Source organism: Rhinolophus sinicus, linkage group LG07 (genome assembly GCF_036562045.2).
Source record: "Rhinolophus sinicus isolate RSC01 linkage group LG07, ASM3656204v1, whole genome shotgun sequence".
Classification (NCBI taxonomy): Eukaryota; Metazoa; Chordata; class Mammalia; order Chiroptera; family Rhinolophidae; genus Rhinolophus; species Rhinolophus sinicus.
The window spans coordinates 68,218,906-68,334,734 of NC_133757.1; the positions used below are offsets into that span (position 1 = coordinate 68,218,906).

At 55.8% G+C, this 115,829-nt stretch overlaps 4 protein-coding genes and 3 non-coding genes across 18 annotated transcripts; 3 read left to right on the forward strand and 4 right to left on the reverse strand.

Annotated features, from left to right (window-relative positions):
- Positions 1 to 203: 203 nt before the first annotated feature.
- SBNO2 (strawberry notch homolog 2) lies at positions 204 to 51,633 on the reverse strand. 8 transcript variants are annotated; one of them, XM_074337394.1, is made up of 32 exons: positions 51,616 to 51,633; positions 34,886 to 35,079; positions 30,049 to 30,122; positions 29,299 to 29,407; positions 15,704 to 15,865; positions 13,621 to 13,704; positions 13,218 to 13,314; positions 12,711 to 12,865; positions 12,474 to 12,607; positions 12,301 to 12,391; positions 12,075 to 12,218; positions 10,415 to 10,532; positions 9,908 to 10,013; positions 9,343 to 9,496; positions 8,280 to 8,456; positions 7,639 to 7,736; positions 6,841 to 6,923; positions 6,256 to 6,447; positions 5,827 to 5,996; positions 5,183 to 5,314; positions 4,582 to 4,717; positions 4,356 to 4,468; positions 4,172 to 4,243; positions 3,983 to 4,091; positions 3,725 to 3,799; positions 3,498 to 3,641; positions 2,907 to 3,001; positions 2,734 to 2,826; positions 2,406 to 2,537; positions 2,064 to 2,140; positions 1,512 to 1,702; positions 204 to 1,412 (listed from the first exon to the last, which is right to left on the reverse strand). In XM_074337394.1, the coding sequence occupies exons 2-32, from the start codon at positions 35,006 to 35,008 to the stop codon at positions 922 to 924; spliced, it is 4,131 nt and encodes a 1,376-aa protein (XP_074193495.1). In that variant the 5' UTR covers positions 35,009 to 35,079; positions 51,616 to 51,633; the 3' UTR covers positions 204 to 921. The 8 variants fall into 8 exon arrangements, with proteins under 8 accessions (XP_074193495.1, XP_074193494.1, XP_019599624.1 ...); XM_074337393.1 differs by lacking the exon at positions 51,616 to 51,633 and adding an exon at positions 49,745 to 49,861; XM_019744065.2 differs by lacking the exon at positions 51,616 to 51,633 and adding an exon at positions 47,893 to 48,210.
- On the forward strand, positions 14,499 to 14,606 carry LOC141572957 (U6 spliceosomal RNA). The gene has a single exon (XR_012498546.1). It is a non-coding gene; the product is annotated as a U6 spliceosomal RNA (small nuclear RNA).
- A 6,452-nt stretch (positions 51,634 to 58,085) lies between the features above and the next one.
- GAMT (guanidinoacetate N-methyltransferase) lies at positions 58,086 to 61,048 on the forward strand. The gene is made up of 6 exons (XM_019744254.2): positions 58,086 to 58,340; positions 59,213 to 59,358; positions 59,517 to 59,580; positions 59,888 to 59,955; positions 60,121 to 60,231; positions 60,715 to 61,048. Exons 1-6 carry the CDS (start codon positions 58,160 to 58,162, stop codon positions 60,853 to 60,855), a joined length of 711 nt encoding a protein of 236 aa, XP_019599813.2. The 5' UTR covers positions 58,086 to 58,159; the 3' UTR covers positions 60,856 to 61,048.
- Positions 61,049 to 61,745: 697 nt separating this feature from the next.
- On the reverse strand, positions 61,746 to 69,179 carry NDUFS7 (NADH:ubiquinone oxidoreductase core subunit S7). 4 transcript variants are annotated; one of them, XM_019744253.2, is made up of 8 exons: positions 68,799 to 69,179; positions 67,443 to 67,476; positions 66,512 to 66,580; positions 65,908 to 66,025; positions 64,457 to 64,636; positions 64,342 to 64,388; positions 63,503 to 63,591; positions 61,746 to 61,908 (listed from the first exon to the last, which is right to left on the reverse strand). In XM_019744253.2, the coding sequence occupies exons 1-8, from the start codon at positions 68,812 to 68,814 to the stop codon at positions 61,811 to 61,813; spliced, it is 651 nt and encodes a 216-aa protein (XP_019599812.1). In that variant the 5' UTR covers positions 68,815 to 69,179; the 3' UTR covers positions 61,746 to 61,810. The 4 variants fall into 4 exon arrangements, with proteins under 4 accessions (XP_019599812.1, XP_074193499.1, XP_019599811.1 ...); XM_074337398.1 differs by lacking the exon at positions 68,799 to 69,179 and adding an exon at positions 68,450 to 68,534 and having other exon boundaries at positions 61,746 to 61,935; XM_019744252.2 differs by lacking the exon at positions 68,799 to 69,179 and adding an exon at positions 68,446 to 68,534 and having other exon boundaries at positions 67,443 to 67,544.
- TRNAN-GUU (transfer RNA asparagine (anticodon GUU)) lies at positions 69,066 to 69,139 on the reverse strand. The gene has a single exon. It is a non-coding gene; the product is annotated as a tRNA-Asn (tRNA).
- Positions 69,180 to 69,269: 90 nt separating the features above from the next.
- Positions 69,270 to 69,342, forward strand: TRNAF-GAA (transfer RNA phenylalanine (anticodon GAA)). Its single transcript has one exon. It is a non-coding gene; the product is annotated as a tRNA-Phe (tRNA).
- A 4,108-nt stretch (positions 69,343 to 73,450) lies between these two features.
- Positions 73,451 to 90,811, reverse strand: PWWP3A (PWWP domain containing 3A, DNA repair factor). 2 transcript variants are annotated; one of them, XM_019744258.2, is made up of 14 exons: positions 90,740 to 90,811; positions 89,361 to 89,484; positions 88,720 to 88,805; positions 87,570 to 87,640; positions 85,347 to 86,129; positions 84,323 to 84,421; positions 82,116 to 82,186; positions 80,661 to 80,737; positions 80,119 to 80,179; positions 78,261 to 78,336; positions 77,883 to 77,933; positions 77,029 to 77,465; positions 75,684 to 75,772; positions 73,451 to 73,791 (listed from the first exon to the last, which is right to left on the reverse strand). In XM_019744258.2, the coding sequence occupies exons 2-14, from the start codon at positions 89,415 to 89,417 to the stop codon at positions 73,737 to 73,739; spliced, it is 2,013 nt and encodes a 670-aa protein (XP_019599817.2). In that variant the 5' UTR covers positions 89,418 to 89,484; positions 90,740 to 90,811; the 3' UTR covers positions 73,451 to 73,736. The 2 variants fall into 2 exon arrangements, with proteins under 2 accessions (XP_019599817.2, XP_019599818.2); XM_019744259.2 differs by having other exon boundaries at positions 90,610 to 90,749.
- Positions 90,812 to 115,829: the final 25,018 nt, after the last annotated feature.

A 115,829-nucleotide genomic window follows, 5' to 3' on the forward strand; every position in this document is an offset into this window, starting at 1 on the left:
CTCATGGGGTGTGGGCTTGTTACACACACACACACCCCAGACTCCCACCCTCCGCAGGCAGCAGCCACCCCATGACCTCATTCTCCAAGGGGGGGCCAGGCACCTCTTCCTCCTAAATGCCCCTCCTGGAGGAGACATGCAGAGCTCCCCTACCTTCCCTCCTCACTGTCCCTGTAGGCCTGAGGAGCAGACAGCCTGGGAAGTAGTGAAAAGGCACATATATTTAAAAAAGATCTCTTTACATATATACACTTGAATTATAAATACACATAGAAACCAGGGGTCACCCACCCCGCCAGCTCCACAGGCAGATTCTGAGCCCTGGGAGTGGCAGCTGGGCAATAATTTAGGGAGCAGATAGCAGGGAAGGGGGATTGCATATATTAACGGGGGTCTGCCCCACAAAGCCCCCCAGAGAAGGTGGGGCCCTGAGCACCGGGGGTTTCCTGAGTTTCCAGCTCTTGGGGCCACCCAGTTTTGTGTATTTCAGGGGTTCCAGCCTTTCCAGGCCTGGAGGGGTGGGTGGGGAGGGGAGTCCGGCCCAGGCCTGGAGGGCAGGAGAGGAGAGAGGCACAGAGGGTGGCCCCTGGGCCCCACCCTCAGGCTCTGCCAGAGCCCCTGGCCTGGAGTGGTCCTGAGTGGGACGTGCAGATCCGCTGCCCCACCAGGCAGGGCCTCAGAAGGCCCCACAGGATGGCAGCATCTTGAAGGGTCTGCCCAGGCACTGGCAGGGGGAAGGCACTGCAGTGGAGGCCTCGATGGGCTGGAGGAGGGGCACCCTGCCCCCCTTCCTCTCAGTAGTCGGCAGAGGGACCTGAGCCCTGCTCACCACCCGCTTGGGTACAAGACCTTGCCTGTGTCCATGTAAAAGTGGCTTACTACAGATAAATTGCATCCAGGAAGCACATCCGCGGCCCAGGCCTAGGAGTTGGGGAAGGGAGGGCTGAACTGGATGACACTCTGTCGCTCGGGGCCCCCACCGGCTCCCGGAGCGCCCGCGGGCCCTGCACCGCCGCCCAGCGGCCCCAGCGGCTCCGGGGCTGGCACAGCGTTGAGGGAGCGCAGCATATCCTCCAGCACCTCCTTGAAGTTGATGTCGCAGCCCTGGCGGTGCACGAGGGCTGCGGGGTCGGGCGCGGAGGGGGCGCCCAGCAGCAGGCTGGCGGTGGGGCCGGGGGCGGGCTCTGCCGGCAGCGGGAAGGTGAAGGGCGAGGGCGCTGGGAAGGTCTGGGCCGGCGGGCTGTATGTGAGGTCCAGGACCTCGCCAGGGCCGCAGGGCAGCGAGAGCGGGCGCAGGGGTGGCAGCGGCGCTGGGAAGACCTGGCCCTGGGTGTTCTTGCGCTTCACATCCGCGTCCATGAGCTGCAGCTCCTGCAGCACACGGTGCACACAGGCCTCGGGGATCTTGATGCCTGTGGAGCGTGCGGGGATTGCAGGTCAGGAGCTCGGGTGCGGCCCCACCTCCACACATGCACCCCAAGCCCTGCCAGCGGGCCAACCCGCCTGCTCACCAACTTGCTTCTTCTTGTCCTTGGTCTTGAGGCGCACGATCTGCAGGTAGCTGCTGCTGGTGACGTCGGCGATAACAGCGGCGATGCGGCCCCACACGCGCAGCAGAGCCCCGCATAGCATGTAGTGGTGCCGCAGGCGGAGGCCCTGCACGCAGTCCTTGCCCTCCTGCACCAGCCGGCAGGGCCGGCTCCTGTGCGGGAAGGGGGGCGGGGCAGGAAGGGCGATTCAGACACCCGGAGCCCCAAGCGTCCACCCCACACACCCCGCAGGCTCCATCCACACACCGCTCCTGCAGGTCCTGCTCCAATCCTTCCCTCCATCACCCTCCCAGGTTCTGCACGACACCTGCGGGCTCCTCCCCCCTCCTAGTTTGGCTGGTATCTTAAATCTGGGCTGTGGTGCCACCTCCTCAGGGGTCCTGGAATGTCCCACATGCCCAATGGGCCCCCTCGCCTATGTGGTGTATAGGGACCATTCCTCGTAAAGCTGCCCAGAGACGATGGGGTAGGGATGTCCAATGCGCCTCTCCTCCCTCCACCGCCGGCCCTCACCAAGTGGTGTGGCTGCAGTGCCTCAGCGACAAGGTGTAGCTGTTCTCCCAGGGCTCCCTGGCCTCCTCTGCCGTCACCTAGGGACACACGGCCAAGTGAGATCCTGGACGAGCAGCCCATCCACGCTTCCAGTGCTTCCAGCGGGGAAACTGAGGCCTGCAGTGCCTCAGACTGGCTCGTCCTGCACCTGGCAGCTACCTCCTGGTGGCCAGCTGGGCTACGCATGGAGAGCTGGCTTGGAGACTGCAGCAGGGGCAGCTAAAGTAATAGGGGTACATATGCCCAGTGACATGCACATCCTGGGGCCTCCCTGCCTGCCTCCTCCCCTGCCCCTGCCCCTACCCGGTGGAACTTCCGACACAGGCTGTCGAAGGTCTCCAGCTGACTCTGCCGGCCGATGTTGGGCTTGTACAGGGTGAAGAGCTTGCTGTGGTTCTGCTCTGCCAGGAGGCAGCTTGGCTTGTTGCCTCGAACCTGGGCAGGAGGGTGTGTGAGGCCTGCGCAGGCCACTGTACTTCCCCAGTGGGGGGTCCCCACAGCGTCCATGCCAGGAGGGTGGGTGACTGGACACCAGACCACAGCCCTCTGTGCTGTCCCCGTCTCCCAGCGCCCTCCCCATTCCCATATCTGGGATCCTACCCCCAGGGACATGTTGGAGGCAGGTGCCCACCTTATAGGAGAGATAGAAGCCGTCATGGGGACCTGTCAGCTCCAGTGACCTGGCGTATGCCTCCTCCCACTTCAGGCCGCGGTCCACGCTGATCTGCCACCGCACATAGACATTAGGCAGGGCAGCAGCTGGGGTAGGGGTGGGAGGGCAGGGGAGGGCCAATGTCCACTAACCTTGTAGAAAACCACCTGCCCGTCCTGCGGGTGTCCAGGGGCCAGGAATACCTGCTGGCTCTCCTCGTAGATCTCGTCGATGCCTGGAGCGAGGTCTGGGGAGAGGACACAGGGGTGAGTGGGGTCCCGTTTGGGGGCTGTGCAGTTCCTTGCTCCGTGGGTCTCAGCATGCCCTGGGCCTGGTGTGGCTCAGCAGGCTCCAGGTTCTGGGCTTTGGGGGACGTCAATCACAGGATCTTGGAGGTGCTAAGAAGGGGGGGTCCTCCAGCAGAGCCAGCCCGTCCCCCAACCTTGTCCAGCACCCTGGATGGCGAGTGGCCCCTGCAGTGTGACGACCTGGGATGCCAAAAGCTCCCTGCTGGCCACTTACGCCAGGTGTGACCACACACAATGTGCCCCTCGGTGCCCCTCTCTGCACAGCAGTCCTGGGGACAATTAAGTAGGGGTCAGCAGACTGACCTCTCTTGATTTTATGAATAAAGTTTTACTGGCAGGAGGCCCCTGTCCCTTGGTGTTCTTGGTGAGGGCCTGGACTGTGGGGTACCAGCTGTCAGTTCCATTAGGCCCACCCCTTCCCTTGGTGGCACTCACCCAGGATGCCCATGTCGTATTTGCCCTCCTTCTTATCCATCTCGATGAGGTGGTCGAACGTGTCAGAGAAGTACTGGAAGAGCGCGTTTTGCTTGTGTACCTCCAGCCCCAGGATGCGGTTGAGGAACTTGGTGATAGAGCAGTCTGCGGAGGCGGGAGGGGCCTCAGGCTTTGTCACGTCCAGCACATCTCCACCCAGGCCACCTGGGGGGTGTGGGGGAACTCACCTTTCTCCACATCCAGGCAGCCAGACCTGGACTCCCGCGCACCGATGCCGACTGACAGCAGACCTTGCTTCATGTCTGCAGGAAGGGAGGGCTTTCACACATGCCTCTTGCCCCAGCCTGCCTGGGGGTTCCCTTGCCACCGGTGTCCCCTTGGTGAGTGTGTGTTGGAGATATCTTTGGACACAAATCCAGTCTACCAATCCGGTGTCCCAAACTGCTCCCCCAGGGAGACTCCCAAGCGCCATGCACACAGCTCACCCCGGAAGAAGGCGGTGTCCCCTCCAGGGTAGCCCTGGGGCAGGGGCACCTTGCTCTCCATCTGGCTCAGGATGGTGGTGAGAACGCAGCTGAGGGCCCGGGCGCCATACTGAGTGGAGGGACTAGGTCAGAGGCTGGACTCGGGCACTATGGACCCCTCTTCTCCCGGCCCCTTCTCTCCCAGAGTACCTTGTTCTCAAAGTTGTACTTGCTCAGGTCGCGGGACTCGGTGGCACGGCGGTCCCCATGAGTCAGAGCCCCCTGACCAGGATGAAGTGCTGTCACACACTGCCCATGTTCCTCCCTGCTCCCCTCCTCGGGAAATTCCCCCCACTAGCCTCTGCCCTGACCAGCACTCCCCACCCCCACTCACCAGGCTCTCCAGCCGCTTGGCGACGATGGAGGCAAACCTGCGCTCCCCGGCCAGCTCGGATATGAGGAAGATGTATTCCGGCGCTGAGACCTGGTTGGACCGGTGGGTCCGGCCTGGAGACAGAGGGGCTTCTCAGGGACCAGCTGGCCCGGCAGAGCAGGGTAGGACCAAGGCAAGTGGGGGGGGGGGCTGGGCAGGGTTGGCCTGGGGCGGGGCTGCGGCTCACCAAACTGCTGGATGGCGCGGTCAGCACTCCAGGGCAGCTCAAGTGTCATGTGGACCCGGCGCCGCTGGTTCTGGACACGGCGGTCGGCTTGGAGGGAAACACCAGAGCTGGAGGCCTCTGAGATGATGGCCACGAGCTGGGAGGATGAGGATGGGATGAGTCGGTAGGGTGGACAGCCACCTGCTCCTCACCAGAGCACCCCACACACCCTGGGTCACCCTGATGTGTGTGGGTGACCCACACAGCAAGTTGAGGCAAGTGTCTGTGGGGGGAGGGGCATGTGGTCTTAGAATGGAGTGTACACCATCCCCACGTTGCTCATGGAGGGAGTAGCCATCCGACTGAGTTTCCACAGGCGGCTTCCAGGGGAACTGAAGGTGGGGTAGCCAGAGAAGTCTGTGGGTGCCCACACATGGAATGCAGATGTGCGCGCATGCGCACACACGCACACATATGCACGCACATGCACACGCACACACAGACTGGGGTGGTGGGTGGTCCCTTAGCCAGCCCCTCAGGACTCAGGACCCCTGTGCCTCCCCCAGCAGCGGGGCCACACAGGCTCCGCCCCCATGGCCTGTCCTTGCCTGGCGGCCCGCACCTTCTCCCCGCTCATGAAGCGTTCCTTCTCTCTGAGGTTCACGTGCTCGATGGAGAGGCCCTGCTCCCCCCGTGACTCGAAGGCCACCGTCCTGTCGGGCCTGGACACCACACGGCCCTTCCTGCCGGTCATCTGTGGCAGGGCCAAGGGCAAGGGACAGGTTGTCAGCCTCTGTGGCTGCCCAGGAGCTGGTTCCCACATAACTGTTTTCCTGTCTCCCTCCTGTGCCCTGCCCCCACCTCTGGGTGTGTATGTGTGGGGGGGGGCTGTGGACTCGGGGTTCAGGCTGCTCATGGGGCGCATGACAGGGACTGTCACTACCTCAGTCTTTTATAGTAAACCAGAAGTCTGGAGCCACAATGGATTTGAGGTGGCACCACAGGGACATCCCAGAAAAGAGTACAGTGCAGGTGGAAAGGGAAGATGGCCAGGGAAGACTGGTGGGGGTTCCAGCCTGGGGCCTGAGACCACACCCATACCCAGAGGTCCAGGGGCACATGGGGGTGTCAGGTGATGTGGGCATGCTCCCCCACTGGACACTGGACCCTGCAGTTGCCCCCTGACCTCCGGTGCTGGCAGGGACTTGGCATGGCCACCAGGGGGTGCCACAGCCTGAGACGGGTGGGGGTAGCTCCTGAGCTCACCTCTGCCACATGCTCAGGGCCTCCAAGCTGGTCGATGAGCTCATCCAGGGTGTTGACGGGCAGCTCCCGACCCAGCGCCCGAACCTTGGCCAGCAGGTCCTGTTTCAGCCGCTCCACCCGCTCCAGGATGCCGGGGCCATGCTGGTCTCGCTGTGGGGGGCACAGGGGACCTGCGGGGCAGAGGGTCAGGGGCTACCAGCCATTTGGGCCGCCCATAGCCCCACTCCCAGTGGAACTGAGCCCTGGGCCCTGCAGGATGAGGAGGGCCCTGCCAGTTCCAGATACAGGTGCAGAGAGGTACAGGGGTGCACACATTCACCCTCACCCCAGACTATCCCTGTGAGCCCAGCACTGCCACTGACTGACCCTCTGAGCTGAACCCGTGTCCCCCATCTGCAAGGTGGGGAAGCTCTGGGCCATGGGCCTCACCCCGGTCGTCAGCCGGGAGCCCCACGGTGTCCACGATGACCACGTCGTCATCTGCCAGGGACTCGGGGGAGGAGTGGAAGTCACTGTCCAGGCCAGCATCCGACTCCGTGCTGCTGTCATCGCTGATGCGGATCACACCCACCGCCTCGGCCACCTGCCTGGATGCCTTGGCCCCTCGGCCCCGGGGCCGCCCTGCAGAGACAAGCCAGGGTCACCTGGGCAAGGCCTAGGGTCCAGCTCATGGCAATGCACACGGGCAGTGCAGCTGGGGGCTGCCCTTACGGGTTTCTCTTGGGAACCTACGGACAGCCTCCCGGTGCCATCTTGCAAGAGGTCTGTGCTTTCCCCCTTCCCTAGCCTTCCTTTGCAAGTGGATGCTGGGAAAGGGGAGCCCCCACCCTAGGGCTGCCTGAGGAATGAGGTGGGGTGGTGGTCAGGCCTGCAGTAGAGGGACCAGTGGGAGTAACTGGCTGGCTTGGGACATGCTCAGAAAGGAGGGGCTGCAGGGAGTCAGCGGGAAGGAGGATGGGCGGGAGGCCCAGGAGCAGTACAAGCTGAAGCAGGCGGGTGAGGTGGGGCACTTACGTTTTCTTTTACTGCCCACTCCTCTGTCTCGCTTTCTTTTGGTTGAAGGAAAATGCTTCTGAATTAGTGACAGAAAGACGCCCCTGAGAGTGAGAAGCAGTTTATTCTCACTATGAGGACGGTGTGCTGTCCGCCAGGAGACCGGAAGGGCCTCTACCTGTGCATGTTCCGAGGACCTTGGCGCAGGGTCTCACTCAACCCACATTCAATGAACCCATGGCTACAGTGAGCAGTTTTGCTGCGATGGACTGTGTGGGGCTGGGGGGCTGACCTCTTCCAAGGGGCAAGGAGGCGGCCACATGCAGTGGCTCCTAGGATTGGGGCAGGTGGGGTAGGTGTGAGGGGCAGGGGGCTTCCTGGAGTAGGGAGGCAACGCTGGGCATGGAAGAGGAGCTGGGATGAGAGTGGCCTCACGCTGGGACTTTTGCTCACTATGGGCTGGGAAGAGAGGCTGGGGGTTTTGGGGATACTGAAGCCCAGCCCCTAAATTCCAAGGAGTCCTCCTTAAAACAGTACCATCCCCAAGTTGGAGGATGGGCTCCTGGAAGCCTTGGTCTGAAATCTTGGGACCACCCCTGACACCCTCACACCCTTGCTCTGTGAGTGGCCATGATTAATCCTTGTGGCTTTACAACTAAGTTGGGCCTGAGGTCTCCAAGGACAGGGCTCAGCATCTCACCCCCAGTCTCCCACATGTGGGATCACAGGGCAGGGCCAGGTCACCACCAGGGAGACCCAGTGAGCCACAGGTGACGGGTCCTAGGGGTGGCAACCCCTCCCTCCACAGGCGTGACTCACTCCGCAGCTGAGACGAAGCAGTCAAGCTGCCCGTCCTTCTCGTCCAGTACCTCCCGAGTCCGTGCCTCGCCAGTGGACTGCAGCCCGATGACCACGCACTGAGGGGGATGGGATGGGGGTGAGCAGGTGCTGGGACCCCCATCCCAGCCCTGGAGCATGGCCCCAGAGGGGCCCACAGGGAAGCCCCCACAGCCAGAAACCCAGTCTGCCTGAGTTTCTCCCTCCTTCCATCCTTTGTGTCCCACTGGCTGCCAGGCCCTCGACACGCCCAGTCCCACCTGGGAACCCCACACAGCAGCCAGCCTCCGCCCTCCTGGGCTCCCTCACTACTCCCCAGCCCGTTCTTTCTGGGGCCATGCCAGCCCAGCTTGGACAAGAACCAGGGGCAAGGCCACACATGCACCTGCTGCAGGGGGCTCAAGTGGGGTAGGACTGGGATCTTTTGGACGTCAGCTCCCCAATCCCACCCGTCCTCCTGGGCTCAGCCCAGCCATGCTCTCTGGGGCTTGTGACCGTGAGACAGATATGTGCCAGTTCTGCCTGCTCAGCCCTCAGGCATGGAGGCAGGGTCCCGGGAACAGCTATGTGGTCTCAGTCCCTGCCCGGCCCCGAGGGCCCAGCCATCATTGCCACCTGCTCACCTTGTCCTGGGCCAGCTCCTGCCGTGCCAGCTCCACCAGCCGGCGCACCTTGGCAGCCACACACAGGTACTTAAAGAAGCGCTGGTGAGCCGACCAGAACTGACCCCATAGCGACTTGCGGGACTCCAGGCCGATCCAGTCGGCTGCCTGCTGGAACACGCCCAGGGCCTCGGCCCACTGCAATGACAGCCACATGCTGCCTGAGCTCGCCACTGCTCTGCTGCCCCCAGCTCCCACCCTACTAGAATGGGGGGCCGGAGTAGGGGCTCTGTAGATACCTGGGCAGTCAGAAATGTTAAAAAAACCAAGACTTGTGGTGCCTATAAGGCCACAGTGAGATTGGCACAGGGTGGGTGGGCTAAAATTTCAGGAAGCCATGGGGACATCTGCTGTGACTCCTACCAGCAGTCACTCCACTCCTAACATTTTAGACCAGGGGGTCGATTCTGCTCCCAGGGCACACTGGGCACGATGTCTGGGGACGTCTGTGGTGGTCGCGACTGGGGGTGCTCCTGGCATCGAGTGGGTGGGGCAGGGATGCTGCTCAGCACCCACAGTGTGCAGGATGAAAAGAACAGAGATGACCCCCCAAGAGATGACCCAGCCCCAGTGTGCGAGGGGCAGACCCCATCTTGGTTTGAGCTAAATATGCAGCATGGGCAGGGCCCATGCTCAAAGCTCGTCCCATGTGGGTGTGATAGTGAGGACATAGGAACCCATCTGCACATGGAGGGGATGGTGAGGATGAGGTCCAAGCTATAGCGCACAGAGACGTGAACACGGCAAAGAGCCTGGGGGCAAGTACTCGTGACATGGTGCGGTGGCGGGGCCCGGCTGTGTGCCCATATCACTACAGTCACTTAAGAATCCCTGCCTTGAAAAGAACAGAGTCGCTGGACTCCAGCCAAAGACCACAGCAGGCGGGCTGGCTGATTCCTCCTTTCTGTGACCTGATGAACCCCTGTGGCATCTTTAAGGACAGATGCTAAAGGTGACAGGGCTGTAAGTCTAGGGGAAATGCAGTTGTGTCCATGAAGTCAGAGACCCCAGACAGCTGGCTCACCAGCAGTGCTGCACGGTTGTAGACACACTCAAAAGCCGGGTCCAGTGGGATCTCCTCAATGCGGAAGGTGACGCCATTGAAGCTGAGCTGGCGTGCGATGTACATGCCACTGACCTTCATGTCCATGGCCACGATCTCCATGGCACCCACGCCTCTGTGGAAGAAGACAGGGCTGCCTGAGGATATGCTGGGTCTCACCGAGTAATGAGGCCCCTCCAGGGAGGGGCTGATACCGGGAGCTGAGCCCTGGAGGGTGAGGAAGGGCCAGGTGCACAGAAGGAGTGCAGAGAGCATGTGCAAAGGCACTGTGCTCCCATCAGCCTGATCTTCCTGGACTGAGGAGAGGGGAGATGAGGGAAAAGCATGGAGGGCCTCTGTCCTCTAGAGTGCTGGGAAGCGCTGGGAAGAGAAAGGGTGTGATTTGTATTTTAAGATCCCTCTCGTTGCTGTAGGAGTATGGGCAGGGACGCAGCACGGGCACACAGACACCAGGCCTCGGTGTGTCACAACCAGGGTCCTCAGTGGGCACCCCCGCTGCCTCCGTCATGGGCAGAGTGGCACTCACCTCTTCTCAATGGCATGCAGAAACTCCTCAAAGGTTCGGAAGGGCGTGCCCTCACCCCAGATGCCCAGGCGGCTCATGTAGATCATGTTTCGGGGCTCAGAGGCACCTGGGGATGGTGGGGGTAGGAGTCACTGTCAGCTCCTCTGGCCCAGCAAGGTTGGGGGGCCATGTACATGGCCCCAGAAATGACCCAAGGACAAGGTACGGGGACCTGAGGGTCCCAGGAAAGCACCTACAGCCAGGGGTGCTAGGGTGCTGGAAAGTTGGCAGAGAGGAGGCTCTGATAGTGGTTGACACCTGAGCTGTGGAAGGTACCACTGGCCTGGAGGGAAGAGCTCTGCCTTTGGGCCAGGTTGCAGGGTGCCTCCTAGGGCCAGAGGTGCAGGCCAGCAAGGCCAACAGATGGCACATGGGATGCCCTCCATGGCTGCACCAGGACAGACATCGCTAATTGATGACAGCACGTGCGATCAGGCTCCCTCCCTGCCCCTGGCAGCTGCCCCTCACCGGTAGCGCTGGCGTAGACCACCCTGGCCAGGGGAAGCTTGTTCTGTAGGTCCAGCACGGCCTTGCCCATCTTGGTGGAGCTGGCGTTCTTGGCTTTGTGGCACTCATCAAACACGATCTGGGGCAGGCATGGGTTAAGGACTGTTCTGGGATGTGGCTGCCCCAGTCTGCCACTTCCTAGCTGGGGGAGCTCAGCAAGGCACCTGGGGGGCAGTTTCTGACCACAGGTGAGAGCCTTGGGGTGTGTGAGGCCACCAGGGTGAGTGGGAAATAGCCTCTAGGACCCTAGGTGACTGAAGGAAATGTGGCGTGTGATGGTCTCGAAAAGACCTTACAGACAACGCTGACACAGATGTGTACAAATGAGCATGAAGAAGGCCCCTGAATAAGAGGGGTGGGCCATGACTGATTGCATGGGGAGCTGGGGTCTCTCTGTATGACTCTGCACAAATCTACACTGATCGGTTAAAAAAGTGACCCTGAAGAAACAAATTGGAAGATGTACAAAGTTCTTAACATTTTAAGAGAAAAAAATTATAGGCAAGTATACCTATAATGAGCCTATTTTAAAAACGAAGTGGGTGTCTATACATATGTACACATGATATGTATCAAAGGACTGACAGAAGATTTACGAAATCCCAGAGAAAATGGGAATCTGGTGCTGATCAAGCAGACCCTGGGGACGAATGTTAATAATTCTGTGTGTTTTTTTTACACTATCGTTTCCCCCAGGCTGTGCAAGTTGTCACACAGGTGCCCAGGATGCACCAGTCACCTCGTTTCTTCTTTCTGAACCTGGGAGGTGTTCTGTGCTAAAGCAGGTGTCTAACCAGTAAATCCATACTTTTCCACGTGACCAGAAAGTACACACGAGGTCCACGTCTCCCTTCCTTTCTCTGACTCGGGCCAGGAGCGTCAGTTACTCCACTTCTGGGGATGGCCCCGAGGACACAATGAGAAAGGGTGACAGGATGCGCACCAGGCTGTGCTAATGCAGAGGCTTAGAAACACCCAGAAAGTCCCCGTGATGGGGAATGATCAAATAAGGACAGGACAGAGCAACATGAAGTGCAGTGGCCAGCAAACCCGCCTGGGGCTCAGGCGGGGAGAACAGTGATGTGAGATGGCACATGGGGGACAACCTGGGGAGGCGGCGTACAGGAGGGCAGGCAGCCCACAGGATTCCCCCAAGGCCATCAGAGCACCAGGCGAGCCCAGGGCCGCACGCTGCAGAGCAGAAAAGTTGTCCAAGTTTTGAGAGAGGAGGGAGAGAAAAACCCCCCAATCCTGCGGGGTGGGCAGGAGAAGGTGCTAGGCGCCCCACACCTCCCCCTGGGTGGCACCTTCCTGCCACCAAACACCACTCGGAGTCTGCGGTGCCGGTCCCATCATAGTCCAGTAGGATGGAGCCAGAAGTGAAGCCACACCGCGAGGGATGATGGCAGCGGTCACTGGGGGAGAGCCCTGGGAGCAGTCCTCTGACCGGAACTCCTCCTGCACTGGTGCCATCCCAGGCAGCCCCGGCTCCCTGCATCCCTCCAGCGTCCTGCTCGGTCCCCAAGACCCCCAACTCAAGGCCTATCAGCCCCTCCTCTTGGCCCCCTCTTCCAGCCCCACCTCCCTCCCCTCGGCCCCGCCCCTCGCCCTGCCAGGATACCACGCCATCGAAGGCCACCCCACACCACTCGAGGATCTGCCGGATTCGTGTGCGGTGCTGCCCACCGGCCTGGCTTTCCCCGATCAGGGCGGAGTAGGTGGCGAACAGGACGCCCTCTGAGGTAGTGTTGTCGCCGTACTTGATCTGGGGAGAGGCGTAGGCCTGTGTGAGCGCCGGAGCACAGGGGAACCCCCAAACTGGGCGATGGGCAGGGAGATGCACCCACCTTGTTCAACGCGTGCACTGCGATGCTGGGGGCGTCGATGTCCCGCAGGTCCCGCTCCGCATCGTACTTGAGATCGTTGGAGACGCTGAACCTGGGGTGGTGAAGGCCGGCGGGTGTCAAGGCCCCGCTCCCCCCGCCCCCCACCACGGCCCTGCATACAAGAGGACGCTCACCACAGGGACTTCTTGCGGCCCCGCAAGTAGTTCTCCAGGATTATGCCGGCCACCGTGCGCCCCTTGCCCACGCCCGCACCATCACCGATGAGGAAGCCTGCGCGCTGCCCGCTGGGGAGCAGGACCTCGTGTTGCTGTGTGGGGGAAGCAGTCAGGATCCCCCACTCGGGACGGGATCAGGTGGGCACTGAGACACCCCCATGCGGGAGGGGGTCAGTTGGGAGACCCTGGGGTCACCTGGCAGGCGTAGGTGATAGCCTCCAGCTGCAGGGCGGACAGGACCCCGCTGTCCGAGGCAGGCAGGGCGAGGGTGTAGGTGATGTCCGGGGGCGGGACGCTGGACAATGTGCTGGTCTCCACCACACGGTCTGGGTGCTGCATCCCAATCTTGGCTGGAGGGGAGTGATCAGGGTGTCAGGGTCAGCAGCTGGCGACCAGGATGGGGGTGGGGATGCTCCCAGAAGGGTGAGGGGCAGACCAGGATGGAGAGAGGGGGCCTATCACTGCTTTGCAGGTAGGATGGGGGGCAGACCCATGAAATGCTCGCTAGGCCAGTAGGAAGTGGGCTTATTTTCCACTGAACCCTCTGTGCTACATCGTTTTGTGCCAGGTTTGGATACCACTGCCCCTCCCCTTCACCCCTACCGGGCCGCCTTCACTGCTTCAGGGACCATGGAGCAGGAGCCCCGAGGTCTGCTGGGGGTGTCCTGGGCATGCGAGGGGAAGGGGCGGCCATGCACTCACACTTGGATGGCACATAGTCAGCGTAGATCTCTGTGTGGCCCAGGTCCTCAGCTTCATCCTCCTCCGCGTCGTCCTCCTCCTCTGGCTGAGTCTGAGACTAAAGGCCAGTGTCCTCAGGGTGGGGACTGTCCATCCACCTAGCATAGCCAGCCTCCCCCCAAGGAGCAGGGACCTGGTCCACCAGCCAAGCCAATGATGGGGGCAGTAGGGTAGAGGGCCTGCCTTGCCTCCCAATCCCCACAACATGGAGCCTCCTGGGACTTCAGTTTCCCATCTGTAAAATGGGCAGACCCAGCTTCTAAGCCAGCCCAGGGTCTGACACACGGCAGGTGTGTGAGTGTGAATGGCCCTCCTTAGTCCTAGGAAGGGCAGTGGGCAGGGCTGGGGAAGAGACCCAGCTCACCTGGTAGCTGACAAGAAGTGGGGTGCTGGGGAGAGAGGAAACGGGCTCCTCGAGGCCTGTAAACGGCCCGCTGGGCAGGAACAACTGGAGGGGAGAGTGGACATGAGCCTGCAGGCCAGCTGTGTACAGGAAGCAACTCAATGGGCCCACCGGCTTGGCCACCGGGGGCTTTCCACGCCATCCTCGTGCCCCTCCTTCTGCCCAGCTGCTTGCCTCCTTCCTACTGCTTGCCAGCTGGTTCTGGTGAAGGACAGAGCCCTCCCCTTGAGGTCCAGGCTGAGGACAGGCCTTCCTGGGGTCTGGTGGCCAAGACCTACTGTGTGCCAGGCACGAGCACTCAGGGAATGTGGTAGGATATATGGGGGATGGGACAAGAGCCAGCAGGACCATCCTAGGGGCCCAGTAGAGGGGCCTGGGGCCCTGTGGACTGGGCCACTCACCCCTGTGACCCTGGCATGGTGGTGGCCATGCCTCATCTCTCCCTAGCTGGCCCCCAGCACTTGGTGTACAGGTGGCCCGTGGGGGTGGGGGCCTCTGCAGGGTGAACTGGCTGGAATGCCCTCATGTGGATGTCCCAGACCACAGTCCCACCCTGGGGAGACTGATGGCCCCAGTCTCATCTCGGGCTGGCCTAAGGACTGGGCAGACAGATGGGCTGGCACCGGAGACCCAAACCCATTAGGGCCGAGTCACACCCTGGCTTTCAACCTGCCCATCCCCACGATCATGAGACTGATGGCCCTGAGTGCTGGGTGCCCCAGAGCACAGTGTCATTTACGGTCTCAGGGGGACAAGGGTCACCAAGGGATTCAGTCACGTGATAACCGACTTGCTTTTCATGACTCTTGCTGTTCTCAAAGGTTCAGAACACGGCCAGTGCTCCCTTCGGCTGCACTAACATTGGAACGATACAGAGAATATTAGCATAGCCACTTAGCATCCTGAGCAAGGATGACTCACAAACTCGTGAAGTGTTTAATTTAAAAAAGAAAAAAAATGTTCTTTAAAAAAATAAAATAAAATGGAAGCGAAGTACAAGGAAGTCAGAATCCCATACTCAAGTCCGTCTCCTTATTTTTTGAATTAACAAAAACAAACAGCCTCAGCCAGGTTCCTGGAAGGCTGAGTCAGGGTTCCCAGTGGGCGTCAGGTTTCAGCTGCCCTCACGCCCTCCTCCCAGGAGCTAGGAGCCGCAGAGGCAGAAGGCCCAGGGAGGCGTGGCAATGCCACTGTCCCACTGGGCCTCTGCACCAGACATAGGGACAGGCCTAGGCCATCCACCAAGTCTGCCAAGGGCAGGGAACCTTGCCGGGCTGCCTGGACACTTCCTGTCTACCTCTGGGCCCCAAGCTGGGCCCTGCACATCCGTCTGTTCTGCTGTCCAGTCACAGACCCTTCCTATGGGCCTGTGGGGACTGAGGACCTTCAAGGTGGCCAGGTGGGTATATGCCATCCATGTCTACTAGTGTGTGGCCACCGGCAGGCTCTGAGGTCTCCATCCAGCTACCAGATGGAAGGGGCCGCTCCCCTCAGAACCACTCAGTCCTCAGAGACGCATGGTCTCTCCAGAGGGACTGTTCCTTGCCAACCGTCTCTAGCCCATCACGTGACTGTTTCTCTAGCCCAGGGTCTCCCCCTTGGTATAGCTGACATTAGGGCCTGGTTACTCTCTGTGATGGGCCATCCTGGGCGCTGTGGGGTGTTGAGCAGCACCCCTGCCCTCATCCCCTCAATAGCAGGGACACCCGCAGTCGTGACTATCACAGATGTCTTCAGACAATGTTCTCTGGGGGCAGGACTACCCTAGGTGAGAACTAGTATCACAAATGACATTTAGCTCATCTCCTGGGGAGCCCTGTCTCACTAGCAGGCCCAGCACAGAGCAGGGCGTGGAGACCGAGACATTGGAGGCGGGTGTACGGGGATACCCGGCCATGACAAGACTTATGCTGAGAGGGGGCAAGGAGGCCAGAGCAGGAACTTCCCCTGCAAACCCTGCATTTTCTGAGCCACGTAGGAACCATGAAGGCCCTAGACCGAAAACCTCACCAGTGTCTGATCAGCCCGTGAATGGGCCACTGACCTTGTCGTGGGCAGAGGGGCCAGTGCTCACATCCCAGATGGTGGGTACCTGGCTGAGGCTGTCGGCTGGCAGGAAGTCGGGTGTGTCGGCAATGTCCGAGAGGGAGTCCACGGACGAGGAGAAGATGGAGGCGTTGGAGAGGTCGTCAAGGTACGAGGAGTCCTAGAAGACAGGTGGGTGAGGGCGCAGCAGGGCAGCCACACAGCAGGTGCGCAAGAGCCAGCCACGCAGTGGACGCTGCTCCACCATGAGAGGAATGAGGCTCAGACACTCACTACAACGTGGCCAGACCCTCAAAACACAACGCTCATGAGAGAAGCCAGGCCCCATGGCTGTGCACTGGACCCCACTGAGATGACACTGGGAGAGGGTGATAGCAGCCCTGTGCCCTCCCTGGCCCGTCACTGTGGAGGAGGTGACGCCAGTGCAGGGTTGTCAGGACTCGAGAGACCCCACATCTTCGGGGGAAGCCTGCTGCACAAAGGTTACACACAATTTATAAAACTGAATTTAAAGAAACTCAGGCATAGTACCAGAGGTGTCTGTGCGGCCCTCCCCCTCCCCTAATCAGAGGCACCACGTGCCTGCGTGTGTCTGGCCTGCTCTGGACACGGAGACATGTGGGGACCAGCCCCTCCGGCTCCCGGGTCAGCGGGAATGAGCCCCTTACCACAGCCCCCTGCTGTGCCTGCCACCTGGAGAGGGCAGTCAGTGACCGTTTTACAGAGAGAGATCTGGGAGCTGGGGGGAGTGCAGACCCAGATCAGGGGTGAGGGAGCACCCCTTGGCTGCCTCCACTGGGAGGGGCCCCAGCCCACCCAGCTGTGGCTGCAGGGGACCAGTCATGCCGATGTCTGGCCCTCATCCTTTTGGAGAGTCAAGTCAGGGAGCTTTTTGCCCAGAGCAGGTAGGCCCTGTGGGTTTGACCCAAGGGGCCAGGGGAGCTACCCCCCTGGAGCCCCAGACCCAGTGCACCACTTACACGGTCCCAGCCAGTTGGGGGCACTGGAGGGCCAAGGCCAGGCAAGTTGGGACCCGCCAATCAGCGGGGAAGACTAAGAAGATGAGCTGACCAGTGGGGGTCTTGGGTCCCGGGGGCTCAGTTAGTGGACTCCAGGGAGGAAGGGGACACCTGTGCCTGGAGTCCACCTGTTGTGCCCATGAGGTCACAGCTGGGAACAAGCCCAGGCCGGCCACATGCCCCAGTGATCGGTGCTGGAATCAGATCCCTATTCCTGGGCGGCCAGGACGAGACAGGCTCCCCCACTGCACCAAAAGGATAGCAGGGCCCCAAGGGAAGGGGTGGGGCAGAGATAGGGCTGGAGTCTACCCAGCGGCCTCCTTGGGGACAGCTGGTCGCGAGAGCCTCAGTCTGCCCATCTGCTGGACACGACCGGTCCAGGTGCCAGCGGGGGTCAGGGAACAGGCAAGAAACACAACCCTCGGCCAAGTCGGCTGATATGAGGCCAGGGCCTTGTTGGGCCTCTCCCCTGCCCGGAGGAGCCCTGGCCATGGGTGTACACAGGGAGCCACAGGGGTTGGTCGCTTGCACTCAAGGTGAGCAAGGAGGGAGCTCAGACCACCAGGCCTGCTCTTACCCTTGCCCCCTAGCTAAGAGCAGCCTGGACCCTCGGCGGGCAGACCCAGCCTCCCCCACTGCCTCTAGCCTAGGACCCTGCGGCCTGGGCAGGTCCAGGGGAGGAGGCGGGACCAGCTCAGGCCGCCTGGATAAGTGTATAAAGGCCTGGAGCCCCAGGACAGAAACAGGAGTGAGAGGGGGCACACCTTGACGCTTCTGGAGCACTTAGCCCCCTTATGCAAGACCCCAGCAACTCAATAGGCCAGAGCAGCTGCCTTGGGGAAAACTGAGGTGGCCGTGGGCAGGTCTGGTCCTGCAGACCTGAGACCTGCCCTTCGCCCACTGGGACCTCTGCTGGGCCCTGCCCTCCCCTGGCAGCTGGGGTCAGAGGTGGTCCAGCTTGAGCCTGGCGGATGACAGGCTGCAAAAGCTGGCCCCCCCGGTCCCTGTGACAGGGGCAGAGACCCTGGTAGGCTGGCCAGGATGGGGCCTGGGTGCAGATAGAGGCGGCCACGTGTCTTTGCTGAAGCTCCTGAGGCCACATCTGAGCATCCTCTTCCTGGTGGGCACTGCCCGAGCCTGGTCAGAGTGACACCAGCTCCTGGGGCCCTGAGAGGTGGCCTTGCTTCCTGAGGGCCATCCAGTCCCCGAGTAGTGGACAGGATGTAGGGGCAGAGGAGGAGGAACAGCCCTGGTAAAAATCGGGTGCACAGGGGGACCCCATCCCTGTGGGCAGCACACTGCTACACTTCCCAAGAGGACAGTGTGGATGATGAAGGGACTCTCAGTGGGGACGCCTGACCAGCACCCCGGCCAGGAAACGAGGGTCAACGTCAGCCGTGAGGACCCATGGGACAGCAGGGACCCTGACGTCACGGATGAGCAGGGCACGTTCCTCAGTGCAGTCATGGGGAAACACCTAAAACCCCAGAGTGGGGATGTCCTGCAGGAGACGACGGCTCAGAGCATCCACACAGGAGGGGCCAAAGGGGACGTAACGACAGAGTGCCATGTGGGATTCTGATGGGGACCTGGGACAGAGAGAAGCTGTCAGGGGAAACTGAGGAAATCCGAGTAAATATGGACTTTGGTTATTAATGGTGTCTCGTCCTGGCTCGTCAGTTGTGACAAAGGTACCGCACTGACGAAAGTGTGAACAGGGGGATGGGGTGGGGGACACGGGGTCTGCACCATCGCAGTAATTCTGTGTATCTAAAACTGTCCTAAAATAAAGTTATTTAAAAAGTGGGAGCTCCATGGAAGCTGCCTCCAGTGGGGGACCCTCAATTCTCAGGCAAAGGGAGGAGGGGCCTCATGTGTGTCACCAGGGGTCAGGGGGTTGGGGCCCCCAGGAGTCCCCCCAGCTCCATCCCCTGTGCAGAGTGGCCAGCTGGATGAGGGTGAGACAGGACCCCTCCCTGGTGGACCACCCACCTGCCTGCCTCTGTGGAAACCTGACTCCCAGCAACCACCAGCAGATATCCAAGACCATCTGAACCCAGAACTGCCCTCCTGGGCCCCCACCGGGAGCATCTGTTCCCAGGACCCCAGGCCCCAACACTGCTCCTTCCATTGTAGCCCCCAAGTGGGGAGGGAGCTGGCTGGTCACCCCAACAGTTCTGGGGGACCAGGAGGGTGCATGGTCACCGTATCGACAGCATTTCAGGGATCCCTGGACCAGGTGAGGACCTGGCAGGATCTGGTAGAGCTGCCCACACAGAATACCACTCCGAGTCCACTGGGATAGGACCTGGCTCAGGGCCTCCCCCGGGGGCCTGGGAGGGCTCAGCACCCCCTCCCGGCTGAAGCCAACCCCAGAAATGCCCTTCAGATGGGACCAGGCGGGAGAGCCGCGTGGGTCCACAGGGGTCCGAGGAGGGCCGGGACCCACTCCTACCTGTCCAATCCCAGCCCAGCCCAAAGAGCCAGCGGAACCCTGATGACTGATGGCCGTCCCAGGACAGCCAGGGACTGGAGGCCAGCAGACAGCCCCTCCCACCTCCCACAAGCACTTTCATTTTGAGGCGCCTCCCGGATTGAGCCCCACGTACCCTGTCCCCACCACTTTCGCTCAGGAAACTCCCGCAGAGCCGCTGCCGCTGCCAGCAAAGCTGTGCTGCCGGGAGGCCGAGAGGAGGAGGGGAAGGGCCGGGGGTCCTCAGGGCCCTCCCGGTTCGCCGGTGGCCCAATCTGCCTGCAAGGTGGGAGGGGGTCGGGCCCACCCCCACCCCCACCCAGGGCCAAGTAGGTTACCTTGTTGAGCGCTGCAAACTGCAGCCAGAACCGCAGCTGGGACATGGTGTGGCCACAGGCAGGTCCCCTGGAAGGCGCTGGAGCGCTCCCTCATGACCGCGGGTGCTGGGCGCGGACGGGCCTTCTCCCAGCCCTTCTCCCAGCCCAGCTGCATTTGCATGTTGGTTTAGTCACCACCGGCGCCCACTTCCCCTAAGGCCGCTGACTTTCAGGAAATGATGTCTGCCTGGTAAGTCAGGGCGATTACTGGCAGCGCGGACAATTACTGTATGGGGCGGAATCCAGCCACAGAAGGCTGTCAACAACGCGCCTGCCCTGCGGGCTCCTGGCGCCCCTTCCCTGAGCACCCTATCCCCAGGAACCCGTCAGCCATGGCCCGGCAGGGTTCAGATAGGATGGGGGGGGGTCGCGGGGGGGTGGGGGGGGCACAGGCTGGGACACCCAGATAGCCCCTCCCAGCCCTGGCCTCGGTTTCCCCAGACCACTGGTGCACTAGGTTCTGTTCTACCTGCCCCCCACCTCACTGGTAGGCCTAGTAGGGACCCACTGCTGCACCTGAGGTTCCCACAGCAGTACTCTAAGGGGCACAGGCCCCCACGACACAGGAAGGAAACTGAGGCCCAACCCACGTCTCTGCACAACCCTCCCCACGCCCTCGCAGGCCCAACCCCTAGCCCCCAGCTCCTTAGCCTGCACACAGGCCCACGGGCCTTCACCAGCTGTGCTGGAGCCGGCTTCAACACTTCCCGCGCACTGCAGGTGGGCCCTAGCATGGGCAAAGGCCCTGGGGCTGGGCCCCCGGAGCACTTCCTGGCCACAGGGGCCCTCCCTGCTCCTCCTCCTCCAGGCTTGCCAAGGGGTCTGCCTGCACTAAAGCCCCTTTCCTGCCTCCCACCTGCCCCTGCCCCCCTCAACATAGCATGGAGGAGGCACCAGACAGGGCTGGTGAGCAGGGGCTCACAAAGCTGGCAGGACCAGTGGGGAACCACTGTGTTTTAGAACCCCCCATATAGGCCCAGAGGAGGGAGCTGGCCAAGGAGGGCCCAGGCAGCCCACTGGCTCGAGGTGGGTGAGCAGTCTATAAGCCTACCTTCATAGCTCCTGCCCTGTCTTTCCCCCACAGCCCAGGGGCAACATAAATCCCAACAATGAAATGAGCTCTGTGGGACACCCCACCAGGCCATAGCCACCGTGAGCAGGAAGGGAAGTGTACATACGGCAAGAAACCCATGAAATGACGCTTGACACCACCAGGCAACAGGGAACTGCAGGTCACAACCAGTGACACACACTGCACACCCACGGGACGGCTACACTCAGACGACAGTGACAAGTGCTGGCAAGAACGCAGAGAAATCGGAACCTCCAGCACACACGGGAACATGCAGCAGGCGCCTCTGCCTAACAGTGAGCAGTTCCTCCCCCGAGGTCACCCTCCCCACACGACCCTGCAGTGCCCCTGCTAGGTGTCCACCGAGAGACCTGCACACGCACATCCACTGCAGCTCACTTCACAATGGCCACAAGGCGGACACAACCTGTGTGTCCACCCGTGGACAAGCGTGGCCCACCCACACACATGGGGTGTCACTCGGCCATGAAAAGGAGGGAGGCGCTGACACTCGCCACAACGTGATGGACCTTGAACACACGGTGCTCATGAGAGAAGCCGGACACACAGGCCACACAGTGTGATTCCACTTACGGGAAATGTGCAGAACAGGCACGTCCACAGACAGGACGTGGGTTCGTGGTTGTCGAGGGCTTGGGGTGACTGCTGATGGGGACAGGGTTTCTTTTTGGGGTAATGGAATGTTCTGTTATTAAATAGAGGTGATGGGTGCAAAACCCTGTGAATATATTTTTAAAAAGTGAGTTTAAAGTTTGTAAACTCTGTCTCAAAGTATATAGAAAACTGAAGTGAAAAGAGAACATCCCAAGTACAAACACACACTTATTATTACTAGGTTTAACCGACATGAAATTTGTCAAGTTGCCAGCATAGTTTCTAAACTCTGACTCTGTCCCCAGTATCTCGTCACCAGATGGTTGGCTAATGGGCAGAAGTGACCCTGAGTATATGGGGAAGACCAGGGTACAGCTGAGGGTCCGAGGACAAGGAGGGGTCCCTGCCTGGGGAGGCTGTCACCCACTAGGCTCCTTGGCCACTCCAGCCTGTCCTGCCAATGGCCCTGCCACCCTGGTGGCTACAGGCTGTGGGTCTGCGACTGGACTGGACGGGGGATGGAGGGCCTGAGTCAGGGTCCGGGTAGAGGCCCCGGTGGAATGAAACAGGTGACTGGGGTGTGAGTGTGGGCAGGGCCACACCCGAGGACATGGGTGATAGTGGACCCTGCCCCACATGCGCAATGGGTCCCTGTCTGGCTGTCTGAGCTATGGTGCTACCCAGCTGGTGGGACCCTCTCTGGCCTTCAGGCTGACCCTCTCTTATGTGGCCGGGCAGAGAGGCGGGTGTGGCCCAGGTGTCTCAGGTTTCCCAAGAACCCCTCCCCCCATTAAGTTCTTGGGTCATCACCCCTTTGCCCTCCCTAACTTCCCCGCCAGTTTCTCCATATACATTTGAGGTCTCAGGCGTCACTGGCCTATGCTGCAGGTGGCCTGTCCATCCCCAAGTTACAGCCAAGGAAACTGAGGGTGGGGGGTGGGCAGAGCTCACTGGGCAGATGGGGAGGAGGGTACTGCAGGTCCCCCCTCAGGCAAACCTCGCTGCTAAAACATTCCTGTTGAGGGCTGAGTTGCATCCCCCAAAATGACAGGTTCGAGTCCTAACCTATGAACGGGGCCTTATTTGGAAATAGGGTCTTTGCAGATGAAATTAGCTACGAAGGGGTCACATTGGAGTGGGGTGGCCCTAATACAATGACTAGTGTTCTTTTAAGGGGATATTTGGACGCAGACACACAGGGAGAGGCCAAGTAACCATGGAGGCAGAGACTGGGGTGCTACGGCCCTAAGCTCAGGGACACGGCCGCCCCCCGAGTCTGGAAGAAGCAGGAAGGACCCTCTCCTGGGGCCTCGGGCAGGAGCGGGGCCTTCCGATACCTTAATCTTGGACTTTTGGCCCCAGAACCATGAGAGTATACATCTCTGGTTTTAAACCACCTGGTCTGTGGTGCTTTGGTGGGGTGGTCCCAGGACGCTCAGACAGCTTCCCAGAAAGCTCTGCCCCATCAGGCCGTGCCTGGGGGCTGGCTGCTTCAGCAGCACACCGCCGCAACTGCTTTCCAGCGCTGCAGTCAGGAGAGGACAATCGGACCCGGGGCTTCTGCAGGGTCCCCTCTAAGAATCTGTTTGTGGGGCAGTCCCCAGCCTGCCGCTCACTTCCTTGTCCTCTGGGGCCCAGTCCCCCAACTTCCACAAGGTGACCCCCTGGGAACAGGGCCACGGCCCTCGGCGCAGACCATAGAAAGGGGTTCCTGGCCCTGGTACAGTGTGCACCAACGGACTCCTGCGAGAAGAAACCCCGCGCTTCTGTTCCCTTCTGGCTGATGCCGGTAACTGCTGGGAACCCGCTGGCAGGCAGGCTCAGCCCTCTGACCCAGTGAAATCCATTTGCCGCACGTGCGGTCGATACTGCCTGTCCCTCACGAGCAGGGAGCTGCCAAGAGTTTGCAAAGCACTTTTCTGAGCTGCGACCTCATCCTCGTTTCCCAGAAGCCCTGGGCTGGCAGACAGAGCATCCTCACTGGGTGGATGTGGGACCCACCTGAGATGCTTGGAGGGACCCTCAGGGTGGATGCCGCCACGCTGACTGTGTGAGCGGGTCAGCACGTGGGAAAGAGTCCTCCCTGGAGCCTGGCCAAGATTTTAGGGGTCCAGGTGGCCTTGGGAGGAGGCGTCAGGGGGTCTAGAATGCTGAGTCCCTCATCCCCACCCTGACCCTGCATGTCCCCAAATATCCCCCCAAATCAGATTCACCCATGTTTGGAGCATACGTCCACACAAAGGACTACACACAATGTCCACAGCACAATTCACAATGCCCAAAAGGTGGACACAACCACCCACGGATAAACAGATAAACAATGTGTCCCGTCCACACAATGAAGTCACTCGGCCGTGAAAAGGAGGGAGGCGCTGACACTCACTACAACATAGATGGACCTTGAACACAAGGTGCTCAGTGAAAGAAGCCAGACACACAATGCCACACAGTGCGATTCCGTTTATGTGAAACGTCCAGAAAAGGCACATCCAGACAGGACGTGAGTCAGTGGTTGTCAGGGGCTGGGGAGGGGGTGGGGGTGACTGCTGATGGGGATGGGGCTTCTTTTGGGGTGGTGAACATACTGTTAGAAGATAGAGGTGATGATGACACAACTTTGAATTTACTAAAAGCCACTGAATCGTGGGCAGCCGGATGGCTCAGTTGGTTAGAGCGTGAGCTCTGAACAACAGGGTTGCCGGTTCAATTCCCACATGGGCCAGGGAGCTGCGCCCTCCACAACTAGATTGAAGACAACAAGCTGCCACTGAGCTGCTGGAGGGGCGGCCGGATGGCTCAGTGGGTGATAGCGTGAGCTCTCAAACAACAAGGTTACCGGTTCAATTCCCGCATGGGATGGTGGGCTGCACCCCCTGCAACTAAAGATTGAAAACGGTGACTGGACTTGGAGCTGAGCTGTGCCCTCCACAACTAGATTGAAGGACAATGACTTGGAGTTGATGGGCCCTGGAGAAACACACTGTTCCCCAATATTCTCCAATAAAATTTTTTTAAAAATTATACATAAAAAAAAGATGACAAAATACCATTGCTACATAACTTTAAAAAAAAGCCACTGAATCATACGATACGCAAATTCTATCTCAATTTAAAAATAAAGGACAGAAAAAAAGCCGCATGTCCATACCCCCCCAATGTTTGGCACACCGCGTGTGGGAGACCCTCCATGATGTTTCTTGAGCTGTTCAGGTCGCCCAGGTCGCCTACCTAGGACATGGAGCTTGAATGAACCAGTGCCAAGTGGAGTCTGAAGGACAAAGAGGCTGGCCATCAGGGCTGGGTTACCCGAGCGCCACGGTAAGGAAGACAGGGAGTGAGCCTGGGCCAGCCCAAGTGGTTCCAAGGGAGAAAGTGCTCCAAATGGTGACACAGAGAGACACAGGAAATCCCGAGCAGACACTCCCAGTGGCCAACACCACAGCACCTGCTCATAGCCCAGGAGCCCATGCTGATACAGAAAATGATCGGATAGGTCAGGGGTGGGGACAGCTCTCCCTGTAGAACACCACCTGATCAGTAGACCAGTGAGGACAATAATCTCTGCCAGACGCCACAGTCACCATTGTGGCAGCCGACACCCACCAGTGGATGAAATGGCCATCCCCGCCCCCACCATGAGGGGCCAGGACACCTACAAGGCCTCTCTCTCCCAGGAGGAGAGGGACAAGTGGCAGCTTGACAATGGGAAGTGGAGGGACCTGGCGGATGCCACCCCAACCAAGGGTCAAGATCAACATCCTTGGCAATGAGACGCCAACAGGAGGACACGGCGTCTTGTGTGTGGGACTCCTGCTGCGAGTGCACAGCCTGCCTCTGTGAGGCCCCGGCAAACCGGCACTGAGGGCCCTTCCACAGGTGACTAGTGTCCTTCAGAGGTGTCCGTGCCCACCTGGAACTTAGTCTGTCACCAGCGTTACACAAGGCTCATTTCTGCCCTGTGACACACGGGCTGAGGTCACACAGGACAATGACATGCGGGAAGCTGGGCAAAAAAGTGAGGGTGGCTGGGAATTCTCGGTATTATTTTTGCAACTTTTCTGTCAATCTACAACATTTTAAAATTCATTTCATCGTGAAAATCTTCAAACATACAGACACGCATGTCAGAGTTTAAATTTTCAGATAACCCTGGGTACACGTGTCACCCCCCCCCCCCCGGAACCCAGGTCCCAGGCTCAGGGACGGGCAGGGTGATGGGGGCCACCCCTAGCACAGCTGCCTCGGCAGAGCAGAGTCCGTGCCGGCTAGAGGGACCCCAAGAAACATCAACTGGGGGCCCCACACACAGGCGTGGCCAATGCCTCCAATGTTCTTGGGCCTGGGACAGCTCATGTGCAGACTCAAGGGAGGAGGGACCCAGTACCCCTGGAGTTCCAGGGTTCAGCCCAAGAGACAAGAGAAGGAGCAAAGATCTCAGACAGCAAAGCCGGGGCCAACACCAACAATCACAGGCCGGAGAACCACAGGTCCCCACACAGTGCCTGGGAGGTGGGGGCAGGATGCTGACCCCAGGAACTGCTCTGTGCCCCAAAGGGAAATCAGGAGAAGCTTCCTCCTTGCAGGCAACAGGAGTCACACAGCTCATCTCCTTTCTCTTTTTGCTTTGGTTGCCAGGAAACTCGGGGCTCAAGTTCAGTTACGAGAAGGTTATGTTGAGGCCTATGGATTTATATTCACTTGTCCCCAGGCCAGCTCTGCATTCTCCACTACAATTCCTCCTAATTCATACAACAGTAGGGGACACTTCTAGAGTGTTCTTCTCACTGCTGCAATAAATTACTGCAAACTTCCTGGCTTAAAATAACACACATTTATTACCTTATGATTCTGGAGGTCAGGAGACCCATACGGGCCTCTCGGGGCTAAAACCCAGGTGCGGGCAGGGCTGGTCCTTCCCGAGGCCCCAGGAGAACCGTTTCCGGCCTGTTCCAGCTTCTAGAGGCACCGCATCCCTGGCTCGTGGCCCCTCCTCCATCGCCACAGCCAGTAGTGCAGCCTCTTCCATGTCTCTGACTCTGAGCCCCCTGCCTCCCTCTTATGAGGACCCGGTGATGACACTGGGCCCCCTGGAATCCAGGGTCATCCCCATCTCGGGGGCCCTGACTTAACCCCACCTACAGAGTCCCTCGGCCATGAGACGTGACATGTCCATAGATCCCGGGACATCTTTGGGGCTGTGCTCTGACCCACCCACGCAGTGAAACGTGAACATCCTTTCTGTGGAGCTTTTCCAGATCCCACGTCCAGGGCCCTGAAACAAACTATATGAACTGGTTTTTATGAGTCAGGTGCCAGAAGGGTCTGGGGAGCACTTGGCCCAACCAGGAGCTGACACAGAGAAGCCCTCAGCCCTATGCCTCCTCCAGGGGCCATGACAGAGGAAAGGGTGCCTCAGAGGGGATGCTCCTGGGCCCCCCAGGGAATCCAGAGTGATCCCCCTCTCAGGGGCCTTGATTTAATCCCATCTGCAAAGGCCCTCTGTCATGTGAGGAGATAATGTCTGCAGGTCCTGGGACCAGCATGGGGACATCTTTGGGGCTGCCCCTGAGAAGGGCACCATGGTGGGAGCCGAGAGTGCCTGTGGTCAGCTCGGCAAGCCGGGGCTGGGATGTGAAGGGCCTTGGGTGCCACACTTGGTTTGGACTCCTTCCTGGCTCAGCCCACAGGCCCAGGGGTCACAGGGGCAGTATAGGAGCCTGACTGACAGGGCCTCAGGACATCCACCCTGGAGTGAACTCGTGTCACGTATGTCAAATCCCATACTCAGCACCAGGGTAAGATTTCAATGGAAGGTTCTACTACTTTAAAGGGGATATCTGGGTCGAAGGTGCCAAAGCAAGGGGCCAGAGGGTGGGGGGTGGGCTGCTGTGCGTTCAGCAGGCACTCAAACAACTGTGAGTGGACACGTGGACTCCGGGTGCTGCAAGAGGCTCTTGGCTGAGAAACCACGTGATTCTTAGCAGAGCTGGGGAGGTGGAGGGAGACATATGCATCAGTGAGAGAGACAGAGTGACCCCTGGAGGGTGGCTGCAGAGGTCCAGAGGCTTCTTTGGGCCCTGGACTCTGCAGGCCCTGTGCCTCAGTTTCCCCATCCAGACGGTGTGTGATGCCCCAGTTGGGGAAACAGTGTCAGGAGATAACAAGTCGGATGTGGAGTTGTGTCTGGGACACACAGAAGGAACTTAATCAGAGTTCCAAAGAGCTGAGCCAGGCGTGGGGCCACTAGCCCTGCGTGATGAACCAACAACCAGAGATGAGGCAAACAGGGGAGGGTCTCAGGTCCACGGCCAGGGTGCCCTGGGAGGCTGACTACCACGGGGCCTTCTTCTCTGGACACCTGTGCCTCCCTGGGCTGGGTGATGACAGTTGCCAAACCCGAGTCCCAGGGTGTCCTTGTAAGCTGGAGGAAACAACTGCAAATGTGTCTGGAAAGGCTGGTGGGCCACATCCATGGGGGCCTCTTATTTCTGTCACACTGCCACCCTCACCCTGGTAAACTCGGGGGCCCAGACAGCATCTATGGGGCTCTCAAGCGGCAGCTGAGCCTGGCGTTCCCATCTCTGCGAGACCCAGCCCCACTGTTTCCTGGGTGGCCACAAAGGGTCACTGAGGGGTGGCTTAAACAGCAGACACGTGCTCCCATGGCTCTGGGAGGTAGACGCCCCCGGACACAGTGTTACCCCCCTCACTCCCCAAGGCTCCAGGGGAGGGTCCTTCCCGCCTCTCCCAGTTCTTGGTGTCCTTGGCTGTAGCAACAGGCCCAGTCTCTACCACTGTGGTGACATGCCTTGTCCTATGTCTGTGTCTCCTCTTCTGTCTCTCTAGGGACTCGCTGAGTTTAGGGCTGGTTGGGATAACCGGGGCCTTCTCACCTCCATGTTTAGCCTCTCTGGCAAAGAGCCTAGTTCCAAAGAGGCCCCATTCTGAGGACCCAGGTGGGTGTGGATTTGGAGGGACATTGGTGACCCCAGAACACAGCCCTTGGTCTAGCACTTTGCCGGTCCCGCTATGGCCCCCGGTGTGGAGGATGGCTGGGCTCCAGCGGGTGTGAGCCGGCTGAATGGCCTTTCTGGGTCTGAGCCAGTTCAGTGGGTTTAAACTGGCTGCTCTGGGCCACGTCCTTCCACAGCCTTTTACCGGCTGGGCCCCACTGCCCCCACTTCATAGGGGAACACCACAGCAGGGGAGCTCAGAGCCTGCTACCCCCTTACCCCCTGATGGGGCTCGGAGCTGTCCCACCTGGATAGTTCCCAAACTGTGCACTGAGGCACCCCACTGCAGAGAACCCACCTGGCCCGAGTATTTGGAATTTCCGAGGGAAACATAGCACTGAGGCTCTGGGACCCCCAGCAACTGCATTAAAGTGAAGGTGCCAGCATTCAGTTTTCATGGAATGCCATGAGGAAACCCGGGCACAATGCCAGAACCCCGAGGGCAAGGCCACGAGGGTGGGCTCCGCCTGATCCCAGTGGGCTGAGCCGCTCCACGTCTCCCGAGAATGGATCATACGTTATCTCTTCCTTCAACTGGTGTGGGTCACGTTTTCAAATGGCCCCTGGGTTTGGGGACACAGACCCTCACTGATGGGCATCGCTCTGGCATGAGGGCATGGACACTAGGGACACTCCCAGGGACACTAAGATTCTAGACCGAGCAAGCTTGGGCCTCTGCCGGGAAGGAGATGCTGAGAGCGAGGAAAGTGAAACAGGTGCTCTGAGAAGCGACCCCACCAACCACACACCGGTGTGAGACGGAAAGACGGGGACATGGGGACGGCCCCCATCCTTCCTTATGTGACCTCCAATCCAACTCTCCACTGCAGTGAAGTGGCCTCCCACAAACTGGATGGGCAGGGCCAAGATTCTGACCGGCGGGCTGAAGGGAACCACGGTTCCCCAGAACAAGCCATGTCTCCACATGATCTATGGGCCAGCCGAGGTCCTCAGTGCCACCCTGGGACACAGCGGGGTCCTGCGTGTGGGCAGGCACTGGGCCCTGGGAGCTTGAGTCTCCTACCTGAGGAAAGTCGCTCTTTGGCAGGAAGCTGGGGGTGGCAGCCGCGTGGCCATAGCTGGTGTCCGCACAGGGCTGGTCCAGGAGGAAGGAGGTGGAGTTCATAAACTGGCTAGAGGGACACAGGGAAGAAGGTGAGCTGTTGGGTGTGGCAGGGGCACTGCTCTCCTACCCACATGCAGGTCACCACCCACAGGAGGAACTCTGACCTCTCAGAAACTCAGCTTGGAGGAGGGGACCACAGGCCCGGATCTCAGGACATGGTGCCGTGGAAAAAAGAGGCTGCAGCTACACGTGTCTCTAGGCCCCGTGCATAGTCCGTTCCTTTGCCTGGTTCCAAGCCTGCTCCCTGCAAACTCCCATTTACCCTACAAAATCCAGCTCCCTGTTGCCCTCTGTAGGAAGGTACCTTCCTGGCTCCTTTCGCCTCTCCACCCCTCCCCTCCCCTCAGTTTCTGGGTCCCCTCACCAAGTGTCAGCCCTGCAATAGAGCCCTCCTTGGCCCCTGTACTCACTACCCGTCCTTTACCCTGCTAGCTTCTCACTAAGACAGATCACAGCTGGTCAGTCTCAGCTGCCTCTGAGCGGCTAGGGCTGAGCCCATAGCCCCCTCAGCAGGATGCTAAAGCCCCCCCAGCTGCGAGCTCTAGTTTTGTTGAGCCCATGACTGCAGAACCGGAAGTGAAGTCCCCAAGGGTGATGTGGCCACAGGACGTAGTGGGGTTGGCTCCGAGCCCAGAATGAGGCACTTACTGGCTTTCGCTGGAGAAGGTTGGATAGGGCGTGGGCGGGAAGGTACTCCACCACGGGTAGTGCAGCACGGAACTCTGCAATGGAGCAAGCGGTCAGAGGGGGGAGGGGATGTGTGGGCAGGGAGAGGAGGGGGAGAAAGGAGGGGGGAGGGGAGGGTTCCAGCGGTCCAGAGCCAGGGGCTCCACTGTCCAGGTATGAGCCCCACCTCTGGCTCCCAGCTGGGAGTCACCTGGGAGTCATTCAACGGCTCTGTGCCTCAGTTTCCCTGCATATACGGGAGAACCCACCGAGGGGGTTGCAGTGAAGATGAAGGTATGGGACGGGATGGATGGGAAAGGATAGGTGGGTGTGATCTCAGAGGCCTGGGGAGCCCAGACTGCCAGCCACCAGAGGTTCTAACTCCCAGGCCTGGGGCCCAGGAACCTGCATTTCCCAAGGACCCTACTTGGAGGCCTCCCACCCCCCATTCTACAAAGTGAAGGATGGGACCAAATGCAAATCAAGACAGTGTGAGTCCCTGTAGGGACACGTGCAACCTGCCCAGGAAAAGGGGATTTCTCAGAGGTGAAGACCAAGGCGAGGGGCTCCATGGATTGGTCCCTGCATTAGCCAGTCCCTCAGGGCACAACCCCTCCCAGGCAGGTCTGGAGGCCACACTTCCTACAGCTCCCATGGGCCGAGGGGCCTCCTGGCATCAGCCAACCCTGTCTGGCCTGAGTGCACAGCACGGGCAACGGTTCCAGGGAACCTACTTTGGGGAATGCCAGTGGTTAGACGAAAGGGTGAGCCTGAAGTCAGTGGGGGCATGAGGGGCCTGCACTGGAATCTGACAAGCACCAGCTTGGGGATGTGAGAACGTGGACACTCAAGCCCCTCTGTAGAATGGGGGTGGCATGTCCCACCCTGACACCAGGCCCACTCAGCAGGGGTCCCCACCCCTAAAACAGGCCACAGCCCCACCAGCGGGACCCCATCAGGGAGGTCTCCAGCTATCCCTGGGGAGAGGCCTACTGGCTACAATCACTGTCCTCACTTGTCCCAGCTGGACAGGGAGTCTGGGAAGGGAGCCCAGAGGCTGGCAGCCCCCCACCCCGCACCACCCAGCCCATGCAGGTCCTGCCCTCAGTCAGGCCACTGGGTGCGACTCCCCAGGCTGCTGCATCCTCCCTCTCTGAGACCCTAACCCAGAGCTTGCCAGGAACCAGCCTACACATGCTCCAGCCTACACCAGCTGGAGCTTCACTGGTCCTGCTCCTGCGACTCCTCTGTGCCGAGGGGAGGAGCCAGCGGAGACTGCTCATCACTGCGCCCCACCCCTGCCCCTCACAGGGCCTGCCAGCCTCCAGATATCCAGCTCCAGAGAACCAGTGCACAAGAAGGGGAGAGAGAAACATGTCCAGATGTTATCGACTGGTGGAGACCCTGGGGGGCCATGCCTGTCGTCAGTTTTTGCACAGGCTGCAAAATATAAAAAATCAAAATAGTTGGAGGGAAAAACAAGCACGGGGCCTCTCCCCAGCATAAAAGCGGCAGCATGAATACTATTACAAGGAATCTGCTGTGGAAGCCTCTGGAAGGAAGCTGTGCCCCTGTGGCCTGGGGAGAAGGATGGGGTCTCCCCAGGGCCCTGGTCCAGGATTACTTCTCCATTCCAGCCCCATTTGAGAAGAGAAATCCAGCTCCAGAGAAGGATGTGAACTTCCCAAGGCCACGGGCACTTCCAGAACATTCTGACTCCAGACTGTGCTCGGCTTCGTTGGGTGAATTAGTATAAATGGTCTTGGGGGCATGTGATAGCACCTCAGGCCAGGGGGGTCCAGAGGGTGGGTACTTGCACTGTGGGCCCACAAGAGGGGGCTCTGGGGTGAGGAGGTCCTTCAGTCACCTGACATTCTCCACCTGTACCTAGATCAGGCCTGGGAACCTTCATGGAGCTCCCAGGCCAAGGGATCCCCAGGTCCTCAAGGACTCAGTTGGAGAGGCAGGATGGTGGGGGTCACTTGTGGCTTTGTCTACCCAGCACTCCAACATCCTCCCCCAGCACGTGGCTCTAATCAAGGACTGTGAGGCGGCCAGTAAAGGACACCCCAGTCCCACCCACAGAGGTACTGCAGCACCACACCTCAATCAGAGGCTTCCTGGAGATTTTCTACTTGAAGCCAGAGGGTGTGGCTCTGCCTCCAGAGGGCAGGCCCCTGGGATGTGACTGGCCCGAGATGGACACATGACTGGCCAGCCAATCAGAGCCTGCCTGGGGATTCTCCACCTGGAGAAAGGCTGGCCATCTCCTGGAGAAGGGCAGGCCCTGGCTCATTAGCCGGAAGCTGCCAAGGCTACCTGTAAGCTGATGTAGGAAGATGACACTCCTGCTAGGGCAGCAAATAAAATACAAGGCATCTAGTGAAATTGGAATTTCTGATAAACAACAAATAATTTTTACTGTAAGTATTGCAAGAGATACACATACTAAAAAATTGTTTGTGTATATGTGAAACTTAAATTTCACTGGACGGCTGTGTTTTTATTTGCTAAATCTGGCCACTTTAGTGACACCAAAAGTCCTGAGGCCAGCTGCACTCCTGCCCACTCCCTGGCGCCTCCTCCAGAGCTCAGTTCCACCCACCAGGATACAGGAGAGGTAAGGAGTGTGCCGCCCACACCAACCCACAAGTACCCCGCAGCCTGAAAGGTCTAGAGTCTGCCGGTTGCTCCTGGGCCAGACCTGGTGTGGCCTGAGGGGCAACCTCCACAACTGGTCGCTCAAGAACAAGCTGGGTACATGGCCTGGGGAGGGGCAGCCCAGCCTCAGTCAGCACCATGGAGCCCGCTCTGCCAGGCTCCGACTGCCTAGAGCCAAAGCCAGGGCTTCACCAGCAGCTCCCTTGCACCAGGGTCCCTATTATGGCCCAATATCCCTGTGTGATTCCAGTTTCAGAGCCCCTGGGGTCCCCACAGGCTATCCAGGCAGAGCTCACATCCTGGCCCTTGGCCGGCTTCCTAGGTCACCATAAAGGGAACGTGGCAGAAGCACATTTCCTGCGGAATGGCTCCATCCGCTGCCACCCGCCCGGTGGGTTCTGACCCAGGAATTATATTCCAGAAACAGCCCAGGGATGATGAGTCCATGAGAGGGAGGAAAGCCCAGTGAGGAAAGAACAGCGTGCTATTTATAGCAGCGGAACACTGGAGCCACCCCAAGAGCCCAACACTAGGGAAATAATTAGGCAAATTATGGGATGCTGAGGAGGAGTCCTGTTCATTACAGAACAGCAAGTGCGCTTTGAGCCTGTGAAACAGTTGCAATGGGACCCCAGGAAAAAAACACGCTGCCACGCAGGGATGGTGGTGAGGACCACAAGGGGACGGGAGGGTGACAGCCGTAAGCAGAGGCTTAGAAAGCAGCAGGGCACATGTGGACACAGCTTCACCAGGAAGTGGAGAGGAGGCTGGACTGGCTCACGGCAGTGCCTGGAGCCTGGCTGGAGGCGCTGGACGTCAGCCAGTCTTGAGTCACAGGTGGTATCACAGTCCTGATTCTCTGTTGTCCCCCCCCCCCCGTTTGAGGAGGACCCTGGAAGCTGGGATTTTGTGCCATCACATTAGGCACAGAGGAAATCAGGGTCCGTGCCCTCCCAGCCCGTTCTGACATGCTGGTTATGGGCCAGGGGCCTCCCAGTGGTTCCGGGCACTCGACCCTGACTCGGCGGCGCCTTTCCTGGCTCCTCGGCACCGAGCTTGATGCTCATTCCCTCAGCCCAACCCGCCTTCCCCCCGTCCCTGATGCTCCCAGGCTGCTCCCTGGCACCCAGTACCCCACCTGCTCTCCCCCGTCCCCCGTACCCCTGCAGTTCCAGTCTCCCCACCAAGAAACACAGTTTTTCTTTCCACAGTAGAAGAGCTCACTTTTGTCCAGGAAAGGAGGCACCAGGCCTGACTCACTGGAGCATCTGGACCGTTCTCTTCGTAGGGCCTCTTGTGCCTGTGACATGAGGGGCCAGCTGGCACTTGTGGTGGTTTTGTTACATGTGACTTATTACAGTTGTCAGAACATGGGCGCCACCAAGACGCCCTCCAGGGTGGTGTACAAACACACTGTGCTCCATCGGATGATGGAAGGTTACTCAGCACTAAAGAGAACGGGCGATCGAGCCATGAGGAGACATGGAGGAGCCATGAGTGCTTATTACTGTGAAGGGAGCCAGTCTGAAAGGCTACTCACTGTATGGTTCCAACCACAGGACATTCTGGAAAAGGCAAAACTGCGGACATAAGAAAAGGAGCCATGGGTGTCGGGGCTAGGGGAGGAGTACATGGGGAGCAGAGGGTTTTAGGGCAGTGACACTACTCTGATGGCTCTGTGATGGGGGATCCGTGTCACTGTACCTTTGTCCAAACCCACAGACCATCCAACACCAAGACAGAGGCCTGCTGTCCACTGTGGACTTTAGTTAATAACGACATATCCACCTTGGTCCATCTACTGTAACAATGTAGCTCACTCAGTAACACAAGATGTTGGTAATGGGAAAGTGGGGGTGGGGCATATGAGAACTCACTATGTCGTTTTCCTACAAATCCAAAACTACTTAAGAAATAAAATCTATTAAATTACAAAGAAAAAAACAATGAAGGAAAATAAATGACCATGACCCGTCACAGGGGTCCCAGCCCTCAAAGTCCCACAGGTGAAGGTGGCAACCAGGCCAAGGCAGCTCTCCCAGGGCCAGTCATGGCCTTTGTAAAAGAAACCTAGTGGCTCCCATTTGAGGAACTCGGTGGCACAAGCCCACTGTGGGCAGCATCCCACCTTAAGGCCAAGGTTGTGGGCTGGACTCACCTGGACGCTGGACCCACACAGCGGGCGGGTCTGCAGAGGCGGTGGGCTGTACAGGACACTGCCGGCCGGCGGGGCCTCATGCTGTGGGAACTCCCCGTCCATGGCAGGCCCCACTGCCAGCATTGGGGGCTCCTTGAGCCGGGCTGTGGGGGCGTCTATCTGGGCTTCTTGCTCCGAGGTGGGGGCATCATGACCTGGGGAGAGACAAGGAAGTTCCTAAAGTCACACTGACCCCAACGAGCTAAGAACCCCTCCTTGGGGACAAGAGACAGTGGGCGAAGGGCAGCGGCAGGGCTTGCACAGAGGGAGTAAAGTCAGGGCGCTCCCCCCAGGCTCTGCCTTAGCTGGGAGGACCCCAGGGGCCACACCCCACACCCACTCCAACCCTGACTGCCCCACTTCAATGCGGGTGAGAGCTGAGGCCCCCACACACCACAGTGCTGTCTGGGGACCTCTCAGTTCCTAGCCTCTTCCCAGGGCTGTGTTGAGGAAGGGGGACCACTCAGCCTCCAGGCCAAGACCCTCCCTCTGCCTCCACGGTCCAAGCCTGTACAAGGCCCCTTCATTGCCGAACCACACCCTCCAGGGGACACTGGGCCTGGACCTCTGAGATGAGGGCAGCCCCTTCAGTGTGGTCAGCCACCCCCACCTCATTTCCTTCCTGTTGGTCATAGCAGCATCTCAGGCGGCCTCACCCACAAAATAAAGAATAACGTGGGCCCCCCCTGGGGGGGCGCTCCTGACACACACAAAGAGAGCAATGAGCTCTGGAACCCCTGGTGTGAGTAGCAGGGCTGAGGGGTGACCCCCGGACACCTGGCTTTGTGACCAGCGCATCTGGTTGGGAGACAGAGTCCAACTGGCCAGCACCTCCAAGCTGGGGGTGCCCACTGGGGTCATGGGCCAGTCCTGCCCCTGTGCAGCCAGGAGAGGCTTGCCAGAGTCTCTCTGAAGGGGTCAAGCCCAAACTAAGCCAGGAAGAACCCCCTGACCTGGTTCAGGGAAAGAACACACAGCAGACCCCGCTCGGAAAAGCGCCTGTAGCCACAGGGCCCACCGACAACAACCCCTCACGACTTCCATCTGCCCTGTGGCCTCTGGTCAAGCCGCCCGACCCTGGACCCCATCTCTCACGACTGTGAGTAGGGACAGCTGGCTGGCCAGCATGTTCATCCAGGGACATTAATCACCCAGGGAGGCAGGAAGGGGAGGCGGCCGCCACTCCCAGCCAAACCCTGAATGAAGAAATCCTCTGGACTTCCAGTAATCACAGTCGCATGGGGCAGCTTGTGCAATCCCGAGAGGTGGAGGGAGCGCCTTCACCCCTCGTCCCTCAGCCCTACTCCACTGCAGCCTCCGCTGCAGCTTTTGGGCTGGTGCCTGCTGGCGGGACGCCACTTCCCACAGCCCCCAGAGGCCTGGACCGTCGGAAGTGCCAGCCACCTCCTGCCTGTGCCCTCCAGGCTCCCAAAGGCCAGGACCAGGAGACACAGGCTTAGGGGATGAAAGTGGGAGGCCCTGGGGTCACCTGTGAGGAGAGCATGACTATTCTGTGATTGGGGTCTTGGCCAGTCCTTATAAAGATCCTGGGATCAGGCAAACAGGGTCAGAGATTCTAACAGCTGGATAACTGGGCAGCTCAGAGCACTGTAGCTCCTTGGGCCTCCACTTGCTCATCTAGAGAATGGGTTGGTCGGGCCCTCCACAGAGCCTGGGGCCTCTGCAACTCAGTGGTCACTTAACTGAGAGCTGCCTTCCTCAAGGCCCCAGGAAGCACCTTGATTCGGGAACACCCCTCGAGGGAGTTCTGCCCCCAACACCTGGGACAGGAGGCAGGCAGGAACCACCTCTACTCAACAGAGAAAGCTCCTGGAGCTGACCAGGGGTGCTGGCCGGCTCGCTCTCATCCCTTCTCTACAGTGAGCGCTTGGGACATGTCCCTGCCTGAGACCCCTCCACCCCATAAGCCCCATCTGCACCTCTCCCTGCCACGGCTCCCCTCTTTGGACAACCCCATCTCATACCGGGTACTTCTTGGCTGTGACCGTGGAGGCCAGCTGCTCTGTTGAAAAGCACCATCCAGAGCCCACGGCCTGACGACCACGAGGGGCACCAGGTGGCTCCCAGGGCCCCCTGGACCGTCCTCAGGGTGTGCTGTGCCCGAGAGACCCCACCAGCAGCGGGCCCAGCCCTGCACTTGCCCCTTGTGCATCCCCCTCTGGTCTGCATGGCCACCCCCACCCTCTCCAGAGCCCTGGAGGCCCATCCCAGGATCCGGGTCAGCTGTGTCCACAAACACCCCATGGAACCCGTTCTCAGTGGCAGCCCTATGAGGCTTGGGCACTGTGTCCTCACCTTTTGTCCAGCCATCACTCTCCTTCAGAGAAAGAGGTCTGTCACCTGTGGGGAGAGCTCCAGACCTGGCTGGGGGCTAAGACCTGGGGGGGTCAAGACATGAGGGGCGGGAGGGGGACTGTGCCTTGGAGATGCCAGGCTTCTGTGATCAAACAGAGCATTCAGATCTCGACCTGGGAGTATGGGGAGGGGAGGGGAGCGATGTGGCCATGTGGCAAGGCCGCCACCGGGTTTAGGGCAGACAAAACACGTGGTGGGCGGGTGTGTAAAGTGGGGTGGGTGCTTGGAAGGCAGCAGTTCCTCAAGGGACTAAACACAGAGCCAGCAATTCTGCTCCTAAGTGTCCACCTAGGAGAAATGAAGACTTGTGTCCACATAAAACCTGCACCCAAAAGGCCACAGCAGCACAATTCACAACAGCCAAAAGGTAGAAACAACCAAGTGGCCATACCTACACGAACAGATGCACACAGAGTGGCCCGTCCACACACGGGAGTGTCTCTCAGTCATGAAAAGGAGACGCTGACACTCGCCACAACGTGGATGGACCCTGAACACACGGTGCTTATGAGAGAAGCCGGACACACAGTGTGTGATTCCACTTACGGGAAATATCCAGAACAGGCGCATCCACAGACAGGACGTGGGTTAGGGGCTGGGTAGGGGGCTGCAAAGGAGGGGTGGACACTGTACCCACCACCATCCTCATCCCAGAGGCCACCCCTACAGTGCCCCCTTCCTCTGATAACCAGGTCAAGTATCAACTGTCGCTGCCCTGGAAACTCTACTCCGCAAGCTTCCTGCTCCCCCTACGCCCCACAAACACAGCCTGTCCCATCCCCTTACTTTCTGGTCTCTGCTGACACACCCTGCAGCCCTAAGCTCTGGACCCTGCCCCCATCCCCGAGCTCCAAAGCGTGAATGTGCCTCATCCCTGGGAATTCCCAGCTACCCCAGGATGACCCCAGAAGGCACCCGGCAGGTTCTTGGGGCCAAAGGTCAGAGTGCCGAGCAGTAGGCCTGGTATTTATAGACCGGCAGCTCATGATAGGTGAAGTGTGGGTGCTCCCCGCAGGGAGGGGCCTGCAGTCACCACCGTGGTTTATGCTCCCAGGATTTCCTTCTGAGATCAGGTTTTCAAATGAATCATTGTAGAAGACAAAGATCAAGAAGCAGTGGCCCGGACAGGACCATTACGGGTGGAAGGTGGGGAGAGGCCGAAATCTAGGAAAGTCTGACCCCGTAGGGTGACCTGGCCTCCATGCTGAGCCCGCATGGCCCTGTCACCCCAGCTGGACCTCACCACAGGGCTGGTGTCCCCAGAACAGGCCGAGGGTCTCACCACGCACTGAGCTACCAATTCAACCCTCAAACACTGTGAGATGGCTGCCCAGATCCTCCACCTGGTGGTGCCTGGAGCCCGCTGGCCTCTTGTCACCTCATCTGTGTCCTGCCAAGCCAGGATAAGGCTGTCCCCACAGAACCACCACTCCAGGCAGCAGGGACTTGCTGACCTCCCACCGGATGCAGAACGGCAGCCCCTCCAGCTACCCTTCCCTCAAGCTCTGAGTGACGACGCTGGGATCCAGATGGGGGCGGAGCAGGGACTGGCCGAGGCTCCACAGGGCTCAGCTATTAGGGCAGAGGCCCTGGTGGTTCCGGAGGCCTGGCCGGGCCTGACATGGTCCTGGGACTGTCTGGGAGGAGGGCCATCATGGAGTCTGCAGAGCTGCGGGTGGGCAGCTTCCTCCTCGCCTCATGGGTCAGGGGCAACCTGGGATCAGTCCCCAGTGAGGGACCCAACAAGGGACAGGCTGCTCTGCTCCTAGATGGAGCTGCCCAGCTGCAACTGGACGTGAAGTTGGGGGCAGACACGGGCAGGCATGGGCAGAGGGGCCCAGCTAGCAGCACTCAGCGTGAGGTGAGACCCTCGGCTGGTCCTGAGGGCACCAGCCCCACAATGAAGTCCTGCCTGGGCTCCTGGGCACAGCTCGCACAGCACAGCTCAGCTCTCCCGGGACCCCCCAAAGGGGCATGTGCCCCTGGAAAGCCACCTCCGTGAGTGCACTAGCCCAAGGACAAAAGGAAGTGAGGGCGGTCTGCGGGACATGGTGGCTCGTTCCTGCCCAAAGTCTCAGGCGCCCATTCCCCACCTACTGAATGCTGAACTGAGGCCAGGATATACTCGGGTAGGACGCACAGGAAGAAGGCAGGAAAAGGGGAACATGGGGCCAGGGTGAGACCCCAGCACCCAAGAGCCAGCAGGGGACTGGATGACAGCTGGTGAATGACGGCAGGGTTGCAGATTTGTAGAAAGCCCCAGGGTGCAGGGGGAAGCAGTGAGATACATGAGGTGTAATGGGGCAACCAGGCTCCCATACTCATCCCACTGGGAACCTGTGGACAGATCCTTATTAGGAAATAGGGTCTTTGCAGATGAAATTGGTTAAAATGGGGTCATGCTGGGACACAGTGGGCCTAATGCACAGCCTGGTGTCTTTGTAAGAGGGGGAGAAGGACACAGTCACGTGGTGAGAGAGAAGCCACATGAAGACAGAGACAGAGATGTCGTGCTGCGGCCACAAGCCCAGGGACACAGGAGTTCCCAGAAGTTGGAAGAGGCAGGAAGGACACTCCCTGGCGCCTTCAGAGTGAGCACAGCCCTGTAACACCTTCATCTCAGACATGTGGCCTCTGGAGCGCACAAATCTCTGTGGTTTAAGCTGCCTATGGTCAGTTGCATGGCCGCCCCAGGACACTAGGACAGGAGGCGACTGCAAAACCCAGCTGGAGCCACTCTGACCCTCGGCCCGAATCCCAGTGATGCTGGGGGCTGGGAGCAAGGTTGACGGGGCCAGAATGGCAGCAAGCATGTAACATCGGATTTCTACAGAGTCCCCAGGAGACGTCTGGACTGCGGCAGCTCTGGCATACCAAAGACAGCAGGAGCCTGGCCCCACGCACACGTGGGCCGGGGGGGATGGGGGTGAGCCCATCCATCTGGAACAAGGAGCACAAGGTGGGCCGCTCGAAAGGCCCCCCCCCCCAGAGAGTGCAGGCCAGGGTCGAACCTCCAGCTGTGCTCTCAAGGTCGTGAAAGGTGGCCTATAGGACCCCATGGCGCCCACAGGTTCCCCACCGGGCCGAGCTCAGGCGCTTCACGCAGAGGGGGTATCTGAACTGACACACTCTGTACTACTGGATATGGAGCCCCACGCTCCAGGCTGAGGCACCAGGTGGCCACCCTACCCAGCAAGATGGGGGGGAATCCCACAGCTTCTCTGAAGAGCCGAGCCAGGGGGTGGCTCAGCTGACACCCTGGCACCATCAACACCTGGCTGAATGGAGGACCAGTAAGCAGACAGTGAACGGAGAAGGCCCTGGTGGGGGGGGGGGTGGCTGCACAGCCTGTCACCCCAGGCTAACCCCCAAGACCAAAAGCAGCAGAGCTTGACCACGTGGGGGCCGGCACACAGCACACGCACAGTGACCCCTTATGCCACCCCAGAACATTGCTGCTGGCCTGGGCGCCCAGCTCGGGGATAAACACGTGCTTGAGGACAGACCCAGCGGGCAAAGCATGCAGCGATGTTGGCGCTGTGCCCCCACTCCCAGCCACACATACACCCCAACAGCCAGCCAGCCGGCAGGAGAAACTGCACCTGGGAAGGCAGAACTGAGCCCATATTTAAGGAGTGATATTCGGGGAAACAAACACCTATGCTGAAAAGGAGGCCTCAGGCTGGGCTCCAGGGGCACCGTTTCTGAGTCGCCTGTGGCTGGCTGTCTCTGGCCACTCCATCTGCTGACCACAGGTTCACAGACCCATCTACTTATCCAGAACAGATCAGCTGGCCAGGCAGTGGCCCTCATGATGGCCCCACGCGGGGTGAGGCTAAATGGCGACGCTCCGACAGCCACTGGTGAGGCGGGTGCCCACACAGCAGCTCAGGCAGCAGGGTCAGGGTCTGAGTTCCCAAGGACATGGCAAGTCCTGCAGCCTCCAGCAGAAGGCGTCTTCCATGAGGCTTCCTCTCCCGGGAAGTGTCTGCTCAGGTCCTCGGCTTCCTTGTGGTCTTTAAATGGGTCTAGGCACACCGAGCTTGTGGTCCCCTCTAACCCCCAGATCTTCTTCCCCGGAGGGCACACGTTAAGACAAATCCCATGGGCCCCGGCTTCCTGGTCCTTCGACACTGATGTGTACAGTGTCAGGCTCCATGCAGAGGGTGGACTGTCCCTCCTGGCACTTGCTGCCATCCCTCTGATGTCAGGTGTGCCTCAAGCCATCCGGCATGCCAGGTCCCTTCCCCCAGCCGCTCGGAGTGCCCTGAGGGGGACAGCAGCTGGTGCTGTCCATAGCCAGGTCACACTAATCCCAGATGAGTGGCCTGATCAGTCAGCTCCCCCCTTGGCCTCCTTCGATCCAGCTTGGTGCCAAGATCATTACAATGGACCTTTGCCCCAGCCTGAAGGGCGCTGGTGTCCCAAAGGAGGAGCAGGCCCCTCCTGGCTTCAGGCTGGGCTCGGGGATGGTGACCTTGCTCGAGAGACACCTGCGCTGGGCTAAACCCTGTGCCCCTCTCTGGAAAGAAGGCAGAGGCCCCTAAATTGCAGTAGCAGGAACCCCAGGAGCTGCCAACAGAGACTGGTCCTGTTTCTCCTTCTGCTGTGATGAGTGACCACAACTTGGCAGCTTCAAACGGCACACGTGGGTCCTCCATCACTCAGCCTGTGGCGGGAAATCCAGGCCAGCCCGCAGCCTCGGCTTCAGGCTCCCATGCTGGGATCTGTGCTGCGCCCTCTGGGGAGAATCCAGTGCAGGCAGCTGTCACAGGGCCGGGGACAGTCAGCGCACAGCGCTTGGCAGGGGCTGGGTCTCAGCTTCTGGAGGCCACCTGCTCATATCCCAGTCAACATGCTGACCCCATCTTCACAGCCAGCCAGCAGCAGCCTCCTCAAGTCTCCCGCTCCCCTCCAGCCTCCATAGCAGAAAGTTTTCTGCTTATGAGGACCCTGGGCTCCCTGGGAATCCATCATCACCCCTCCCGTGAGGTGACATGTCCACAGGTCCCAGGATTGGGACAGCGAGGGGTCTGGGGCTGTTACTGAAAAAGCACACAGCTCGCTAGGGAGTGGACCAGCGGGCAGCAAGGCCCTGCACAGTACCAGGCTCTGGGGACGTGGGCTCTGCCCCTGCAGGTGCCTGGAGCAGTGGAGCCCAGGTGGCCCCTCTCCTGGGAGCCTCCCCAGGGCCAGCAGAGGGGCCAGGCAGTGGGGGGGCCGGCTGGTGCAGGAATGTGGCCCAGGCTTCCAGAAGGGCTGGTTTTTCAAGAGAAGTGGCAGGTCTGGATTTGGGGGTGGCAGCCCCTGATTTCTCAAAGCTGGCAGTCCAGGCCTCACACCCAGCCCGCCCTCTGGGGCGCCTTCCTCCAGGTTCCCACAGAGCCACCCAGCCCTCCTGTTACCACCCAGGAACCCCCAAGGCTGTCCCTGACTCCACCCGGGGGCTCACTCACTCTGAGCCTCCCCAAAACAGTGGGCCGAGGTCCTGGTGGGCCAGAATCTAATGGAAACCCCAAAAAATGCTGCTCGACAGGCCAGCTCACATACTCAATCGTGACACCAGGAGAGGCTGTGCCGCTAGAACCAAGCTCAGACCCACCACAAGCCAGGCAGGGGCAGGAAGGAGTCCTGCACCCCCAACTCCACAGCTTCCAGGGCAGAGGTGCACCTCCAAACCGCCAAGCAGGGCACCCTGACACTGGAGCAGCCCCGCTGAACAGACCCTGACTTCCCCACCTGACACCTGCGCTGTCCCAGCCCCCAGGGACCAGCCTTCCCTGGCAGTTAACCTCTTATGCTCTGGCCAGACTCAGCCAGGAGGGACACAGTGAGTCCCAGTGCCTCTGAGCCACCTCTGCTGCAGCGACTGATAACTCAGGGCCATAAGTTTACTGCCCGCTGGGACCCCAGCTGACCCCAGCGCCTTCTGGCCATCCCAGCTTCCTGTGTCAACAAACAACCTCTGACCGGGAGTAGACGCCCCAGATGTGTGGTGACCTCCTTCCAGCACGGAGGCATCACTCCCCAGACCTTGGAACAAGGGGAGCGAGGCCTGTTTTGATTTCACTTGGGATTTGCTCCTATAGGGACAGAAGCCAATCAGATGGGAAACTGGGGGCCGACTCTACATGCCCACCCAGCCACAGGGAAGGGTGCAGCGTGGCTGCAGGTTAGTGGCAAGTACGTTCTGGGAGGCACGGGAACCCTGTATATGGAGAGCAGCTGGGTTCTGGGCTCGCAGGGGACATCTGACAAACATCAGAGACCCTGGGCCCTCAGAGGCGCTGGGCAGACCACCCAGCACACAACGAACGGCCAAATACACACACCTTCCCTCAGGGTCCGCCTCCCCCTAGGGGACTCGGCCTCCCTGGGCCATGTCCTTAGTGGCCACACTAAGGATACTCTTTCTGCCCCTTGGCTAGCACAGAGGAACAGCAACCCCCACAGCTGACCCAGGAGGTACTCAGCATCAACTTCCTGGAGTCACTCCCATCCCTCTGTCACCTGGTATCATAAGGGGTACCTACGGGACCCCAGGGCAGTGCCAGCCCCTAGCCCATCACCTCCTTCTGGATCTGACTTCAGGGAGGAGCTGCCTCCTGGGCCCGCCCCCTTGCCCCCCCCCCCCAGCCGCCCACATCCCACCCACGGTGACCCTGGACCTGGGCCACCTCCTGCAGGACACATGCCCCAGCAGCGGTTTGGGGCAAACCAGGGGCTTGGTGAGGAGCACACAAGGAGCCTCATTCTCCCCCCAAAAATGGGAAATGGCACCGTCTCTGCCCTCCCCACGGGGCCATGAAAAGTGCCTGCATGTGAGCTGCTAGTGGAAGCCATGCTCAGGCCATAACACATGGGCACTGGTGGGGCCAGCACAGGCTCTCCTTTCTCTGCCTTTTGTAACACTTTGTTTTATGGAGACAAGGCTTACACTTACACACACTTACCCATTCAGTACACACACACCTCAGTGGCGTTAGTACATTCACAGAGTCGTACAACCAGCACCTCTATTTAGTTCCAGAACATTCCATCCCCCGAAAAGAAGCTCCATCCCCATCAGCAGTCACTCCTACCCCCCAACAACCACTAACCCACGTCTTGTCTGTGGATGTGCCTGTTCTGGATGTTTCACATGCATGGAATCACACATCGTGGTCCTCTGTGTCTGGCGTCTCTCACTGAGCATCATTTTTGAGGTCCACCCACATTATAGAACATAAACAAATGGTAGGTCTTGTCTTTGCCTCCCCAGGGACCAGGGCAGCAGGTGACGGAGCCCCAGCAACAGAAACCACAGTCTGGGCCCTCACCTGAGTCACCCGCCTGCCAGCAGTGTGGCCAGACCTCCCAGTGATGGAAGCTGGCGACCGAGGGGTGGCTGTCACCATCGGAAGGATGCTGAAGGAAGTCTGCTTTCTGCCCCAGCCATGGCTTGTCATGTGGGACAGACCTGCCAGCGGCAAGAGAGGGGGAGGGCACTTCCAAAGAACAGGATCTAGGGGTTCCACTCAGGGGAGAGGGGACCTGAACTTGCCGGGTGCCCCGTGGACACCAAGACTCCAAGACAAGCATGGGCCTGGGCAGAGCAGGAAGCTGAGCCTGAGCAGGGGGCAGGCTGGGCCTGGTCCGAGTCTGGTGACCGCACTCTCCAGCCACATCAGCAGCCGGACGTGCCCAGCCTGCCTACAGTCTGACCACACCGCCCCTGGCTGGAGAAACAGTGGCTGGAGACGTGCCAAGCCTGCCCACGACAACATGCATGCACGTGCAGACTCACACATGACACACGTGTTCACATGCATGCCCACACATGTAAGAGCACACTCACATGTACACACACAAACATGGACACAAACACGTGTGCACTCATGAGCACAAAACACACAATGCTCTCAGATGACATGCACATATGTTCTCACACCCATGTGTGCACATGCCACAAACATCTACACACACAGACACACACACAAACCTGGGACTGTAGTGCCACGGGGGGGCTGCCACCCCACCCTGCTGTGTCAGCCTGGCACTGTGTTTACACTTTGAGATCACATTACCCCTGCCCAGGGCCATAAAGGCTTCATCAGGAGGAGGCCGTCCTAGGGGGAGGTGGCCTCAGGGGACTAGACACAGTTGCCTCTTTATTCACCCACCAAGCCTGCTCACGCGGCCAGAGCTTGCGGTCAGAGCCCTGCGCCGGGTCAGCATTTCGGGCTTGGCCCCTGCTGGAGGGGCATTTGAGACTTTGCTACATCCAAGCTGAACCAAGTGTGACCAAGTTGGTCACGCCCTGGTGGGGGACAGGGCTGTGGGCTGTGGGGGTCCAGCCTCAGTTTCCCCCCAGGTGGCAGTGATGACTGGCCCAAGGTCACACAGCTGGAGAGCACTGGCTCTGGGCTGCCCACCTGCCACCTGCAGCCTACCCTGCCCATCCCAACTTCAAAGCCAAATGCCTCCTCTGGAAACCCAGCCCCTAGTCTGGGCCCAGGGGCTTTCCCCAACCCTCTGCCACAGCACAAACGTCTCCCCGCAACACACACTCAGAGCCATCCTAGCTCCAGGCAGGTGTGAGCAGACATCTGCTCAGACACTCAAGAGTTAAACAAAAGCACCCTCACGCCTTCCAAAATCCCAGCGCACCTTCTCTATCCCCACCACTTCATCCCAGCATGAGCTTGTCCCTGGGGACAATGGCTAGCGCTCACCAGGCTCCCATGGGGTCTGACAGGTGCCTGCCTACACCTCCCCCACCTGCCTGGCCTGCCCCCCGCCGGCCCGCCCACCCAGATTTCACATTCAGTGTTCTCACAAGGACTGGAGGACTGTGCTGTGGGGACAGTGGTTCCAAGCAGAGCCCAGAGCAGCCATTACCCACCTCCAGGGCCTCCTCTGGGAAATTCCAGGGAGCCTGGAAGAAAGGATGCACTGGCTGATGGGACCCCAGGGCTAAGCCTCAAAGCCAGGGCACTGGATCCCTCCTCCGCTGACAGGGTCCTCAGCAGCACAGCGCCCCCCACAGCCAGGCACGCAGGGACCGAGGCAGGGAAAAGCCACTGCAGGACCAGGTCCAGCCCTAGGATGCCTGGCCTGGAGGAAGGGCCGGGCCTCACATATAAAGACCAGCTGGCCTCCGACCATCTCTGGGGTTTCAGTGCCTGTGACAGGCAGCCTTTCTTCCCTCTGGGGTCTGTGGTCCCCGAGCCCTAGCCCCATTTTCCTTGAAGCTTTCTGAAGCACCACAGGGACAGACCCTTAGCAGTAGGCAGGCAGGCTCCCAGCAAGATTCAGTCCAACACCAGCCCCCTCGGCAGCGCCGTGAAACACTCACCACCCCCCAAATTGCCAGAAGGCTTCATCACAGACTGGCTTCTGACTGGGTACCCTCCTATACTAGGTGCAAACAGATGACCAAACCTGGCATGGCGGGGCAGTGGGCACAAAGGAAGGACGGTGGGGCAGACGGGTCCAGGGCGCGTTCCGGGAAGCAGAAGCCAGGATTGTCCCAGACACACATTGTACAAACTCAGTCTTCTTCCTTCTTCAGAACCTTAATAATGTCATTTCAGGAGACACCCCATTGCCTCCCCGGGCTCCTGCCTGGCAGTCCACGCCCAGTCCCTCCAGGCCTCACCAGCCTCCTGCTCTGGGGTGCTGGGAAGCAGAACTGGTGGGCCGGACCAGACTGGCAGCTTCGCCTTCCCTGTCCACCCACCTCTGGGGTGGGGGCCATCTCTGCACACCCTCATCCCACCCACTCCCGCCCATCCTTGGCAGCCAGGTTCCAATGCCAGATCCGGGTGACACTCCCACTCCAACATGCTCAGCCAGGTCAGCTGACACCAGCAAGGCCCCCAGTCCAAAGCCCAGAGTGTCTGCCCCTCCTGGGGTAGGGGAACCAAAGCCAGGAAAGAAGGGGTCCTGGGAAGAGGAACACTGAGGAGAAAGGGGCAGGATCACCAAGGAGCCTGGGGTCAGGGGTCACCAAGATGGAAGAGATCAGGGGACCCCCAGAAAGGGAGAAGCTGGGGTCACAAGAAGGAAGGGGTCAAGGAATCGCGAAGGAAAGGTTAGGAGGTGAGGGTCACAAAGTGCTGGAGAGTCGCTGAAAAGTGCGGGATCGAGAGTCACCAAAGTAAAGTTCGGGGGTCACCAAGAAGTGGTCAGGAAATCACCGATGAGCAGGGTTGGGGGGGTCACCAAGGAAAGAGGAAAGGAAAGGCTGGGGAGTCACCGCGGACACGCGTGAACACAGGGTTCATACAGCAGCGCAGAGGCGGGGGTCGCGGCAGACGGCGGGGTCGGGAGTCACCGAGGAGGGAGAGGTCGAGGGAGGATTAACGGCGGAGAACTGGGTAAAAGGGTCGCGGCAGAGGGAGGGGTCAAGGTTCACGGCGGAGAGCGGTGTAGGGGGTTCTCCGAGGAGGGCGGGGACACGCCGCCGCTCTCCCCGCGCCCGCAGCCCCGGAACCCCGGAACTCTCGGCCCCGGGCGCGGGCGGCCGAGGGGTGCGCGGACCGGGGAAACCGGCTCGGGCTGGGCGGGGACGACGGAGTTAGGTTGGGGTCAGGCCGGACGCGCCTCACCTCGGACCCGGGTCCGGCCGCCTCGGAGCCCGCGGCGCCTCCGTCTCACCGAGCTTCGCCGCGGCCTCGCTCACTTCCGGGTTTCGGGCGCCATCTTGGGGGGACCCGCGCACTTCCGGTCATGCCGCGGGGCGGGGCCTCTGGGGTGGGGCGTGGTCCGGGGCGGGACCATCCCAGGCGGACCTTGGCCCCTGAGCCCCTTGAGGGGGCTGGGACTCAAAGGCCCTAGGTTCGAATCCCGACCCCACCAACTAACGTTCATGTCCTAGCTCGTGGTTTACCCTTGCGAGCCTCAGTTTTCTCCAATGCAGCATGAGTATAGAACCAACCAGTCCGACCTCCAGGACTTTGCACTGGCTGTGCCCTCCCCTGGTACACTCTTACCCGTGACCTTTAAACCATTTGGAGTTCTTCTATAAACCAGATCTTGCCTCTAAAGCCTCTTTCTCAGAGACTTCCTCCCAATTATCTGAAATTGCCCCTGGCCCTCTAGTCATCCTCCCTCCCTTTATTGCCTCCGCACCAATAGTATTCGGCTCTTTAATCTGTCTACTCACCCAAACGGGAGTTCTTGGACCCTGGACCTCCCAACACAGAGCCTGGCACATCAGAGGGTCTGATAGATCCCAGCGGCCACCCCGAGAAATCGCAGGAACTTCTTGGGCAGGGCCATGGGGACCTGGGTGTCTCCCTGCTGGCTCTGTCCCCATTAGGGCTTCCAACGGCCTGGTGCAGATGATGCCAGGATTTACTGCACTACCAGGAAGAGGGTGGGACGGGCCCTGGCACAGACAGCAGTCTTCCTGTGACTGGAGCCCACTGGACCCACCATTGAGGGGGGCTGGGCCAGTCCAGGCAGATCCAGTGCAGGAGGCACCACCCCATCCCCAGCAGGGTTAACAGCGTTGAAGGCTGCTACCCTCTCCCTAGACCCACCTCACCACCAGCCAGAGGCCTCCTACACCCATTCCAACCCCCTGAAGTTAGAGGCCACCTCTCCACGTGCTCTTGTGGATATTGCTCTGTGCCTGGCCTTGAGCTAAGCAAAGCCAGGGCCCCAGAGAAGACTGAGTTCTCAGCCCTACCCTCAGGAAAACCCCAGTCTAGGGGAGACAGAACCAGGCCCAAACACTCCCATCTGCAAAATCAGGCATGGGGCTCAGGGAGGGGTGAAGTCTCTCCCTAGGGCATCATGGAAGGTTGCAAGGAGGAGGAGATGTTGACACTGGGGCTTTGAAGTTCAAGTAGGAGTTCACCAGACAGACGAGTAGGAAAGGCAGTCCAGGCAAAGTGTAAAAGCTGTTCAAAGGCCTGGTCTGGTAAGGGAGAAGAGTATGTTTAAAACCTGTTTCCCCTACAAAATTTAGGCCAAGGACCTCCTGTTCCCAAATCCACAAGCACAAGGGAGAAGATGAGGAAACTGAGACCCAGAGAGGAGATGTGATTTAGCCAGAGTGGGCTTCACTTTGGTATGCATAGTTTTTGACAATTTGGGTTATAACCGTGATTTTGAAACTATTTCTCAGAGCTTATGAAAAGAAATCAAACTGAGCAACAGACACTGGAGATTCAAAAGGGCGAACAAGCTGATTTGAGGGATGGAGGGCATCTGGTTGCATTTTCCCAGTTCCTCCCACACACCACCAGCCACAAAGGGACCAATGAAAAATGACAACGCAGGGCCCCTTGTTCAGAATGGGTTCAGAATTTCAAGACAGTGACAGCAGAAATTAAACCGAGCAGGGGTCCCCTGAGCCCTGAGTGCGGGGCCTGGACAAAGTCCGAGTCATACACCCGAGAGGCCGGCCCTGCTCCCACCATGGCCCTTGGAGGAGGCAGGGGCTGGTGTTACCTGCATTTCGCCAGTGGGGAAACGGAGGTGCAGAACTGGTCAGTAGCTGGCCTGAGGTCACTGCAAGCGGCCTGGGAGGTGTGGACTCGACCTCTGCCACATCCACCTCAGGAAACCACGAGGTCTTTACTGGTAATTTCGCCTAAAGTAGGGGCAGTTTGCCCATGCTGGGGTGGGTCCAGCCATCTCAGCATGGAGGAATCTGCCAAGTCTGAGGATGTCTAGGGAATTAGTCAGATTCGGGGATTTCCAGGGAATCGCAAGAGGCAGCCTGGGAGAGCAGGAGGGACACGGTTCTGGAACTCCAGGCCCGGCCCTGGTGCAGCTGTGCTTGTGTGCTGTGTGACCCCGGAAAATTACTTAACTTTTCCGTGCCTCTGTTCCCCACCTGTAAAATGGGGATGGTGGTGATAATAGTAGCTGCCTCCTAGGATGTTCAGAAAGCTAAGTGAGCAGTGCCTCGTATTTAGCCATTAGCATGTCTGTAGGTAACGTTTCTGAATCTCAGGGTCACGTAAGTGAACATTCAATGGTCGCATGTGCCCAAAGCCCCTCTGCAGTGGGGACAGCGCTCATGAAAGGCCGGAGGTCTGTTTGGTGAGGCTGTTTGAGGTCAAAGACCCTCATCCCCCAACCTTCCCACTGCCCCTGTTCCATGCAGGGACCCCTTAAATGTCCCCCCAGGGTCTGTGACCAGGCTCGTAGAATTAGGGTCACTAGATAAAACCCAGGTACCCAGTTACATTTTAATTACAGATACACGAAGGGTAATTTTTTTAGTGTGAGTACTTCCCAAGCAATACTTGGGGTGTATTTACACTAAAGAAGTAGCTTCCCATATCTGAAATTCACATCTACCCAGGAGTCCTGTATTTTTGGTGAAATTGGGCAGCCCTACATGGGGAGACTGCAGGCAGAAATGGGGTCCCAGAGCCTGGCCAGGGGAGGCCTGGGAAACGGCGGCCTCTCTCTGAGCCTCAGTGCCCCATCTGCTAAAGGCACGTGGTAAGAGGACCCAACACACAGACAGGAGAGGATGTGCAGTGAGCTTCCCAGGGCAGGTCAGCTGTTTTCATTACTTCAAACAGCAGAAAACTTCACAGACTCCAAGGTCGACTCCCCTGGGGGCTTCCCTGTGAGCCCACGAGAAGATTCTTGGGCTACCATTTGGGGGGTGCCACTGATTAGATCACCAGCCTCCGTTTCCCTGCTGGGAAGGAATCGGCGGCTACGCCCATCTTGCAGTCCTGGAGACCGAGGTAGGCGGAGGGCGCGCCCAGGAAGGAGGGGACTCTCAGACCTGGGCAGGTGAGGCGGGGCAGGTGGGCCCCGCCCGAGCGGGGGCGGGGACGCAGCCACTTCCTGTTTCTCCACATACTGGAAAGCCCCGGCGTTCCCAGCAGCGGGAACACCTCCTCCCACCCGCGCGCTCCCGGGCCTGGGTCCCTCACCACTTCTCCTTTCCGCACCCACTTCCCCTCGCCGCCCCCCAACCCTGGCCGGCGGCTCAGTTCCCGCCCCCTTCCAGCAGCTCCTCCCCTCTTTCCCGTCCCCTCTCACGTGCCCCTCTTTTCTCTCCTCTATCCCCAATCAAGCCCTTCCCATGGTGCAGAAGAGAAACTGAGGCAGGAGAGGCAGGGCCTGCCCAGGTCACACAAGCCATGCCTGTGCTCCCTGGCTTCTCTCTGCGGGTCCCTTCCCTTCTCCCTTTGCCCCCCCCGCCCACATTTCCGTCTCTCTATCTCTCCCTTTCTCCATCGGTCAATCTGTCCAAACCTCTATTTCCGTCTCTATCGAGCGCCCTCCCCCTCCCCTAGCCAAGCCACCTCCTCCTGGTCCAGCCGCCACGCCCTCCTTGTACGCCGGCCTACCTGCCACTTGCCGGGAGGTGTCCTTGGGCAGCACTGGCTCGCGGGTTGCAGCTCACTTGGCGCCGTCCTGGCCTGGCCTTAGCCCAGAGCAGGACCCTCCAGGCCCTGCCAAGGCCAAGACTTCCTCTGAGCAAGGACAGCTTCAGGGAACAGGGAACCCGTTGGACGGGTCTGAGATACGCCCCACACAAGCCTTCCTTCCTCTGTGCTGAGGCTGGGGCACTGGCTGCCAGGGATAAATGTGACACCTGACGGAGCACCCCCAGGCTGAGTCAAGGCTGGGCCCTGAGATTGGGGTGCCCTGTGGGAACGTGAAGGAAGATCAGCTGTCCACCAGTCAAGCCCAGAGGGGAAGGACTCAGGCACATGCATCAGGGCAGTTAGGCTAGGCAGGGTGCCTGGGATCATGGGGCCCTCAGAAAGCTAGGGGGAAGCCTTTATCCTGGGGGCATGGAAGCCATGGAAGGGTATGGAGCAATGGAGTAGTGTAGTCAGGTTAGGGCTGGAGGTCACTGGCTCTGCCTACATGGGCTGGACGGGGTGAGGCCCAGGGGCTACACTGCTGAAACTGATTTGGTGGCAAGGTAAAGCCATGGAGGCTGAGCTGCTGCCGAAAGCCAAGAGTAGGAGCCAAACTTTGAATTTCTGTCAAGAGACAGGCTGGAGCTGGACAGTTGGGGTGGGGGAGGGGTGAGGATGTTCAGGATGCCCCTGTACCCCCAACCCCACACCGGAGGAGGGGGACTCCGTTGGCTTTGTCCCCGGGTCAGTGGGGAGCTATGAGGGGTTTAGTGCATCAGGGGAGATGCTGTTAGGGTGGGTGTAGGGGGGGTAGTGCAGGTGAATGCAGAAGGGGGAAGATATCAGCCGCAAGGTGGGAGGGGGCACACGTCCATCCAAGAAGCTATTACTGGTGCTTCCGGGGCCAGGCCCCAGGCACACAATGGAGAATAGAGTCTACCCCACAATGCTCCCTGGCCACAAGGGAGTGGGACAGCCCTGCAGGACACGGCACTAACATGTGGGCCTTTCCTGGGCTGGTCCCTGCAATGTGAGTGCCAGGTGAGGTTCCAAGGAGGTGGACGGAGCCCCTCCCCTCTCTGGGGCTGTCTGCCCCAGTGCTGATGTCACCTGTGCTGGGACTTCCTGAACCTTCACCTTGGATCTGCCCAGCCCCCCAGGGAAATTCCAGGGCAGCCTGGCTGGGCTGACTCATGTCCAGGTCCCAGTGGCTGTGGAAGAAGCCAGACTCCCCAACCCGAGGTGGGGCATTTCCAGCACAATCTGCAGAGCAAGGGTGGGGATTTGGGTTCCAACAGGTGAGGAATTGGGGGTGGGTACTGGAACTGGTCTGGGGTGTTCTTCCTCCTGCGTTGGTCATCTCTTGTCCCAGGGCTGCAAGGCTGACTGGCAGAATGGAGCTTTAGCAGCAGAGCAACAGGGTTAAGACTTGTGGGGTTCAAATCCCAGCTCTGTCACCCACTAGCTGTGCGATCCCAGGCAAGTTACTTAAAGTCTCTATGCCTCAGTTTGCCCATCGATAAAATGGAGACAATCATAGCACCTCCCTTGGCGGACTTTTGTGAGAATTTGGTGAGGACCGGTATGTGTTAAGTGTTTGAAGTAGGGCTTGGGATATAGTGAGGGCTTTATGGTAAAATATTTTTAAAAAACGCATTCACAGCAGCAGGATTCACAACAGCCAAGAAGTGGACACAACCCAAGTGTCCATCAGCGTGTGATGGACAAACACAGCGTGGCCCATCCACACACGGGAGTGTTACTGGGCCATGAAAAGGAGGGAGGTGCTGACACTCGCTGCAATATGGATGGGCCTTGAACACACGGTGCTCATGAGAGAAGCCGGACACACAAGGCCACACAGTGTGTGATTCCATTTATGCGAAACGTCCAGAACAGGTACATCCACAGGGACAGGAAGTGGGTTAGTGCTTGATAGGGGCTGGGCAGGGGCGTGGGGGTGACTGCTAAGGGGGATGGGGTGCCCTTTTGTGGTGATGGAATGTTCTGGAACTAGAGAGAGGTGGCAGCTGCACAACATTTTGAATGCACTCAATGCCACTGAACTGTACACTTTAAAATGCTGAATTGTATGAGAATTTCACCAAAATGAAAAAAGAAAGATAATCAACCCTGGTCATCAAAGAAGTGGTAGATGTCAAACTGTGCCTCCTGACATCCAACACTAAGGTGGCCGACCTGCTGGTGTTCAGGTCAGGGGTTCGGCTCTGAGCAGTGGGCCCCACACTCAAGAGATTCTGTGGCTGTTAATTGTGATCAGCCGTGTAGACAGCAAGGACCCTGAATCTGATGGGATGAGAAGGGCACCTCACCTCTGGGGTCATCCTCCAAAAACCCATCACCCTGGTCTAACCCTGAGAAAAATACCAGGCAAACCCCAATGGAGGGACATCTGCAAACTACCCAACCAGTCCCCCTCAAGACTGTCCAGATCGTCAAAAACAAGGAAAGTCTGAGAAGCCATCACAGACCAGAGGGGCCCAAGGAGATATGGTGACTAAATTTCATGTGGGTCCTGGATGGAGTCCTGGTGCGGAAAAAAGACATTCAGGGAAAAGTAAAGAAGTTTGAAAAAACAGAGGACTTTAGGTAATAATAATGTATCAATGACAGATGTCCCATGCTAATGTGAGATGCTGACAACAGAGGAAAGTGGCTGCCAGGTACTGCTCCATACTGTCTTTGCAACTTTTCTATAGATCTAAAACTAAGCCTGTTTTAAAAAATAAAGTATAAGGCCGGACCCATTCCCTCCTAGCCTGTCACTGATCCTGCACAGGTGCTCTGCTCCATGGGGGTGGAGCCCCAAGGCCGGCCATCAGCAGCTTCCACCTCCAAAAACCCCTGCCTATGTCTTACCTCCCAAATTGATTAGAATCTTTTGGTTGCAACTCAGAGAAACTGAAACTGGCTTTTTTTTTTTTTTCTAAATGGGAATTTTTTGCTGATGAAACTAAAAGGTCCAGGGATAGATCTAACTCAGGGTTCTCCCCCTCAGCATGGCTGACATTTGGGACCAGATGGTTCTTTGTGTTGAGCAGCATCCTTAGCCCCCATCCACTCAATGCCAGGAGCACCCCCGGTTGTAACAACTACAGATGTCCCCAGACATGGCCCGGTGTTCCCTGGGGGACAGATCGCCCCTGGTTGAGACCCACTGGTCCAGCTGGTTTCAGGCTCAGCTGGATCCAGGACGATCAAAGAATGTCACAAAGATTCATCCATCTTTCCACCTCTCCGCTCTGTCATCCTCTCTTGGCTTTTTTCCTCAACAGTCTCCCCACCTTGTGGGGACAAAGATGGCGCTACAGCTACAGGTCAACCCCCACCATCAGCTGAACAGCTCCAGCAGAAGGTCAGCACCTCTTCCTCAAGATGCAGCAAAAGTTCCAAAGAAGGTTCTGATTGGTCCAACCTTAATCACGTGTCCTTGTTCACCAATTGTTATGACCAGGTAATGGAAGGCCTGATTGGGCAAACTAGGATCACCTGGTTGTATAGAGTTAGCCAATAGGGTAAGGAGCTTCTGGACTGGATTGGAAGTGGGGGAGTAGTCCTGGGCAGAAAGTCTGGTAGTTACTCAAAAAGTTAAGTATAGAATCACCATGTGATCCAGCAGTTTCACTCCTTTCAAACCCAGAGAATTGGAAGTGGGGACTCAAACAGATACCTATCTATACCTAACAGTACATAGCAGCACAATTCACAACAGCCAAGGGTTGACACAACCCTAGTGTCCATGGATGGATGAGCACATAAACACAATGTGGTCCATCCATACAGTGGAGTGTTAGCCTTAACAAGGACGGACATCCTGACACCTGCTACACCGTGGATGATCCTGGAGGACATGATGCTCAGTGAAATAAGCCAGACACAGAAGGACAAATACTGTGTGATCACACTTATAGGAGGTCCCCCGAGGAGTCAATCTATAGAGAAAAGAAGTAGACGGTGGGGGCCAGGGGCTGGGGGAGGGCAGGGGAGTTAGTGTTTAATGGGGGACAGAGTGTCCGTTTGGGGAGATGAAAAGTTCTGGAGATGATGGTGGGGATGGCTGCACAGAAGTGTGAATGTGCTTAATGCCACTGAGCTGTGCACTTAAAAATGGTTAAGATGGTCAATTTTATGCTACATGTGTTTTATCACGAAAAAAAAAAAATGTACCAAGATGGAAATCTCCCCCTACAGTATGTAGCATCTTGACCAGCATCTTGAGTGTCCTTACAGGGCAATCTCTGAGGGACAATACTGGGCCGATCCATGTGCACGTGCGCGTGTGCGCATGCACACACACACACCTGCCACACAGTCTGTAGCACGCTCTACAGTCTGTCCCCCCTCCCTGCCTTTTCACCTAACATCTGTTGGAGTTCATTGCACATGAATTCATAAAGGGTGCCCACTCCTTTTGCTAGCAGGCCCTCTCTTGCTGACTCTGATGAAGCACACTGTCCCGCTGCGGAGGCCCACATGGCCAAGAACTGAGGCCTGGGGACTCATGGCCCAAAAAGAACTGAATGCTTCCAATGACCAGTGAGTAAGCTTGGAAAAGACCCTTCCCAGGCTGAGCCTTCAGAGGAGGCGCCAGCACTGGTGGCACCTTGCATGCAGCCCGTGAGAGGTTGTGAGGCAGAGGACCCAGCTGAAAAGGCGCTGGATTCCTGACTCACAGAAACTGAGATAATAAACGTGCCTCGTTTTAGTGGCTACATTCGGGGTGATTTGTTACACAGCGAGGGCTAATGAGCACAGCTTGCCTTCTTCTGTCTTGGGCAGACCTTCCAGGGTATCCCTTGAGTTGGGTGACATTTAGCAAGTGCACAGGGGAGCATCCCCTGTGGGGGGTCATGGATGGGGTCCCCAAGATGCTGGGGTACAGGTCTGCAAAGTGCCCAGCACAGTGCCCAGGACAGCGGCTGACAGTGGGGAAACCAGATGGGATGAGCTCATCTGAGGTGAAAAGCAGCGTAAGTGCAACCCAGGTGGCCAATGACATCTACTCATCCTGCCCCCTCCTGAGGGTCTCATGAAATTGGCGCTGTCACGTCTATACCGCATTAGACCCCAATCACTCAGGATTTACCAAGCACTTTCTATGTGCCAAACCCGTCAGACAGACATTAGAGCCATGAAGAAATACCTTTAGTTAGTGAAATGGCAAGGAGAGGTGCTCAGTGATAAAACAGCTTTTGGGGCACCTGGTGGCCTTCCAGAGCAGGTGTGGGCTCAAGCATGAAGCAGAGAGAGAAGGCATCCAGGCCAGGAAAGAGGAGAAGCTGCCCAAGTAGAGGAAAGAGCATGTGCTGAGACCCTGAAGCAAGAGGGACACAGGAGCTCTACAGGAAGTGGGCAGGGGCGGGGTAGGGGTATGCATAGCGGGTGTGGGGAGTCTGGAGCCCTGTTGGTCAGAGAGATGGACACAGGGCACCGAACTTGAGAGCTGTTTAGGAGGCTGCCTGGATTCAAATCCTGACCACAGCCTCTCTGGGCCTCAGTTTCCACACGTGTTCAACGGGGTGGCAGGAATGGAGTGTTCAGGGTTCATGAATGATGGCCTGATGTGCAGCGAGATCAAAAAGGGAAGTCACACTACAGAGCCTGGAGGCCAACGCAGCTCGGCCTGCGGGTAGGTCCCAGGGAGGAAGGCAGAGGACGCAGGGGAGCTAGTGCTGCCCTGAGCTGGGAACCAGGCAGCAGGGATGAGTCCAGAGTCTCTGCGGGGCTGCCCTGCTTGACTTCCTGTGCATGAGGGACAGTAGAGTGCTGGGATCACATGTCAGTCCCCAGAACTGGAGGCCTCTGCACCGTGAGTCCCCCCATCAGGCTCCTGGGGCCTCAGCTGACTCCAGCTTATGGGGAAGTGAAATGAGCTCCTGAAAGAGGACAGGCAGCTCAGCATGTGGTCACTGTGGGGCTGTCAGGGTTCTAATCCTGGATCCCCACACCTCACCCCCGTGGCCATGAGACTGACGGCTATGCCTCTTGGAGCCTGTTTCCCCATCTGTGAAATGAGTAAAGAACCCACTGCAGCATCTCTAAAGATATAATGATTTTTAAAAACCTAAGGTACTTGTAACAGCGTCTGTAAAATTGCCCGATCCCTCTACTCTAAGCAAGGAAGGGAGCTTTCTGTGGCAGTGACATTTGAGGAAACTGAGGCAGGAGAGTGACAAGGCGAGGCCCCGGACTCTGAGGCCTCGCTGCTGCTGTGCCGGTTTCGCAGACTAGGCGGTGGAGGCTCAAGGAAGGATCCTCCGCTGGGATTCCGGACCCACGTGGTGCCGCCTTCTGCTCAGCGGCCGCTAGAGGCCGCTCTAACCATCGCTTAGTCCGCTCGGGGGTTCCCCCCGACCCCCGCCCCGCCTCCGTCCCGCCCTGTCCAGGGCCCAACCCCTAATCACGCCCCCTCGCACCCGCCAGCCCCTTTCCACGCCCCCGGCCCAGAAGGCCCTGCAGGGACCAGGGAGCCGATTCCCCGGCGCGCAGTCCAGCCGGCAGTATGAACGCCCCTGCTGCGACCCCCATCTTCGCGCCGGGCGAGAACTGCAGCCCCGCGTGGCGGGCGGCGCCCGCGGCCTACGATGCATCGGACACACACCTGCAGATCCTGGGCAAGCCAGTGATGGAACGCTGGGAGACCCCCTACATGCACGCGCTGGCGACTGCCGCCGCTTCCAAAGGTAGCTCCCCGCCCGGCCGAGCGACCGGGCGCGCGGTGGCAACCGAGGCCGGAGGCGCCCAGACCCGGGGCCAGCCTGCTCTCCGGCTGATGCGCATTGGAGCCTCTCCGTGTCTCTTTCTTCGCGTGGAAAATGGGGCTGCTAGCGGGGGGCGCCGGGGAAATAAAAGCGGGTGCTGTGGGCACGCAGCATAGTAGGCTCCCCTAAGTACCCGGAACTTCCTCTCCAAGGGTAATGAGGTCCCGACCCTGGGATGGGTCCTCAGCCGTGGGACCTCGGGTGGAACTCAGCCGCCGGCCCCCCGCCTGAGGTCGGGGACAGAGTGGCGGCGAGCACAGGACGCTGCCCTGGCGCACGTGGGGAACGTTCCTGAGCAGAATCGGGAGGCCCCGCCCACTCCGGCTGAGAATAGCTCTGGGAAACCTGAGGCTGGGAGACAGGTGTCCCGGGGTGACCCTGCGCGCCTGTGTCAGAGCCCGAGGAGTGCCCACGTCCCCCCGGGGCTGGGTGAGCGGTCTTTGGGCCACTGTCCGTAGTCCAATGGGGACCATCTCTCCCGCTCCCCCCCAGATTGTACCAGGCCCTGGCCTGGAATCCTGGTCCTCCCTAGCCCTTCTCTTGCGAACCTCATCGTGGGGGTGGGTAGGAGGAGGAGCGAAAAGTAACCAAGTCAAGAGGTAAGCGCCACCTGTGCACATAACGGGAGCCGGGTTCAAAGTCCATGGTCTGACCCCCCCACACCAGGTCTGTGCCAAAAGCCACTCTGCTGCCTCCCTAGCTGCCCCTCCCTCTGGCTGCTGGCCAGGGCCCACGCTGTTCCCTCCCATCCTTGGCTCAGAAGCTTCTCTGTGCCCCCTTCTTTGTGTGTCCAGGGGGCCGAGTCCTGGAAGTGGGCTTTGGCATGGCTATTGCAGCCACCAAGGTGCAGGAGGCTGCCATCGACGAGCACTGGATCATCGAGTGCAATGAGGGTGTCTTCCAGCGGCTCCGGGAGTGGGCCCCGCGGCAGCCGCACAAGGTCGGCCTACAGGCCTCTGCCTGACTCCTGGGGGAGGGGTGCAGAAGGGGCAGGTGGTCTCCTCCCTTGGGAGTTCCTTTGCCCCCCCACCCCCCGCAGTGAAGTCCTGGGGACCTCTTTGACCCTCAGCCTTCTCTTTTTTTCTACCCTGCCTCAAGGTGGTTCCCTTGAAAGGCCTGTGGGAGGAGGTGGCACCCACCCTGCCAGATGGCCACTTTGATGGTGAGAGGTGTCTGGGGGCTGGGAGAGGGGATCCTCTGCCTGAACTCCCACCATTAGCCCCCTCTTCACTTGCTGATGTGTCACTGGGGCGACGGAGCCTGGGCAGGGGATACACACCAGGCCTGGCACTCACTCAGTAACAGAGTGGTGACACCTGAATCGGATGCAATTCCTAGAGGAGGCACGGTGAACTTGGGGCACAGCTGCTGGGGTTCCCAGGATGCATTCGAGTCCCACCTCGTGTGCAGCCGTCATCTTGATGTGGCTTCCGCTGGCCCTGACCGTATGGCTCTGCCCTCCTGTGCAGGGATCCTGTATGACACATACCCGCTCTCCGAGGAAACTTGGCACACACATCAGTTCAACTTCATCAGGGTAGGACTGATGCTCATACTGCATCAACTTCATCAGGGTTGGAAGGGGTCCAAGACTGCCCCCAGCATGGGATCTGGCTGGGTGAGGGCATCTGCCATTGTCCATACACAGGGCACCCTCTCCACTCGTTTCTGACCACCCTCCATACTGCTGTCCCCCTCCCAGGGCCAGGCTTTTCGACTGTTGAAGCCAGGGGGCATCCTCACCTACTGCAACCTCACCTCCTGGGGGGAGCTGATGAAGTCCAAGTACAACGACATCAACACCATGTTTGAGGTGGGGCAGTTAGTGCTCCCTGGGCCCACCCCTCCCCACCCTCAGCCAGCGACTCAGGGCAGCTGTGGTCACTTGTGACCTGGGAGGGTCCCTTGCCTGCCCCTGCCTCTGGGCTGCTCTCTTGGGTGGATTCTGAACTGTGTGGAAATAAGACAAGGTCCCCACCCGGCTGACAAGCTGTGCCCTCCACACTGGTGTGTCTACTGATTCAGTCACACTATTCCCTCTGCCTGTGAGGATGAGCAGGTGCGCAGACTGGTGACACTGTGACAGCCAGGAAGGTGCTGCCCAAGTTTAGACACCTGGAGACTGCCACCCAGGCCTGGGCTTCTGCCTTGTCTCAGCACCTGGGTGTGCGGTGGGGACTGCTACAGCCTCTGGGCCTTGGCACTAGCAAAGGCTGTGCAAGCAAGGGTGAGCGCCGGTGTGTGTTTGTCATGGGGCTCCAGAGCCTGGAGGTGACCTGGCACCTTCGTCTTGTAGGAGACACAGGTGCCGGCACTGCTGGAGGCCGGCTTCCAGCGAGACAACATCCACGTCGAGGTGATGGAGCTAGTCCCACCAGCTGACTGCCGCTACTACGCTTTCCCGCGGGTGATCACGCCCCTGGTCACCAAGCACTGAGCCCGCTGCCCCCACATTCCTACTCAGTGCCCTTGTGGCCGGGAACACAGGCTCTGGCCTCAGCCCCCGGGAGTTGAGGCTACACCAGCTGTGTGACCCCAGCCACCTTCCCTAACCTCTGCAAGGGAACCAGCACAGCTTCCCTCCTGGGTCATGGGGATGAAATAAACACTGGACCGGCCAATTAGCACGATGCAAAACTATGCTCACTCTTCCTCCTGTCCCTCCAAAAATGGGGAAATAAGTCTGTTAAATGGATAGTCAGCGAGTCATTGGGTGGGCTACTGCTCTCCATTATGTGCCAGCCCGAGTCCACTCCTGCCTATGGCAGACATCGCCAATCAATCACCAATGGCCCTTTCCACCAGGCTGCCGGGGCCAGCCGCCCCTCCTTCCCTGTGGTTGGCAGCTGGGGTCCAGAGGGGGGTCAGGCAGAACCATGTCAGGACCACATGGAGGGTGGCAGCCCCCAGGCCCAGGTCCTTAGGCCACTGAGGAGGGTCTCTGGTCCCACCCAATCAGGCTGAGCCCCAAAGCAAAACCTTTACATATGGCCTCTCACAGGACCCTTGGCCCATGAGAAGTGCAGTGTCACTTTCTGAGGTCTGCAACTTGCCCACCGCCCAGTGTCATTTCCTTTGACTTCGTGCCCTCCTCTCCAGCCCCAGTGCAGGGGCAGCCCAGCCCCCACCCAGCTCCCCTCTTTCATGGTAGGGCAGTGCAGGACCCCCAGGAGGGGCTAGTGTGGACCCAGCCATCTGCCTCCAGGGCCTCAGTATCTTTGGGGATTGACCCTGCCCATGTGCAGCCCAGAGCAGGCTCTCTGCTTGGTGGGCACCTCTCTATCTCCCACCCGTTCCCCTGGCCCACACACCACGCAGGCAATGCAGTCTAGGTGGATTTCTCGGGTTTATTGACCATCTCGGGACGATGACGATGACAGCGGTGGGTGGCACTACCTGCGGTACCAGATCCTGAGCCTCTTCTCCCGCTTGATCTTCTTTTGTAGCTGCAGGATGCCATAGAGCAGGGCCTCGGCCGTGGGTGGACAGCCTGGGGGTGGGACTGGCCTCAGTGTCCCTGCCATGGGGAGCCAGGACCTTGTGACCAGTGACTGGGTTCTGGGCCCTGCTGGGGCCACTGTCCTTCCCCTGGCTGCCGGCCATGGGCACCTGAACCAGAACAAAGGTCGGGCCCGCTGGGAACAGTAAGCAGAGGCCACGTGGGGCAGGAAGGGACCGGTGGCTCAGGGCCTTGGGAGGGTGACCAGGGGACCGTGGGTGGGCTGAGGGCTGGGCAGCCACGTCCAGGCCACTTAACAGGGTGGGAAGGGCTGAGATAGTCCCTCAGCATGACATGAGTCTGCACTGCAAAGGCTGAGGATCTGGCCCATCATTGGGAATGGGCCAGCACGGTGGGCAGGGCAGCCCACAGAAGGGAACCTGCCCCCAAGAAACCGTTCCCATAGTCCCTGTCCCCGACAGGCCTGGAAGGGCAACTAGAACCACAGGTGGTTGGATAAACCACTGTCAGTCATTTACTCCCAGCTGACCCTGCAGTGCACAGTGACTGACAGTATAATTACAACAGTCCATTTGATGGATGGGGAAACTGAGGCTTGGAGAGACTTGCCTGAGGTTATGCGTCAGACAAGCAGTAACTGACCAAGGGTCTGGCTCCAGGTCAAGGTTAACAAGCCCGCAGGGTAGACTCATACCTCCCTCGAAGCCCCACCCACTGTACCCTCAGCTGCCTGACAGGTGGGGTTGGCCACATCTGTGTCAGGCTCCTTCCCACCAACCTGGGGAATCCCCAGGGCTTGGCCTAGTGCTGCCCAAGATAGGTCCAGGCCTAGAAAAGCAGTCAATAAATATTTGCAGAATGCTAAACAAATGAACTCCATTTCCTAATTAGCTGTAATCCGATGTCAAAACCAGTTTCTCTGCCTTTGGGAGGTGTCAGCACGTGCCCGGGAGGCCACCCCCACCCTGCAAATGGGCCCTGTGAGGAGGTGTGGGAGTCCCACAGGGCAGCGGGATACAATAAGAACGCCTAGTTACTGCAAACCAGACAAACCACTGATACCTTTTTTAGTATAACTATATCCCAAATATCATATGGGTCATAATTACATATAAAAGATATTATGCATTATTTTTCTGACATTCAAATTTAATTGGGTGCCCTGCATTTTTATTTGCTGAACCTGACTGCCCTGGCAATCCCGGGTCGGAGGGGATCTCACCCGCCTGTCCTGAGGACAAGAACTCTTGGACACCGTTCCTGGCCTTCAGGAACCTTTTCCTGGTTTTTAATTGGATTTCTTTGGTTTTGTTTCTATTAGGTGGAATCATATAAAACCATAGCTAAAAAATGGCTGAATATCAGCAATTCCATACAGCTCAACCTAACCACTTCGTCACAGGCCTGGTCCAATGTCTGGATAAAATTGGGGAGCCCCTAAAGGGATGGCGGAGGGAAAGGCTGGGTATCACTCTTCTTAGACCTGAATCTGCTTATCTTGAAAACAAGGAGGCTACTGCGTTTGTGGAGACGTGGGGACCCCATGACAGGGTCACAGGCTTGATAGGCTCCTTCGTGGGGACCTGAAGGCCCGGCTGCCCAGGGACGTGGGTGGTGGCCTTACCTGGAACGTAGATGTCCACGGGCACGATGCGGTCGCAACCCCTCACGACAGAGTATGAGTAGTGGTAGTAACCCCCTCCGTTGGCGCAGCTGGAGGAGAAGGAGGGCTGTGAATGCCACCCCTGGCCTCACACGTCTTTGGGACCCTGCCCCCAATCCACCCGCCTTCGACTGCAAGCAGGTGCCTGGGCCGTCAAAAAGGGCAAGACAGAACATGAAGTCACAGGAATGACAACAGCCATGTGAGACATTTTGTAGGACCAGGAAGAGCAGAAGCTAATGGATGGACCTTGAACACACGGTGCTCATGAGAGGAGCCAGACACAGAAGACCACACAGTGCGATTCCACTTATGGGAAACGTCCAGAACAGGCGCGTCCACAGACAGGACGTGGGTTAGTGGTTGTCAGGGGCTGGGGAGGGGGTGGGTGTGACTGCTAATGGGGACGGGGCTTCTTGTTGGGGTGATGGAATGTTCTATCTCAACAAACAACTTAAGTGACTAAACAGGTTTTAACGATGTAGGGAAAAGACTACAAGTGAAAACGGTGAGGACAATGCTAGCTGTCTATAGAGGAGGACGTCATTTATGTTCATGCAGCAAAGAAACAAAGGGAATTCAGATGGGCTGTTGGGGGCGGAGCGATGTTAAGTGAGGGGACGTCCTGGGGAGGGGGTGGGGTACACAGAAGCCTCAGTCTCCGTCCTGCTCCCTGGAGCTGTGGGAGGTTACTGAGCGTGAGTTACACCTCCAAGACCTTGATCGGACAGAAGCAGATATGAGATTGGGAGGATACACGCCAGTGTCTCGGGCACGCCCCGGCCCCGCCTGGTACTCACCTTCCCATGGATACGACGTAGCGTGGCTCAGGCATCTGGTCATAGACCTGGAAGAGACCGCAGGGTCTGTGAACGGTTCGGGCCTGGGCGGTGGCGGGCAGTGGGCCAGGCCTACCTTGCGGAGTGCAGGGGCCATCTTGTTGGTGAGGGTCCCGGCCACGATCATGACATCGGACTGGCGAGGGCTGGCTCGAAAGACCACACCGAAGCGGTCCATGTCATAGCGGGGCGCTGCCATGTGCATCATCTCCACGGCACAGCAGGCCAGGCCGAAGGTCATGGGCCACAGCGAGCTCTGGGGGCCGGGGAGTCGGCCATGAGTACACGGTCGGACGCCATGTTTCAAAAAAGTGGGTGATTTCACGTGGGAAACACTAGCGTTCTAGCCTTTCCCAAAGAATAACACATGAGCCATGCCCCTGCATAGCAACCACATGACCTCCAGGCTCCTTGGACATCTGTCACCAGCCTGACCTTGCTACCCTGGCCCAGGGCTGTGACAGGAAGGTAAAGTGAACGAGGTCCATGGGTCAACACTTCCCAGTAGCCACGTTACCAAAAAAGGAAAAAAAAAAGTTGAAGGATAAAACCCCAGATGAAATTAACTTAGTAACAGGATTCCCGTAACACAATACCCCCTAAACCCCATCCTTCCAACTGCTCTGAGCGCCGGCACCACACGTGGCAGAGGCCGACCCTAAGGGTCTTGTCCCCAACACCTCCTGGTGTCCAGTGACTCCTCCAGGAAGCGCTCAGCCACCCTCCAACTCTTTCGTCCATCTGTTTGGTACCTGATCTCCCCATGTCTGGGCTCCTCTGCCAGACTTTTCTCTGCTGCTGTGTCTAACCTGGGACCTGGAAGTGGCCCCATTGATGTGCTAAAGCAGGTGACAAGGCAAGGGCTGCCCAACATGGCGGGGCTGCCTGATGGGCACTTGAGCTGGCCAACCCTGACCTCGTCGCTGGGTATTCACAGTCACAAACCAGACCACAGTGGACAGCTCTGTCCTGGAGCTGGAGGCCCTGGGAGGGTGTTCGCTGAGGTGGCGTGTGTGACAGAGACAGCACACGGCCGTCAATGGGGGATTGTTACGGCAGCCTGTCCCGGCCCAGCACCCCTCAGGCAATGAAAGGAGCCTGTGTCCTGGGAGACAGGACATGTGTCCAGTGGAAGACAGGCTGAGCACACAACTTAAGGGAGGGGACACATGACAAAAACTGTTCCGTGGCTGATGCTGGGGGCAGGGCCAGCTTTTAGGGTTTTTGCTGGGAAGTAGCTACTGTTTTCAACATGCATTACATTTCCAGTTTAAAAAATTACTTTTACATTAAAAGAGAAGAAAGAGGGATGAACAGAAGACAGAACTACAGAAGGGAGGTGGGCCATCTTCACTGGGGCTGAGGCATGGAGGAGAGGGTGGGGTAGGGACACTGAGGGCAAGGAGCTGGCGGGGCTGGGGGTGGGGAGTCCTGACAGAATCACAAGCCTCTGGGGGAGCCTGCCAGCTCCTGGGTCACAGGCGGGCAAGTGTGTGAGCACGTAGCAGGAGGAGGGCTGGGGCTCACCCGGCGGGCCCAGTTGATGAGGTCATCCAGCTTGGCCACCACATACTCGCCCCGGCTGCTGGGAAGGGCGCTGGGTTTGGGGACCACCGCTCCGGGCTTGGATACAGCGGGCTGGATGCTGGGCATAGGACAAGGCACGGGGAGGTGTCAGCCAGGCAGGACCCCAGGGGATGGGCACTGGCCACCCCCACAGCCCCTACTCTGGGGCCCAGCCTGGAACAAAGCCATGGTCACAGCTCGTCCCGGGGTCAGTGCTTGGAGGAGCTGTGGGGCCAGGCCTGGGTCAGGACATGCCTGCTCAACACAGAAATGAAAGATGGCATGGACACGCCTCGGCTCACCCCAAGGCCCCTATGCTTTTGGGGACTCGGTTTCCCCATCTGGAAAACGAGCTCAGCGGATGCACCCTTTAGCAAAGGCCTTTCTTGTTTGGGGATGAGCAGCCACTGGCCTGGATCTGCAGGATGGGGCTGGGCAGGGCTCTGAGGGTAGGGACCCTGCCACATTGCCCTGTCAGGTGGTGGAAAGACATTCGAATCATCACAGGCGCTGCTGTGCCAAGCGAGGGGGCTTCAGGGTGTGTGGACTCCCGGGAAGGCCTCACCTGCTCGGACCATCAGCAGCCGAACTGGCATGGACACAGCGCACCCCCACAGCGGCACCCACACCGGAGCTGTAAGGGGACAGACTGTACATGAGGAGGAGCCAGGGGCGCCCTGAGATGTGATGGGCTATCCCGGAGCAGGGATGGGGAAACTGCAGCCAGGGGCCAAATCTGGCCCTCTGACGGTTTTTGTAAATAAAGTTTTGACACCCATCTATTTCCATGCTGTCGGCAGCTCTTTTTACAAAGGCAGAGCTGAGTAGTCTTGACACAGACCATCTGGCCTGCACAGCCAAAAACATTTAGCACCTGGCCCTTCACAGAAGAAAAAGTCTGCTGGCGCCTGGTTTTCAATTAACATTGCTCTCAATTTTTCCATTTTCTATTTGTCTTACAGTGAATATGTATTTTATTCCTGGGAAAAAGGCCTCATCAAAACAAAGCACAGTCAGCCCTAATCCATGTCCCCCTCAAAACCCCCGACTCCCCTCCATTAGGAAGGCCCTCTCCTTAGATGTGCCTTGTCTCTGGTCCATGGTGCTGGGGGTTCAATTTCCAGGCTGTATCCTCACAGACAGCCTGGCGGCCACACCTGCCTTCCTATCCTGAGAAGGCCTGCATGGGGATGCCATCTTAGCAAATGCACCGACTGCCTTCCTGTGACAGGCAACGAGTCCTGAAGGCACTAGAGCACAAGGGTCTGAACCCAGGCTCTGTCACTATGTATACTGTTGCCACTGAGGGGTCCACATGCCACCTGCTGGAGAGTAGACTGCTGGCCCCAGTGCTGCCCCATTTGCTGCGTGATCTTCTGCCGGCGGGGCCATCTGTTGCTGCTCTGTTGCACTCTGCGCCCACTCCCCTCCCAGTCTCAGCCCTCCCTGCCAGGCTCTCATGATGGGCAATCAGAGTCAGAGACACAGGCACTCACCGCAGAGCAAGGATCGAGCGGAGCAGGCTGGGAGCTGCAGAGAGAGCCACAGGGTAGGGGCAGTGAGTTACGGACAGCACCAGAGGCCACAAATTCAGGCTCCTAGATGGGCCAGATATCCCATCAGGACCCCGCCTGGCCCACCCTCTCTCTTACCCCCAGTGTATCTCAATTCCACTTAAACGTTTGGTCAAGAGGGATCTTTCAGAATATGAACCAGACAGTGCTACTCCCCTGCTTAAAACCCCACGGCTCCTGGGAAAAGGTCCAGGCTCCACACCTGGGCCACCTTTCCTTCCTCACACTTGTTAGTGTTGCTCCTGCCTCAGCATCTTCACACGTGCTGTTCCATCCACGGGGAGAACCCTGCCCCACATGTGCACGTGGCCAGCCCTTCTCATGGGCAGGTTTCAACTCAAAAACCTGGGTCTCCACCAGCTCCCCCAGGCCCTTTCAATCCTGTCACCCTGTTCTGTTGTCGCCTATGCATACTTGTGTGGTGCTTCCTCCTGGGGCTCCCCAGTGTCCCCCAGCCTTAGCTGTGCCTGATGTATGTCGAATAAATGAACCCAGACACCAGCACGGGAGACAGCCTAATTGCCCAGCCCCTGTTGGGGTTGCCCTTCTTTGAACCTCAGTTGCCCCGCCTGAACACTTAGGGTTTTGCATAAGCTCACAGCCCAGTAAACGCCCTTCATGAGTCAGTAGACAGGGGAATTTGCACGGGAAAGAAAAATAACCTCTATGTTGTCACCAACGGCTCACTGAAAATTGACCTTTCTTCAATTCTGAGAGTCACCAACAAACCACAGGACCTGTATCAGCAGAACCCTTGGTTTTCACCAACAGAAATCACAGACGTTTCCTAACGGCGTCACAGGGGCTGTACACATCTCCTTAAAGTAACATGTCCACCCGGCCTTCAAAACCATAGCAATTGGACCTGCCCCTGGACCTGGCCACTCCAGGCGTTAATAACGAAGTGCCTGGGTGGGGAACTCACCAACCCGGTTTCGAGACAAAATCCTGACACCTGTCTCGGGGTACTGCTTTCCTTCGCAACACTGTGGATTTCATGCTATGCGTTTCATCACTAATCTGAGGGGAAAGGTCCCGGGAGCAGGGCAGGGTGGGACGCCAGCACTGTGAATGACGTAATCTTCCCGGAGAGTCCCGGCCCCGCTCTGGGACTGTTTCCCCCTCGTCAGGGCTGCGATACCCGCGCCGCCTCTCTCCCGGTAACTTCCAAGGCAGTACCCCGTGCCGAGCCTTGGCCCCTCTGGCTCCCGCCCCGGCGCCCTCCCCGGGCCTTAGTTTCCCGAGTGGCCCCTGACCCCGGCGCCCAGACCCACTCACCCGCCAGCGCCGCCATCTTAATCTCGGCCTTCAGACAACCTCTGAGGTCCGTCCGCTTTAGCCCTCCGGGTACTAGGGGCCGTCGCCCAAACCGATTCGGCTGGTGCGCGGAAACTGAACTCAGGCCCGGAACGTTCCGCCACCGTGGACATCCACAGCCGCCCGCGCCACGAGGGTAGAGGAACAGGGGCTCCGTGCAGAGCGCCCCAGAAAAAGCAGGTGCGCTGCCCACCTTCTTCTTATACGGGGAAGCAAAAACCACATATCCGTCCCTGGGTGGGCTCGAACCACCAACCTTTCGGTTAACAGCCGAACGCGCTAACCGATTGCGCCACAGAGACGGAACTGCGGCCTGCTCCCAGCCGCAGCCCTATGAAACATACACCATGGTTGACTGTGGGACGAACTGCCTTTGAAAGTGGGTGCGGCTGCACAGCAGGAAGTATGGGAAAGAGCGAAGTTTTCCGCCCAGCCGAAATAGCTCAGTTGGGAGAGCGTTAGACTGAAGATCTAAAGGTCCCTGGTTCGATCCCGGGTTTCGGCAACTCTTTTTGGCTCCTTAAGCGAGTATCCGAGCCGGTCCAGCTTCTCCCGTCCCCAGAAATGTGTCATTTTTGACATATTTTATCCAGAATATTACCCCATTCGGCTGGTGCGCGGAAACTGAACTGCAGATGAAAGTCAGGGTTGTTGCTAACTCATGCCAACGTGGGACGGACAGAGTAAGGCACTCAAAACTCCTGTCCCTACCACCAAGACTATGATTCCAGCCCAAACGTCCTCTCCATCCCAATTTCCCATTATCTTTTAAGTGGTAGCATTAGAACCCGTGGTAATTGTAATAAACACTACTGAACACCAAAACTGGAAAAAGTTTGCAAAAACACTTTCCACTTGTATGTCGTTTCATTTTGACAATCCACCTGGGTATCTGTTGTACCCATTTCACATCTAGGGAAACTAAGGCCCAAACAGGCCAATGCGGGTGAGTGGCAGGGCTGGCCTCCTAGCGAGGACACTCACTACCCTGTGCTGGTGCTGAGCCAGTCCTGGTCTCTGTTCTTAGGGAGCTCAAGCTCCCTTGGGAATGAGTAGGCACGGGTTGGGCATGGGATGTGTCACCAGGCCAAGCCTGCCCACTAAAGGGGGGGTGTGGGGACAGAGCCCCAGAAAGTAGTTTACAGGCTCTCGGCCTCACGTGGAGGAGTGCTGGCTCGGGTAGTAGATGGCCGTCCGCTGTGGCTGATTGGCCGTCAGCTGTAGCCAGTTAGCCAATTAGCCACTAATATAACTGCTGCGGCTACGGAGGAGAGTGAAAGAGAGTCGTCGGTGGGTTGCAGACAAAAGGGACAGCAGGTCGCACGTCCAGTGAACCCAGCCTCCAGTGAGACCGTAGTGGTATGACTCCCCTACCTATGGCTCCGTGGGTGTCCCTTTTTGGCCTCACCATATCCTGCGTTCTTGTGTGGGGAGCGGGAGCAGAGACCCCGCAGGCTTCCCCACACGACAGGGGGACACACAGGAGGGAAGAGCAGAGGAAAAGGGTGGGCTGTCTGATGGGACTCTGAAATTCTGGTGGATGCACAACCCCCCTTTCCCTTTAGTTCCCACAACTGGCCACGCTCTGCATTTGGGTTTTTAAACTTAAATAAACTTTGTTTCTTAGCATACTCTGCTTTACAGAAGTTAGGAAGAAATGAAGATATTAGAGTTCCCGTGTACCCTACACCTGTGGTTATCATGTTACACTCTATCATGTGATACATTGTTACAACTCCTGAACCAATGTGCCCTTAACTAACCTGCTTTACTGGGTTTCCTGTTTCCCCCAATGGCCTGGCCCCAAGAGCTGAGCCCCCTGTCCTGTGACTTTCTGACATATCTGATGAGACCTCAAAGGACCCCAGAGCTGTCCCGCCAAACTGCTCCTGAATTTCTGACTCACAGAAACTGTGAGAACGTTGATTCCAACTGCTGGGTATCTGGTGTAATTTGTTACTCAGTGATAGATAACACTTCCCTGTCTCAGGGACCCAGGGCCTCTTGGGAAAGGGGGAGAAGAAGGGAGGGAGGTCGGAGGGGGAGAAGGGGAAGAGGGAGGGGAAGTGGAGGAGGAAGAAGAGGGAAGGGAGAGGCCAGAGGGGAAGGTGGGCAGTGGGGGCTGGAGGCACAGGAAACAACAGTAGAGGCTGTGAATCAGGGTGGGAGGGGATCCATGTTCACTGTGCAGACAGACTTCTCTGTGGAGTGAGATCTTACCCTATGCGTGTAGTCTTTTGAAAATCCACTTTCCAGATAAATAGACTTGAAGAGGTGCCAGCAATAAGAAGCCCAGCTCCAGGAAGTGGTTCTGTACAGACGTGCAGCTGCTGCCTCCCAGGGCTAGAGCTGGGGAAAACACCTACCTTAGGGAAAGTATAGGCTGGCCTGGCTGCGGAAGGGCGGGGCAAGTGCCCCAGGAGGCCCTGGGGGGGAAGACAAGTGGAGTGCAGGCTTTGAGACACCAGCTGGACAAAGTCCAGTGGGAAGGGGTGGAGGCAGGCAGGCGTCACTGCCTTCAGGGTGATGGAGATGGTGACAGACGAAAGACGCAAGACCCCATGGGTTTATGGGGTGTGCTCCTGGCATTGAGTGGCTAGGGCCAGGGGAGGCTGGTGAACACCCTGCAGTGCCCAGGACAGCCCCCCACAAAGAATGACCAGCCCCAGTACCAGCAGTGACAAAGGGAGAGCACCCTGTCAGGGACACAGGCTCAGCTGCCCAGTGAGGGGTTGGAGGGAAGCCGTCACCACGGAGGATGGGAGGTGCAGGAAGGTGCCCCAGCTGTATCCCCCACGTTCTGCTGGGTGGAGTTGGTCTTCTCTATGCTTCAGAAGCAGCTGGCCACCTCAGGCCTTCTAGAAAGTTCACTTGGCAAGCTAGTCAGTTTAGCTGGTTGTAACTTCCTTAACTACTGCCACCAACCACTGGAGGGAGAATAGACCCCCACCTACACCATCAGCCAGGGCCCCAGTGGCCTCAGGACAAAGCTTGAAAACAAGCACCTTCAGAATCCACAAAAACACAGTGAGCACTGAATGTGTTGGGGTGCAGGACCTGGATGTGGGGCAGGGACCCCGATTTAGAAGACTCCCTGCATGGGGCCCAGAACCCACTGGAGGGAGACCGCGAGCAGGACCCAGGAGAGCAAAGACGACTCAGGGCACTGACTTCCCATCTGAACAGCCTTGGAACATTGAAGATTCACAAAGAAATGAGACTTATAACACTTCACAATAATGGGATAGCCCCACGTGGGCCATGGGGTTTCCACCAAAGCCACGCAGACGTTTGTCACCACGAAGAGCAGCCGTGTATTTACACGTCAGAGACTGTTCCAGGCCAACTGGTCTCGAGAAGGGTCTGTGGACAGATGGCGCAGTCCGACTTTTCTGGGAGCCAGGGCCCATTTTGACAGCATGGGTGGGGTCATCCTGTGTGGGGACAGGACCTCGCTCTGTCCAGGAAGAGTGACCCGGGCAGTGCCAGGCTCTGCAGCATCCAGAGCCTTCCACCATAGGCAGGTGCCCCACCCCCGCATGTCAGCTCTGGGCCTCCAGGCCATCCCTGAGCTGGGACCCTGCCGGATGCCCCACGGGCCAACTTGGGAGGGACCACAGCAGGGCCTGGGCCATGCACCTGGATTTCCTGCTCTTAGAGTTGAGCAAAATCCACTGAGGAAGATGGCTGGCTGGGCTCTGGTGCCTCGACGTCAAGCGCCATCTCAATGCCATGTCCCACTCGCTAACCAACCTGAGATGCTCTCTGCAGCTCCTTACTGCTTAGGCACCAACCACCCTGCATCCCATGGGAATTTCCTTCTGATTGCCCTCTGCAGTGACTCTGGTCGGGTGAGGGGGACATCAGGAGAGGGCCCCATCCAGTCACTATGGTGGGGGCGCTGACCCTGCCCAACTGTGACAGTACAGCCAGGGTGCTGATGATGGGGCATGGCCTCAAAGTTAATATCACCAACGATTACTGCCACATACAGTGTCGCACCAGCTTGGATTAAATCACTCGGTGTGTGGCTCTGACAGGCACCTGTTCAAGGACAGGCCAGTGAAAACAGGCACGGGCCTACACAAAGCTGGGGCCCCTAGCCAGGGGCCTTTGGGGCCCTGGGACATGTCTCATGTTTCGGGTAGGAATGCAAGCCCGCTTCCGTGGCTTCTAGACCAAGGGCCAGGGCAATGAGCCCAGGCTGTGCACACAGTGACCTTAGCTGTCCTGTGTGGGAGCGGCGGCCACATGGATCGTCACAGCTACCCGTGCTGATTACCGAGACCACAACACTCAACCCTGGGACAGATGCATGGAAATCCATAGAGGACAGGGCGCCGTGGCATTCAGCTGGAGCGGAGACTCACTCCCTGCACGAGACTGGACAGAAAGGTCTCCATCCATCTGCTGTTGTACACGAGCAACACAGCAAACGCTGAACACAAGAGAGCAGGTGGTCTTCGGTCCCGCCTTACGAACACTGGTTTTCCTTGGAAACACACGATGAGACACAGTGGACTCTGGAAGCATTGGGAGAGGAAATCACACAGAGGAGAAAAGAAAACTAGAAAAATATGCCAATACTTCCGGAGCAATACATTCCCACCAGATCTTTTTCAAAACTCCTGTTTAATATCGGATACAATACTTTTTAACATAAAAAGACAAATGTGTACCTTATATTAAACTATTCAGTACAGTCACAGGTAATGATAGCAGTAAAATAAACCACTCTTGTCCTTTTAAAAACCTTTCAGAAACTGTACCTTCCCAAAAAAGCCAGGAAAAAGAGAAACCACAGGCAGATCCGACATACACACGTCCCAAGTCCTATCTTCAGTGCGACAGAACAGGATCTGTCGGCGGATGTCACTACATGTGACCGCCATTCCCACATCAGTATCGCTGGTTCCTTTCTTCTAAGAGCTGGTTATCAAATATTGCTTTTTCCCTTCAGAAAACAAAAGGTGACAACTTCATTTTAATAATTAATCGTGTTTTAAAGAGCATGAAGTAGAGGAATGTTTGATGGGGGCAGTGTAAGTTTGGGAAGATGGAAAGTTCTGGAGGTAGATGGTGGGGATACACCTGCACGACAGCGACTGTGCTTAATGCCATTGAGCTGTGTGCTTAAAATGGTCAGGATGGTAAGTTTATGTTATGGTATTTTACCACAACTAAATAAAAATAAATTTTTAAAGTATGAAATACCAAACTGTCCTCGTTAAGCGAGTTCTTGTTAAGGAAAAGTGGACTGATAATTACTTAGCTGGCCACCACTCTCTGGACAGAAGGAAACAGGAACATGAATTCAGAGGCGGGCCCTCTGTGAGCGGATGCAGGCACATCAGTTCAAACAAGAAATGCGGGGCAGCTGGGCGGTGCAGAGATCCAGAGAAGTCGGGTCTGCACACGGCCTCTGAGACGTAACTTACAAGACGAAAGGGACACCAGGGTGGACAGCTCACGTGACAGACCAACCAGACAGCTGAAAACTAACTGGGGCCAAAGGAGAGAAATGGCTACCACCCATTAATCGGGTCCTGACCACAACCCCAAAGGAATAAAAAGGGGGCCGGCGTATTCATCCTAATTGACGCACATCAGCTGGTGAGCCTCACTTCCAGGGGCGTTGGGCACATTCGTGGCAGGAAGAGGCTACAAAGAAGTCTTATCGCTCTTGGTGCTGGCGAGCCAGTGGAAGGAAGAATATGGTGACAGAGAAGGTCACAGGCAAGAGGTCGCCCCCATCTTGATTCATGCATTGAACGTACCCAGCCTGACCCAAGTTTTTCTGTTTCCCAAGGCCTTTCCTGTCCTGTCAATCCAGCCGCACAGAGCCAACGTGACCCTGCTGAGGACAGCTGTGCAGGACACCTGCCACCCAGGCACATGCCAGGCTCTGCCCGGGAAGGATGCAGTGTCAGTGACAATGCCCAGTCAGCCCTGGACAGAGTCCCTGGCCGGTGCTCTAGTTGAGTCTTCAGCCTGTCACTGGCACGCGGCCCCGCCTATTCCCAGCAAGGCCTGGCAGCATGCCCAGAGCGGGATTAGGGGCGCTGGGGCCAGAAATCCAAGGGCAGCCAACCACACTGATGTGAGAAACATCTTGATCAGAGCACTTTCTGACCAGCTAGGACCCACCGGGCCGACTGCTGCGGCTTCATCAGCCTGTCCTTGTCCGACAGCCACGGCACTGGAGCAAGAGGGCCTGGGCACACACCGGCCTCACAATAGGACGTCAGGTGCAGAGGCCGCGTATGTGTGCCATCAGCCTGGCCACTCGTGCAGGCTGCTCTGGGGCCTGGGTTCAGGACCAGCTCTGCCCACTCCAGCCAGCTTGGGAACTTGGGCCCACGGCCCAAACTCATCAGTGAACAGGAGCATCCACCGTGGCTTCCTCAGCCAAGTGCTAACGTATATTCTCAAGTTTATGCGACTCATTTACCAAGCGAGCACCTGGACCAATACATCGGGAATAGGCGTCTCGGTCACAGCTACCAGCAGGCGCAGAAATACAAGTCTTGGAGATAGCATTTCCCCGAAAATAACACCCAGCCGGACCATCAGCTCTAATGTGTCTTTTGGAGCAAAAATTAATATAAGACCCTGTCTTATTTTACTACAAGACCAGGAATATAATATATAATAATAATAATGTAATATAGTATATAATAATATAGTATGTAGTATTATTTTACTGTTAAGACCGGATATAATATAATACCGGGTCTTATATTAATTTTTGCTCCAAAAGACGCATTAGAGCTGACTGTCCGGCTAGGTCTTATTTTCGGGAAAACACGACGCAAAATGGTTGGGAACAGGGCTCGGAGCGCCTACCGGTAGCTGAGCGAAGGTCCTTTGATGTACTTCTCCTCAGCCGTCTTATAATCCACTGCGTCCACCGCCGAGATCGCACAGATGATGGCCTGTAAGAGGGGGACGGTCAGCCAGGGCCAGGCCTGCATGGCGCTGAGCTCTACGTGGCCCGCACGGGGCAGTCAAGAGTGTGCCAGCTTCCAGACGCATCCCCATTTCCAGCTCAAAAGATGCCTACGAACTCGAGCCCTCTGCTGTAACGAGGTTTCTGAGTTAAATCAGTAACATCCCCTTCTGACTACAGATGAGTGCTCCCATCACTAAAGGCAGAGAATGAAAGGCAGCCCCCAAACCAACAAATACATTTTAAAAAACTGTTAAGTTTACTATAAATAAAAATGGTACGATGGTGATTTGAATATGTAATTGATGTCTGATGTTAAGGAATTATTGCCTACTTTTTCAGGTGAATTAATAGTATTGTGGTGACACCGAAAGACACTGGGGCCGGGTCGTTCTCTGTGGGACATCCTGGGCACTGGGGGTGGTGGAGTAGCATCTCTGGCCCTACACACTGGTGCCAGGAGCACCCCCACTGTGAGCGTGACAGCCACAGATGTCCCAAGGAGACAGAACTGCCGTTTTATTTATTTATTTATTTAAACTTTTATTTATTTAAGTGTGTCCTTCCAGGCCCCATCAGCTCCAAGTTATATAGTTGTCTCAATCTAGTTGTGGAGGGCGCAGCTCACAGGGGCCTGTGTGGGGATCGAACCGGCAACCTTGTAGTTAAGAGCACTGCGCTCTAACCGAGCTAACTGACCGCCCCGCAAGAATTGCCATTTTAGACATACACAAGTATTTACGAATAACAAACGTTTTTTTCCCTCCAAAATACTAGTGGGGGGAGAGGAGGACTGCGGGCGCATATGGAGGGAGGAAACTATTCCACTGCTCACGAGCAATAAGGGCTCACGACGCAATTTTACTTTTGTACATATCTGATGTCTCATCTGCGCCCCGCAGGGCCCTCTGACCTTGACCATAACCCAGCAGCCACACCTGCTGCACAGCCCAGCCTACGCCCAGCGAGCACGCACAAAGCAAAGCCAAACTCCCTTTTCCTGAGCAGTTACTACCTGCACACACGCAGGAAGCATGCAGCTCATTCCTTCAGTGCCGGCGACAACGCTGGGACAGCTTGCCCTGTACCACTGCCCACAGGGTAGTTGGGTGGCACTGGGCTCCATGCTGCCAGGGCCTCCCGGCAAAATTTAGGAGGGTGACATCCCAGCACCAAACCGCCTCCGGCCCCATGCCCAGACCCCCAGCCCCTCATGCGCAGGATGCCCTGCCGACCACTCACTTCAGGCAGGAGCACATCCAGGATGAAGCGGACCCTGTCACCATTGGCCCGCGTCAGCGCCCGGCTGCCAGTCTCTTGGTAGACACGCTGCAGGTACTTCACCACCAGGTCCAGTTGCTCCTCGTCCTCCAGGTACGTCTCTACGCACGTCACGTACTGGCCAGAGTTCAGAAACGTCTTTAGCCACCGGGACGGCTTCTTGTTCTTCAAGATGGCCCGCAGGTGGCTCTCGGCACCCCTTGCCTTCACGATGTACTCTACCAGCTTCTGGTTGGCCCGGTCCCGGGCAGCCCGTGACCGGTCGGGCAGGACTTTCCTGCAGGACTGCCTCCTGCCCCAAGGGCTCCTGGCCGCAGGCTCCTCGGGGTCCTCCTGGCAGAGCTGAGGGAACTGGGTCCCCAAGACATCCTGCTGGATGGACTTGCGGACGGGGTAACCTGCAAAGGAGACACATGCTGTGGGACTGTCGGCCAGCCAGGTGGGGTCCCTTCACTACATCCTGGGCTGTGGTGGGCAGGACCCCTCATCTGGCCCAGCTTTACCCTGCAGCCAAGTTTAACCTGAACAAACAGAGCCCAGGAGCAGCACTAGCTCATTCACCTTCCCTCTGAGGATGGGAGGAATGGGACAATGTGTAGCGATTACTGCCTGAAACACTGAGACAGGAGAGCAGAGGGAAGTGCTGTTTGTACGTTAACATTCGGGCGTCATCGCGCTGGCACCAATATGGTGGTGGTGGCTGTGGACCCGCTGTCCATACCCCACAGCAGGGAGAGGGCAACAGCCCTGACATCCCCGGGGCCTTGGGCAGTGACAGCTGATGATGAGAAAGGACGAAAATGCCGTGGACTCACTTATATCAGCGGCATAGTATTCCAGAAAGGAGCCGGAGAAGGAACCGCAGCCTGCAGACAACACAGGGGCACGTCAGGCGAGGGGCACGTCAGGCGAGAGGCATGTCAGGCGAGGGACACGTCCTGAGCCCACCCCATCCAGCGGGTATGCTGGCGCAGCACGGGGTCCCCACAGCCCGACTGGGGGCACACAGGGACTGGCTGTGAATCAAGGGACCCCGTCCTCTGTCCACACCCAGCATCCCACCACCGCCAGCCTGTACTGGGGACTCGATGGTCAGGGGGACAGCCCAAGCTTGGCCCTTGCCATACAGAGGAGGCCGTGTGCTACTGTTGTCTCCCACTCCCTTTGTCCCAGGCTGTGGAGGCCCCACGTACCAAGCCGGACCCGATAGTCGGTGATGAGGGACACGCACCAGCCGATGGCCTGGCTGAAGTCCTCCTTAGCCTCCTTCTGCAATGAGACAGACAGTGTGCGTCACAGGAGGCTGCAGGGGTCCTTCCCCGTCCACATCCAGCAGGGGCCCTGACAGACGCCCATGGAGGCCCTGGTCAGGGGCCAGGCTGCTCAGAATCTGCGGACTCAAAGGGGAGGGGAGGTACAGATTCCGTGACCCTGGAGGTGGAGGGAAACTTTCAAGTCATGCAAAATAAACCCTTCCAAAAGCTATCTCTGTGTCTAGCGCTTAGAAGAACAGTGTCAGCCTGGAAGGAAAGACACCAGACACCAACAAACCAAGGACAGTTTCCCTGAGAGCTCCTGGGAAATACCCACAGGCACGACACATCCCACATTACTGCCACCTGAGCTAGCCGACCCCGCGGTTGCCGCTTGTGATAGGTAGGGGATGCGAACCGAGGAGGCAGCTGGGGGGTGGGCTGGGGGGGATAGGCCTCGCTGACACCTGGGATGGCAGGCCATTATGCTCTGCAAGGAAAGAGACACACAGGGCCCTACAGATGCCACAGAGCCGTGACCGTCACATAAAGGTCAGTGGAGCACGTGAGAGCTGATCCATTGACAGCCCAGAACAAGCAACATGGTCACCCTGCGGAGGTGCAGCTCACGGCCCCTCGCCTCCCCTGCACACCCACATCACAGGTGGACTGGTGACAGGAGGATGGCCGTGGACATCCTCCAGGCTTCTGTGATAAAACCCACTTTGGAAGGTTTAAGGCACATGGATCTCAAAGGTCCTCTGGGTAGCCAGTGGGAAAGCTGTCAAGGCCTGAGAGCACACAGCACTGAGAGGGGTCAGCGGCTCCCGGCTGGAAGGTGCCCGGGGACCCACGTGCAGGGAGTGTGGAAGGTTGTGGGACGGGAACCGGGCCACACTGAGGAGCACTGTGACGGGACAAGCGCCGGCACTGGTTGCGGGTTAGACGTCACAATGAACCAACTTGAACAAACAAGACAGAAGCGAGGCTCTCATGGTGACATACAAGGACGGGCTGGAGGCTCTGTGGGCGCCGACCTTCCCAACGTGCAGCGCACTAGAGCCCGAGGCCAGCCATCCTCAGGGAACAGCACAGATGGGCAGCAAACTCCTTGGATCCCAGCACCCTGGAGGACATGGCTCAGACACAGATTGCTCCCCACCTGGGACCTGGGACCTCGTGACCTGCCGGGGGTGGGGAGGGCAGACACTCCCGGCCAAGCCCAGTTTGGTTTGTTTTTCTGAAAGCTGGGACAACAGAAGCAGGGTTTCAGGCTGAGCAGATAGCACTTTGAACGGGCCTGCGCATCGTGGCTTACAGACTCACATGTGACACAGCATTGATCCTAGAACCATGGGGACATGGCCACTAGAATCAGAGCAAGTCCTCTGGGGAGCGCCCTCGCCCTGACTCATGCCAGCACTCAGGGATACTGCACACACCTGAGGCCTACTGTGCTCAGGCTCTGGGGCAACGGGGTCCCCACTCCAAGGGGCCCCGGTGCCCCGTCCCTCATGGCAGCCTTGGGAAGGAGCCGGAAGGAGCGGGCCTCCTGCCCGAGCTCGCCACCACCTCACCCCCCAGACCATGCCACAGCCTCAATTTCCTCCCCTGGACAATGGGGAAGACAGGTGGTAAGACTCCCATGAAGGGAACCCCGAGAGCAGCAGCCAGAGCCGGCCAGCAGATGCTGGTCCCCACGAGTGTCACATAAGCCGTGTTTTCAAGGGCTATGCAGATGCCACCATGACCAGTCACCCAGTGAGCCACTCAGAGAAGCAGGTACGAAGCCACCTACCAGGAGCCCCTGCTTGTCCTTGCAGTCGAAGTGCTTCAGTCGTCTGAGCGGCACCGTGATGCTACAGGGGGGTAGGGGGGCACAGGTTAGTAGACACACGTCACCACCTCACCTGAACGATGTCCTTTCCTCTGACAAAGCTAGTGCAGGTCAGGCAGGTCCTGGGGCCCGGTCTCCACACTGCTGGCCACCAAGGGCCAGAGGGTCAGAGAAGACCAGTTCCACACGGTCACCTTGGCGACGAATTGACACACTGTCTGCAAAGCGCGTGGGGAAGGATGGGCACCTACCCACAGAGCAAACTTCAGACTGATGCAGGGCATGCTAACGGACCTGCAGGAAGGGAGGCAGCCTTGCTAGTTTGTGGGAATGGGGGTCCAAGGAGCATCGGGCTGGGCTGGAAAACTGGGCTGTATGACCAGCTGCTCTCAACATAGTCTCTGCGTGGCTGCCTTCTGGGGCTGGATCACCTAGCGGGCCCTGGACGCTGCTCCCCACTCACACCCCAGACCATCTGAAAAGAGACAAGGACGATGGCTCACCCTCTCCCTTTGGGGTTCATATGTCCTTCGATGAAAAGCACGCTGGCTTTTTTGTCTCTCCGCCTGACACTCTTGACCTGTGGGCAAAGCCAAGAAAACAAAGCGTCAAGAATCCAGGGGCGACCGTGAGTTCTAAACACTTTCCTGACACAATCTTGTTGAGTGAGACGATGACCGACTGACACACGTGACAGCTGTGGGGCCGGGCATAACCCACACAGTAACACGCTCAGGAACTACCCAAGTTTTGCTGCGTACATGGCTCTGAGTAGTTTCATAACTGAGCAGGACCAGGCAGGGTTTTCTTACATTTTAAAATGAAAGGAACCACACCTACTGCCACCTGCCAGCCACCTGTATGCAATCGTCGTTACTGACTGTCCCATGGCCGAACAGGTCAGGTTCTGGATCAGCCAAGCGCACATAGGCAGGAGGCAGGCCCAGCTCCAGCCCTTGGCCATGGCCTATGAAGGCGGCCAAGGAGCCTTTGCACAGCACCTCCCAGGCCGCACATCGAGGGGTTACTAGCAAGGGGGCTACAGATGCTCACGCCCCGGCATCAGTCACACTGGTGACCCGTTAACAAGCAGGACCCCCCAGGGAACTGGTAGAAACAAGGGAAGGGCTGTAAGGTCTGAGAAAAGGGTGCCCACGCAGGCGGGACACGGCACCTGTTGGGAGGGGGTGCTAGACGGAGGAGAGGGCCCCCATGACCGTACTGAGATGCCTGCTCACCAGACATGTGTTTAAGATACACATTCTACCCACAAGGAGGAATGTGGGTTCTTGATCTGCCCTCCCACAGCCATGCTGTCCGTGCAGAGGCCCTGCTAACGGCAGCCAGACTCAGTGAGACGACGAGCTGCCCTTGAGTACTGCCAATACCCTTCCAAGTTAAACGCCGTTATCTCCTACTAAAAGAACTACAGCTAAAATCATGGAATTCTGTCTCTGCCAGAGGAGGATGAAGGGGGAAGGTAAGGGGAGAGAGGAGCTGGGAGAGTGCTTTGGCCTGAAAAATAAACTTGACCGTTTGCAGCGTCCGGGTGTACAGAGAAAGCAAAGCCAGCAACTTGGCTACATTTGATCTCATCCACCGCACTGGGGCGCTGGGCAGGATCTCAAATGCCTGTTTTTATATGGACAACGGCTCCATACCTCAAATCTAAAACATTAAAAAGCTCCTAGAAAGTCTGAAACTCACGCTATTTAAAATAAGCAAATTGTGAACTTTATTTCCGGCAGGTTTTTCTAAGCTTGATAAAAACTTGACCTGTGAACCTTGCACTCACTGGTGCCACGTGACTAAACCCCCTTTATTTAGGTTGTGTCTCCAGAAACCCTACTTATAGGCCTGTCATTTTCCTCAGTAATAGTGAAATAGTGAACACATTTGCCCAGGTCCCACTGTGGAGAACAGAGGACGAGGGGAGGGAGATGGAGTGCTGTTCTTACCACGGCTGGCCAGAAGGGGTATTTTTGGTATTTAAGCCAGACTAGCATTCCTACTTCAAACGAACGTGGTTCTAGAATTAAAAAGAAAAAAACAAAAAGAACAGACACATCAGATCCATGTCAAGCAGCAAATGCAACGGTGTGAGAAAACACAGTTACTGCAATAACTTTTAAACCCGACACTAACACGACCCACTGGAAAGGTCACTAGGACTGGAAAGGCAGGTCTAGAACTCCCGTCGCTTGAGTCTAAGGACTGTGACCACGCTCAGTGGTTAAGAGAACTGTACGATGCTGCTTTCCTAGAATGACAATGTGCTGTGGTCATGCAGTCAGTGACACAAGGGGAAGCTGACACGAGGGTACGCTATACCACCTTTGCGACTTCTCTGCAAATCCCAAATTACTCCAAAATAAAACATCTTCCAAAAAGAGCGTGCAACAAAATAAGAAAGGAGCCAATGGCACACAATAAAGACCCACGTGGGCACTCAGTTCCTGAAACGATGGTCTGACTGAGGAACTGGGGGTTTTTACAGAGAGAGAGACAGAATTACTTAAATAATCATCAGAGAGCTACAAAATTATCTCTGAACAAAATGAACTATTTCCCACCAAAAAAAACTCCAGAATGAGGAAATAATTTAAATGCTAAAAACATCAGGTAACAAAATATCAGCGAGGAGAGGCTAGTGTTTGGCACAAAGCCTTCCATACTGTGGGACAAGGGGAGCCGGCTGGCCCACAACCCAACAAGGAAATGTCTATGGGCGAGGCAGGAAGGAGGCAAATGGAAGGCCTCCCGCAGGCCCGTGAAGGGTGGCTGCCCTGTGAGGAGCCTCCTTTCTCAGAGGACAATGGGTCACGGGTGCAGAAAGCCAATTCAGGGCCGGCGGGTAAATACCCAGACAGATGGGGGTGATGGGGAAACCAAACCAAACGGAAGCACAAAGCAAGAGAAAAAGCAAACATCCAGGTTTTGGGGGCTGAGGGACCTGACTCCTAGCTGATGGCAGTGGGGACCGAAATGCTCCTTTGGAAAAAGGCACAGTGTCCTTCTCTGTGGCCCAGGAAGCCCTGTTCCGGGAGCTGATGCTACAGGATTATTTCCCAAAAGCACATGGTATGTGCACTGTGGCCCCACAGCCACGGGATGGTCTAGACCCCGACAGTGGGGAGGCTTAGTAAGGGATCCCTGCCACGCCTAGTACATGCTATCCAGTCGCCACTGAGAAAAGTGAAAACGTGAAAAATGTCTGACTTATTGTTACGTGAAAAATAGGATGATGTAAGGGTAACCGGTTAGCTCAGTTGGTTAGAGTGTGGTGCTAATAGCATCAAGGTTGCCAGTTCGATCCCCACATGGAGTACTGTGAGCTGCACCCTCCTTTAAAAAAAGAAAAAGAAAAAAAGACTGGTAGCTATTGTCAAAAAAAAAGAAGGGGGAAAAAAAAAACCCAAAAAGAAAAAAAAAAAAATAGGACAACGCAAACTTAAGTCAGCAACACAGTGAACAAAAAGTGTTTTGGGGGGAAAAAACCACGTGCCCAGGGTGTGCAGGTGGTAAGACACGGGGGAGCCCCAGGGCTGCACCCACATCAGCTTCCTGGTCTGGGAGGCTGTTGCCACTGGGATGCTGGGGGGCAGGTCCCTACCCCTCCCTGTGCTATTTCTGCAACATCCTGTCAATCTGTGATTCTTTCCAAAGCAAAAGCTTTAAAACAATGGATTAAATTCTGTGGAGATAAGTAGCAAGTCTAAGAAGGCAACTGTTCCTGATCACTCAGTTGATGAAGACAGCGGACCTAGGGCTTGTGAATCGGGGTTCTTGGCTGTGACGCTGTCCAAGGCAGTCTGCCTGCTGCAGGTAGACATGGGGGAGGGTGTAGGCTCCTGAGACACAAGCGGGCCTCCCCAGAGGCCTGTGAGGGGTGCCAGGCCACATGCCAAAGGTGGTGGGGGAGCCCACCTGTGTATGTGGCTATCCCCCCTTCGTTCCTAGGAGGGGACACAGGACAAGGGAAGGAAGCTGCGTGCAGACAGGGAGTCCCTCCTCCCTGTGGCTATGTTTAAGGCAGGGGACGGAAACCTCAGCACTTTCCAAGGTTTCACTCAGGTCAGTAGAAGAAAGGAAAAGAGAGCTCAGACAAAGGTATGAGGGCTGCGTCCAGTGGACCGAGAGCATCCCGGTCATTCCTGGGTCTTACCGCGAAATAAAAGGATTCTCGGGGGCTCCTCCTCCTCTTCCTCCTCCAGAATGGAATTAACCGGGTCAAGCTCCACTGACTCTTCATAAGATGGACGGTCTGCCAACAATGTCAGGTTAACTTTCATGGTCATCAGCCTGGCGACTCACGCCAAGAAGAACATTTCGTGATACATGACCATCAAGAAGAAGACAGCAGACCCGTGGCACAGACTCGCACACTGCCTGATTCAAGCGAGGGGCTCTCCCGTTAGACAACATTTACAGGACAACTAAACAAGACAGAGCCAGGGGGACGCCCTCCAGGCCGTAGCTGGCAGGCAGGCAGAGGAAGTGATTGAAATCATGAGAAGTGAACAGGGTTCTGGGCGGGTCCCTGTTGTGGGGCTCACTCCTTCCTGGTGTGAAGTGCACAGTGGATGTGCAGGGGCAGGGGTGTAATGGGACAAGGCAGGCGTGTGGCTACTCCCTTCAGTACACAGGGGGGCCGCCTGCAAAGGTACCAGCCGGCGAGCAGGAAGTGCACAGCCATGCAGAAAGTGTAAGAATCAAGGGAGACAGAACCCTTGGCAGCAGGCAGGTGGTGGGTGAGTAGACCTCGACACCCGGAAATCAGGGTTTCCCAGTTAGTGGCTTAAAAGTCAGGGGGATGCTATGAAGTGAAAACAGAACGAAATCTCAGTGCATGGCCACAGGCGCAGAAACGTATGTATACAGAAATTCCTCTGAGACACCGCGCAGTGAGTTCCTCACTGAGCGTCTGCCTTCTTGCGCCGTAACACGCAGGCTAGGAGTTAATCCTCAGGCAGAAGCGTGTGTCCCCACAGGGCTCAATGCCCTCCCTCCCCTGCACATGTGGAGCAGCAGGAGGTGCTGCAGCCCACAGGGAGACACAGACAAAAAGGAGCTGGGGATGCTGCTCTGAGTCCCCCCGGTACCCATCTCACTAAGATCCGGGAATGAACACATGCTGTCTGGCGGGAGGACCAGAGCACCACCCTGGCCCAGCGCCAGGCAGGCCTTACCTCCTTCCAGGGCCTGAAGACTCATGTTGTCAGCAGGTGTGCGGGGGGCAGGCGGGCCGAGCCTGGTGGCGCTGCGCAGAGTCATGCAGTCCTGGGGCCCTGACCTCTGGTCGCCATCCCGGCACAGCTGCTTGGCAGGCGAGCCTCGCACATCCGGGCAAACTGGGCGCAGAGTGGGGCATGGCAAAGCCGGGAAGTGCCCCTTGGCCCACAGACCATGCTCCCTAATTCGGGCAGGTGAGCTCAGGGCTGCCCGGCCGCCCGCCTCTTCCTCGTTCTCTCTTTCCTGATGTCCCTCTGAAACTGAAGGGCCATTCTGACACTTGCCGGGCTCCTGTACTGAGCTTCTTCCCCTTTTATTTGGGGTCGTAAGATTTTCAAGGTGTAGCCTTGATCCACTCCTGTCCCGAGAACCACCTCCAGCTGAGACCATCAGGGCAAGTGGGCTTTCGCTTTCCCCGAGCCCCTTCTTGTGGTCCACTTGGCACTTGGGGTCCTTTTCACAAGTTGGAGAGCCTGCCAGCCTCAGGTGTATGCGTTCCCTCCTCTCAGGTCCGGAACTGCCCAACACACCTTCATGGACAGAAGATGAAGAGCTGGGGTCACAAAGCGAGGCGGCCGGTCCCGTGTGCTTCTCTCCTGCAGACCCAGCAGTCCCTTCCTCCCTTGAGCAGCTTTCTTGCAGCAAACAGGATCTCTCGTTCAGAAGATCTAGAGCCACTCGAAGCGACCGTCTGTAGGTCAGCTCCTCCACGGGTTCGGTAGCACTCTTGTTCTGTGAGGCTGAAGGGCGGGAGACAAAGCCTGGTGACGCCCAGATGCCCAGGCACCGCCATCGCAGTGCTTGACTCTGCCGTTTTCTGCCTGATGGGAGGACTGACACCTCTCCCTCTGTGTTCCCAAAAGGGACAGGACTACAAAAGCACAGCTGGCTGTGGGGCTGCATTTTTTAAAAACCGAATTGAGTGACCCTAGCCATACTGGGTTACAAAGATAAATTCCTCCAGATTACAAAGCAATCCTGCCAACAAAAACACATATTCAGATGTTTGGCAAATCCTCTCCCAGCCTGACAACTTCCAATTCAATCACAGTCAAGGAGAGCCCAGGCCGAGGAAATAGAAGGGGTGATATATTAGGGGGGAGGGGAGCCCATTGAAAGGGCTCCTTGTGGCCATCAATGGTCCACTTCTTTGCAAGGGCACCTCGACGGCAGGAAAGAGTGCCTGGGTCCGGCGTTGGGCCTGGTCATTTACTCGGCCCCACAGAGACCTGGCGCTGTTCCTGGGAACCAGGTGACGGATGCAATCTCGCAGCTCAGTGGGCATAACACCTCCACCAACACATTACTTCCCGTGTTATAGTAAAGGCATCCACCAATAATCGGTCCCACCGACCAGAGCAAACACAGCAGCGACCGGGAGGGGCTGGTTTCCATGTGAGGGTGTGCAGGGCTGGGTCCTGCTTTGAACAATAAACAGCTGTTCTTCCCAACACAGAGGAAGAGACTCTATTTTACCAACACCACGGGAAAGTGACCTTGCAAAACGGATAAGCATTGCCACTTTGAGGAGAGAGAAAATGTTTTTGTATTTGGGATTGCGGGACTGCCAGGGTCCTGTCGCTATTTCCTGGGGGTTGGGGGGAGGGGGGGCTGGGCTCAGGCCAAGTCTCCCACCTATGCAATGCAAGTGGGGGGAGGAACACTGCCATTTCCTGCAGACAATGGGTGGCCACACTGTGCCTTCTCCCCCTGCTCAGCTTCCTAATTTAAATACACAACCTACTGTTTCTGAAATCCTGGGCAGAGAGACCAGACCAGCAACAGAACCGTTTTGCAGTCTTATTACAGTCTTATTACGGGACAAAGGAAAAGAGGAAGTCTTCCCCCATCTCCTCAAGGAAGCGAGGAAGTCTTCCCCCATCTCCTCAAGGAAGCAAACCCTTTCTAGGTCTCGTACAGCCTAGAGGCCAAGCAGACCCTCTCCACAGGCCATTCTGGGAGTCGAGCACAGGATAGGTTCTGGAGGCAAATTCTAGAAAGGTTTGAGAAAACACATACGTTTTCTCCCCCTCCCTGGGATCAGGGAGCTCATGTTCCCTTGTGCAGAGAGAGTAAGTGGTGTACAGGGTCAATTTCAACCTGGAGGCCAAGTCTCCACATTTCCCCAAACTGTGGCTTCTTTGTGAGGACCTCATGGCTCCTCCCAAATCCGCTCTTACCCAGTAAGGAAGCGATGTCCTCGATGTGGGACCTCCTTAGGGTCTGGGCATTCGTGCTCTTCACCCTCACTCTGCAGGGACAGAAACAACTGTTGCCCACTGGAGCCAAGGCCCAGAGACATTCTCAAACGTGTTTTTCTTTAGATGACAAAAGAATTAGATTCGTTTTTTTCCTTCTCAACCTTCTACTTAAACCAAAAGTCACAACCAACTAGGAATTCATGTGCCTGCAGCCAGAGGCAGCAAGGCCCCTGGTGAGTGTGGTTTTGTTTCTCTTTTTCTTCTAAGACAGAAAAAGTTGGCTGGACATAAGAGTAAAAATGATTTCAAATTGTGGCTTTTATGAAGCAAATCCTACTTTCAACTCCTTTGTTAGATTTTCAGAGTAGATGATAATGCCACTAAAAGCTGTTTACAGCCCAGCAGGTGTGTTCAAAAGGATGTGCTTTCCTTTATAATTCGAGTATTCAATTACCTTTCAGGAGCAGGGAAAATGTGAGCTGGGGACAAGGCAAGCTTAGGAGGCAGCTGTGAAGAGAGGGCTGGGGACAGAGGAACCGACTGGGCTTTTACAAAACTTCTCTATTTGGAATTGGGAATTCTTCCATCAGACACACGGAAACCAGCCATACACGATTTAGGGACTTTAACCTTCATTCTAGATGCTCTTATGTCCTTCTTTCCCAGATAATCAAGAGAACAGTAGTGCACTGCTCATCACAGGCGTGCCTTGTAGGTCCTAAATAACAGTTTATTACAGGACAGGCTCAAACACCAGGTGTTTCAAAACTGATAGGCCTGTCATTCGTTTCTGAAAAAAACACACACAAATAAATCCGTGGGAAGGAAATACCCTCTGAACACCAACAACGAGAGTTCACCTGGTGTGTGATTCACATGTATTCCATTTTGTACTGAACATCACACACAGTGCCTTGAGTAGATCTTCAATTTCCAAACTGATGTAAGATAAAACCAGTTGTTTTCCTCTTAAGGACATTATGGGCACTAACAGTTACAATAACTAAACAGTGAATAAGCCCTTAGGCATGGATCTCACCTTTTTTGGGTGGGGGGTGTAGGGAGGGGGGGTGGTATCAGAAATCTCATAGGGAAAAAAAACAGTATTAAAAAAAACACAACACTTAACTTTTTGTCTACGGAGAGTATTTGAACATTCAGAAAAAATTCCTTTTTTCTCTTAGTTGTTGTTGACATCTCAGTTCTGGCTAAAACCTATGTTTAAAAAAGAAAAAGAAAAAATCCTTGCTATTAAGACACAACTAACAGTCGACACAGAGTAAGAAGCAGTGGCAACATCTAATTCTTAAAGAATACAACCACAGGACTTCAGAGATATTGTCTAATCCTTATTTTGCAGGTAGGGAAACTGAGGCACAAGGTCAGTGGCAAACAGGACAAAGTCGGGTTTGTGCCCTGCAGTCCAGCATTCTTCCCATCACTTTGCTGGCAAGTCTCCCCACGACTCTCCCATTATTATCACAGGGCTCCCTGCCAGATATTTCCTTGGGTTACACCCTTACATGCCTTTTAGAGCTCTTAATTTTTTTTGTGTGTGTGGAAAAAAAGGCACTTCCGGTAGTGTAACCTTGTAAGTACTCGACCAAAACCCCGTTAAATGTGGAATGAGATTCAGTGCCAACAGATACAGGAGCCAACTATTCAGGCTCAATTATTTCACTGAAGCAACTGCTAGGTCTCTCCTGACAAAGATTTCACTTGTCACCGAAAGTCATTTCTAATTCCTAAATTATACAATAATGCTGTCACCTTTGCAGGCCATAATCGCTCTCTCCATTTGCAGAGGACATACTTGGCGTCCATCATGATTTGGATTCACGTGGAAGTGGTAAGGATATGGCACAAAGTGCTTGAAGGTCTGGCGCGATGGATCCTGCAACAAAATTTGCACGGTGGTTTCTAACATCGTTTGCTGGCAATTTTAACAAACCCTCGAGGGCGAAGGTAAGGGGGGCAATTATAACACTGCACAGAGATGCCAAAAAGAGGTGACTGGCCCAACCCAAGGAGGCGCCTGGATATTTTTCGTAAATAAAAACAGCCGAATTCCCTCCCAAAGGTTGTGTCTAGATTATTTTTAAAAGGTTCCTTGAATAAATCATCTCTGTGCTGAAGGCCACCTACCACCTCAGCTTGGAAAGCATTTTAAACAAACAAAATTCATAGCCCTCCCTGTATGGGAAGCTCAGTTGACCACAGAGCAAAAAAATAAATAAATAAAATCAGAGGGAAAAGACTGCTCTTTTGGCCGTCATGTCCCTGAAGGACAGAACAGCTGCAAATGCCTGTGACAGCAATGGGAAGGCTGGATGGGCTGTGACACAAATGAAACAGGAGGTGGGGAGTCGTTTGTGCAAAGACGGGTTCACTCAGCAGAGGTGGGGTTCAGACAGAGAAGGGGGATTAAGGCAGCAAAGAAGGGATTCAACCAGAAGAGGGGGTTCAGGCTGTAAAGGAGTTCATACAGAAAAGAGAGGGTTCAGGCAACAGAGGAGAAGGGTTAGGTAGCAACAGAGGGGTTCAGGCAGAACAGAGGGGGATCAGGCAGAAGGGGTTCGGGCAGCAGAAGGTGGGATTCAGGCAGAAGAGGGAATTCGGGCAGAGGAGGGAGACGGGTGGAAGGGGGGTTGGGCAGAAGAAGGGTTCAGACAGCAAAAGGGTCGGGCGGAGGAGGGAGTGGGGCAGAAGCGGGGATCGGGCAGCTGAAGGGGGGTTCAGGCAGCAGAGAAGGGGGTTGGGCAGAAGATGAGGTCTTGTAGAAGGGAGTTCGGGCAGAAGGCGGGGTTCAGGAAGAAGAGGAGGAGTTCGGGTGGGGGGGGTCAGGCTGCAAAGGGGCTCAGTGAACAGAGGAGGGGGCTCAGACAGAAGGAGTGAGAGTTCCCGCGGTAGCACGGGTCAACGCCCGAAGGAGCCTTTTTCGGGGTTTGCCCTTCCCCCCAGCCCGGCCGCCTTAGCTCCCAGCCCCGCGGACCCGAGAGGAGCAGCCCACCGGGCTCACCAGGCGCCCGGCCTCCCCAGCGCAAGATCCCCGAGCCCGGCGCGGAGGGCGAGAGGCCGCGGCGACCCAACTGTGCCGGCACCCGCGCCGCCCAGCCGCCGCCGTCGCCCACGCCCACGTCCACGCTCACCTCCTCAGCCGCCTCCGCTGTTTCCCTCGGGCCGGGGGCGGGGCCAGGCTCGCGGCGCCGCCGAACTCCGCCTCCGCCGCTGACCAATGGGGAGCGTGCAACCGCGCCATGGCTCCGCCCCTTCCGCGTGGCTGCGGTGCGAGGTTGGCTGACTGACAGATGGGCACGGGGTGGGCAGGCGCAACCTGACTGACTGGCGCGAGGCTGAGTGACGGGCGCAAGTGGGCGGGCACAAACTGACTGACGGGAACTGGGCTGAGTAAACCCGCCGGGGACGAGCGCTAGTCTGACCGGCGGGCGGCGGGGAGACCTCCATCTTCTCGGCTGCTCCCCCGCTGGAGTCTGTGAGGGGCTTTGGCCCAACGCTCCTTGTAAACCCGATCCTGAGTGCCCGCCGCCTTCCCCTGCAGCCTCCAAGCAGACCCGTGGGGCTTGGCTGGTACCCTGAGTGAATCTTCGAGAGCCTGCCAGAGCCTGCCAGAGCCGTCTAGAACCTTCGAGTTACTGAACGTCTCAGCTGAAGCGATTGGAGTTCAGGGCTCTTGCGCACACCCACAAAAGGGGATTGCGCGTTTTCAAATAACCCCCTTACTTTGTCCATTACCAAGGGAAGCAAGAACCCCGCGTGGACTCGGGGCTAGGGCTATTCAGTCGTAGGGGCGCTTTGCCTCTCTTTTAAATATATTATTCACTATTATGCCGAATTTTAAGATTGAGATAAAATCGGCATGGAACATGACTGTAGTCCCTCTTATCTGCAGGGATGTGTTCCACGACCCCCAGTGAGGCCTAAAACCACTGGGAGTACTGAGCCTTCAGATGTTTGTTTCCCAAGTGGTTGACCATGAACCAGGTGGGGGTGAGGGGTGCCAACCCTGCAGGACCAAAAATCTTCTTGTAACTTTTTTTTTTTTTTAAAGATTTTATTGGGGAAGGGGAACAGGACTTTATATTGGGGAACAGTGTGCACCTCCAGGCCTTTTTTCCAAGTCAAGTTGTTGTCCTTTCAGTCTTAGTTGTGGAGGGCGCAGCTCAGCTCCAGGTCCAGTTGGCATTTTCTAGTTGCAGGGGGCAGCCCACCATCCCTTGCGGGAGTCGAACCGGCAACCTCGTGGTTGAGAGCGCTCCAACCAACTTAGCCATCCGGGAGGAGCTCAGCTTAAGGTGCCTTGTTCAATCTTAGTTGCAGGGGGCAGAGTCCACCATCCTTTGCGGGATTCGAGGAATTGAACTGGCAGCCTTGTGGTTGAGAGCCCACTGGCCCATGTGGGAATCGAACCGGCAGCCTTCGGAGTTAGGAGCACGGAGCCCTAACTGCCTGAGCCACCAGGCCGGCCCTTTCTTGTAGCTTTTGACTACCATGGGCCCTTTGCACTGTGGATTCAACCAGCCGCAGATCCGTCATGATCTGCCATGTCAATGGGCGGTTGGGGCTGAAGGGGACCAAAGCTTTGCCACCCTGAAGCTGCCTTTTTGAGATATTGATCTGAAGTTGCTTATTAAGAAACAAAAGATTCAGAAAAAGCGTTTGAGCCCTCCTTCCTGTTCAAGACATTCCAATGGAAAAACCTGGTTTAGGATGGAAATCGGAAATCTTGGGATGTCTCCTTAGCAGCCTAAGCATTGAGTATGATGGGTGAGAGAGCATCTGTTAGCTAGGTACCCGGTGTACCAGGGGAGGAAAAATTTACCTGCAATGCATGTTCCTCTCTTCCTAAATTATCTGTAAATTGCCCATAAACCCCAACCCCGTTTTTCTCCTTTGTCTACAATGTCATGTATGCTCAATGTCACCTTGCTGTCTTTGGAATTTTCATGCTTATGTGAATTCCCCATGCGCATGTATTAAAATTTTGATTTTCCCATTAATCTGTGTCTGTTAATTTGATTACTAGCCCAGCTAGAAGAACTTAGACAGTGGGAGGAAAAGCATTAATTTTTTTTAGCCCCCACAGTTTTTCAAGCCAGCCAGGAGAAAATCAAAACTCTGCAGTTGGGAAGGAGGAAATACTGTTTTTGATCCACAGTTGATTGAATACAGGGATGTGAAACCCGTGCATACGAAGGGCCGAGTATATTTATTGGAAAAAACCCACAGATAAGTGAATCTGCGCAGTTCAAACTTGTGATCAAGGGTCAATGGTACATACAAACTTCCGATGAAGTTTAAATTATAAATTAAGCAGTCAGAAACTAGCAATGATAATTAATAACAAAAAAGAACAATGTGGGGCGGCCGCATGGCTCAGTTGGTTAGAGCACAAGCTCTGAGCGGCGGGGTTGCTGGTTCGATTCTCACAAGGGCCAGTGAGCTGCACCCTCCACAACTAGATTGAAGGACAACGACGTGGAGCTGATGGGCCCTGGAGAAACACTGTTCCCCAATATTCCTCAATAAAAAATAATTTAAAAAGGAAAAAGAACAATGTGCGGGAATAAAAGTTACTTGAGAGGCTTTGGGACTGTTAATAAAATAAGGATGACTTGAACACAAGCACTGTGATCTGAGTTGCTCTGACAACCAAGATGGCAGGAGCATGTACAGAACAGAGGTATGATTCACCTGAGCAGGGTGGTGGGGATGGAGCAGGCAGTAAGAAATTTCATTCCGCTACTCAGAACAGGGGGCAATTTCAAACTTACGAATTGTTTATTCTGGAATTTTCCTTTTAATATTTTCAGACCACAGTTGTCTGCACGTAACTGAAACCACAGGCTGTGAAATCTCAGAGGGGGGACTACTGTATATTAGTGTGATGTACAATGTAACGATTCAATATATGTATATATTTTCCATGGCCTCTTGACATGTCTTAATCCTGCTCAAACAAGGGACCCCTTGTGGAAGTGTCCTGTCAGCTTGAAATGAAAACTGAGGAGTAGAGATTCAGTTTACATCTTGTCAGCATTTAGGACCTCTCAGGTCCTGATGTGGCACAGGGGTACATGGCAGGAAAGGTGGGAAGGAGCAGTCCCCCAGGGCGTGAACCCCAATGCCTTTGTCTACCTGACTCCTGGAGTGTCACATGACCACCTCTTGTTTTCTGAATTTCCTGTGTCAAATATGATTGGTTTAAGAGGGACTGTCATTGGACGCCTGTGAAGCTCCTGGAGGACCGTGGCTGGCATTCACACCAGTCAGTGTCAAGAAGGTCAAGGTATGGTCAAGGTTTCCAATGTGGTCCCCTTATAGCCTAAGTAGGGACTTGAATGAATTAAAACACTGGGTGAGTCTCAGTTCAGAGGATATTTTGATGTTACAGTTCAATCATTTTAGAAAATATAGATTCAGTTCTGGTTCAGGCTGGCTCGCTAAGTGTGCATGGATGTGTATGTTTTAATCTTTGATTTGGTTCATGGTTCAGTAACAGACTTAATACATTTTTCACCCCTCATCAAATTAACAAAGATGAAAGAAGTAATCGCAGCCGGCCCTAGTACAGGGTGTTAGATGGGCCATAACATGGGTGGCTGGGACGTGTGAATTAGTACCTTTCTGAAAAGCAACTTGATGTTATCTGTCAAATGCCTTGAAAACATTTCCCCAATTTCCACTTCAGCGATTTATCATAGGATACAGTCAGATGTTTCTTAAGACGTGTGTGCACCATGATTTATATCATTGAAAAAGTCAGGAGTCACCTGAACCTCCAATAGTAGAGGTATGATTAGCTCAAACAGAATGGAAACCATTTTTCCAAACATCTTGAGTAACAAGACCAAAATGTTTCTGATGTATTTCCAGTCACAGAGGAAATCTTCAAATGAAAGCTGGTACTGACTTCCAGGAAGGTTGGATCCTGTTGGAGAGTGTCCTCAGTAGCTCGGGCAGGCATGTGGCTGCTTTAGGAGCAGACCCTTTCGTGCCACTGTGAGTCTTAATGACTTGGGATGTCTATTTATTCTTTAAACAAATATGTGAGAGAGACCTTGATGACAGGGACTGGGCACAGGATGGTGAGGACAGTAGTTCTCAGAAAGCGCTGGCACGACTATCAGCACTTTATAAACTTCACTTAACGCAAGAACACTAAAAGGGCCGCATAACGATTAGCCTGTTATTTGGGTTATCACTGCACAACAAATCACCGAAAAGCAGTGAGCCAAAACAAAACCAATTTTGCTTGCTTACAGTCCTACTGGATAACCTCCCTACCTTAAGGTCTCTAACCTCAGTCCCATCTGCAAAGTCCCTTTTGTCATGTGGCATATACAGCACTTCCAGGCATAAGGGTGTGGACATCTTGGGGGCCCAATTGCCCACTGCAGAGACCAAGGGAGAGTAGACAGCATGGTCTAGATGCTGGACACACCATATCTGCCCCACATCGCATGGGACCAAACACCCATACAGCTGTACCTAGCTGCCGGCAGACTAGAAAGACATCTGTGTCCCCTGGACCATGTGCCCAATGATAAATGGAGTTCAACCACTCAGAAAGAAGGGATATTGGAGGACAGCCAGCCAATACTAACACAGCAGAACCCGTCCACACCTCGCCCCATGGGTGCTTAGAAGATTCACTGGGCCCCTGCCTTTAAGTGTTTCTCACAGTGCCTGGCACCCTACCACTGGGGTTCTGGGGGGCACAGTGGGGCTAACTTCAGTTGCTGTGGGGTGGACAGCAGACCCGAGCATTCAGGTTGGCTCTAGTCCCTGGGCACGTTGTCTGTGTCTCAGTTTCCCCACTGGCAGTTGGGGAGACTACTCTGTCAGTGGTGCGTGGAGTCGGGGCAGGGTCCTGAAGTGTTGATGAGTGAGTGGACAGATGTCTCCCCATCGGGCTGCCCAGGGGACCATGCCAGGAAGCCCTGTGTAGGTCACAGTAGAGTTTCAGATCCTCAGGACCCTTACCCACAGCATGTAGAACAGAGGGAAGGCTGGCACTATGACTCTGGGGGGCCGAGAATGAGCACCAAAGAGAAGGGTACCCCCCAGGTCCTAAATTGCTCCTACTGAAACCTCAGGCGCTACCAACCACAACTCTCTCTCTCATCCTACGATCCTGCTGGCCAGTCCCATTCCGGTCTCCCACCTGCTCTCAGTGTCTTTGATGGGTGTGACAGGCAGAACCCTAAGGTGTTCCCCAATGGCTCACTCCTCTCCCCTTGGGTGTGGGTAGAACCCGTGATGTGATGGGTGTTGCACCCCTGATTACACGGCAAATGCAAAGGAATTTTCCAAATAGAATTAAGGTCCCTACTGAGAATTAAGGTCCCTACCTTCAATCAAAAGGGAAATGACCCTGGGTGGGTCTGGCCTAATCAGGGGAGCCCTTTAGAAGAGGGACTGGGGTCCTCCTGAGGTAACAGAGGTTCTCCTGTGGGCCACAGAGAAGCAGGATGGCACAGGTCATGCAGCTGCCAGGAAGGGAATTCTGCCAACCACCCGTGAGCCTTAGAGAAGCCCCAGCCCACAGTAGGAAACGAACACTCGGGTGTCTCTGCATCCATCTTGATGGGATTACAAGTTCCTCTCTGGCCTTCCGTGATTTCCATGTTCTGCCTGCCACCTCACCCTCCGATGGCCCAGCTCAAGTCTCAGCTCTTTCATGAAACCCTCCCTTCGAGCCCACAGCCAGTCTGTACCTAAATCATGGTGGCCACTGGCACTGTTCCTGTCTGATTCTCTCTCCTCTGGGGGCCATGTGGTGACTTCACTTTTGGCCCCACTCAACACAGATGTGGCTGTGGCACTTGCTTGGGCAGATGGTGGCCAGCATGCATTTCCCCTCGTTCCTTTTCTGTCCCTTCAGGGACACGCTGTGCTCCTGATGCTACTCCACCAGCCAGTCTGAGAGTGAGGAGGGTGGCACCACAGAGCTGGCCCACCAACTGCGGTGGACATTGGTCTGTGAGTTAGTTCCCTTTGGCGGCTGTTACAGAGCAGGGTAAGCTGATTGCCTCAAACAACAGAGACTTATGAAATCATGGTTCTGGAGAAGTCCAAGGTCAAGGTGTCGGTGGGGGGATTGGTACTTCTTGGGGCCCTGGCAATCCTTGGCTTGTAGGCACATCCCTCTCTGTGCACATGGCCTGTCTTCCCCTCTGTGTCTGTGTCCCTCCTCTTCTTACAGGGACGCCAGTCATTGAATTAAGACTGTTCTACTCCAGTGTGACCTCGTCTTAACTAATGACATCGCAAGGACCCTATTTTCAAATAAAGTCCCGTTTTGAGGTTCCAGTTGGACATGAATTTGGGGGCACCGTTCAACCCAGTCCAGTGAGTATATAAGATACAGGAACCTTCATGTTGAGTGATGCTGACTGGCGTGGTGTTTATCACTGCAGCTTTGCCTTAGAAAGCCGGGCTGATTCACACTATAATGTCATTATTTGTCTACACACTTGTCTCCCCCAAGGCACTGACCTCCTGCCAATGAGAGATGGTGTGACGTTCATTACTGTATTGTAGAGAATGAAAAAAATTGATTTTACCAGCTGGCACCAGAACTCATTTTAGAGATGCAACTGGGCTTGTTTAGGAAAATACCTTCATTAGTACAAGGGGACGGTATGGAGACTCTGAGGATACGCGCTGAAAGGACCTACAAAGAGACTGCTGAACTCTGGGTGACAGCATAGCTGCTGTGCGGGAGGAGAGGGTGAGAGGTTGGGGGAGGTAGAAGCCACATAGATCAAGGGACAGACAGATGCCCAGGGGACAAAGGCTGACACATAGAAGTCAGGGACCTCTGACATCCCATTCGGGACCCCTGTGCCATGAGGCAGGCTTGGCCAGATCCTCCTTGAATCAGACCCACTCAGCTAAAGCCAAGAACAAACGTGCACAGCCCAAGCACTTGGCCACACCCACTGGGTGGACAGTGCTGTCAAAGGGATGAAAATCAACATCACTCTTGGGAAATGCTTGGAGTTCACAGAAAACCCAAGGAGAACCAAGCAACCAATTAAAACAACAAAACCCTAACTGGCCCAGCACACCTGGAACCAAGACCATAGGCTTGGCCCAGCCATGACCTTGTGCTGACATTGGTGGGTCAGTGGGCATGGGAATGTCCTGGAGGCGGGATGGGGATATGGGGGGGTGAGGTTGGTGGGTGGGATTCCGTCATGTTCCTTAGCTTTGTTTGATTACCTTGGACCTGTATTATTTCTGTATTGTTTCTCCCGCCCCCCTTTCTTCTGCCTCCCCACCACCTCCAGTTCAAGCCGTTATTTCTCAGTCTAATTGTTTCTCAGTCTAGTTGTGTAGGACACAGCTCCCTGGCCCATACTGGTGTTATTGAGACTTGCGCTCTCCCCCTCCCCCGCTGAGGCAGTCGGTTGCCACTCATCAGTAGGCCGCTCACAGCAGCTCATGGCAGCTCTCGCTGGCTGCCGGCCACTCACGTTGGCCTCTGGCCACCCATGGCGGCACATGGTAGCCCAGGGCAGACCACAGCAGTTCACGCCAACCTCCTCTCCTGCTGCTCAGGGCAGCCCAGCTCCAGGGAGAGCTGTTGTTCACAATCTTAGCTGTAGAGGGCGCAGCTCACTGGCCCATGTGGGAATTGAACTGGCAACCTTCGGCGTTAAGAGCACAGCGTTCCAACCAACTGAGCCACCGGGCAGGCCCTTGTTTCTTTTTTGAATGCCAAAAAAGTAAAAACATTTAAAACTATCTACATAACCCTTCCCTGATCTGTCACTGTCTCCCTCCAGGCCCCAAGAGGTCATCTAGTGTCACCGAACTATCTGCTCTGTACCACACATCATGACCGTGCAGCCGCCCCCACCAGCTGTCCTGGAAGTCCCGGCCCCTAGCTACCTTCAGAGCTCATCGACGGCCCCACTGATGGCTGTGAATGGGCCATGCACCCCCGTCTCTGCACTGACCCCACTGTGTCACTGAACAGCTTTAACGCCACAGAGCATTGTCTCTCCCCTCAGCACTGGGGACACTGGGGCTGGGTCATCTCTGGGGGCCATCCTGTGCACTGTGGACCTACTCAATGCCAAGAGCACCCCAGTGTGACAACCACAGATATCCCCAGACATGGTCCAGTGTCCCATTGAGGCAGCATTGCCCTGGGTGAAGCCCATGGCTATAGACTAATTGCATTCCAGCCATTATGCCTAGATGTGGTGTGACTGGGTCAGCTGGCTTCCTGGGGTGTCCTCGGACTGAGCTCGGGATCCTGCATCCACCAGGTGTATGAACAAATGAAAGGTGATTCCTCTAGAACAGGGGTGTCTAAACTGCGGCCCGCGGGCCAACTGCAGCCCGTGATCCATTGTTAATTGGCCCGCAGCAAATTCCAAAAATATATTTAGTTTACTTAAATAAACCAGGTGAGGCAATACGTACTTCACCTCGAGTGAGCGGCCCGGCTGTTTGGGTATTTTGCCGCATATGGCCCTTGGTGAAAAACGTTGAAAAAAGTTTGGACACCCCTGCTCTAGAACCCAACCTATTCGTCAGGATTCCCCTTCAGGGCTGGCCTCAGCAGGAGAACGGGACAGCCCAGGGGCTGGGTAGCCCTCAGGGACCTCCTTTTCCTGTTCCCACTGTCAGCCCCACTGTCTTTCTCCCTCCACCAAATCCTGGCATTCCAAATTTGATTTTGGCAAACAGGGCTTGATTTAACTTTTCACTCAAAACATTCCTTCCTGAGAACAAGCCACACAACTCTGTGACCAGCCGTTTATATTAGGCACGTCTCAGGTCATTCCTCTGGGGCTCACAATTAGGTGCTGTCCACAGGAGCTGTCCTGGCACGGGATGAGTACATCTCAGAGATGCCAATGGGGAAACAGTTTGGGGTGCCTGGCCCAAGTTTCCACATGGAACAGACCACCTCCATTATTGTCTCGGGGCTGCTGAACAAAGTACCACAAACAAATCTATCCTCTCCCAATTCTAGGGCCAGATGCCGAAACTCAAGGTGTCACAGGGCTGTGCTCCCTCCAGAGGCTCCAGAGGAAGGTCCTTCTTGCCCCTTCCCACATCTGGTGGCTCCAGCGTCCCTTGGCTTGTGGCCACTTCACTCTAGTCTCTGATTTTTGTCTTCACATGGCTCTCTTCTCTCTGTGTGTCTGTGTCCAAATTTCCGTCTTCTATAAGGACATGAGTCATTGCATTAGGGCCACCCTAATCCAGGATGTGACCTCATGCTAACTAATTACATCAACAAAGACCTTACATCCAAATGCAGTGACATTCACGGGTTTCAGGCTAGGACTTCAGCATAACATTTTGGGAAACACATTCAACCCATAACAATATCACAGTGAGTTACTGAGCTCCTTATCACGAACCCCTAGTCCAACGTCATCAGCAGCAGCCTCATAGATTAAGATTTCCCTGGATAAAATGTAAGACTAAATTATTAGATACAATTATATACAAATTATTAGATACATATTAGATACATAATGAACATAAATCTGCTATAAATTATTAGATACGGTTCTAAGCAATTTAGATACATTAGAGACACAATTAATAATTTAGTGTAAGTGCATCTCAACTATTGTATCATAAAAAAAATTTGTTATGTCATGAAACCGACAACCCTGTTTATTAATTGGATGTATAGAACATTTTCTACAAAAAGACTTGTGTGGGGAGATACAAGTGGAATTTGGGAGCATAACGTTGATTTCACTATGTGGCCTTGTGTGTCCAGCTTCTCTCATGAGCACCGTGTGTTCAAGGTCCATCCACGTTGTGGCGAGTGTCAGTGCCTCCCTCCTTTTCACGGCCGAGTGACACCCCAGTGTGTGGTGTGGTGGGATAAATAATGGCCCCAAGATACGTCTACGTCCTAATGCCTGGATGTGAGTGTTCTCTTATTTGGAAAAAAGGAGTGGGCAGGTGTGACTAAGTTAAGGATCTTGAGATGAAAGATAATCCTGGATTATCTGGATAGGCCCTAAATGCCATCACAAGTGTCCTCCTAAGAGGGAAGAGGAGAGATTAGATACACACAGAAGAGAAGCTACATGAAGGTGGAGGCAGACACTGGGATGAGATGGCCCCAAGCCCAGGGACACTGGAGCCCCCAGAAGCCAGGAGAGGCAGGAAGGACCCTCCCCTGGAGCCTGTGGAGGGAGTGAGGTCCTGCAACACCTTGATGTTGGACATCTGGTCTCCCAAACCAGGAGAGAATAAGTTTATGTTGTTTTAACCACCCAGTTTGTAGGAATTTGTTTCAGCATGTGCTACAGGGTGACTTATGTCCCCTCAAAGACTGATATGTTGGAGTCTTAACCACCAAGACCTCAGAATGTGACCATACTTGGACACAGTGTCTTTAAAGGAGTGTTTAAGGTAAAATGAAGTCACTAGAGTGGGCCCTAATCCAACATGAATGGTGTCCTTATAAAAAGAGGAGATTGGGACACAGACATGCAAAGAGGGACTACCCTGTGAGAACACAGGGAGAAAGACGGCGTCCACACGCCAAGGAGAGAAGCCTCAGAGGGAACCAGCCCTGCCAACACCTTGACCTCGGACTCCAGCCTCCAGCACCGGGAGACCGTACATATTTGTTGTTTAAGCCGCCCAGTGTGTGGTGTTTCGTTATGGCGGCCTGAGCAGACTAACACAGCAGCCTTAGGTAGCTAACATCAGATTTTTGGGGGTTTTTTTGCCCCTGCCACCACCAGGTCACTCTGTGCCCAGAATCCTTGTTCCCAGTCAGGTGTCCAGAGAACATGCCCCTGGGCTCTGGGGGACACTAGGCACACATGCCCATTCTGGAGCCCCAGTCTGCTAGACCCAGCTGGGGGCTGAGCTACACGTGCAGATTTAAATGGGGTGGCTGATGTGGAAAATAGTCTGGAGTTTCCACAAAGAGTTAAACAGAGTCATCATATGACCCAGCAGTCCCTCTGCTGTGTGTACACACGAAGCACTGAGAGCAGGGACTCGAACAGATACCTGCAAACCCGTGTCCGCAGCAGCACGACTCACAGCGGCCAAAAGGCGGACAGAGACAGATGCATGATCAACAAGGGTGGGCCGGCCACACACTGGAATATTACTCGGCCTTGGAAATAAAGGACATTCTGATACGCTACAGCGTGGACGGACCCAGAGGACATGATGCTCAGTGACATCAGCCAGACACAGGAGGATAAATTCTGTGTGATTCCCCTTATGTGAGGTCCCCAGAGGAGTCAGATTCATAGAGACAGGAAGTAGGTGGTGGTGAGGGGCTGGGGGAGCGGAGGGGAGTGAGTGTTTAATGGGGACAGGGTGTCAGTTTGCGAAGATGAGCGAGTCCTGGAGAGGGACGATGGGGACAGCTGCATGAGAATGAATGTACTTAAAGCCAGTAAACAGTGCACTTGAAAATTGTTAAACTGGTAAATTTTATGTTATGCATATTTTACCATATTAAAAAAAAAAAAATTCCTACAAGCAAGCATTTCTTATACCGTATAGGAAGGATGTCTTCTGATGTGTTCACTGTTGGGAGCAGAGGGTGAGAGACACCCTGCCAGGAACGTGTCCCCCCCCACACACACACACACAGTTGTTCTATCTCCATGACCTCCAGACAAGGAAAGGGCAGGCACTGCAGCGTCTCTTCAACAAAGAGTCAAGGATTAGGCCCCGTTGCATTTCCATCCTGTTTGCCTTTGATTTTTTTAAAAAAGGCCTTTCATTTTAACTATGAGACATTTCATGGCAGGCTGCACGGTGCCATCTGCATTTCAGAAAAGCCCCACAGGAGGATTTGTTCTCTTGCTCTTTTCTGTTTCGTGTTCTTCTCCTAGACTTGGGTAATCTACAACAAACCATCTCTTATTTGTTTTCCTCAAGGTCCTCTATCATACCATCTCACATTGTTCCCAGGCAGAGCTTTCCTCTTTGTCTGAAAATCTTACACATGGACACAGCTGACACCTCTCCCAGTCCCCCCAGCATCCAAGCCAGCGCCCCACCTGTCATCCCAATCCTATTTCAGTTCCACCCAAGACACACTGTGTGCCTTTGTGATCCCCGAGAACCTGGGCACCCACGCCATCACGGAGGGTTTGTGCAGGCCATCGGTCTTTCCCCTGCAGGCTGGAGCTTGGCTAGGACTCAAACCACCGGGACCTGAATCATACTGACTGTCGCCTTCATCCCACTAGGCACGTGTGCCTCACTTCAGCACTTTGAATTTGAAATGGATTCCAAGGACCCTTGTTTATTTCTATGTCTCATTCTCACAGAGGTGTGGTTTTTAAAATCTGTGGTAAAATACACATATTGTGAAATTGACCATCTTAACCATTTTTAAGTGCACAGCTTGGTGGCATTGAGCACATTCACACTGTTGTGTGACCATCCCCACCATCCCTGGGACTTGCTCATCTTCCCAAACTGACCCTCTGTCCCCATTAAACACTCCTCGCCTTCCTTCCCCTCCCCCAGACACAGGCACTTTTGAAAGCTGGGTTATATTCTCCATGTTCTTCTACATCTGTCATCTGGACGGAACTGTCCCATCACAGAGCTGGTTAAAAAATTAAAACTGCAGGTGTTTATTTTAGTTGACTCGTATTTTATATTCTCTGCGGTTGCTGGCTTAGCTCATGAGATGTACCACAGTGTCTCATGCTTTCTGATTCTTTTCATGAGGACCAGATGGATGCACTCTATAATCTCATGAAAACGAAGTGGAACACGACATCAGGAAGTGTCAGTGTCCCTACCTTCCAGGATTTCATTTTCCAAATGTGAAACTGATGGATAAAAAAATGTCTAAAACCCGCAAGTCCATGTCAGTGTGATAAAAGCTGGAGACACAGCCAAGTTTCCATGATGATTACGTCAGGAAGAGAAATGTCGCTTCCCGGTGTTTGAGCACCCTATGCAAATGGGGTGTCGGTTGAACATCCCATCCAGCATTAGGGCCCCTGGTTCTAGTCAGAGTTTAGCACATCAAGTGTCGCTGCACTCTGTCTGGCAGCGGGAGCCACCAGCATGTCACCACTTATCTGCGCACATCCTTTTTTGGGTACAATATGGCTGTAAACATATCTGTAAACACTCCCTTTTTTTCTCACTTGTATGTGAATCCTAGATTCTGACACCTGCTTTCAATAGTGCCATACATCAGAATAGAAATGGAAGGAAAAATAATAAAAATAAACATTTTTTGGACGCAACATATACTTTCTATATTCCCAAATCTCAGATGTGCCCACACTGTTCACTAGCTCAATGATTTGTGTTGTCCCAGGAGCACTCATGGCACAGATGGCTCTTGAGTCTCTCAGGAGGAAGGGAGGGCTGGCTGAGGGTGGGTTTCCTGGTGGTGGAGGGCGTCCTTCTGTAACTAGACCTCAGGAGCAGTGACTCAAGTTGTGACATCAAATTGCACAGAAACCCAAACAAATGCGTGCATGTAAAACTGGCAAGATCTGAATAGCCTCTGTGAATTGTACCATGTCAGTATCCTGGCCTTGATACTCCAGTATCTAGGCGCTCTGGTATCCAGGCACTCTAGTATTAGGCACTCTGGTGTCGGGGTACTCTAGTATCCAGGTACTCTGGAATCTAGGTACTCTGATATCTAGGTACTCAGTATCCAGGCACTCCAGTATCCAAGTACTCTGGTATTAGACACTCTAGCATCCTTGTACACTTGTATCTGGGTACTCTAGTATCTAGGTAATCTGATATCTAGGCCCTCTAATATCTAGGTACTCTGGAATCTACTAGGTTGGTGCAAAAGTAATTGCGGTTTTTGCAATTATTTTTAACCCTTTAAACCACAATTACTTTTGCACCAGCCTAATAGATACTCTGATAGCTAAGCACTCGATATACAGGCACTCTAGTAACCAAGTACTCTGGTGTCTAGGCACTCTAAGTACTCTGATAGCAAGGTGTGCTAATATCCAGGTACTTTAGAATCTAGGTACTCTAGTATTCAATTATTCTAGTATCTAGATACTCTGCTATCTAGGCCCTGTAGTATCCAGGTCCTCTAGTATCTAGGCTCTGTAGTACCCATGTATTCTCATATCTAGGTATTCTCGTGTCCAGGTACTCTAGTTATGCTATCATTAGAGGAGGCTGGATGAAGGGTGCACCAGATCTCTGTGTACAGTTTTTTTGCACCTTTCAGTGGCTCTAATTTCAAAATTAATAGTTTTAAAAGTACATTTTAAAAAAGGAAGTTCTCTAGAAACCTGTTGTTTTCCCAAGCCAGCAGGGCTACACTGCGGACAGAGGTGATTGACACCCATGTGATCACACATTGAGTAGAAGGATGACCATCGAGCTCCTAGGGCGTCGGGGAGTGGGGTGAGGATGTGGGGACTCAGGCAGGTCCTTCCCACTTGGAGAGCTGCTGTGTTCCTAGATTTTGTGTCCCTCCCAACACACCCCATTCAGTCAGGATGAATTCTCATCTGTCCAAGAGACTTGGGGGCTGGGGAGCAGCCCTGGCTGCCCCCTCAGGTCGCTCTTTCCCAGGACATCTGCCTCTGCCCAGACACACGACTGACAAGCTCGGGGGACAGATTGCGTGTGTTCACCAACGGATCCCCAGCTCGACAGGGGCAGAGGACTTGCAGCGTAGTCAGAAACCCCACAGCGTACTGTGTTTCTGCAAACCGGTCACCTATGCAGGAGACAGACACCCCGTGTCTTTGTTAGAATAAAGGACGGTGTTAATATTCCACTGGGCAACCATAGGTTCCAGAAGGATCAGGAAAATGCAGACACAACAGAACTCACAGAATTCCGGCCTGAAGGGAGGCGTCGCAGCATCCCAGGAGCCATTGGGTCCCATGGCTGTCACACCCCCATGCTTGTTTTGGGGGTCTGGGGATTGCAAAGCAGGGGTAACTGCAGTGGCTCCCAGAAGGAGCCTGTCCCATTGGGTGACGCGGTCTCCCTAGATGCTGGGGACAGAGATGAAAGACCTGTGGCTCCCTAGGCCCAGGGGGCAGGATGGTGCCTCAGAACTCAAAGTCCTTCCCAGGTCCTAAAATAGTGCCAGTCCCAGATGGAGGGGGCAAGTTGAAAGGAAGCTTTTAAGCAGTGTGCCACCTCCTGGAGCAAATAGTCCCCACACAAAGATGCACCGGAGGACAGGACTAGAATCTGAACGACCTTGACAAGTTAATGACATGCTGCATTGGCAGCAGGGATTCAAGTGCACAAAGAGAAGGCGGGTTCAGGGCTTGAATTGTGACCCCCAATTCACATGTTGGAGTCCTAGCCTCCAGGACCTCAGAACGTGATCTGAATTAGAAATAGTGTTGTTCGTTCAGATGAGGTGACACTGGAGCAGGGTGGCCCCTAACCCGATATGATGGTGTCCTTATCAAAAAAGGAAAATCAGACACACACAGAAGGGAGTGCTCAGTGCAGAGCAGGGTCCCCACCCCAGATACTGGGGACACTGCAGACAGGGGCACTCTCCATGGGGAGCCATCCTGGGCACTGTGGGGTGCTGAGCAGAATCCCTGGTCCCCACCCACTTGATGCTAAGGGCACCCCCAGTCGTGGGAACCATAGAAGTCCCCAGACATCTCCCAGTGTGCCCTGGGGACAGAAGCAGCCTGGTAGCGATCCCTGCTGTGTGTAAATATCTATTCAAGTTGTTCCAGCTGATGTGTTGCCTTTTTCAGGTAAAAAGAACATACAATTTATTTTAAAATGGTCCTAGAAAGAAGCCACCAGCTATTGAAAGACTCATGTCCTTCAGAATCCAAGAAAGTGCATATTTTCTTAAAATATGAATGACCAAAACACTTGCATATATATATATGTATGTATATATATATATATATATATATATATATATATATATATATATATATATACACACACACACACATATATCTATATCTATATCTATATCTATTTTTGATTTTTTTTTTTAACACAAAAATGTTATTTTTTGTTTTCAGATTCTGGGAGCTGAGGTTTTCCTTCAATTTGTTTTTTTCAGAGTATGACTCCCTTTACTTCAAGATTAAAAGCAAGACAAAGTACCTATTTCACGTAGGATTGTAGAGCACGTGGTATCCTTTCATCTTTAAAGGTTATAAAATATGAGTAAACCATACAACACTCTAAAGCCAAATACTTTTAGAAAATGAAGAGCCTGGTTATCAGCGATGGGAACTATACAAGAGGTGCTGGTGGGCCTGAGATTCCCCTCCAGGACCTAAGTCCTGGAGGGTAGAATGTGTGACTCCACCAGTTCACGGAAGAACCCACGGGAACAGCATGGACCAGAAACTCCTCCTCACACCCGTGCCCCAGTCCGACCATGAGAAACACACCAGATGAACCCCAACTGAGGGACGTGACCTACTAAACTCCTGACCTGTCCCCGGCATGACAGCTTGTCACAGCCTGGAAGGGCGCAAAGAGATGTGACTGTCATGTGGAACTCAGGACAGAGAAGGACACAGGAAACTGAGGAATCAGAACAAAGTACGGATATTAGTTAATAATGGTATATTGAAATCGGTTCATTAATTGTGACAATGTACTAATGCCAGAGGTCAGTAATTGGGGGCGCTGGGTAGGGTGGATGGGAACTCTATGTTAGCATCATAATTTTACTGTAAATGTAAAATGCATTAACAAGCAACAAGAAAAGTGCATTTGGCTTTGAAAAACGGTCTTAGAGTTGTGAAGACAGGAGGTCAACAGGGAGACTCGGTGGAAATGACCCCGAAGGCTCAGGGTCGTGCGGGCGCTGAGTGTCCAGCCACCCTCGGTGACCCCTGCGAGGGCAGCAGGAGGCTTGACCTCAGAGCACCCCCAGGACAGGCTGGTGTCTCAGACAGTTCTTCGTTCGCATTTACAAGGGGTGGCAGCCTTTGCAATGGCATATGATGTCCGTTTGTGCCCAATAAGCATGTCTTCCTTCTACAACACTAAGAAAATAAATACCTATGTTCATTTCCTAGGGTGGCTGTGACAAAGTTCCACTAACTGGGCAGCTTGAACAACAGGAATGTAGTCTCGCCCAGCTCTGGAGCCCCAAGTCCGAGATCAGGGTGTCAGTGGGGCTGTTCCTTCTGGGGGAGAATCTGTTCCACACTCTGCCCTGGCTTCTGGTGGTGTTGGCATCCTGGACTTGTAGAAGCATCACCCCATCTCTGTATCCGTCATCACATGGCCTCTTCCGTGTGTCTGTGTCCAAATGTCCACAAATCACAGTGAATTAGAGCCACCCTAACAAGTGACCTCATTTTAACTCAATCGTCTGCAATGACCCTATTTCCAAATAATGTCCCATTCTAAGGTCTGGGGCTCAGACATCACATGTGAATTTGGGGGACACAATTCAACCCAGAACAAAATCGAAACTCTAAGGATGCAAATCCGTACCCAGCAGGCTGCCAGTGCCCCAGAGCGTTCTCTCCTCTCTTCCTGGGCTCCATCTTCCTTGCAGTTCCACATGGTCACATGACTTCTCACCCACGGGACATGGGCATCCCCAGTTGTTTGCTGGGTGCCCCACCCCTCCTTTCTGCTGACTGGACACGGGCACCCAGCGCTGCTCTTGCCTCCCAGGTCTGGGTGATTGGTCCACGACTCCCCCCACTCAGGTGTCCCGTCACCCACCCTGTGTCCCAGCACACACGCCTTTCGCTTTGAATGCCACTCAGTGCCTCTGCAGCACCCTTGTCCCCCCACTTATACACAGATGTCACCTTTCTGTGAGCAGGGTTTCTGGGGCTCATGGCCTGCGTGGGCCTGGGCCTAGGAGGGGTGCTGCTGCCCCATTTGGTCCCACCATAGCCCCGTCCTGTGGGTCCTGACACAAGGCAGCATCCTCCACTCTGTCCTGGCCCCTGGGGGTCGCTGGAAGCTGAGGGCTTCTCTGTGTCAGCCCCTGGCTGGGCCCAGGCCCTTCTGGCACCCGGCTCATCTAAACCTGCTCATGTAGTTTGTTTTGGGGCCCTAGACATGGGAGCTGGGAGAGCCCCAGATAAAGGATGTTCACATTTCACTGAGCAGATAGGTCGGAACACAGCCCCACACATGTCCCCATCCCAGTCCTGGGATCTGTGGACATGTCACCTCTTGTGGAAGAGGGACCTTGATTAAGTCAAGGCCCCTGAGATGGGGACGACTTTGAATTCCCCAGGGGAGGCAGTGTCATCACAGGGGCCTTACAAGGGGAGGCAGGAGGCTCAGAGTCAGGGAGATGGAAGAGGCTGCGCTGCTGGCTGTGACGATGGAGGAGGGGCCACGAGCCAGGGACGCGGTGCCTCTAGAAGCTGGAAAGGGCTGGAAACGGTTCTCCCTGGAGCCTCCGGAAGGACCAGCCCTGCCCTCACCTGGGTTTAGCCCCAAAAGGCTCATGTTGGACTCCTGACCCTAGGACTGTCAGAGAATACATTTGCATTGTTTTAAGCCACCAAAATTATGGTGACTTGTTGCAGCAGCTGCAGGAGAGAGACACAGCAACTCTGCCAAGGGATCCTATGGGAGGAGCCCAGAGAAAAGTGGCCGCAGGAGTCACAATATACGTTCTTGGCCACAGAACTGAATGCTTCAATGACAGCCTGTTCTAAACACTGAAAACCAAAACCTGCTCATAAGGCTTCGTGTGTTTGGCCTGAGTGGGGGAACCAGGGAGACACACAGAGGTGCCAAGAAGCGGTCCAAGGAGAAAAAGAACAGGGGTGTGAGATGGGTAACAGAACCGTGGCTGCTGGCCCCGCTGCCCAGAGGCCAGCACACAAAGGCTGGGGAGGGTGAACTCTTTTGGTCCCCCTGACTTAACACTTTTCACCTGATAGGAAACTGATGCTTGTTTGTTTAACCATTTCCACGTTGTTTTTTAACCATCCTCCCATAAGCTTGCAGAGTCCTTTGAGCTAGTAGCCTGTGAACTAAACCCTCACCCACCTCCCAGGCCCAGGAGCCAGACTGCTGGATGGTGACAGGGGGTTGGCTGTGCTGACCGACTGGAACATGTATTTGCATTTTTTTGCTGGGAAAGGCTTTGCAACCCTATTCCAGAGAATTCCATCAGATCACCAAGGAAAAGGGAATGTTTCATAGAATTTAGCAGGAGTCAGGTAAGGACAGAATCACAAATGGCTAACAAACTCAGGAGAAAGACGCCTACCCTCTGTGGCCAATTTTAAAATGGGACTAACCCCGAATTGTCAAAATTTTCTTTTTGATACAGAGTTGCTGCCAATTCTTTCTTGGCAAGTGCCCATGATATGTGTAAGTGAGAAATGGGCCATAAGACAGGATTTGTGATGGTGTGACATCGTCACTGTCATTAGTGCCATGGAATTGTACACTTGAAAGTGGTTAAGGGCCGACCAGGTGGCTCAGGTGGTTGGAGCTCCGTGCTCCTAACACTCAAGGCAGCTGGTTCAAGTCCCACATGGGCCAGTGAGCTGCGCCCTCTACAGCTAAGATTGTGAACAACAGCTCTCCCTGGAGCTGGGCTGCCCTGAGCAGCAGGAGCTTGGCTTAAGCTGCCATGTGCTACTGCGGGCTACTGTGTGCCCCCATGGGTGGCCGGCAGCCTGCATGAGTGACCAGTAGCTGCTGAGAGCTGCTGTGAGCTGCTGTGAGCGGCCGACCGACGACCAGCAGCCGACTGCCTCAGCCGGGGGGAGCGCAAGGCTCATAATACCAGCCTGGGCCAGGGAGCTGTGTCCTACACAACTAGACTGAGAAACAACAGCTTAAACCAGAGTGTGTGTGTGGGGTGGGGGGCGGGGGGCGGAAGAAAGGGGGAAGAAAAAAAAAGAAAGTGGTTAAAATGGCACATTGTATGTCATATGTTTTACCAGTTTTTTAAAAATGTAATATTCCAAATATTAATAATGTAATATTCTAAAACCCACTGAATTGTGCACTTCAAATAGGTGAATTGTGTGGTATGTGAATTATATCTCAATAAAACCATTAAAATGGCTTTATGATATGATCTCAGTTTTTTTAAATTATATATTTTATTTTAGAAATACATACAAATGTATATGTACATATATTGTATACACTTGTCCATATGTGTATCATTAGTTTAGTGGGTATTTTCTGCTCTTTCCTGAGTTTCAGTCTCTCAAAAATGTGTACCACTTAAAAATTTTGTAATTTAAAAAACGCTTTATATTACACCCAAAACTTATATAATATTGTATGTCACCTGTAATTAAAAAAATTAAAAAGTTATTAAAAATAAATGAAAAATGCTGTATGGACTCTGGACAGGACTGATGTATTTATCTTCGTCTCCAAACCCATCACATCAAACTAGTTGTGAGAAAAACACCAGACAAACCCTGGTAAAGGTCTTTCTACAAAATTCCTGACCTGTCCTCCTCAAAACTGTCCAGATTATGAAAAACAAGGCAAGTCTAAGAAACCGTCACAGCCCAAGAGCCTAAGGAAATATGCGCCTGAACGTCACATGGGACCTGGGCCAGAGAAGCACATCAGGGGAACTGAGGAAACCTGAATAAAGCATGGATTTTAGTTAACAATACATATCAATACTGGTTTATCAGTATATTGACGCATGTAGCTCGCTGTGCGAGGTGTTAACAGGAAATGGGTGTGGGGCACATGGTGACTCTGGGCTCTTTGCAACTTTTCTGTTACTCTAAGGCTGTTCTACAAAATAACGTCTATTAATAATAGTAATAATAATAAAAGATCCAGAAGATGCTCTAAAGCACAGCTCTCCTTGGCCTGTGAAGCAGCCAGCCCGTTGTCCCAAGGGCAGCCGAGTGGTCACTTTCTGATGGGACGTGCACTGAGCCCGGGGCTGCTCTGTGCATCTGGTCTCCTAGAATCAGAAGCGCCCCTTGCTGCCCTCCATAACCCCTGCAGTGACAGTGGGGGTAGTAGCCCCAGGCTGTGCACTCCAGCACCCTAGGGACTCTCGCTGAACACCAGACTCTCTCATCCTTCTTGTGTAAGACTGTTTCTGTTTGCCTTGCCTAACTCTATTGCTTGCACACCTGTACGACCCTCTTATGTGAAACCGCTCTACCGCCACTATTGGAGACTACCCTCTGGCTGGAGCCTTGGTTAATGCCTGTGGCAAACCGAGTCAGTAGGACTGGATCCATGGCTTTATTCTGATAAAGTCTGATCTTGTGGAAAGACACAAACGTGTGTGGGACTGCTCCTTTGATAGCTATGTCCCGCTCATGACACCCATGGACAGTCCAGGACAGCGAGAGTGACCCATGCCGCTAACAGGACAGTCTCCTGCAGCCGAAACAACCCAGGTGCAGGTTCATGATCCAGAGTCACTGAAGACACAGACATGGGTGTGGCCCGGTGGCTCAGCCGGGGGAGCGCAAGGCTCATAATACCAGCATGGGCCAGGGAGCTGCACCCTCCAATTAGACTGAGAAACAACGGCTTAAAAACCGGGGGGTGGGAGGGCGGGTCAAAAAAAAAAGACACAGACACCTCCCAGGAGGGGACCCAAGGTGAGCACAGGCCTGACCCTGTGAGCGTGTAGGCCACCAGTCCTGTCCAGGATGGCCAGTGGGACATGAATATCAGATAAACCACAAACAACTTGCAGGATAAGTATGTGCCATGAAGTATGTGGGCCCTGCTTATGCTGAGCAACTAACTGGTCACAACCCCATGGTCTGTGGTTCCATTCAGTGAAATGTCCAGAGCAGGCACAACCACAGAGACCGGAAGTGGGTTCATGGGTGTTGGGGACTGGGAGTGGGGTGGGAGTTACTGCTAATGGGGACAGGCTTCTTTTCGGGGTGATGGAATGTTCTTAAACTAGGTAGAGGTAGGAGTTGCACAACCCTGTAGATATACTAAATGCCACTGAATTGTTCACTTCTAAATGATTACATTTGTTACATGAATTTCCCCAGGATTAAAAACAAACTTCAGGGGTATGGGACAGGATCCTGGATGCCAGCCCTGAGGAAGGGGACCACCTGGCACTCAGTGGGGCTCGGAGCCCTGGGTCCCTAATGCATATGTCAGCCCCATCAGGTTAGATGCATGAGAGGCAAAACCGACTGGAGAGGCAAAGAGCAGACGGCACGAAAACCACTGAGGGTCGCCGGGTGCCGCCCTTGACTTGGCACCAATGACGCATTGGAGGTGAGAGAGGAAGTGCAAGCTCGGGCCTCGTGTTTTATTCATGGGTCTGGGCTCCAGGTGAGACCATTACAGGTTTCTAGCAGCAAAGCCCAGGCCAGCACGAGAAGCTGAAAAGCTGAAATGCTGGTTACCTGTGGTCACCACACTCCAGGCCTCCCAAGAGGTCTCGGGAGGGAGAGCCCACCACGCTCTTAATGCCCACTGTGGCTCTGCTTAAAAAATGAAAAAACCCTGGGAATTTCCAGAACTGGCTGACGGGAACAGCAGGCTTCGTATGTATTAAAAACATAGACTGTATCCCCTGGCTGTCAGTGAGTCTTTCTCTGCAATAGTCACAAAAGTTGTGTCTGCCCTTTTTTCCTTCCCACGCCATCCTCGGCTCGGCGGAATGCTGTTGCTTCCATAGTTTTGCACCACACAGCTCTGAGGGGATGGCCCTGAACTGAGCTATGGGCCCAGAGTTCCTCTTCCAATGGTCACCCAGATGCTGGGTGGCTGTGTACCTCTCGCCCCTGAGCCCCTTGATAGCTGCTTGATTCCTGCATGTCCACAGTCACCTGGCATTGAGGGGGACCCGGTTCCCCCACACAGAAGTGGACAGCAGTCACAGTGCAGGATGCCACTGGGCAGAAGGATGCTGGTCTCCAAAGAGCCAGTGCAGGGACAGGGAGCGGCCCCCATTCTTCCCCAGAGAGCCCTCATGTGCCCAGGTGGACGAGGGTCTGACCATGACCACCATCAGCCGAGAGCTGTCACCCTCCTTGTCCAGATGGTCGAAAGGAAGGTATCCCCTATTGTCTCCGCAAAGGGACGCACAGAATAGCGACAAAGACAGCCAGCCTGGAAGGGCCCTCAGCACCCGATTTCCACAGTGGCCCTAGGGACAGCAGACAGCAGGAAAGGACAGCAGAAAACATGAGACGACAGGGGCATTGTGTGCCCGATGCCTCCCCGCAGGAGAGGTCTCTGCTTTTTCAGCCGTAACCAACTGGCCCCCGTGAGAGGGTTCAGCCGGCCCATTGTGCCCTCGCCTGCCCCCCTCAGCCCACCCCAGCCCTCACCAGGACTCCTGGGCCTAGCGTCCCTGTGGCCATAGGCACAACTTTTTGGGACAAGGCCCCACATCTGGGACAGGGTAGAGATGGGAAGGCATGTTGGGGTGCAGAGAGTGACCCCACAGTGAGTGCCCTGGGGTCGGATGTGGAGGACCTCACCTTACCCCCTTGTCATACCACCAGCCCTGGTGGGTCCCCCCCAGCAGGTCATCGGACCCCAGCCTCCCAGGCTCAGCCCCTCTCACCCTACCAGGGCCTCTCTCCGGGCAGCACCGGCTGGGAAAGTCTCTGCCTGCTTCCTGTGGGTTACTGTGTGGAGGGGATTTTGTTTTTCTTCTTTGGAGACTTAAATATAGTTTGCAGGGAAATTTTCCTGAAGGTCAAAGGAAGCAGAATTTTGCTTGGAGCCAAAGAGAAAAAACATTTAGAATCAGACAATGTTTCTAGCCTGAAAGAGGAGTGGGAAGGTGGCTCTCTGGCCTGGGTGAGGTTTCCTGAGCAGGTGATAGGGGAGGACAGCCAACTCGTATCTCTCCCGCCCCCAGCCACTTGTCCCCTTCACATCCAAATATGGGCCACCTCCACTCCACAGAGCAACCCTAGGGCCATTGTGAAAGAGGACACTGCCACAAGAGAAACTGCAGGGAGTAAAAGGTGAGCCCATGGCCTTCAACACCCCCAAACTACACCAGGCGCAAAACCGCCATGCCTGGCTGGCTCTGGCTGGCTCCATCCCAGGCCAGGAGAAAGACCCTAAATAAAAAATAAGCCAGACTAGAGACAAGGCAGCAAGTAACAGAAGAAGCAACACGAACAACTGAAAATTCCTGGGGGAGAAAAAAAAAAAATCAGTGACGCAATCAAACGCAAATTAAAGTGACAACCTACCTTTGAAGCCTTTGAAATACGAAATCAGCCCTGGCCTTGCCAAGCTCAGGCTTCTCTTCTCCCACAGCCAGCAGGTGGGCGTGGGGTTGATGTGGCCCTCCTGGAGGGACAGTCAGGCGACATCTGTCCAGAGCCTGCCCCACAGGGTCTACCCCATTAAGTCTGCCCCACAGGAGAAATCACAGCGAGAGTCCAACCACGGTCCCACCTAGAAGGACAGTGTAAACATCAAAAGCTGTCTCAGAAGAACAGCCTACACAGAGAGAGGGCCGTGTAGCGATGCACTGTTAAGTGACAACAGCTCACAAATCAACAAGCAAAACTACAGTGGATGAGCACACACGCGCTCAAGCACACACAGCTGCCATCAATTTGGAGACGCGCCAGCTTGGTGCCACAGGGGATTTGGGGTGAGAATTGTGGGGTTTGGTTTGGTTTGAATGCTTTTCTGTGTTTTTCACGTTTTCTGCGGTGCTGCGTCCTGTTCTCATAACCGGTGAGAAGATAGGGAGTGAGCTGTCACAGGCAGTGAGGCAGAGATCTGGGGGCAGCGGCTCCCGGAGGCATTGGGGCAGGTGTCCAGAGGCGGCCTTGGACCCCGGCCAGCTCTGACACTAATTCCCTGTCGGAGCAGTGGTTAGCACTGCCCTTGGTGACCCTCCTCTGGGACACGGTGACAACTGTAAAATCACAGACTGTCAGCTCTGGAGTGGGACCACAAATAACAACAGTGACCATTCCTTCAAGGGGCTGAAAAGACAAAACACACATAAGCCTCCAAAATGCAGGTATGTATTTCCCAAAAATTAGAAACTGCTTTTATTTGTATTGTAAAAAGTCATCTTCATAAACCCTTTTTTATTTTTTTAATTCAGAAAATGGACAAAGGAGAAAGGAAAAGATACCAGGAGACACTGGCCCGAGTGGACTGTTGTCAGCACCCCGCGAGCACCCCTCAGGGCATCTGTTTTTACACGAATGGGATCATATTTTATATACTGCTTTAATTTCTTTTTATTTGGAAATGATGACAGATTCACAGGAACTGGCAGAGACAGTACAGGAAGGCCCAGCTTCCCGACATCTCATGTAATTAAAAGGC

Coding starts and splice junctions, on each gene's coding strand:
- NDUFS7 (XM_074337397.1), bottom strand. CDS start 68,519: ATGAAATCCACAGTGTTGCGAAGGAAAGCAGTACCCCGAGACAGGTGT. Junction 64,637..65,907: donor TCATCAACTGGGCCCGCCGG/GTGAGCCCCAGC, acceptor CCCGGCCCCCAG/AGCTCGCTGTGGCCCATGAC. Junction 61,936..63,502: donor CGTGGACATCTACGTTCCAG/GTAAGGCCACCA, acceptor TCCCCATGGCAG/GGACACTGAGGCCAGTCCCA.
- PWWP3A (XM_019744258.2), bottom strand. CDS start 89,417: ATGATGGACGCCAAGTATGTCCTCTGCAAATGGAGAGAGCGATTATGG. Junction 77,934..78,260: donor CGACTATCGGGTCCGGCTTG/GTACGTGGGGCC, acceptor TGTTGTCTGCAG/GCTGCGGTTCCTTCTCCGGC. Junction 77,466..77,882: donor ATACTATGCCGCTGATATAA/GTGAGTCCACGG, acceptor TCTCCTTTGCAG/GTTACCCCGTCCGCAAGTCC.
- SBNO2 (XM_074337392.1), bottom strand. CDS start 46,823: ATGTGTGTCTGGGACAATCCTGGCTTCTGCTTCCCGGAACGCGCCCTG. Junction 30,123..34,885: donor TGTGTGGGTCCAGCGTCCAG/GTGAGTCCAGCC, acceptor GCTCCATTGCAG/AGTTCCGTGCTGCACTACCC. Junction 8,457..9,342: donor ACAACCGTGCAGCACTGCTG/GTGAGCCAGCTG, acceptor CTGTCATTGCAG/TGGGCCGAGGCCCTGGGCGT.
- GAMT (XM_019744254.2), top strand. CDS start 58,160: ATGAACGCCCCTGCTGCGACCCCCATCTTCGCGCCGGGCGAGAACTGC. Junction 59,359..59,516: donor CCCCGCGGCAGCCGCACAAG/GTCGGCCTACAG, acceptor CCCTGCCTCAAG/GTGGTTCCCTTGAAAGGCCT. Junction 60,232..60,714: donor ACATCAACACCATGTTTGAG/GTGGGGCAGTTA, acceptor TTCGTCTTGTAG/GAGACACAGGTGCCGGCACT.